Source organism: Amblyraja radiata, chromosome 21 (genome assembly GCF_010909765.2).
Source record: "Amblyraja radiata isolate CabotCenter1 chromosome 21, sAmbRad1.1.pri, whole genome shotgun sequence".
NCBI classification, from domain to species: domain Eukaryota; kingdom Metazoa; phylum Chordata; class Chondrichthyes; order Rajiformes; family Rajidae; genus Amblyraja; species Amblyraja radiata.
This window is the reverse complement of record NC_045976.1, coordinates 23,370,400-23,514,578: the sequence shown is the minus strand read 5'-3', so window position 1 is coordinate 23,514,578 and position 144,179 is coordinate 23,370,400. Positions and strand designations below refer to the sequence as shown.

The 144,179-nt window shown below is 41.4% G+C and overlaps 3 protein-coding genes and 1 long non-coding RNA gene across 9 annotated transcripts; 2 read left to right on the top strand and 2 right to left on the bottom strand.

Moving 5' to 3' along the window:
* Positions 1-24,651: 24,651 nt before the first annotated feature.
* Positions 24,652-56,615, bottom strand: creld2 (cysteine rich with EGF like domains 2). Its single transcript, XM_033039773.1, has 10 exons — positions 55,270-56,615; positions 53,553-53,635; positions 51,153-51,263; positions 49,157-49,248; positions 45,629-45,805; positions 38,954-39,064; positions 34,094-34,177; positions 33,189-33,284; positions 28,786-28,926; positions 24,652-26,954 (listed from the first exon to the last, which is right to left on the bottom strand). Exons 1-10 carry the CDS (start codon positions 55,387-55,389, stop codon positions 26,878-26,880), a joined length of 1,092 nt encoding a protein of 363 aa, XP_032895664.1. The 5' UTR covers positions 55,390-56,615; the 3' UTR covers positions 24,652-26,877.
* Positions 56,616-56,624: 9 nt separating this feature from the next.
* alg12 (ALG12 alpha-1,6-mannosyltransferase) lies at positions 56,625-73,074 on the top strand. Its single transcript, XM_033039772.1, has 9 exons — positions 56,625-57,101; positions 57,230-57,362; positions 58,634-58,807; positions 60,508-60,702; positions 60,807-60,910; positions 62,189-62,412; positions 65,286-65,455; positions 70,083-70,158; positions 71,655-73,074. Exons 1-9 carry the CDS (start codon positions 56,946-56,948, stop codon positions 71,893-71,895), a joined length of 1,473 nt encoding a protein of 490 aa, XP_032895663.1. The 5' UTR covers positions 56,625-56,945; the 3' UTR covers positions 71,896-73,074.
* A 1,745-nt stretch (positions 73,075-74,819) lies between these two features.
* LOC116985192 lies at positions 74,820-76,775 on the bottom strand. 2 transcript variants are annotated; one of them, XR_004415220.1, is made up of 2 exons: positions 76,700-76,775; positions 74,820-75,104 (listed from the first exon to the last, which is right to left on the bottom strand). It is a non-coding gene; the product is annotated as an uncharacterized LOC116985192 (long non-coding RNA). The 2 variants fall into 2 exon arrangements; XR_004415221.1 differs by having other exon boundaries at positions 76,704-76,763.
* On the top strand, positions 76,150-120,795 carry brd1 (bromodomain containing 1). Of its 5 annotated transcripts, none has more exons than XM_033039771.1 (13): positions 76,150-76,960; positions 84,956-86,337; positions 89,108-89,264; positions 92,435-92,566; positions 92,685-92,813; positions 93,653-93,965; positions 102,039-102,284; positions 105,527-106,030; positions 110,264-110,396; positions 111,574-111,704; positions 113,891-113,997; positions 117,181-117,335; positions 118,762-120,795. In XM_033039771.1, exons 1-13 carry the CDS (start codon positions 76,862-76,864, stop codon positions 118,943-118,945), a joined length of 3,672 nt encoding a protein of 1,223 aa, XP_032895662.1. In that variant the 5' UTR covers positions 76,150-76,861; the 3' UTR covers positions 118,946-120,795. The 5 variants fall into 5 exon arrangements, with proteins under 5 accessions (XP_032895662.1, XP_032895659.1, XP_032895660.1 ...); XM_033039768.1 differs by having other exon boundaries at positions 76,831-76,960; positions 113,891-114,021; XM_033039769.1 differs by having other exon boundaries at positions 76,837-76,960; positions 84,953-86,337; positions 113,894-114,021.
* Positions 120,796-144,179: the final 23,384 nt, after the last annotated feature.

Genomic DNA, 144,179 nt, shown 5'->3' with positions numbered 1-144,179 from the left:
AGAATGTAGTATAAACTAAACTGAACTAAAACTAATCTAGGGTCATCTTTGGAATGATAAAAGGAATCATCGGTTCCTATTTGGCAGACATTACATTAGATACATACCATAAGCTTCTTGTGCAATTCCCAATCTAAAGTTAACACTTCAAACAATGACTTAATTAGGAATTTGAGGACATAATCGAGTGCAAACATTCAAAACAAAATGCTATTGAAGACGTATCGTCAAAATTATTATTTGAAAATTCATGTGGAGGGGATGGAATTAACATATTTGCATTGAGAATAGTAAATAATAATTTTCTGGTTCCTGCAATGAAGATAGCTGAGAAGACACAAAAAATATTGTTTTGAGTACACAAAAAGGCTCTGCAAGGTTAGACTGAATCAGAAAATAATTTCTGATGAAGACACAAGATTATAATTTGGAGACAAAACAAGCTGTGTTATGTGGAGAGACAAGTTGCAGAACCAGGTTTATTGAGAGGACAAGCTTCTGTCTCATCCCACCCGTATTTGTGGGTGGGATGAGACAGAAGCAACGACAGTCTAATTAATCTGAAAACCACATAGGGACCTTAAGTGCGTCACCATCTCCTGTTTCAATATTTTGACTGAGCCTCCTGCATTTCCAGAACTGGAACTAAAGCAGGCTCCAACTTTGTCACCATCACTGTAAGTCATTTGCTATTTTTGTTTACTCAAGAATGTAATATTAACAAGATGTAAAATGGTAATTTCAGTTATGGGAAGTCACTTAAAAGAACATTTATTCTTAGATCGTTCCAAGAAAACCTTTCTTTTTTCTTCTTTTCCCTTTGTTTTAGTTTTGTAAACCAGCATCTGCAGTTCCCTGTAATCCTCAAAAAGCCCAAATAAACTCTAAGATCTAAGATGGAGTTTCTGAGTGTAGGGTGCGTATAATGACGAATCCTGTAATCCATATGGTGAGAAATTATAGCTTTAAGATGCAAAGGCAGAGCAATACAAAACGTGTCGGAAAGAACTGCTGGTTTAAATCAAAGGTAGACACAAAATGCAGGAGCAACAGCGGGATAGGCAGCATCTCTGGAGAGAAGGAGTGGGTGAAGTATCGGGTCGAGACCTTTCTTCATACGTTTCGGGTCGAGACCCTTTTTCACAGCAATAGAAAATCCTGTGTTCAACAGTAGAATCAGCAGGTAGTGGGAAATAGGGTAAAGATATCCTGGGTCACATTACCTAGGGTATCTTACCTGTGTACCTTACCTAGGGCAGCTTTAAATGTGGATTGTGGAAGAGAATGAACAGTGGGATGTTATAAAGAACATGGAAGAATGGCTGGGAAGAGGATAGATTGAAAATCAGAGATTAAAAAAAAAAAAAAATGGAATCCCATGAGAAGCAAATCTTACCATTATGTAAATTACTTGAATGAAAATACAAAAGGCACGGATCCTTAATTTGCTAATGACACAATAAAAGGCTGCAAAATAAATCTTGAAGAGAACATACGGAGGCTACAAGGGGATAAATATGTAAGCAAATGAGTAAAGGTTTGGAAAATGAAGCACAAGGTGGGAAAATATGGAATTGTTCATTTTGATGGGAAAAATAATGACAAATCCTGTAATCCATATGGTGAGCTTTAAGATGCAAAGGGGTCTGGGTGTCCCTGGTGCATGATTTGCAAAAGGTTAGCAGGCAGATACAGCAAACAATTAGGAAAGCTAACAGAATGCTGTAATTTAATGCTGAGGGAATTAAATCCAAAAATCGAGAGCTTATGTTTCATTGATACAGACCACACCTGTGATACTGTTTCAGCATTCGCCTCTATATTCAAGGAAACATATTAATGTGATGGATGCAATACAGAAAAGGTTTGCTCCACTGACATTTGGAATGGGGTGATTATCTTACGGGGAAGTTTTGGACAGTCTAGTCTTCATTTTGCGGGAATTTGGAATAGTGAGTGAACTTGATTGAAACATATAAAACTGAGAGATTATGGGAGGTTGGATGTGAAGAGGATGTTTGTTCGTGTAGAACAATCTAGAAGTGGGAGCCACGGTTTGCCATAATCAGGATCTAACCCAGATCTCTGGGTCTGTAAGGCAGCAACTCTACCGCTGCGCCACAATGCCACCCACATTTCTGCACACTTTGCTAATCGGGGATTCTTAGGTATGATGATACTGTACTGACTTGTATGTAAGAAAATAATCTCACTGCGCCTTTGCACTTGTGACAATAAAGCACCGTGGAAGCAGAGGGTCTCACAAATGTCAATGTGATGTGGCAATTAGTCGCCTGTTCAGGTTGTTTCTCCAGAGACTATTAATCTGTCGCTGGCTTTAATATGGGAGATCAGGAGAATCCCTGCAGAATTTGCAAGCTCTGATGTCTCAGCTCCCATTTTCATGTCATGTCATGATGAGTTCCTTCAATTTATCAGGAAAACATCAAAAGCAAACAACAAAACATCATGACCATGGTAAGCAATCTTTCACCAAGATTACTCAGTTGACATAACACTTAATAAATTTGGAAGGTTTTAAATGTAAGTCCAACTTTAAAGTGATTTGTTCAAATAATATTCATAACGTCATAAAATGAAATATACCATATTTTAATTTATAACGAAACAATTTGAATGTTTCCATAAATTGCAGAATATTAGGACTTTACACGTCATCTAAAAACATCCTACAAGCAATCAGTATGTTCGTCCAAACTATCACTGTTTTCTCATCAACAGTATCTATTTGGGAAGCACTGTGGCGCAGCGGTAGTTTTGCTGTCTCGCAGCACCAGAGACCCGGGTTCGATCCTAGCTACGGGTTTTGTCTGTACAGAGTTTGTGCTGTACGTTCTCCCTGCTGCCACGTTCGTTTTAATTTAGTTTGGTTTAGGGATACAGTGCTGAAACAGGCCCTTTGGCCCACCGAGTCTGCACTGACCAGCGATCTCCGCATGCATTTTAGGGACTCTAGGGACAATTTTTTCATTTACATCAAGCTAATTAACCTACAAATCTGTAAGTCTTGGGAGTGTGGGAAGAAACCAAAGTTCTCAGAGAAAACCCCCACAGGTCACGGGGAGAACGTACAAAATCTGTAAAGACAAGCACCCGTAGCCAGGATTGTACCTGGGTCTCTGGCACAGTCACTATAAGCCATGTATGTCAGCAACACCACCTCTGCATCATCCTGTCACACTAAGTTTGAGCTTTCTCTGGGTGCTATGGTTCCCCCCCACATTACAAAGACGTGCAGGTTTGGAGGTTAATTGGCTTCTGTAAATTCTCCCTAATGTCTAGGATAGAACTAGTGTTTGGGTGATCGCTGGTTAGCACGGACTCAGTGGGCCAAAGGGCCAGGTTCCACGTCTTATCTCTAAACTAATCTACACATTATTGGCTTTTTCACCTGGAGCTATCTATTTAAGAGGCTCCATTCACGAAACAGAATGCTGCTGTCTGCAGTATCTCCCTATATTGTGCTCTCCCATTCTTTCCACCTCGACTCATTACTACTGAGTTCACGTACAACATCAGGAGATAATGTAGCAATAGAATATGAGAAATCAAAGTAGGTTTTGGCCCCTTTGTCTCCATCCACATTTTCTAAGCACCATTTCCCTGCCCTATCCCTATATGCCTTGATGCTTTACTATTCAGAAGTCTATTTCACTATTACATGAAGTACATAAAAAAATCTGCCATTTGTTGGCCATTCATTTCACTAGCCTAAATCATCCTGAAGCTTCTTTGTGTCTTTTTCACTATTTTCCACTCAGTTACTTATCTTTAAACTTGGAAATATTACAATTGGTGCCCAAACCCAAATCATAATTTACATAGGTTCAACATTATTTCTGGGAGTTCTTGTGCTCTTTTCTAAAGACAGGCATTAGTTATTTGTTTATTTCCTCTACCATTTCCACATTCTTCATTGCTAATTGTCACATCGTTGCCTGTAAAGGACCCACATTTGCTCTTTCTCCTGGTGTTTTCTTTTATGTTTCTTACTTTGGATACTTTTACAATCCCTTATTGTATGTTTTAATTAAATCTTGGGCAAATGCAGCTATCCACCAATATGCAGTCGCCGAAAAAGTCACGTGTGGGACAGGCCCATTAGCATATGAGATGTCCATTCAGGCATTTATTCAACAGTGGGAAGAAACTGCTCTTGAATCTGTAGTGTGGTCAAGTTTTCCTTTGTGACCGCACATAGAACATGCCTTCCCTTTTCTCTTCCTCCACCTCTTCCCCTTCTTTCTTCACCTATTCTTCACCCTATTTCCCATCTTGCTCAGCAGCCAGAGACAAGACTTTAGACTTTAGAGGTACAACGAGGAAACAGGCCCTTCAGCTCAGTCCACACTAACACAATCAGACACACTAACTCATCCCTTCCCACCCGCCCCTCCCCAGGTACTTTCTCCTGCAACTGCAGGAGATGTAACCCAGCAGCCCTTCCGGGTGTGACAAAGGTTCACATGCACCTCCTCTAACCTCACCTAGTACATTTGATGCACCTGATGTGGCCTCCTTTACTTGCGAGTCCGTGGAGGCTATGCGATCATTTGCCAAAGACTTGGCTGTGCCCCACCCTGCTGCGTACCTATTTTTCCCACTTTCCAGTCTCCCTTTCCCCTTCCTGCTTCTCCTTATATCTCTCCAACAGGTTGTACATTTTCCTCCTTTCCTTATCTATGCTCCCTTTTTTAATAAACCAGAGTACCACTGTCGCAGGGGAAATGTACAAGCTCCTTGCAGACAGCATCAAAAGTCAGGATTGAACTTGGGCTCCTGGAGTTGTGAAGCGGCAATTCGAGTAGCTACTTCATTGCACTCCCCATAAAATTTGCAACGGGTTACTTTAGATCATACATCCAGGAACTGTGCAGGAGAACCATGACTAGAGAAGCAATGATAAGGAGTGTTTCTATAAAGTTTTCCCATCCATTTTTAATGTTCCTTGCATTGTCAAATATTCTTTATGTTGTGCTCAATAGGAAGCAGGAAATATCACTAACCCCCCTCCCCTCTCTCCCTCTCTTTCCCCTAACTCTCCCCACCTCTCTCCCTCCCTCTCTCTCCCTCCCCCTCTCTTTCTTCTCTCTCTCCCCCTCTCTTCCCATCTCCCCCTCCCTCTCCTCTCTCTCTTTCCTCTCTCCCCCCCCCTTTCTCCCTCCCACCTCACTCTCCCCCTTGCTCTCTCCCTCTCTTTCTCCTCTATCTCCTCTTTCTCTTTGCCCCCTCTCTCTCTCTCTTTCCCCTTCTCTCTTTCCCCACTGTCTCCCTCTTCCCCCTCTCTCACTCTTACCCCTCTCTCTTTTACCACCCCTCTCTCTCCCCCTCCCTCTCCCATTCTCTCCTACCCTCTCTTGTCCCTCTCCCCCCTTCCCACCTCCTCTCTCCCCCTCTCTTCCCTCTCTCTCCTCACTCTCTTCCTCTCTACCCCCCCTCTCTCTCCCTCCCCATCCCTCTCACCCCCTCTCTCTATTCCCCTTTCCCACCTCACTCTCCCCCCTCTCCCTATCTCTCTCCCCTGCCTCTCCCCCCCCCTCTCTCTCCCCTCACTCTCTCCCCCCTCTCTCCCTCTCCCTTCTCCGCCTCCCTCCTCTCTCCCCATTCTCTTCCCCTCTGTCTCTGCTCTCTCTCTCCTCTCACCCCCTCTCTCTCTTGCTATTGAGAGATTTCCCAATGTTGGGCGAGTCCAGAACCAGGGGCCACAGTCTTAGAATAAAGGGGAGGTCATTTAGGCTGAGGTGAGAAAAAACCTTTTCACCCAGAGAGTTGTGACTTTATGGAATTCTCTGCCACAGAGGGCAGTGGAGGCCAAGTCACTGGATGGATTTAAGAGAGAATTAGATAGAGCTCTAGGGGCTTGTGGAGTCAAGGGATATGGGGAGAAGGCAGGCACGGGTTATTGATAGGGGAAGATCAGCCATGATCACAATGAATGGCGGTGCTGGCTCGAAGGGCAGAATGGCCTCCTCCTGCACCCATTTTCTATGTTTCTATGTAAGAAAGGTGAAGTCTGTGGAAATAAATATTGTGAATGCCTCCCTGGTTATATGAGTGAGTGTAGACAAGCCATTCTTGCAATTTGTTCATGGAAGTTCCCTACACAGAAGGGTGTTGAGATATGAAGCTGAATGACTTCCATACTAAATGAAATGTTAAGTGATCCTACTAACATTGTAACTGCAGATTAATAAAGCAAGGACTGAAAATTAATTTAATTTATTATTTTGTAAAAATAATAACTGAAATTAATTTTCAGTCCTTGTTTTATTAATCTGCAGGGTAGTGTTAGTGTTTGCACCAGGTAGTACCATTAATTGCAAGTTCAAATTGACAGTTTTGCTACAAATAAAAGACCAATAATATCGGAATAAGCCCAGTTGAGAGCCTAAAAAAAGCTCATTTGTATTTACAGTAAAAAACGTATGTACCTTAAATGGTCACATTTCCACGGAAAGATGATTTTAAAAACAAGCTAATAAAATGCTCAGATTAAAATTTTCTAAAAGAACAATCAATCGTTGTTTAGCCCTGCATCTCGCACTCATACCAAGTCTAGTCCAGGTAGAATATGGCACCAAATTCTTCATAAAACTGGCTCCATTTGCTGTTAAGACTTAATCATCCTCAAAGCACCAGATGTGAATTGGAGACGAACAAACTCAGCACAGATGTTTATAGTTACCTCACACTGTCTGGATTCAGTTTATTCAAACAAATAAAGCCAATGACTAAAACCAGCCTGACCGCAAAGCCAGGTAGATTCCAGTAATTACTCAGTGGGTGAAGTTTGCACAGAGTTGTGAAGGAGATGCCAAAGTGAAACCCTCACTGCTTGAATCCTACCAAGCGATTAGATTTCACCCTCTTTTGATGCATACATTGTGTGCGGTGCTAATATCCATTCAGATATCCTCAGGAATATGTTAAAAGTAACACTATGCTGCCCTATACACTGGATCCATCCATTTTCCACAAAGTGCTGGAGTAATTCATCGGATCAGGCAGCACCTCTGAAGTACATGAATAAGCAACGTTTTGGGTGGGGAACTTTCCTCAGACTTGGCTCCCAGTGTCAAGAAGGGTCCCGAACCAAAATGTCACCCATCCGTGTTCTTCAGTGGCGCTGCCTAACCCATTGAGTTACTCCAGCTCTTTGTGTGTTTCTTTTTTTGGCAAGCCAGCTGGAGTAACTCAGCAGGTCAGGCAGCATCTCTGCATTGAAGGAATGGGTGACGTTTCGGGTCGAGACACTTCGTCAGACTGAATCAGGGGAGAGGGAGATACAGAGATAAGGAAATGTAAGGTGTGAAAACGAGCTGAGTTACTCCAGCACTTTGTGTCTATCTTCAGTTTATACCAGCATCAGCAGTCCTTTCCTATAGCATTTTGTTCTTTTAGCTTATTCCTCTTTGTGAATCTTCTGTAGAGTTTTTGTTGATGACTGATTAATGCAGATTGTGGTTGTACTTTTCATCGCCGATTTATGCAGGTAATCTAGGAAATGGTCACTGCACATATAATGAAGCCATAAAAGATGCCAGACAAATCTCAGCCATACCAAAGCAGCAGAGCCAATTTCCCATCGGGTACTATTTGACCTAGAAATGATTGTCAATGCAATTAACCCAAATAAAAATTCCTGAAGAACGCTACTGTATACCTTCCTCCAATCTGGAAATAAATAAAGTCACAGCTCTCTCACTTTTGGTCAGCTTAGGATCTGTACCGTCCCTTTAATAATTTGAGCGTCCATGAACTCACATCAGCTGCATTACATCCACCAAACCTCCAGATAATTTAATCATAGAACTCAAACAAATTATTGAAACAATAAATAAATCAATGTTGTCTTTCAAATGTTGACTAATTTTGTTCTAAATTACTGTCTCCAAAGGGTTTCAAACAATTTTGGACAGATTGGCCTACTGCACAATATGGCGCAGGAAATATGGCAACTCTTGTGTACTGCCTCATTGTAATCTACTTTTCTTGCACTCTAGATAGACACAAATTGATGGAGCAACTCAGCGGGGCAGGCAGCATCTCTGGATAGAAGGAATGGGTGATGTTTCGGGTCCAGACCCTTCCTCAGCCACTAATGTTATACTGAAACTAAAGTATGATTGTGTTTATGTATAGTTAGATTTTTACTGAACTGAATGCAAAAAAGGAATGTCATTGCACCCAGGTACATGTGCCAATAATCTACCATTGAACTATTGAACAATCCCTGGGTTTCTTTCTCTCCCCCATTTTAAGCAAGTTGTTAAGGATCACCCATGTCAAGATGAATTGGAAGTCATAAATTCCCTACAAATTCCACCTTAATTTCCTTTGGTACTCAAGTTTGCATTCTTTCGGGATCCGATGGCTTTTTTAGTTTGAGTTCTGCTATCCGATTCTCTTCAGAGAAGGCAACATTGATAGGCAGTTACGATCACGTCAGGTGCAATTTATGTTGCAACTTGCAAGAAATGCATGTTCGTTAAAAATCATTTGACAACAATTATCAGGCATAACTTCTCATGACCTTCCAAATAGTTTAATATGAGACAAATTTATTTTGTATCCTATGTATCCTCTTATAGTCAAGAGAGAGTTGGATGTGGCTCTTAGGGCTAACGAAATCAAGGGATATGGGAAGAAAGCAAGAACGGGGTACTGATTCTGGATGATCAGCCATAATCATATTGAATGGCTAATCATGGCTGGCTTGAAGGGCCGAATGGCCTACTCCTGCACCTATTTTCTATGTTTCTATGTTTGGATGGAGGAAATAAGATATTGGATAAATCGACCAAATGGCCTTTTTTGTTCTTATCTTCTTCTACGTAAGTAGTCCTTCAGGAGTACAGATAAAAGGATGTAAAATGAAGGTTAAGCAATGACTTGTAGGGCACATCAAATACACCCCACGACTTAAACAGCCATAGGTGCACATAACTTGTGCTGACAATTAAGTGGGAAAACGTAATGTTTTTATGAAGAATAAGTATTCTTTATATAATAGAAATCAATATCTGAAAAAAACTAATTTAATTCAATTTTGGGCTCTCCATTTTAAGTAAACCACTGGATAGATTTTGTAAATTAGTCTTTTTAGGATCTATATTTAACAGCATAAACTTGGATTACTGAACTGTTAGTTATCATCAATTGAGTTCTTGCAGCACATTTTTAAATACTATGCCATGCATGGACGTTGCAAACGGTATTATCCAATATCAGGTAACACTGGATCCTTCTAGTTTAATTTTCTCCTTTCTCTTGTTTGTAATGTGTAGGAGACAGGAGTCCAAACCCAGGGGGTCCATTATCACATGGTGTCACAATGCATAATTTGCCAGATTTGTCAAGCTTCCCTACAGCCGGCAATGTGTTTGTTATTTTTTTGGCCTTATCAACCAGCATATGCTTTTAATTTTTCATTACAAATTCAAAGCACCATACATCCATTTACTGCCGAGGATTTTGTTAGTCATATGTTTTCCCCCCGTACCAGGAAATAAAGGAAAGAAAGCTTGCTTTGTCATTTCACGGGCACATTTACACTCTGTGATCTATTGTTTCACTGGAAACTAATAAACAAACTCCGAGTAGAGTTTGCTGCAAATCGAAAAAAACAACCTCTTTAACTTCTCCAAAACTTTTAAGGAAGAGAAACAAACACCATGTTTTCCATTTTATCACAAGAGCTTCCGAAACTGAATTTTCTCTTACCGTCTATCAATGTTTGCTGAAGGTGTTTTATAATCTTGTTGGAGAAAAAAGTACTACAGGCAAAACTAAAGCAAAACTGCCCACACCTTATTTCCATTCTAATTATCAATTATTTTTAATCTTATTTTCCCATCATGAGAGGAATAGATCAGGTAGATTTACAGTCTCTTGCCCAGAGTTGGTGAATCGAGCATGAGAGGACATAAGTTTAAGGTAAAGGGGAAAAGATTTAATAGGAATCTGAAGGGTAACTTTTTCACACAAAGGGCAGTGGGTGTATAGAACGAGCTGCCAGAGGAGGTAGTTGAGGCAGGGACTATCCTAATGTTTAAGAAACAGTTAGACAGGTACATTGTTGGGACAGCTTAGGAGGGATATGGACCAAAAGCGGGTAGGTGGGACTAGTGTAACTGGGACATGTTGGCCGGTGTGGGCAAGTTGGGCCGATAGGCCTGTTTCCACACTGTATCACTACCACTCTATGATTCTATCTGTCTCTTTGCCTCTTTTTTTCTCCTCACTTCATTTCTTTTGGTTTTTTGCCTTGTCTGTAATACTATTTAGAGAATCGTTCACAGTTCTTGTTGTCATTTACTTCAGCAATGGATTTCCTGTTCATTGTAGGATTCAGCCATACAATTATATTTTATTAAATTTCAAAATTGAATGATTTGTATATCAAATTTGTAGACTTCCTTTGAAGGCCATTTACATTTGCCTTGTCAGTTTTGATGGATGTAAATCTATAAAGAGCTCCTCAGCCACTTGAGTCCACAGTCATGTTCTAGTGGATATATATAATTTTCATGACATTTCTTTCAGTAGCCAGTATTTTTTTTTTTAATTTTATGCACCCAATCATCCATCTCCACAAGCTCATTAGAGATTAACAGTGTTCAAGGATCAGAAAGCCAAGAGTTGGGGTAAAGAAAACCGTATTCAGTTAAATTGAGCTTCAGGAAACACTAAGACAGGTGAAACTGGAAACAAGTATATCCTCTATGCCTCGTATTTGTGCTATTAAGTAACCTTATCGGAAAATGGTATCACTAAAAAATATATATAATTTTAATGAAAGTCAATAACTCTCTAGACTTGATGATCTGCAACCCAGGGTACTAATGGAGCCAAGGCAATAGTAGTTGCATCAGACTTTCAGAAGGCATTTGATAAACTCACAAATGGACTTTGTGTGCAAAATTAAAGTACATGAAATAGGGGGTAGTGAAGGGATGGTGCTTGTGCATCAGCTGTTCACAATATACATCAAGGGTCTGGCCAAGAGAAATGAATTACATTTTGCTAAGTTTGTCAAATCAAAGATAACTGGGTGGGATTGCAAGTTGTGAACAGGATGCAAAAAAAAACTTCAAGCCAATTTGGATAAGTTGAATGAGTGAGCAAATACTTGGCAGGTGCATAATAATGTGGAAAAATGTGATGTTATCCACTTCGACAAGAGAAGCAGAAAGGCAAAATGTATTTAAATATTGATCGATAGGGAAGTGTTGACGTACACAAGTCATAGAGTGATACTGCAGGGAAACAGGCCCTTTGGCCCAACTTGCCCACACCAGCCAACATGTCTCAGCTACACTAGTCCCACCTGCCTGCATTTGGCCCATATCCTTCCAAACCTGTCCCATCCATGCACCTGTCTAACTGTTTCTTAAATGTTAGGATAGTCCTTGCCTCACTACCGCCTCTGGCAGCTTGTTCCATAAAACCCATCACCCTTTGTGTGAAAACGTTACCCCTCAGATTCCTATTAAATCTTTTCCCCTTCACCTTAAACCTATGTCCTCTGGTCCTCGATTAACCTGCTCTGGGCAAGAAACTCTGTGCATCTGCCCAATCTATTCCTCATGATTTTATACATATCTACAAGATCACCCATGATCCTCCTGCGCTCCAAGGAATAGAGTCCCAGCCTACTCAAACCCTGCCTATAGCTCACACCCTCTAGTCCTGGCAACGTCCTCGTACACTTTCTCTGTACCCTTTCCAGCTCCCACAACTCCCAAGGCACAAACGAGGATGAAGCTTCCACTTGATGGTTCCCCCATCCATCACTGTACACTTTCCACCACTAGTGCAAGTGGCTACTGAGTATGCCATCTACAAAATGCTTTGCTGTTACAGTACCTATTCGGACCACTGTCACATCAGTTTTAAAACCTACAACTTCCAGCACCAAGGACAAGTTTCGGGTGAATAGGAGCACGACCAGCAGCAGATTTCCCTCAAAGATAATTTTACTGTCTTCATTTATACAAGTGTGATCCACCATGGCACCCCTGACAACAGAGAGTAAAGACTCCACACACTCCAGTCCCCTACAATATTCACAATTGTGTGCAGACTCCAATCTATAAAAGGTTCTTTAAAATATGGGAGGGCTCAATACATTGCTTTAAAAAATATTGTTATTTGCATTCATTTATTTTCTCATTTGATGGCTTCTCATCCTGAAGACTGATACCTGGCTGGGATATGTTCCCTTGCAACTTGTTATTCATATCAAACAGTGGGTGTTATCAAATCCCTCGTTCTGTGGTCCACCAAGCACTCTGACATTAGACAAGTGTCCCTATTTTACCATTCTGAAGGGTACCAACCCGAAGCGTCACCTAATCATTCCCTCCGCAGATACTGCCTGACTTGCTGAGTTATCCAGCAATTTGCATTTTACTCAAGATTGTATCATCTGCAGTTATTTCTGACCCCATATTTTTATCAACTCTCTTTCCCTATTCCAGCGGGAATCAAGCAGATTATGGTTCAATACCAATTCCCTAGATGAGAACGGCATGTTCAGCATAAACTAAGGGTCAAATTGGGAGTATTCTTGCTGTGCATCACTTAACAATTTAAGAGCTGGAGGAAAAAAATTGAGGATGAAGAATCCATGAACAACAATAATCACATTGTATAAAATCATATTCAAAAATTATAAGATCATCAGACATAGGAGCAGAATTAGGCCATTTGGCCCATCAAGCCTGTTCTGCCATTCGATCGTGGCGGATGGATTTTTTCCCCTCAACCTCATTTACCTCAAAATAACAAACGCACTCGTGGTCAAATATGGACATTTACCCTTCTGTTAAAACCTCCTGTAAAAAATGGGCAGTTGCTTTTTTATTTTAGGGGACTATTTGAAATTGGAATATTTGGTATTAACTAAATTTACAGCTCCAGCTTATACCTATTGCTTTTCTCCAGAGATGCTGCACCCACTGAGTTACTCCAGCTTTTTGTGTCTCATGGGAAATTGACTCTGTGGGGCGTAATTGCCATTTGCTGTGTTCACGTGATTAGATATCTCATTTGATAACTTGTAAACAACTTTTTCACCAAATGTAATTTGTGGTAGGGACTATGAAAAGCCAAACTCTGTAATGTTGCAGCTAGAATGTACTGATTTAGCCAGCATTATGCTGACTGCTCATTGACTGGCCACCAGAGGCAAGGTGGAATCAAGGGAGATACATGGATATTGATTGCCAGTTTCTTGAACATTAGCTTAACTGAGCTGGATTTAACAGAAGGAAATTGAAGATTGATTATGTAGTTGGAAAGGACCCTTTTCTATATAATCAATGTTAACAATACATGTTATTAAACCATTCACTATCTTTACAAATTGCACTCCTCCTTTCATTGAGGAGATTTTGTATGAGAAATACTGTAAGCGTCAAAAACCTTTTCATTTACTTTATGGCGTTTACAAAGCCAGTAACTTAGTATTCAATCATCATTGACGGTAAATCCCTACCTTGTTATCCCATTTTCCAGCCAACAATATTAGGGAAGGGCATCATTCTACGCCTGGTTAATACTTCATCACTGCTCACTGAATATTTCACTGGGATAATGGATGGCAGAAAGATCATAAAGACTGTGGCTGGTGTTATAATAATTAAATTATGTTTTTTTGGTTTAATTAGGAACACCTACTGCACTCATCAAAGCGTCTTAATTGAAATTATCTGGTACGAGCTCTGTGAAAACTGTGAAACTGCACCAGGAATGGATTAAAAAATAAATGTTTAATGGGCTGAATCATGAGGAATAGAATAAAGAAGAAATTTCTGTTGGGATATGACTCAATATAAAAAATGCCCTGACTTCCCTTGCACTCAGAGAATCATAGACTCATAGAGTCATGGAGTGATACAGTGTGGAAACAGCCCCTTCGGCCCAACTTTCCCACAGCGGCCAACATGTCCCAGCTACACTCGTCCTACCTGCCCGCATTTGGTCTATATGCTTCCAAACCTGGGCTATCCATCCTCCCATTCCTATCTACTCATGACCTGCACATTTGATGATGTGATTCCACCAGCCTGACCAGGAATTTTAAAGCTCTGTTGCTCCTCACAGCTCAGTGCTGGGCTTGATGCGTGGGTGAGTGGAATGGACATGAAAGATTCCATGCAACATAGTCACTGTTTTATTGAAGGAAAAGTAACTTTTCAGAAATGATCATGAGGATGAACCTGGTTTATATTTTGAAGGAAGGACGGGGGGGGGGGGGGGGGGGGGGGGGGGATGTCTTTCACAATTCAGATAATTGCAATATCTTCCTCCAGAGAGTACAAATGTCTATCACATTTGTTTCCAGTTGACTCTGCCTGCAAAGTTTCTGTAATGCAAAGGGAGAAATCGATGAGTTATGACGCATGTGGCCACACCATTGCCCTTCCAGTCCACCTGCAAAGATGGAATAGCATTGCCAACGGTTATGAAAGCCACATAGACCTCAACTATTCTGTTGTGTGATCATTCTGAGTTACCATGATAGGTATCTCTAAAATTAGCCCTGGGCTACTTGTGAATTAATGTTTGTTAGAATAAATCAGTTTATTCTCTTTCTTACTGCAGCCCATGAACAGGTGGCAAACCATTGTGATTGAACAGGACAGAAACTCTCCACCGATCCAATGTTTAAGAAAGAACTGCAGATGCTGGAAAAATCGAAGGTAGACCAAAATGCTGGAGAAACTCTTTTCACCCGCTGAGTTTCACCAGCATTTTTGTCTATCTCAGGTCCAATGTGTCATTTCATGGACCTGGATATGATTCATTACTGTTTTCCATTACCTGCATCAAAAAGAAAATATTATATTTTTAAGGGTCTACCTCATTTACGATCTGTAGAGGCAAATGATACGTGAGCACTTGGTTGCTTAGAAGTTGAAACCTTCAGTTGCTGCCTTCAATTTAAAACAGTCTATCATATTGATAATCTATGACCAAGGAATTAAGATGTGTGGTTGTGCCTTGCAACATCGAATGGGAATGGGGGGGCTGCCTGACCCACTGAGTTACGCCAGCACTTTGTGCCCTTTTGTGTATTAACCAGCATCTGTAGGTAGGGTGTGTATAGGTTTGTGGGGATTTCTGGTTAGTGTGGACTCCGTGGGCTGTAGGTTTGTGGGGATTGCTGGTTAGTGTGGACTCCGTGGGCTGTAGGTTTGTGGGGATTGCTGGTTAGTGTGGACTCCGTGGGCTGTAGGTTTGTGGGGATTGCTGGTTAGTGTGGACTCCGTGGGCTGAAGGTTTGTGGGGATTGCTGGTTAGTGTGGACTCCGTGGGCTGAAGGGCTTGTTTCCAAGCTGCATCTCTAAACTAAACTAAACTAAAATAAGAAGGCTGCTCATATCATCAAAGACACACACCATCTTGGTCATGCTCTCATCTTGTTGCTAATTTCTGGAAGAATGCACAGGAGCCTGATTACAGTGAGGTCCAGGTTTAAGGACACTTCTTCCATCAGCCTTCTGTCCCTTCCTTCTTTGTTGTTTTAATAGTATGTGTTAAATGTATGTTTTAAAGTTCTTTAGCTTGTTTTATGTGGGGAGTGGGGGGAAACGTTTTTAATCTCTTACCTTGACAGAGATGCAACTTTTTTTCCGTATCGTATCTCCGTTCGCACTGCGGCCTACTACCGAGGAGTTGGTGGCCTCTTGCTGGAGATCGATTTGGGAGCCTGCGGACTTTAACATCGTGGAGCTGGCTGTCTCTGGTTAGAGACCAATTTCGGGAGCTCCAAGCTCTGACTCTCTAACGTAAATAAACATGATAGTTTCTGATGTAACATTGACCCCATTGATGAGCTTCATTAACATAATTCCTACTCACCTTCTGAAGCACGACGGGTGTTAATAATCTCCAATATTCACATTAAATTAATATAAACCTCACTGGAAAAAAAACTGTGATAAACCAACTCAATTTGCCGAGTTTCATAAGTTTGAAGCAGATTGGAGACTCAGATTGATTCATTTGGCAGCACTTTTACCTGAGTCAGAACATTGTACATTCATAATCTATGCCATTATTTCAGTACTGTACTGAAACAGCTTTAGATAGCCAGAGGTGCTGATTTTTAAATGAAATGTTACAGTAAATCAAGACCTTGTGTGCTTGTTCACAAGACCCTTTGAGACATTGTGAAGAGAACAGGCAGTTCTGAATCCTGGCTGAGACATGTTTGCTAACCAGGCCAACACAAACGTATTAACTGTTACTCATCTAATTTACTATGAATAGGATCTTGCTGCATGCTGACACTGCCACATTACATAACAATGGTGAGATGGGCAGTGTGCTCTTCAGAGAGTGCTGGGCCCACTGTTTGCACATGAGGCTTTCACATTACCTTGCATCTTAATACCAATGAAAATAGCTTGACTGCATTCCCAATGTCTGCATCAGATGATACAGGTCAGAGATAAGGTCATAGGGCAGACTAACTGTTAAGCTGTTTACTGCCGTTAAAGATGTTCCCTTTCCTTGTCAACTGGGCCTCGTCCAGTTTAAAGAGCAGCTTACACACGAAGGGGAAGTTTTGAATTTCACTTGTTGATTCTGGAAGTGAAGTAGTTGCCTTACGAGGAGCGACTGAATAGTTCAGTACTACATTCATTGGAATGTAGAAGGATGAGAGGCAATCTTATCAGGACGTATGAATCTGAGGGAGTTTTGCAGTGTAGCTGCTGAGAGGATATTTTTGTTTTGTTAAGGAATCGAGATTGCATAGTTTCAGGATAATGATTTGCTCCTTTAAAGCAGAGATGAGGAGGATTTTTTTCTCTCAGAGAGTCATGAATCTTTGGAAGTCTCTGCGCTAGAGACCTATGGACATTGTCTATCCCATTCTGAGAAAGAGTTTTGGTCAATAAGGGAGTTAACCTTCTCCACTGCATCCCTATAGATGCAGACTGGGGCGTGCACTCCACTTCAGTTCCTGGAGTTGGTGACCTGCATTTTTGTTTTGCTGACAACTAGGGAGAGGTTGTTGTCTTGACGCCATGCCAGTAAGTTCTCCGTCCGCTTCCTGTAATCATTGATTGAGATCCGGCCCACTACGGTGGTATCATCTGCAAACTTGTAAATGGAGTCGGGTCAGAAGATTTGGAGCTTTGCCCCAGCATAATATATAATGAGAAGTATACGTATCTTACGTGCAAGGTACACAAGTTCAGTGGTTCTGGCCCACAATGATATGAGCCGTGCCTATCAGATACTGAGTGAGCTTTCTGTTAACTTGTCAAGTCCAGAAGTTTTAGCTTAGTTTTAGTTTAAGAGATGCAATGCGGAAACAGGCCCTCCAGCCTACCAAGCCCCCACCGATCAATGATCCCCGCACACTAACACTATCCGACACACACGAGAGACAATTTCTAATTTACAAAGCCAATTAGTCTACAGACCTGTACGTCTTTGGAGCTTGAGAGGAAACTGGACAAAACACACGCAGCTCACATGAAAACTGTACAAATTCCATACTGACCGGGATCAAACCTGGTTCTCTGGCTCTGTAAGGCAGCAACTCCACCACTGTGCCACCTTGCTGCTCATATCTCACTAAAATTTGTTAAAATCAGGTGAAGTGCTTTGGTTTGGGATGTCTTAAGATTTGTGAAGACAAGTGTTTTCCCTCATGTGTACTTCCTGCCTAAGCTACCTCACATAGTTGAGCTGTCAGGATCAGAGACAGCACATCAAGGGTGCACATCATTGCCTCAGGAGCCACTCTGACCAATATCATCATTCCCCCAATAAACTGGCACATTGGTGCCTGTCAGTGGAAAGTGGCTGGACATAAGCAAAAGAAGGATTGAAAAGTAAATAAATTACAGATGCTTGAAAATTTAAAAAAAAACATAAGCTCAGTTGTGAGCCAAACTGAGTCAATGTTTCAGGCCAGATGAAGGGTAAATTGATTTATGTGCCGCTCCCAAATCTAGTTGTATCAATAGTTGCATAAAACATAGTGTTTAAGAAGGAACTGCAGATGCTGGAAAATTGAAGGTAGACAAAAGTGCTGGAGAAACTCAGCGGGTGCAGCAGCATCAATGGCGCGAAGGAAATAGGCAACTTTTCGGGCCGAAACCCTTCAGAAGAAGAAGGGTTTCGGCCCGAAACATTGCCTATTTCCTTTGCTCCATAGATGCTGCTGCTGCACCCACTGAGTTTCTCCAGCACTTTTGTCTACCATAGAACAGTCCAGCACTGGAACAGACCCTTCGGCCAACAATTGTTGTCAAACATGATGTCATATTAAACTAATCTCCTCTGCTTGCACGTGACCCATATCCCTCCATTCCTCGCATATCCACATGCCCATCTAAAAAGCTTCTTAAATGCCAACCAATGTCTGCGTAAAAATCTTTCCCCACACATCTCCTTCAAACTCACCACTTCCGAACAAAGTTATGCCCTCTGGTCTTTGACATTTACACCTTGGGGGAAAAAGATTCTAAGCATTTCTATGCCTCATAATTTTAAATACTTCTATCAGGTCTCCAGGGAAAACAATTCATGTTTGGCCTTAGAGCTAATGCCCTTCAATCCGGGTAGCTTTGTGATAAACAACTTCTGCACCCTCTCTAAAGCTTTCACGTGCTTCCTGTAATCGATTGACCTTAACTTGCATACAAGAGGCAAATCCACCTGCTACCCATGTCCTTCATGGTGGGGTTGAGAATTCAAGGTAACCACACTGCATCTTTGCAAAGGTTCTTTATTGACCCTAGGGGCTCAGTTTATATAACCTTTTGTTTCTGTAAAACTCTAATCTTATGCATCCTTCTTGCTGCTTTTTCCTGACTCCTTACCGCTGACTCCTATTTTCTTTCTGCACTGAAGAAGGATTTTGACACAAAACTTCACCCATCCTTTTTCTAGAGGCAGCCTGACCTGCAGAGTTAATCCAGCACCTTTTCTCTATCTTCCTGTTTTCTTTTGTTGTTTGGTGGCTCCATTTCGCTGGAAATGGAGCATATCCTGTAGCTAGGCTCATGGTGCTCTCTGTGGTTATTGTTTTATCTGCGTTTCAACTCTCTGAACCTGCATCTTGTCTGAATTAATTGGAGAATTTATCTTTCAGAAAAGGCAATGGGCAGGCAGCTCTGCTCCCAAAGTCAGGACAACTCTGCCACCATGTGTTAATTTGGTGGTAATGCAGTTGAATTAAGTTTTAACTGTTCTCCAATGCATACTGGACTTTTAATGATCCTACTCTATTTCAATATCTTCATAGCGGTTTTATTTCACCTGCAATCATCTTTCTTTTGCACTAATAACGTCTCAGATTTTTTTTCTTTGCAGCAAAAGTTGTTCCAAACATTATTAATGGCTATGGTTAAATGTTTAAAATCAAAAGCCCGTGAGTGTAATTTGGGAATGGGGATAGTCATGTTTGTAAATTGCTCAAATAATAACAGTTAAGAGAACATATATGTGTATATCGGAAGTGGCATAGCTGGTGAAAATATTTGCCTGTCAGAAGATTGAGAAGTTAAGGTACACTGCAGAGTTTTTACCATGGATGTGTAGAGTGGCATCTTGACTGTTGCTGCTGATGGAACTCGTTAACATTAGGTCCTATCCACCCATCTAGATGGCCATTAGAATTTCACAATACCTTGCAGACCAGAGGCGCAAATGACGGCCAAGCGGGACAGGCCTTTAACATTCCTGTGAATTTTTTTTCAGCTCTAACCATGTCTGTAAGGCAGCTGAATTAAGTTTTAACTGCTGCACCACCTTGAGATGCAAAGTTCTAGGAGACTATCTCAGTGCAGTTTTGCAACATTTTTGAGTGAACATGTGTAACCTGTTACATTGATGACTACACTGAAAAACATTTTATTCATTGTAACACACCTTTACTATCCCAAGGTCATGAGACTACATACGACTAATGAATGCAAGTCTTTTAACGGAACTGAGGGAGCTTGTTACATCTTGACGGAGTGCGTTACATTTTGAGATACGGTAGCAAAGTATTTGTTAGCGGATTGATAACCAGAGTGCTGACCTGGAGTCACAAGCTCATGTCCCACTGCACCAGAAGGGAATTCAAACTAAATGAATGTGGAGCTTAAAAGCTACTGGAGCCAATTCCATTATGTGCGTGTTTCGACAAACCTCAAAGATTTTGTGTTGGTTTTGTACACGACCCCATTATGTAAAAAGAAACTGCGAATTGTATTGGATTGAACCAAGGAATGAAAGATTTGCATTTATAAGGACATTTTGTACTATCAGGATATCCAGGTGAGCCAAGTACAATTTACCACATATGTCCTTTAACTGCACTGCCTGATGTAATCCCAGACCCAGAGCAATATGGCAGATTCACAATTGTCCATCTAGGGTGGGTAAAAGTTGTGAACGTTGTCCAGTCCATGACGGCTTCTGACCACCTCACCATCAAAGGTCGCCACCACAAAAAGGCAGCCAGCATCATCAGAGACCTACACCATCCTGGCCACACACTCATTTCATCCATGCCATCGACAAGAAGGCAAGAGTTGGAAAACTGTGATGTCCAGATTCAGGAACAGTTTCTTCCATACAGCCATTAGGCTATTAAACACTACAACCTCCAATAAGCTCTAAACTATTATTGTTTTTAACATAGAAAACAGGTGCAGGAGGAGTCCATTCGGCCCTTCGAGCCAGCACCGCCATTCATTGTGATCATGGCTGATTGTCCCCTATCAATAAACCCGTGCCTGCCTTCTCCCCATATCCCTTGACTCCACTAGCCCCAAGAGGTCTATCTAACTCTCTTAAATCCATCCAGTGACTTGGCCTCCACTGCCCTCACTTTTTATTGCACTATTTGTATTTATTTTTTATGTGTACATACTGTATGTGTGTATATATGTACACACATAACTTTTTTCTTGTTTATTATATTGTTTACAGTGTACTATGTTTACATATTCGGTTGTGCTGTTGCTAGTAAGAATTGTAATGTTCTATCTGGAACATTTGACAATAAAACACTCTGGACTCTAACACATAGTGGCATAACTAATGCCACTAGTATCCTTGGAAAATAATAATTGGGCACTTTCAATTAAGTCAGGTGTTCAGATAATTAAATATTTTAGGACAATATAGGTACATTTAACATTCTGTAATACAATATAGGCACATACATACATTCTGGGAGTTTGTATGGAGATTCTGTTCAGGAAATGGTGGTTGGTGAAATAGCAACCCTTGTGAATTCTGCATGGCTGAATTCAAGATTTGAACTGACACTCAAGTACACTACTGTGAGGATATCATTGTACTGAAGTTTGGAAGAAGACTCTCTGCCTTATCTAATGACTGCAAAGATTCCATGATACTATGCACAGAAGATCAGACTTGATCTTGGCGGTCTGGCCTAATAGATGCCGTCAGATGTCTGTGGAATTGGTGTACATATAGCCACTGTGCTTCCAACTTAGAAAAGAGACTTCACTTTAAGCAAGTCACTTGGGACATCCTGAGGTCAAGGAAGATTATTTATAAATGGCAGTCTCACCATAATGATTTATAACTCTTCCTTTTCTGCTCAGTGCGGTCACGTGTGAAAACCTCCTATGTTTTTAGTTAAACAACTGACTGTATAAATATTGGGGAACCCCAGTTTGGCAGGTATTCTTGCAATGTCCCACCAGTAAGAACATAGTGGAAATTCTAAACTATTTTTTCAGGGGGCCTCCCATGAGTTCATGCCAGAGTTAATAAGTGAAAGGGAATCACCTATTACACAGGTAAAACTTACAAACGCCATATAGACAGCACCCATAGTCAGGATCCAACATGGGCCTTGCGTACTGTAAGGCAGAAACTCTACCTCTGCGCCACCATGCCTCCCAAAGTTTGTTTGCGTTAAACTCTATGGCCAGTCCTCCACCCATCCAACTTATTCAGCTGTTTAGCTTTCCATTTTACAATGAGTTTCCAAGAGCAAGTTTAGACATATCTGGGTTCTGTCAATTATCCTTTATTGCACCATCAACAATTCCATTGCTTTCTTCAGTTTCCTTTTGTTGTTTCCCCCCCCCCAAATTCCCAGTTTAAACCTAAAGTACCCACTTCAGATGTTTTTCCCCAAAATGCTTTATGGAAAGTCCCTGAGTGCAGCATCAAGGGATATTTGCAGTCCGAAACAGGTGAGTTGATCATGGGGAACAAGGATATGGCGGACCAATTGAATAACTACTTTGGTTCCGTCTTCACTAAGGAAGACATAAATAATCTGCCTGAAATAGCAGGGGACCGCGGGTCAAAGGAGTTGGAGGAATTGAGTGAAATCCAGGTTAGCCGGGAAGTGGTGTTGGGTAAATTGAATGGATTAAAGGCCGATAAATCCCCAGGGCCAGATAGGCTGCATCCCAGAGTACTTAAGGAAGTAGCTCCAGAAATAGTGGATGCATTAGTAATAATCTTTCAAAACTCTTTAGATTCTGGAGTAGTTCCTGAGGATTGGCGGGTAGCAAACGTAACCCCACTTTTTAAGAAAGGAGGGAGAGAGAAAACGGGGAATTACAGGCCAGTTAGTCTAACATCGGTAGTGGGGAAACTGCTAGAGTCAGTTATTAAAGATGGGATAGCAGCACATTTGGAAAGTGGTGAAATCATTGGACAAAGTCAGCATGGATTTACAAAAGGTAAATCATGTCTGACGAATCTTATAGAATTTTTCGAGGATGTAACTAGTAGCGTGGATTGGGGAGAACCAGTGGATGTGGTGTATCTGGACTTCCAGAAGGCTTTCGACAAGGTCTCACATAAGAGATTAGTATACAAACTTAAAGCACACGGCATTGGGGGTTCAGTATTGATGTGGATAGATAACTGGCTGGCAAACAGGAAGCAAAGAGTAGGAGTAAATGGGTCCTTTTCACAATGGCAGGCAGTGACTAGTGGGGTACCGCAAGGCTCAGTGCTGGGACCCCAGCTATTTACAATATATATTAATGATCTGGATGAGGGAATTGAAGGCAATATCTCCAAGTTTGCGGATGACACTAAGCTGGGGGGCAGTGTTAGCTGTGAGGAGGATGCTAGGAGACTGCAAGGTGACTTGGATAGGCTGGGTGAGTGGGCAAATGTTTGGCAGATGCAGTATAATGTGGATAAATGTGAGGTTATCCATTTTGGTGGCAAAAACAGGAAAGCAGACTATTATCTAAATGGTGGCCGACTAGGAAAAGGGGAGATGCAGCGAGACCTGGGTGTCATGGTACACCAGTCATTGAAAGTAGGCATGCAGGTGCAGCAGGCAGTGAAGAAAGCGAATGGTATGTTAGCTTTCATAGCAAAAGGATTTGAGTATAGGAGCAGGGAGGTTCTACTGCAGTTGTAGTTGTCTTGGTGAGACCACACCTGGAGTATTGCGTACAGTTTTGGTCTCCAAATCTGAGGAAGAACATTATTGCCATAGAGGGAGTGCAGAGAAGGTTCACCAGACTGATTCCTGGGATGTCAGGACTGTCTTATGAAGAAAGACTGGATAGACTTGGTTTGTACTCGCTAGAATTTAGGAGATTGAGAGGGGATCTTATAGAAACTTATAAAATTCTTAAGGGGTTGGACAGGCTAGATGCAGGAAGATTGCTCCCGATGTTGGGGAAGTACAGGACAAGGGGTCACAGCTTAAGGATAAGGGGGAAATCCTTTAAAACCGAGATGAGAACTTTTTTCACACATAGTGGTGAATCTCTGGAACTCTCTGCCACAGAGGGTAGTCGAGGCCAGTTCATTGGCTATATTTAAGAGGGAGTTAGATGTGGCCCTTGTCGCTAAGGGGATCAGAGGGTATGGAGAGAAGGCAGGTACGGGATACTGAGTTGGATGATCAGCCATGATCATATTGAATGGCGGTGCAGGCTCGAAGGGCCGAATGGCCTACTCCTGCACCTAATTTCTATGTTTCTATTTACATGGCCAATTTGGATATCTTATCTTCAGAAAAGTTTTGGTGGTTGGTCAGCCGTCATTTTCTATGAACTTACAAAAATGGTTTTTGCAGATAGATGTTTAATGTTTTTGTGATAAACAATTAACTAACTTTATCAAAAGTTGATGTGACACTGATTGTTTCAAAAAAGGTGATAAAGCCATTCCATAGAACCAATATAGTGATTCTGTTTTAGTCCCTTGGGTTGCTTTGCAGGAAACATGAAATCCAATTAAAAAACAGTGGGACATTGTAAATCCTGCTAAAATAATTTGTTGTATCCGATATAATTGGAAGCAGAGATGTGTCCATGTGTCATAGCAACCCCTCTTTTCCTACCTACAGATGGATCCTGCAAGATCTTTGCCATGGCAACGGGGCCCCATTACGAGGTTCACCATAAATATAACTGGATTTTTGACTGTACTCGAGACTGTGAAGGTTGAATTGATTTTACATGTAATTTGAGATATCAGCTGCACATTTACAGTAACCCAAGAACCTACACGGATATAGATCTAAAAGTCAGAGGACAGAAGTTAAATAAGGAACTGGATCTAACTATTACTTCTTCTGCAAAATTCAATAGGATGCAAAGGTTTTATGTTCCTATTGGGAGTCGCATTGTCTGGGTTTTAAAAAAAAATATTCCCACCAAAAATCAATATCAACAGAACATACAACCATAACCAACAACTGGGTGGAGAAGTTACTTCTGCCTGACCTCTCGTCACCAGACCACTTAGCTGGTTATAGTGCCATCTGTCGAAGAGCCTCAAGAGAGTAGGACTTGCATTGTTATTGCCAGATTACATTTCAGCATTCTGCTTTTATTATTAATATTCAGTTTTTTTAAACCAGCCTCAAATAGAATATTTGCATCAAAATAGTCTACAGAGTACCTCCACTTCTGAATGAATTGAAGGATATTCTACCCGGTCATGACCAGCGTTAACGAGTTTTGCTTCAGATGCCTCATCATTAAATCGGGTAAATAAATTAGTGAAAAATACTTGTCGAAGGCGATGACTGCCCTAACTCAAGAAACTAGGAGTGAGCAGAATGCAATGTGCCTGCAAGCCAGTTGATGCACAAGGATAAATATGCCTTTGTCGGCTGCCACTGAACACAGGTATTTCAGTCCCAAGTCATGTTCAACTTTCACTTAAGTGGAACTGAATGCTGATAGGTGAGTAGCAAGTGTAATACTAGTCTTCACTGCCATTGATTTGAGATGGATTCGGACCTGCATATCATCGTAAAGCAACCACAAGATGGAGGTGAATATTTATGAACCACTGAAATTGAGGAGAGCGTTCCACAGTCCCTCTTCTTTGATGGTGACAAAGACTTTATAAGGTTGGAAAGGGTCACATATAGTGATTGGGACTATTCCTGCACCTTGTTGTCACACAACAACCATGCTCACTCAGCCTCCTCATGGGCAGAACCTGTGATTTGTGAAGCAGCACTTTGGCAGGAGGTGGTTAAAGCGGACTCTAGCAATGATTTGCCCTGCGGCAGATCTACCAGAGTCGGATTTGGCTCATTTATTTTAGGTCATCACAATTATATCTTGGTGGCTCTCAGAGATTTGTGGATGATCAAGTAATGGATTCACGACTGAAGCTTCTATTAATTTTTTTGTAAAGATTTGTTTCTGGAATACCATATGGCCCTTTGGCGAGCCAAAAGTGACAGCACTCACCTCCATCCAGGGACCCCAGCAGCCTTTACATGACAATTATTTGAGTGATCGTACTTCATACAGATTTCTAGTTGCTGGCATTCTGGCATCTTGGCATTCAAAAAAGAACCAAAAAGGCTCCCGTCTACACACTTGTGCTGCAGATTCATATATGTTGTATTCAGTGTTTCCACCAGGGAGCAAGATCACAAAACTGACAATTAATACAAACAATTCCAAATGGTCCATTTTCCTCATCAAAAGCAAGTGTTAGACCATAAGCCTTTAAAAATAGACTTTAGTTTACAAACTATGGCTGAAATGCAGGCAGCAAGGCAGAAAGTCCTCCCCTGTTGCATATAGTAGGCATACGATGGCCTTTCAACCCTGCTTCTGAAGCTGAGATTCATGGAAAGAATGTGAGAATGTCAACTTGAGCAGGCATACATTAATACTTTGGCCAATTATTGTGTACAGAGCTTGAAATTCTACTCGTCGTTCATGATTAAATTACACAGACTGTCTTATATGTGATGGAATTCTTTCTTTAACATCAATAAACTCTAATTGCAGGAAACTAGCTTGGTAACAATTATTGAGGGCAAGAAATACAGGAATGATGGTTAAATTAAATCAGGTATGTAATGTAGTACCAAAACCATTGTTTCTTATGTCATCAATAAAATTACTCTCCAAGAAATGAAATTTATAACAAAAATGGCAATTTAAATATTTCAGATACAGGGCTGTGTCGCTACATAAAGATTGTGCAATGTAAAAACAGACATCATTTCAGAGCATAGACACGAAGTGCTGGAGTAACTCAGCGAGCCAGACAGCATCTCTGGAGAATATGGAATAGGTGACATTACAGGTCAAGACCTTTGATCAGCCTGAGAGTCAGGGGAAAGAGGGGGAAATTACTAGCATCCGAGGCATTACAAATTGTTCCCATAAAAGAGAGAAAGAGTGAAGGTAAATATCCATGACATGTAGAAGTGAGTAGTTCGCATTTTTACCCAAGTTTAAAATAGAAAGGGGCCAGGAACTGATGGAGTTTCATGTAAACAAACCACAATGGCAACGTGTAACTGTGGAAACATCACTCCTGCATCTGAAAGGCGGTCCTTTTTCCAAAATATACGCAGATTTCTTGTACAAGAAAAATACATTAAATTGTGGGTCAAAGGTCTTCATGAAATGCATCATCTGCTAACATTTTAGGTTCAACATGCGTCTCTTCTGGCGTCTCCTCTTCAACTGCAGAAAACAGAAATTTAAAAGTTATCGAAAGCAATGCTCTTTATCAATCTATCTTATGACCTTAGCTGGAAACTGATACTTCTACAAAATCATTGAAGGACATTTTGACTTTTTTTTCTATGTTGCAGAACAGCAAATGCCAACTCAGCAGACTACTTTACCTTCGTCTCGATTTGATTTTAAAGTCAATAGAAATATGAAGTATTTTTCCTCAAAGGGAGGTTGCCTTTTAAGGCTAGTTGTAACTACAAAAAAGGTCATCATATCAGGTAGTTATAAAGATGGCACGGATGTGACGACTATCAGGTTACAGTCTTCTACACTTTCAGGACAATTGTGTGCAATCTGCTTGTTTTGTTCTGGCAGCATGCTGGGCCTTGGAATATTAACCAGCATACATTTTGTGTCAACAAGAGTTTTCACTCTACCAGTTGAATTAACTTTGTTAGTGCATATTCCCAATTCAATACCACTCTTGCCCAAATTCACCAATTTATTAATTTTTTTGGTTCTGGTTTAATTCCCGGGTCTGCCATTGTATTGACCTTCCAGCAGCAACCTCCTGGACAAACCCCATTCAGCTCCACAGCAGTAAGGCTCTGTGAGGCAGCTGAACCCACACAAAATTCACTACAGTCCACGCACACCATGGAGGAAAGGTGACATCCAGTTAAGCTGCACCTCAGCAGTCAAACAGAACTGTAGTTCACTCTAAACTACATAGACATGGGGGGCACGGTTTTATTATTTTGGTCTTTGCACTATTACTGTGTTTGTGTTTTATATACTGAACTTTTTGGTTGTGTATTATGGCCTTTACTGAGTACTAGGTTTAAATATCTGTTGTGCTGCTGCAAGTATGAATTTCATTGTTCCATTTTGGGACATATGACAATAAAACACTCTTGACTCTTGGCCTTCAACAGAAACATTCAAACGGCCATCGAAAGACAAATCAAGCTATGACAAAAAGGTATGTGGAAATACATGCGGGAAAAATTATATCCACGGGGGAACGATCTTATTTTTAAACTACAAAATGCCTGAGATACTTGAACAAGTTTGGCTGCAATGGAATAAATGAAGATGCACCAGTTTTTACACCAGTTGTCCGAGCTGACACTGGCTGTTCGTACAAGTGCTGAGGAAATCTTCCACCGAGGGAACTCATGGGGAGCTCAGCAGCAGAGCAACGTTACACAATCCCTGCCTCCGAGCATTCCTGGATATCCATGTTTGTGCACGTGGGTAGAGAAATCCCAAACATGCTGACAAATAGGCATAACAGTTCTTTGTAACATTGAGCACAGTTTTGTTTTATTCCCTTTCGATTTGTAATAAGAATTTTAGATTACTTTCCTATTAAAAATTGTATAAAATTCCCTCAGCAAAAAAAACTTGATTACAATCTCTCTCCCCATGGACAGTTTGATGCGAGTGTTAATCTCACTCAGCTGCCTGTGCATTATTGAAACATACAGACCAAGTGTACTATAAATAAATGGAGTACACATCAACAGGATCTGACACTGATGGGGTTCTGAATGCTAAATATAACGGTGGTCAACACCAGAATAGCTAAAAAATAAATTAAATCAGCCAATTATGTCCAATCATCTTAAAGTATATTTCAGGCTTGAAATCAGTAATATTGTAGCACATTAAGATTGCCAATATTTTTAAGTGTGATAAGGATCGTGTTGGCATTGTATAGTCTATGAAGTCCATTAGCTCTGTTTATTCTATTGAACAGCAAGCTCACATTACTTTCCAAGGTACGAACAAGACACCAGCTGATGCAAGCGGAATATAAAACTTATCAACATACCTGGTGTTTTTATTTCTACACAGATTCCATTGTGGTTTTCATGGCCCGCTGTGCAGACGCATGTAAAGCTGCCGTCAGTATTAACACAGTCTTCATTTTCACTTGTACACACTTTTTCAGACTGGCTGCATTCATTTATATCTAAACAGAAAGAATGGGGGGGGGGGGGGTGTGAAAACGACGACATAACATTTTATTTTTCTTCAAACTTCATTGGTTTATTTCCCTTTACTTAAAGCCCTGCACTAACTGGGGCCCCAAAGCCAAGCATGGTATCCTCTTTCCTGCTCAGTCCAGGGCTCTCACTTAACTTTTTTCCCCTGTTGCCAACCGGGCAACCTTGGCAGCTTTTTAGGTTGCTAAATGACAATTTAGGTAGTCATTTAAGATGGCTTGCATGACACGTGCGATAATGTGCTCGGACGAAGTGCGTAGTTACCAGTCGGAATTATGCTCAATGAAGCATTCACATATAATTTCTGCTTCAAATAAAGTCACAAACTAAACATATTCACCAATCAAGACATGATATAAACCACAATGACATGCAGCAAAATAATAATACAGTATCTCAACTCTTTTTACACATTGCAATTAATGCAATTTCTATTATCTCTTTCCACTTCCAAACAAAAATGTGGTTGGATTATTCAGCGTATGATCAATTTGTGTCAATAAATCCTGGACCATGATAACATATATGCTTAACCATGCACACTACAGATTGATGCAAGCATGTTTTCTGTGAAGGACCGAAAATTATCATGACATGGCCATAGCATGGGTCATTATTGCTTTTGGTACAGAAACACTCTCGCTTCCCACATAATTTATCCACAACAAAATATACAGGTTGCAAAGAATTTTCTAAAGGCATTTTATGAGAATAGCTGTTAAAACTGACTATAGAAGAGACTGGGAACAAGAACTAGCTATAAAAATTTCAAAAGAGAGCTGGGATAAACACTTACTATATGTGCATAAATGCTCGATCAATGTACGACATTCAATTTAAAACATTACATAGACTATATTATTCAAAAACTAAAATAAATAAACTTTTCCCCAATGTCTCACCCATTTGTGATAAATGTCAGTCACAAGAAGCTACCATAGCGCACTCTTTTGTTTTTTGTATAAAAATCCAAAAATTCTGGAACGAAATATTTGAAATCTTCACAAAATTAATTAAAATAAAACTTGTACCAAAAGCAGAATGGATCATTTTTGGAATATCAGAAGGTAACCCGAATTAAACGCGTTTCAAAAGAACTTACTTAATTACGGGCTAATAATGGGAAAAAAGCTTATACTCAAATTTTGGAAAAATGCTCCAATATCAACAATAAAAATGTGGATTTCAAACATGTTCCAAACACTACACTTGGAAGAGATGAGACTCCTCCTAGCAGGCAAAGCAGACCACTTCCAAAAGACGTGGTCTGCATTTATGGAACTATTACAAGCATAAGGTGCAATAGTAATTTAAAATATAAACGGTACCAGGATCTGGTAACGGGGGGTATAAAAAAATAAAATTAAAAAAAACAGTTGGTATATCCTTTTTTGCAGAGTTTTGTGTTATAATAGAGCGATTGTTTTTCCTTTTTGTTCTTTTCTTTCTAGGGTCTATTTTCTTTCTTTACTTCCTTCTCTAACTTCTTCCCTGAGGGGCTTTCTTCTCTCAACACTTTCCTGCACCTTCACGATTCTTGCTCATTTTCCTTACTTCTTTTATTTCTATCTTTTTTTAAAGCTCGAAAAACGAAGTGGTACAACAAATGTAATAAGATATATGTGATGTGTATTACTGTAATTTACTGTACTAATAAAAATAAAATAAATTTTTTTTTTTTTTAAACTGACTATACCCATCAGACAGGTTAAACATTACACTAACTAACAAGAGATAGCCAAAGGACATAAATGCAGCAAATGTTCTTTTGGTAATATGTTTAAAGGTGTCAAAACGCCACATTACCGGACATTCAGAATAGATGTATGTGTTGTGAACAGCAATGAAGATACCCAGTTTGTAAGCACCAAATTTAAAAATAATTGTTGATAAATGCTTTTTCCATCATTCCCACTTCAGAATTAACATTAAAATTTCAACTGAAATATCTCCTGACCAGATTTGTGATGTATATGACCAACCGTAGAAATAAAACCTGGATAAATCCAACGTGTAGTTGTGAATGTAGCTCAACAAAATAACAGTACTGATACTCCATATTAAGAGCATTGATTTGCCATTAAAATGAATTCTGTAATAACGTGTCAACGGCAGCAGTGACAATCGAACGCTGCGGTTTTAATGTTTCACGTGTTCACAATTTAATTAATCCATCCTTTTGGATTAAAACAAATAATAACATTGGGAATTAAAACATATTTGATTGCATTCCATTATTAAACATAGTCAATGTTCGCTCTGAAGACATTTCCAGCACAATAGGGTCAGGAGGGGGGGGGGGGGGGGATGTGAATCAGTGCAGGATGGATAGATGCCATTGGTGGGGGGGGGTGAGAAGGCAATCGGTGCGAAATGGATGAATTGAGGCAGGGGAATAAGTGCATGTTGGTTGGAGTAGGTAAAATTGTGAGAGGAGAGGGGATGACAGTGGGGTTGAATGGGGGAATCTGTGCAGGATGGATGGGGGGGGGGGGGTGCAGTGCAGGATGAAGGGGTGGTGCAGTGCAGGATGGATGGGAAGGGGGGGGTCAGGAAAGGATGAATTGGAGGACCAGTGTAGGATTGATGGGGAGTGGCAGGAGAATCAATGCGAGGTGGATAGGGAGATCAGTGCACGATGAATAGATTGGTGGGGGGGGGGGGGGGGAGCACACGGGATGTCAGTGAGGACTGAATAGAGGCAGGAATGGGGATCAGTGCAGGATGGAGAGGAGGGGTCTCAGGATAAGGGGGTGGAGGGGAAGAGAGAGAGAGCGAGAGAGCGAGAGAGAGCGAGAGAGAGCGAGAGAGAGCGAGAGATAGAGAGATAGAGAGATAGAGAGAGGAAGGGGCAGAGGAGGTGGGAAGGAAGGTCAGCGCTCCTCGGACAACACTGGCATCATCGCTGCCGTGGCTGTCCCAGTCCATCGCCAAGTGCCGCCGCCAAAGGGGGAGGCAGTTGGGATCTCCTCACCACTGCCTCCCCATCTCCGCCAGCCAACAGGAAGGTGCGGGGCTGAGCGGTGCAGATGCTTCAGACAGCAGAAAGGGGCCTCCCCCTGCCTCCCTCCCTCCTCCAGGCCTCGGCGTGCGAGAGGGTTTGTTTTGAAAGCGCCGTTGGCGGAGTGACAGGCAGCAGCCGCTATCAGGATGGGCAGGAGGAGGAGATGGAGCCGCCGCCGCTGCTGTGCGTGGCCAGTCATTCGCTCCAACCCTTCGTCACGCCACACTTTGCATCTTTCCCACGCATTACAGCCATCGCCGACACAAAACCTCACGTTCCTCTTCTCCAGAGATGCTGCCTGACCCGCTGAGTTACTCCAGTTTTTTTGCGTCTATCTTCGGTATAAACCAGTATCTACGTGCCAAGCCGGGCAAGATGACTCGCCGTTTAGGTTGCCCGGTGGCACTTTGGGTGGTCAGTGGCACCCGGGCAAACACTCATTTCGAGCCCTGCTCAGGTTTAATTTAGTTTAGTGATACAGTGCGGAAACAAGCCCGCACCGACCAGCGATCTCCACACACTAACACTATCCTACACACACAAGGGACAATTTACACATACAAAGTAGAACAATTAACCTACAAACCTGCACGTCTTTGCAGTGTGGGAGGAAACCAAGTATCTCGGGAAAAACCCACGCGGTCACGGGGAGAATGTACAAACTCCGTACAGACAGCACTCTTAGTCGGGATCGAACCTGGGTCTCTAGCGCTGCAAGGCAGCAACGCTACCGCTGCCCCACTGTGCCCACCATCAATGTCCACACCACCTGCTATTTTCTGTAGCCCGTACCACAACGCAGCATTGCTGTGAATCATCCAGCTCCAAACAGGTGCACTCAGTTATATCAAAGATTATATCTTGACAAAACTCGTTCGTTCAAAATGTTACTCATTCCCACGAGAAAGATAAAAATGTCAGATATTATAGGTCAGTGTAGTGCTGCACAATAGTGCAACCACCAACCATATATCAGGACTGCTAGTTAACTAACTACAACCTGATTACTGAGCTGAACAAACCATTTCAACATTCATGCTTTGTACTTTAATCTCTTTTTAAAATAATCATTGGAATATGGGTATAATAAAATGTAGTGATTATCAGTGTCCCGTGGTCATTGAAAATTAGACGTACAAAGTCCAGTTTCCTGTAACTTGGGAGTGCACAGTATGTTGTTTTAGTAAAATCACAAATTTCATTGGCCTTTAGTACATCACATACCTACACATTTCTGCTCTTCCATTGTGTATCCAGTGGTGCAGTTAATACATTTTTCTGGGCCTTCTCCACTACATGCATCACAAGCATCATGGCAAGCTGAAGAGTACAATTCAAAATTCAGATTCAAAATTAAACCAGCTAAAAATTATACCATAATATCAACATTATGTATACAATCCCTACTAGTGGATCTACTTGTTGTGGAGCCATTTTAAAATGCCTTTGCAAAACACAAATGATCATTATTTGCAAGTTTTAATTTTCCGCATTTGGCTTTAATGACTGTTTCTTTCCACATTACAATGAAACCCAGCTGACCAATTTATCTATGCGTGCGCCAAGAGAGTAATGATAATTCAGAAGACTACAGATCATCAAGAGTCTATTCCTGTGCTTTGGAACCAGATTTATTTGACCTGCTATTCTTGGGTCATATGAGGTCCCAAGTCTTAGCCATTCGACTCCCCCGACTGCGGGAGAAAAAAAAAAGAGACTTTATTGCCTTCTATCACAGTGAGGAATGTGGAATCCACTGTTTTGAATGCTTATGTTAACTTTTATGTAGTTGTGTGTCTTGTTGCTTTTTTTTTTAATATGGCTGAATGGTAATACGAATATCACTGTACCTTAATTGGTACACGTGACAATAAAAGACCTTTGAAACCTTTGATCCTTAAATTCAGACATTTGTTCATCATTGCATTCTGCGGTTAACCATATCCTTTTAATTTGTGGGACTGAATGATTGGAGTCAGTTTCAATACTGGGGGGGAGTGCAGGATGAAGCAGATAAAGTACCAGCAGCTTTCAGCACTGGAGCCAAAATGTAGTGCAAGTTATTACAGCAGAAGTAAACACAAACTCTACATATTCCATGCTTGTTGTATCAAAATAAATAGATTTACCTTCACAGGAAAAGGATCCTTCTGTGTTTGAACAATACTCATGTTGTTTACATGGCAAGATATCTGCTGCACATTCATCAACATCTGCACACAAAAGGAAACATTAAGATGTACGATAGATGTCATAATAATTGAACATCAACAAAAAACTGCAGAGGCTAGAAATCAGAAATAAAAACCTGATGTCGGTGGATCAAGCAACATCTGCTGTGAGAGAAGCAAGTAATATCTCAGGGTAATGACATTTCTTCAGAATTAAGAATATTTTAAAAAGGGCCAAATTTAAGCGTGTGGAGGACGGTGAGGTGGATTGAATAGAGGGAATGTCTGTGATAGCATGTGCCTCACAAATTGGTTTTGACTAGGGGAAGACACTGAAAACTTTTCAAAATGGAGGAGAAGTAAACAGAAGGGCAGATAGAGAAGAAAATCCAGGTACTGGAAAATGAAAAGAGGTTTATCAAACTGTCACATCACAGCTGGCCTGAGTTCAAAAACTGCAAAGGCTGGATAACTAAAATAAAAACAGATTATGCTGGAAGCCTTCAGTAGACCATGCACAGAAAGAGAAACAGGGCCAATGACTCAGATCTATGACCAGCCAACCTGAAATTACAGCCCTGAAGCAGACTGGGTGGCTGCTTTGTAAAACACTCCATAATACAGCCCATAATTCAGGACTTTGTTTAAATCTCTTCTGTTTTCCTCTTTATTCAAACCTTTTCCATTTAGATCAGCTGGTATTCATGAGAACGTATGAAGATTATACCAGAATATCAAACTTATGCATACAATTCCTCATAGTGGATCTACTTGTAGTGAAGCCATTTAAAAATGCCTTTGCAAAACACCAGTTGTCATTATCTGCAAGTTTTTACTTTCTTCATTTGGCTTTAACGACTATGTGGGGTGGGAGATTGCAGCCTTCCCTGTTTCGACGAATGCAATCAACCCGGCGTGCACAATCAAATAAGATCAAATAGAACAAGCTGTCCTACAACTTTAGGCTGTGCACGCCATTCGCAAGAAGAGAAGAACGACTATGTTTTTTCCATATTACAATGAAATCCAACCCAACCCTTCAGAACGTCTCCTACAAACATCACCAAATCTGAGTCATTGTCACACTTAGGTGATTTTTCAGGCGACTGCCGGTGACTGTTAAATTGCCGGCAGTTTCCCGAAAAACCAGCAACTGGAACAGCGACTGTCAGAGTGGAACACACACACATTGCTTCCTTCACCAGGCCGTTATGTAGGCCGGTTATATAGCACAGTGTATTGCAAGTCCTTTAAAAGATGGGGGGGAGAGAGGGTAGAAAGGGGAGAGATGGAGGAGAAGGAGTGGAGACAACTTTTAAGACGCCAGAGATACATGGCTGTGAAGCTCAGCAGACATTAACATTACTGGCCGATTATCCTTGGTTCTGAAAACTACGGTCAGCACCGGCTACAACCTACGAGAACCCAAGAGAACCTTCGACCACCTGGCAATCCACTCGGACCTCCAGGCGACCCACCTACGGCACCAGAATTCTCGCTACTCTCCATGGCGGCTCCATTCTAGACGCCGCTAATTTTTCAAAGTTGAAAAATTTGTGGCGATCATAATGAGGCCGCGACTAGTTCCCAGAATGCGGAACTCCTCACGACCACGAAGGCGACTCTCCAGCAACCACCTGCGAACATGTGGCGATTGTATAGTCTCCTGCAGTCGCCTAAGTGGGACAGGCCCTTTAGTCGTCTTTATACTTCATCCAATGAGACATTGCTCTCCCCATTCTTTCCCCTTCTCTCCAAGTTTAAATGCAAACATTTCTAAACCTTTTCCATTCTGAAGAAAGCACTTAATCATTAACTTTGTTTTTCTCTCCACTATGATCTTTTAAAGATCATAGACCAGAGTAATGTTGAAAACATTGAAAATGTAGAACTTGACGGAATAATCCACAGTGGGTAAAAGCTCACCTTTCAATTTTACACCCACTACTCCCTACTTAAATGCATTAGACTCAAATTGTGTGTGCTCAAGGATGAACGCATCTCACTTTAAATAACATGGGTGGAATTAAAATATTTAATTATTAAACCAAGTAGAATTTTGGTTTTCTCTATGGCTGTGTGGAGCAGTGAAGAGTAAGCAGTATTTCACCATTGACCTAAATTTCAAACTTCATATGATTTCAATGCTGGTTATTACCATTGTTTCAGTATTGTTATTCTCCAATATTGCACACAAAAAAATTGTAATTAAAAAAAAGGCTGTTGCATGTAAAGGTAGGACTGGCAAACCAGGCAAAAACCATGAACACATTGCTGAATATAATCATCATATGGAGCATGTGGAGAGAGTGTATATGTTGAGTGGTTGGTGCTCAGCAAAGGATCAGCTGTTGAATTAATGTTTGTAACCCAAATACAGAATATACAGAACAGCTGCAAGCATACTGCTCAATAAAAGCAGCACTAAACAAACGGAATGTGGCAAGATATTTACACTAACTACACATTTAAACAGATACAAGGGGCGAGTATGATTAATGGGGATATTTATTTCTTTGTAGTTTTAATAGTCAACTGACAATAGTCAGAAGCCACCTCCTGGTCCAGAAAACAAAATGGAAGGTAGGAGACTGCTTCCAGAAAGTGATAAACATGGCTGTTCAGAGCCCGTTAATTAACTGCTTGAAGCTGAATGGATTGTCTTATCATAAGCAATCCTCATCAAATAAGGTCTCAACGGCTTTGATTTCTCACTAATTAGATTCTTGATTATTACAGGTATCAAAAGGTTATGGAGAGAATGGGGTTAGGAAGGAGAGATAGATCAGCCAGGATAGAATGGCAGAGTAGTCTTGATGGGTCGAATGGCCTAATTCTACTCCTATTCCTTATGACCTAAAGGTCCTGAAGAATAAACATTCAGACAGCCTCCCATCAAAGACCAATTAGAAGATGAGAGCTAGATAAGTTTCAGATATTTATACACAGGGAAGGTTAAGTGATGCACAAGGTACTAAATTAAAATCTTTAAATGTTGGTTACAATGACTGAAGGTTCAGCTGATAGCTTTGAAGGTCTTGGAAACAATGCTTGCCTCAATCAAATAAATGGAAAATCTGGACAAAAAGCAATTTGGAAGCAACCATAGAAAGAGCACAGTGTAATAATACTTCCATTCAAAGACCTTTTTTTATCAAAAATGGAAAAGTGAAAGAAAAAAGTTGGTTGCACTGGGAAGGATTGAAAGGACAAAGGAAATATTTCCAATAAGTTAAAACCACAATCATAGGATGTTTACAAAGCAGTCCAGTTAATAGATCCATGAGGATGTTAGAGAAAGGTTAAAATATATATATAAATATATTTTATAAAATATAATATATAAAATATATATAAAAGTTGTGAACCTTTGGTTTTATTTTTCTGAAATAGATTTGACCCATCTTTCAGAGCTTTACAGGTCCCTTTGCTTGTTCCCTCCCCTCCCTTCTTTAACTAGCTTCATTAATTAACCAGATTGTCCAGTAAATAGTCAGGCACTATGCAAATCTTAGCTTTACTCTTTCAGAGATATTCCCTTTGTTCTACCATAAATAAAAATGCTGGATAAACCCAGCGGGTGAGGCAGCATCTATGAAAAAGGGTCTCAACCCGAAACGTCACCTAATTCCTTAGCTCCATAAATGCTGCCTCACCCGCTGAGTTTCTCCAACATTTTTATCTACCTTCGATTTTTCCAGCATCTGCAGTTCCTTCTTTAACCCATTTTTCTACCCATCACTCCTCCATCTTTAAAAAAAATTAAAACCAATATTGTTTTATTTCCACTTTTCCAATTCAGATGAAGCGATTTACCGATGGAAAATTGGGCAGAGTGTTCAAACTCATCACACCAGTCCTGGGCTTTGATGACGAAGAGGGTTCCACGGACGAGAGGTTGTGTGAATCGTTCGCGGGCTGGTCTGAGTTTTCCCTCCGGGCTACCAACTCACCTCCTCTCCCTTTCATGTGAAGGGTCTTCAAACTATTGCATTGACTCTCCACAGATGCTGCCTTGCCTACTCCTTGTCTCCATCATTCTCCAATTTTATTTTAAAATTTTCAGCATCTGCAGATTTTATTTGATTTTTCAATAGCCACAATGTAAATACTTCAATAACTTTTGAATTATTGTGCAATTGGCAATTGCTACATTAAGTGATACAAAAGTTCAAGGTAACTGCATTGCAAGTACTTTATCTTATCACAACAATGATCATTACCTGTATTCATGTTTTTGAGCTAATGGGACAGGATTTAGTATTTAATGCAGTTCTACAGCCATCTGCTGGCAAGGAAATGGTAATGCAACTATTTCCAACAAGTTTACACATACAACTATAGGAAAAGACACAGTGCTGGAATAACTCAACAAGGCAGGCAGCATCTCTGGAGGACATGGATAGGTGACCCTTCAGACACTCCTTCAGGCAGTTACGTATATTTCCAGCACTTCAAAGTAAATGGGGGCCATCGATTCAGATACAAATCAATCATAATACTCCAGGCCCTTGTTAATGGTTAAACTATTGGGAGCAGGAGTTGAAGGGTGAAAAGAAGAGACACTTTATGGACAATTTCACGGAAAGTCGAAGTGTGAACCATTTTTTAGACTGCAGAAACCTATGGAACCAATCAGTAGCAAGAAAGTAGTGTGTTTGAATATTCCTGCTACTCTTTGAATTTACAAATACACTCGAGAGCAAAACAAGCTGCAGCAAAAGCATTGAAGGATCTCAACTGCCTGTAATCCGCAAATACTGTACTTAAACATATGAATAGATAGAGAAGTGCACCACAAAGTAACACAGTGCTTACCTACACAGATGAACTTGTCCTCACTGGTGATAGTTTGTACCCAGCCACTTGCACATTCACTGCAGTTGTGATTCGATGGTCCAGTGCACAGCTTACAGGCAGGGTGACAGGCTGTGCAGGGCAAAATAAATATGATACATAATTGACTGCAAGTCCATTCACTCTTTGGGGAAGAACAACTTGCTACTGTGACACCTCTCTCAATTATCTTGTTAGTATGGAACTGCAAAATTGTAGCGCATTAAAAGACTTTTTGTACCATATCTTCATCCAAAGCTTTCTATTCTAATCTCTGTCCTTGGCTTTCCCTTGCATGCAATCTCAACATCTAATTTATGGCAATGCTTTTTGAGATTGCATATTTCTGCATCACAACAAGCCTCCACTTCTAGCTACACTCCTTAGTTTACGACTGATTTCCTGACAATACTTTGTATTTATCTTCTTACCAATTTTCAGAACTTTGAAAGCTTCCATATCTACTCAACTATCACAGTGACACAGCTCTCATTGTTCAAGCCTTGTTTATAAATGTAATGTTTCATTCCTGGCATCATACGAGCAAAAGAAAAGGCCCTTGTGGCAGCTCCCTCATTCAATAGGACCAGAGTCAATCTAGTGCCTCAAGGCTACTTTGCTTTCCAATAAGCTAGTTCGGTATTCCGAAAAATGCAAGAAATCATGGGATTTGTCAAAGGTCGAACGCTATAAATAAAAACCGAATGAAGTGCTGTAGTTTCAGTGAGTGTAGTTTGGGTCAATTTTTTTGTCTTTCTTCAGTGGGGGGGGGGGGGGGGAAGGGGAGGAGAGAGACCGAGACGAGATCCGCAAGCGCTGCCGATCCGCCACTGGACCCCCCCCCCCACTCGAATGTATCATCCCCGCCTGGGGGGTGGCAGGAGATGTCCAGACCGACGGGACACCGGCCCCCAGCCAGCGCCAACTCCAGCCCTACCCCACTCCAACTCCAGAGGAACCAGATGGGCCGCTACAGTGACAAGTGCCAATTCGCCCACGTCTCAGCCGCTACCCCAAGTACTAGCCGCACCTTGCACACCACCAACTTCTGCCCCTACGGTACCCGCTGCCAGTTCATCCACAACCCCGAGGAGTGAGGGCCACGGCCTCGCCTGCGCCAGCCTGGGCTCGGCCTCTTCCGGCCCGGCGCTCGACTGTGCCACGCCACGGGCTACCGACAGCCCCGACCTGGAGTTAGAGCTGACCCGGACTCTGGGCTTGGGGCTGGGCAAAGTAGGGGGAGGAGTTTGCTGCTGCCGCCAGCACCACCATCACCAACAGCACGAGCAGCTCCAGCGGGCGCCCGGCCTTCCCATGACCGGCAGGAGCCCATCTGCAGACTCTCTTCAACCAGGATCACTCCAGTTGCAGCGGATCCGAGTCGCCCATCTTCGAGAAGGGCCGGCGGCTGCCCATCTTCAGCAGGATCTCGATGTCGGACTGAGGGGAGGGGGGGGGGGGGGGGGTGGAGGAGGAGGGCTGCCGGCCAACCAGGCAGGATAGGCAGAGCCGAGCTGGAGCCAGCGGCTGCAAGTCCGGGGCCGCCCCGTTAAACCAGGGCCACCACGGACAGGGATGGGACACCAGGGAGGGGACGGGGACGGCCCAACAGCAATTCAACAGCATTCCCAGCGACGGAGAGCCAACCCCAACCTGACTACGGACGAAATGCAAGCCTGCACACAATGCAGCAGCACCACCGCAGTCAAGACTGTTTTATAGCTTTTGACCTATGACCTGGGCATGCGCATCTGAATACCGAACTCGCTTATTCACATATTATCTGGTTTCCTTTGTGTCCCAAATTCTATTCATCTCAGGCTTGATGATATTGTATGATTGCGAAGACAATTTTTAGGAGTGGAAATCCTCAAGAGTTACAACACTGCATAAAGAAATGTCAATAAATTAATTTAAAAAAAAGACATTTGGGCAGATCCCAAATGAAAAAGTTTTTGGGAGATGGACCTAATGCAAGCAAATGGGATTAGTGCAGATGGGCATCATCATCAGCTTGGATGAGGTTGGATGTATTTCCAAGCAGTAAGATTTTAATATTCACAAGTTCACAAGTTATAGGAGTAGAATTAGGCCATTCTGCCCATCGAGTATTATCTATTGAGTCTACTCCGCCATTCAATCATGGCTGTTCTCTGCCACCTAATCCCATTTTCCTGTCTTCTCCCTATAACCCTTGACATACGTTCTAATCAAGAACTTGTCTATCTCTGCCTTAAAAATATACACTGACTTGGCCTCCGCAGCCCTCTATGGCAATGAGTTCCACAGAATAACTACAACTAAAGAAGTTCCTCCTCACCTTTTCAAAAGAGCGCCCAATAATTCTGAGGCTATGGCCTCTGGTCCTAGACTCTCTCACCAGTGAAAACATCCTTTCCACATCCACTCTATCTATGCCTTTCATTTATCTTTAAGTTTCAAATGAGGTCCCCCCTCAAAGTTCTAAACTCCAGCGAGTATGATGATGCCCATCTACACTATATGGTATAAGGGTAAATTGTCCATAGTGTGTGTAGGATAGTGTTAATATGCAGGGATTGCTGGTCGGTGCGGAATCGGAAGGCCGAACGGTCTGTTTCCGCGCTGTATCTGTAAACTAAAATCACCCCAAGTGTGTCGAGAACATTAGGTACATGTAGTTTTGTTTTTTTTAGTATCGAGATACAGCGCGGAAACAGGCCCTTCGGTCCACCGGGTCCGCGCCGACCAGCGATCCCCGCACATTAACACTATCCGACACCCACTACGGATAATTTTTATATTTACCAAGCCAATTAACCTACAAACCTGTCCACCTTTGGAATGTGGGAGGAAACCAAAGATCTTGGAGAAAACCCATGCAGATCACGGGGAGAACATACAAACTCCGTACAGACAGCACCCGTAGACAATAGATGCAGGAGTCGGCCATTCGAGCCAGCACAGCCATTCAATGTGATCATGGCTGATCATCAACAATCAGTACCCTGTTCCTGCCTTCTCCCCATATCCCCCGACTCCACTATCTTTAAGAGCCCTATCTGGCTCTGTCTTGAAAGTATCCAGAGAATCGGGCTCCACCGCCCTCTGAAGCAGAGAATTCCACAGACTCAGTGTGAAAAAGTGTTTCCTCATCTCTGTTCTAAATGACTTACCCATTATTCCTAATCTGTGGTCCCTGGTTCTGGACTCCCCCAACATCGGGCACATGTTTCCTGCCTTTAGCGTGCCCAAACCTTTAATAATCTTATGTGATTCAATAAGATCCCCCCTCATCCTTCTAAATTCCAGAGCATACAAGCCCAGCTGCACCATTCTCTCAGCATACGACAGCCCCGCCACCTGGGAATTAACCTTGTGAAACTACGCTGCACTCCCTCAATAGCAAAAATGTCCTTCCTCAAATTTGGAGACCAAAACTGCACACAATACTCCAGGTGTGGTCTCACTAGGGCCCTGAACAACTGCAGAAGGACCTCTTTGCTCCCAAACTCAACCCTTGTTATGAAGGCCAACATGTCATTCGCTTTCTTCATTGCCTGCTGTACCTGCATGCGTACTCTCGTAGAAACATCGAAACATAGAAAATAGATGCAGGAGTAGGCCATTCTGCCCTTCGAGCTTGCACCGCCATTCAATATGATCATGGCTGATCATCCAACTCAGTATACTGTACCTGCTTTCTCTCCATACCCCCTGATCCCTTTAGCCACAAGGGCCACATCTAACTCCCTCTTAAATATAGCCAATGAACTGGCCTCAACTACATTCTGTGGCAGAGAATTCCAGAGATTCACGACTCTGTGTAAAAAATGTTTTTCTCATCTCAGTCCTAAAAGATTTCCCCTTTATCCTTAAACTGTGACCCCTTGTTCTGGACTTCCCCTACATCGGGAACAATCTTCCTGCATCTAGCCTGTCCAACCCCTTACGAATTTTGTAAGTTTCTATAAGATCCCCCCTCAATCTTCTAAATTCTAGCGAGTACAAGCCGAGTCTATCCAGTCTTTCTTCATATGAAAGTCCTGACATCCTAGGAATCAGTCTGGTGAACCTTCTCTGTACTCCCTCAATGGCAAGAATGTCCTTCCTCAGATTAGACCAAAAATGTACGCAATACTCCAGGTGTGGTCTCACCAAGACCCTGTACAACTGCAGTAGAACCTCCCTGCTCCTATACTCAAATCCTTTTGCTATGAATGCTAACATACCATTCACTTTCTTCACTGCCTGCTGCACCTGCATGCCTACTTTCAATGTCTGCTCCTGCATGCCTACTTTCGTTGACTGATGAACAAGGACTCCCAGATCCTGTTGTACTTCCCCTTTTCCTAACTTGACACCATTTAGATAATAATCTGCCTTCCTGTTTTTGCTACCAAAGTGGATAACCTCACATGTATCCACACTAAACTGCATCTGCCATGCATCTGCCCACTAACCCAATCTGTCCAAGTTACCCTGCATGCTCATAGCATCCTCCTCACAGTTCCCACTGCCACCCAGCTTTGTGTCATCTGCAAATTTGCTAAAGTTATTTTGAATCCCTTCATCCAAATCATTGCTGAGCCTTGCGGTACCCCACTAGTCACTGCCTGCCATTCTGAAAGGTACCCGTTAATCCCTACTCTTTGTTCCCTGTCTTCCAACCAATTTTCTATCCATGTCAGCACTCTACCCCCAATACCATGTACCCTAATTTTGCCCACTAATCTCCAATGTGGGACCTTATCAAATGCTTTCTGAAAGTCCAGGTACATTACATCCACTGGCTCTCCCTTGTCCATTTTCCTAGTTACATCCTCAAAAAATTCAAGAAGATTAATCTAGCATGATTTCCCCTTTGTAAATCCATGCTGACTCGGACCGATCCTGTTACTGCTATCCAAATGTGCCGCTATTTCATCTTTTATCATTGACTCCAGCATCTTTCCCACCACCGATGTCAGGCTAACTGGTCCATCTCCTGCCTTTATTAAAAAGTGGGAAAACATTAGCTACCCTCCAATCCACAGGAACTGATCCTGAATCTATAAGAACATTTGAGAAATGATTACCAATGCGTCCACAATTTCTAGAGCCATTTCCTTAAGTACCCTGGGATACAGACTATCAGGCCCTGGGGATTTATCAGGCTTTAGTCTCATCAGTCTACCCAACACCATTTCCTGCCTATTATGGATTTCCTTCAGTTCCTCCGTCACCCCCGATCCTCTGGCCACTAGTACATCAGGAAGATTGTTTGTGTCCTCCTTAGTGAAGATGGATCCAAAGTACCTGTTCAACTCATCTGCCATTTCCTTGTTCCCCATAATAAATTTACCCTTTTCAGTCTTCAAGGGTCCAACTTTGGTCTTAACTATTTTTCTTCTTCTTCACATACCTAAAGAAGCTTTTACTATCCTCCTTTATATTCTTGGCAGGCTTACCTTCGTACCTCATCTTTTCTCCCTGTATTGCCTTTTTAGTTATCTTCTGTTGCTCTTGAAACGTTCCCCAATCCTCTGGCTTCCCGCTCATCTTTGCTACGTTGTACTTCTCTTTTATTTTTATACTGTCCCTGACTTCCCTTGTCAGCCACGGTCACCCCTTAATCCCCTTGGAATCTTTCTTCCTCTTTGGAATGAACTGATCCTGTACCTGTATTATTCCCAGAAATACCTGCCATTGTTGTTCCACTGTCATCCCTGCTATGGTATCTTTCCAGTCAACTTTGGCCAGCTCCTCCCTCACGGCTCCATAGTCCCCTTTGCTCAACTGTAATACTGACATCTCCGATTTACCCTTCTCCCTCTCAAATTGTAGATTAAAACTTATCATATTATGGTTACTCCTCCTAATGGCTCCTTAACCTCAAGTTCCCTTATCAAATCCAGTTCATTACACAACACTAAATCCAAAATTGCCTTCTCCCTGGTAGGCTCCAGTACAAGCTGCTCTAAGAATCACCTGTAGTCAGGATCGAACCCAGGTCTCCGGCGCTGCACTCTACCGCTGCGCCACTGTGTACCGCCGCCTGGAATTATTTTTTGCATTTCACTACACCATTTTTTTAAATGCAGCTTTAAATTGAGCTTCAATAGAAGTATTTCCTTCTTAAATAATATTAATGGTTTTCCCCTCTGAGAGTAGCATGGATTCTCAATACGTTTTGTTTGCTTTAAATGCATAATTATTGGTTAATATTCCCACAAGGTATTCAGTTTAAATCATTTTGAGCTATTTTGAATCAACCAGACCATCTCAATAAATTAATTGATCTTGATTCCATTTCTACATTAACCTTACTTCATCGTGATGCAGTGTGGAAACAGCCCCTTTGTCCCATACCAGCCAACAATGTCCCAGCTACACTAGTCCCACCTGCCTGCGCATGGTCCGTATCCCCCCAAACCTGTCCTATCCATGTACCTGTCTAACTGTTTCTTAAAACGTTGGGATAGTCCCAGCCTCAACTACCTCATCTGGCAGCATGTTCCACACATCCACCACCCGTTGTGTGAAAAAGTTACCCCTCAGATTCCTATTAAACATTCCTATTTACTATGCATTTTCTGTGTTTATCTACATATCAACAGATAACTATTTTTTGCTGTCATTGGTGTAATCATTTGCAGTGCAGGAAAGAGAATTATATTTTTAAGCGAAGAACTTTACCTGTGCAGAGTGAATGAGTTTCATTCTGGAATGTACTGTAGTAGCCATCAGCACAGTCCAGACATTCTTCTCCCTTGTATTCCTTCGTGCAGCTGCACGAACCATCACCTGTCCGTGTCCCATCACCGTTGCAAGTCCCATGCCCACTGCAGGGCCTGTCCACTCCACCAGGACAGCCTGAAATTACACACCATCATTTGGAACAAACTCTCACTTGGACAATATAATCACTGGACATATCTGTCCAACATTTTAACCTTCGCCAAAGAGTCATAATGGGGTATCCACCAAAAGTGTACGATTGATTAATTCACCATGGTGCCAATTATTTACATGAGCTCACACAGGATAAGTGGTCAAGGATACGATTGTGGAAGATGTGATAATCAACACACTTTAATCACCACCAAATGCACATATGTGATGCAGCATATATTAAGTAACCTGAAGGAATTACTCAGTTACCGGCATTCACACTAAAGCCAACTAACAGGACTCTGTTTCAACGCACAAGAGAATGCTTGTGATTTATTATTTGTACTAATGACCTTGAAGACTGGCCAGTTTGCCAGTGTCATGAAAATAGCTGGAAGGACATGTTACAATGGGGATATTAGGACACTACAATAGATATCGTCCAGCGAGTGGGTAAAAACTTGGCAGGTAATATTTAAGTTGGAGAGTGCAAGGTTGTGCTCTTGGGCGAAGGGGGATACAGAAATGTACTACAATCAAAAGGGAGCAAAATGCAAGGTGTTCTTGTGCATGAATCACAAAGTAAAAAGCATTCAGGTGTACAACTGGCTGGGAAGCCAAATGGCATGTTGACCTTAATTGCAAGAGGATTGGTGTTTAGAAATAGAGAAGGATTGCTGCAATTGTGCAGTTATTGGTGGAGCCACATCTGCAGTATAGTGCACAGTTCTGGAGTTTTATTAGAGGAAGGATATATCAACCTCTGGTCAATGGTCGATGAGTGCATGGAGGACCATCGTGAGGGGGGGAGGGGAAGAACAATGAAGGACCTGGCATGAGGAAGGTGGGCGGAGATCATTGGACAATGTGGTGGGGGGGGGGGGGGGGCAGTTTGTATACATAGAATCAGGAGATGTACAGTCATTATGGATAGAACTGAGAAATTGTAAGGGTAAAAAGATGCTATTGGGAGTTATCTACAGGGCCCCATACATTAGCCTGGATATAGGGTGCAAGTTGAATCCAGAGTTAAAATTGGCAGGTACACAAAAATGCTGGAGAAACTCAGCGGGTGCAGCAGCATCTATGGAGCGAAGGAAATAGGCAACGTTTCGGGCCGAAACCCTTCTTCAGACTGATAAACTTCAGCAAAGGTAATGCTCCGGTTGTTATGGGAGATTTCATCATGCAGGTAGACTTGGAAAACCCAAGAAAGGGAGTTTGTGGAGTGCCTCCGAGATGGATTCTTAGAACAACGTACTGGAGCCTACCAGGGAGAAGGCAATTCTGGATTTAGTGTTATGTAATGAACCAGATTCTGTAAGGGAACCTTAAGGTAAAGGAGCCATTAGGAGGTAGTGACCACAATATGATGTTTTAATCTACAATTTGAGAGGGAGAAGGGAAAATCAGAAGTGTCAGTATTACATTTGAACAAAGGGGACTATTAAGCCATGAGGAAGGAGCTGGCCAAAGTTGACTGGAAAGATACCCTAGCAGGAATGACAGTGGAACAACAATGGCAGGTATTTCTGGGAATAATACAGAAGGTGCAGGGCCTTCTGCAGTTGTACAGGGCCCTAGTGAGACCACACCTGGAGTATTTTGTGCAGTTTTGGTCTCTAAATTTGAGGAAGAACATTCTTGCTATTGAGGGAGTGCAGCGTAGGTTCACAAGGTTAATTCCCGGGATGGCGGGACTGTCATATGTTGATAGAATGGAGCGGCTGGGCTTGTATACTCTGGAATTTAGAAGGATGAGAGGGCATCTTATTGAAACATATAAGATTAGTAAGAAATTGGACACACTAGAGGCAGGAAAAATGTTCCCGATGTTAGGAGAGTCCAGAACCAGGGCCCATAGTTTAAGAATAATGAGTAGGCCATTTAGAACGGAGATAAGGAAAAACCTTTTCAACCAGAGAGTTGTAAATCTGTGGATGCTTTCAAGAGTTAGATAGAGCTCTTAAAGATAGCAGAGTCAGAGGCAGGAACAGGGTATTGATTGTGGATGATCAGCCATGATCACATTAAATGGCAGTGCTGCTTGAGGGGCCGAATGGCCTACTCCTGCACCTATTGTGTATTACAGTGTGTATGCAAGCAAAGTATTTCACTGTGCCTAGTCACATGTGACAATAAAGTATTCCTTCCTAGTGTCAATGGGGGCAAATCAAAAAGCAAATCACCGGGCCAATTCCTGAGGCAAGAGGAATATCCTATCACACGTGGCTAAAAAATTACATTTATGCTTGTTGGGAGTTCAGGTGAATGACAGAGCAGGGAAACACAGCAAACCCACCATCCTAGTGACCAATCTGGTGAATCTTTTACATTCTCTCTGCAATGAGCATGACATTTTTTGTTGGACGAGACATATATATTTGTAGTCATACATCATGACTCATCTCCTCAAATCCTCTCTCAGAACATAGGTCAACCTACCTTTTACCTTCCTAACTCCTGCTGCATCTCCCCGTTAGCTTTCAGTGACCAGTGTACAAGGATATCTAGGTTCTTTTGAATATCAACGTTTACTCAGTCTGCCATCATTAAAAGAAAAACTCAGCATTTCTATTTTGTGCACCCTATTAGATTATCTCACAATGGTCCACATTTTGCTCCATAAGCAAAGTTCTTGTTCACTCACACACAAAAAACAGGTGTAGGAGTAGGCCAATCAGCCCCCCAAGCCTGTTCCGTTATTCAGTAAGATTATGATTGATCCCAACTTAGCCTCAATATCACTTTCCCATGCTCTCTCTCCATACTCTAGATTCCCCTGTTATCTGACAAAATCTGCTTTAAATATATTCAGGTACCTCATTTCCACTGATCCCAGAGGAAAGTGACTTCACAACTTTGAGAAAAGATAGCCCTCATCATTCATGGATTGTCAAATTATGTTTGCAAGTTCACTAGGAACTATTTTTACTAGGGAAAACATCCTCTCAGCACCACCTGGTCTATTCTCCTAGAATCTTTTAGGTTTCAATAAGATCACTCGTCTACATCCTTTTGAAACCTCTTTATATCGTTTCCATCCCCATTTACAGTGTCACCCAGTTTTGTATCATCAACGTGGAAATGATCACCTCAGTCAAACTACTGACACAAATTGTGAATAGCTGGACCAAAACATTGATCACTACTAACACTGATAAACACGGTTATTAAACCAGGTGACCTCTTAACTACATACAAGCAAGAGATTGGAACATGCAAATCAAAAACCACAAAATAAATCTTGTGCCAATATGCAAAACATGCACTTAAAAAAAAAAAAAAATGTTTAGACTGTAGCCAATGATAGATACCACCTTCATTACATACCAACACAGTCTACACCAAAGCTCCCAGCGGGGCAGCAAACTGTAATTGTGTCCACACAGAACCAGTGGAAGAAATCAGAATGATCTTTCTGCCTACGATGAAAAAGAGTGCTTTAAATGTATGAGTGGATCTAAATTTGTCTGAAATATAAACCAATCATATTGACAAACATCAGACCGCAGGAATCCTTTGGCATAAAGTGACAATTAAATTTGTTCCAAAAAGTGTTCCATCTATTCTGCTCTTTCCCAAAAGGGCTGCAAATGTTTCCATTTCAACAGCAAGCACAATTCCCTTGTGAAAATTGCTTCATGTCCCCTCCTCTCTTCGTCCTCTGTTGCCCACAACAGCAAGTGCAAAAAGATACTTACAATAATCACTGGCCTTTCACGGATAAAAATGAGCAAGAATGAGCTGAAGGCTAGCCAGCAATTGCAAGTGGGCAGGTTAGCATATCCGTGATTTCTGTGCCTGCGTATGGCAATGCAGAAATTAGGAATGACCTCAGGCTTGATGCCAGCACTCTCAATGTCTCGCTCCACTTCTAGAATGGGGCAGCTGACCTGGACTGGAAAGCGCAGATCATGGTTTCATGAATTTTGATCCTTGGAAACATTTGGAAAAAAAGTAAAAGGCATTTTTGATTGCAGCGTGACCATGGGGAGTTGGAGGGAAGTTTAGGGCGAGGCCTCAAAATCTGACACAGATCACGTCACTGCCCATGAGTGCTGTGCTTCATGAAACAGCTGCAACCATGAGGTTCTGAACTAGACTCATGGTGTTGTAAAGGGGAAGTGCAGTCAAAGGATAGCACAGGATGGGTGACCAGATCGAGCATTCACACACAAGTTTGTAACTCTCATGAATCCCATCAATAGAACAAAACACTATTCTGAACTAGATCTGGACAAATAAATGACTAAATAAATAACTGTGCTATATTTAATACAACTTTTAAAATTCTATTTATTTAGTGACATTGGTCTGGCAGAATGAATTTGCTTTTGAACTGGGTATGCAACATCTAATATGGTGATACATATATGATCTGGCCGAGTTTGAACATGGATAAAATGCTACAAATCTAAACATTGCTCATAGGAATTTGAAGATTTAATAATGTCTTGAACTCTCAGAAGTGGGAGAGTTCAGAACCACAAAGGATGGCATAGGCAAATTGGATTAAAATGTAACCAATAATAAAAGGACAAATATTAGCTGGAAATAAAGATTGGCACCACATGCATGTTGCAATGCTCTGACAATCAGCTCAGGAGATGACATTGTTCATTTCTCTTAAACTGCACGATTTCAATCATTCCTTCACTCAAGGGTTAAAACAGAAGAATCACGACAGAATCCAAACTAGAAGTGTTGCTCCTGTATAATAGTAAACAATTCTGGCTGAGACATGGCTATGAAAGAAGACAGGCGGAGACCAGGTCAAATCAATTGCAGCTTGAAGGAATATATTGGAGAGCAAGCTTATTTTGTACATGATTCACAGATGCTAGAATGCATTTTTCGATATTTTATAATTAGGACGAATTGGATATCGAGATGAAGAGTGGACAAAACATAGAGGCACAATTGTATAGAGGGCAAGGCAGAAAGGAGAGAAAATAAGGGGAACAAATGAGAGTAGAATCTGGTATAATACACATAGCAATCCCATTAATTCCCATATTTTGTCCCATGTTTACCAAGAAAAAACAAAATGGAACAAATAAGAAAGTCACTTAGGTACACAAAAATCTAAGGTACACAAAAATGCTGGAGAAATTCAGCGGGTGCAGCAGCATCTATGGAGCGAAGGAAATAGGCAACGTTTCGGGCCGAAACCCTTCCTCAGTTTGAGGAAGGGTTTCGGCCCGAAACGTTGCCTATTTCCTTCGCTCCATAGATGCTGCTGCACCCGCTGAATTTCTCCAGCATTTTTGTGTACCTTAGATTTTCCAGCATCTGCAGTTCCTTCTTGAGCAAGAAAGTCACTTACTTTATGAACCACCAACGTTCAATATGCTCCTCATTGGTTTCCACCATGAGATGACATTCAAAGTCAGAATTCTCACACAGCGATTCCATAATTTCAACGAGACGAGTCTCACTAAATTGAAAAAAAAATCCCATTTTATTCAAACACTCAATTTAAAAAAAAGCTACTTTCACCGAGCATCATTTCAAAATTATTGATCGATACTTACAGTAACTCCATAATAATCTACCCTTTACGTAATCATCCTTTTAAAGGGCAAGCAGCAAGTTTCTTTATTTGCATATCTTTTAATCTACAATAACTCAATTTGCCTCATCTACATACCACAGTGAAATAGGTTCAACTGCCTGACAGACATTGGCCTACGCAAGGACAAATCAGCGTGTAGACAATAACACGCTTTGGAGGGGAAATGTTTTCAGAGTGGACATTTCTGAAGCAATTCAGAGAGCATGTTACCAATGCTTTGCAGTCCAGACAGCCATGGGCTGATAAATTTAACCCTGCATCTATTACACTAATTGTTGTCACTTAGGCCATTAAACATTTTCCTGAACCCATGACTTGTTCTAAAGAAAAGCAATCTTAGCACAATGTGCTGCAGCCCATCTGCTGCCCTTTTACTTCCCCAAGACTTGACACACATCGCTAATTTAATAATGAAGATACACAACGACACACATCGCTAATTTAATAACGAAGAAAAACACAAAATGCTGGCGCAACTCAGTGGGACAGGCAGCATCTCTGGAGAGAAGGAATGAGCAAGGTTTCGGGTCAAGACCCTTCTTCACACTGATTTAATAATGCCTACTCGGATCTGAAGGCTGTTACTGCAAACGGCCTATAATTTGGATTAATTGGTATCTTGTTTGCCGAACATTGGCAAACCAGGCATCATTGGCAAACAAGGCAACATTGGCACCATCCATTCAGCACCTCCATGTTCCAGACTGAATTATATCTGCCTCCCAGGTATATGAAGAGGAACTAGCATCTTCCCTAACCCTAAGTTCAGCTTTTGTCCTACTCATGCAGTTGATCACTGAGGCATCATCTTCTTCTTTCACAACGATAAACCTTGAAAGTGTCTAATCAAATCTGAACTTCTGTAACACGATGCTAGACGGACTGTCATGTTGCTGGAGACATCTTCAGCTTTCACACTCTATAAACTCCATGTGGAACAGCACATTAGTTCTCAAAATGTCTTGCCTTTTTAACTCAGCATTCTGGAAGTCAATCTAATGAACAATCAATGTGCTCTTTCTAGTACAAGTGTATTCTTCATGGTGGGACGGCAGATGGCACAATGGGCTAAGTGTTCGGCTGGCGACCGGAAGGTGACCGGTTCGAATCCCGCTTGGAGTGCATACTGTCGTTGTGTCCTTGGGCAAGACACTTCACCCACCTTTGCCTGTGTGTGAATGTGTGTGAGTGATTGGTGGTGGTCGGAGGGGCCGTAGGCGCAGAATGGCAGCCACGCTTCCGTCAGTCTGCCCCAGGGCAGCTGTGGCTACAGAAGTAGCTTACCACCACCGAGTGTGACTGAGGAGTGAATGAATAATGCGATGTAAAGCGCCTTGAGTATTAGAAAGGCGCTATATAAATCCCATCCATTATTATTATTATTATGGTGTAGGTTAATGAGAAATAGGTTAAGATGTCCACATTTAATTAAGCATTTTTTAATAAAGTCACAAATCAATTCTAGAAGTTACGGTACACAGAGGCTTTCAGGAGCCTTTGATAAGTGAAAAGAAGAGGCACTAACAAGTTAGATTCTTCCATTATTTGTAGAACCTAAATATGCTGTTGAAACAAGAAACTGCAGATACTAGTTTACACAAAAGGACACAAAATGCTGGAGTTACTCAGCAGGTCAGGCAGCATCCCTGGGGAACATGAAAAGGTGACGTTTCAGGTCGGGACCCCTCTTCAGACTGCTAAATATGTTGTTGTAGTGCTTGCTCACATACCATAAATATCTCAGGCAAAACATTATCTTCGATGTATACATGTGGTCTTAAAGAAGGACCTCAGTAACTTTTTGACAAGACACATGACAACATATAGCAAGAAGATGACTTTGTGCATTCTATACATATGATTTCCTAGGCTGTTTTTGATCACATGATTGTGTGAGGGTAACCGCAAGAATAATTTTCCTCCTCTTGGGTTTTCGTTTAGGGTCATTGTGGCATGAAGAAAGGAAGACAGTGGGAGATTTGAAAGGACAGGTGCATGCCGTGTGTAGAAACTGCCTCCTGCTCCAGCATCAGGGACTTGTTGCAGGCTTGTTACAGTAACTGTTCTTTTCCTGTCCATCAACTTTCTGCTCTATAAGCAGTGCACAAGGACATTGACTTGCAAAGGAGTTATTACAAACTACATACATACCTGATTTCATATTTTGACAAATATCTTTCTTCCCAGTCTGTATTTCCACCACCAAAATTCTTTCTTGATGTATTTTCAATACCCTAGTTTTGAAAAGTCATTAAAAAATGGTTAACATTTTTGCCATTGGTATTTAAACCTGCAGCATTGGACAGAACATAGTGGAAGAACTATTGATAAATACTGTATTCCAGTTTACCAAGATTATTTGGATCAAATTTCACATTCAGACAATTTTGAAAGCTAAACGAGTCTCAGGAAATCCAATAACCAGAGTCATACAACACCGAAACAGGCGCATCTGCCTACGCTGCCCCATCTACACCAGTACAGCTTGCTCGTGTTTGGTCCACATCTCTCCGAATTAAATGCATACAAGTCAGTGAAATTCTTTGCTTCCAAGGTATGCAAATAGTCGCCCGTAAAGGGCGCTTAGAAAGTCCCCCCCCCACCCCCCACCCATGCCGGGTCCTCCATCGTCCATTGTTTTTCCCCCTCCCTCACGGCGGTTTCTAAACCTTTCTTATCCTACTCCCCTTCCTCGTGGTCACCCTCTTAGGCACAATCACCTCACTATGTCTTATCCAAGAAGCTCTAATTTTCACAGATGAGAACCTCTGTTCTCCAACTGCAGCTCCAGTTCCCCATTACAGCCTGTTAAGAGCTGCACCTGGACACAATTCCCACAGGTAGCAGTCAGGAACACCAGCAGTTTCCTTGACTTCACACATCCTGAATTAGGAACATTGCACCATTCTACCCAAAGATACTAGACTTGCCATCACTACTGCACTTAATCGAGAAAAAGTCACATGATGAACAACAGACTGTACCTTCCAAACCTACAATTAAAAACATCGATAGATTTTGCATTGGGAAAAGATCCTTAAAAAAATGTAATGCTAAATGCAGGTAGCTGAAATCATGTACATGTGTCAATTTAAAGTGATACTGATTCTTTGACACTTTGCCTCTTCAATAGTTATTATACTGAATTCTACCACTAGACTGAAAAGATGTTTTAAGGCAAATATTAGTTCCAACAAATGTAAATCTGATTCCAGACATACTCAGCATTGAGTATATCCAGCACAAACTATTCTATTTAAGTAAATTAGTTCCAAAGATGAATTTACACATTAACCATACACAAAATGCAACACTAATTAACTTTGTAAAGCAGACACGTATAACGAGTTTTGATGCTCATATAAAATGCAGCAGCACAGTAGGTCAGCTACATAGAGCATACTTTGCTTCGAAAGTACATCACTGATAATCTCAGACCTTTTCTGACATTCATTCAATCTGCTCAGACCTTTTCTGACATTCATCCAATCTTCATTTCAACCTGATATACCCACCTTACTCCTCCACGAAAACAAAATAGCCATCAAACTTCACTGAAGGCTTTAAAAGATCTTGTCTCAACAACATTCTGAAGAGTTCCAGATTCCTATTACTATTTAAGTGATTCTTACATTGCTCCTGCTCATCCTACCACTAATTTCTTTGTCTCCAGCAAAAGTGCCTTCTGCACTGTTCATATGCATAAGCATGTAGTGTGTACATTTTGACACCAGTATGATTTTCCCTTTACTCTGCTTATTTCAACAATAATTTAGAATTGTCACTAATGGAGACATTCTCTTTGCAAGCCCCGATCGCCTACCGACGAACGGTTGGGAAATTTAAAAGAAAATTGACTAGTTCTTACCTTTAAACAGTTGCCAGCTATTTTTCTACAAATGGAACACGACAATTTGTCTTGGCCCGATGAAAAACGACACAACAGCAGCAATCCAACAAATACGACAGGGAAACTTTTGCAATCCATTTTATGTATACAGTAAAAATTTAAATAAAGATTTAGTTGAAAAGACGAAACCGTTAACTATTAAAAAAGGCTTCCCGTTTCAGTGATGCTGTTTAATTATAGTGCAAACTCGGAGAGTACTTTAACATAAAACGCTAGTGCAGTGGCAGAGAGTTTCAAGTACTCTAGTACAATGCAAAGGGGTGGTGCGCTGAGCATGAGCCGGGTAATAGGGCACGCTTTTTGCACTGGCAGTGAGTGCAAGCGACGGCTGCAGATCCCCGGGCATGGGACGAGCGGTGGCTGCAGACCCTGGGCAGAGCTGCAGATCCCCGGGCACAGCACGAGCGGCAGCTGCAGACCCGGGGACGGGACGAGCGGTGGCTGCAACCCCTGGGCAGAGCTGTAGACCCCGGGAACGGGACGAACAGTAGATGTAGATCCCCGGGCACGGCTCCACTGACAGGCGACCGGGACGTGGCTCCAGGTGAGGGCAATCCCAGCTACGTCGCCGGTTGCAGGACAGGTACCACCGGCCCGCCGCAAACTCAATCCCGGATATTCCCCACGCCCCGCCTGCTACTTTCCACACGCATTGGTCCACGTCACTGTCAATCCATGCAGACGCCAACCGGGGCTCGACACGCCGAGAGCGGTCGCTTCTCCACGTGTTGCCGGCAGCCCGGCGAACTCCACTCGATGGATAGATGGATATCACAAATGTGTGAGTGTGTGTTGCATGCGGCCAGAAAATAAATCATAGACACAGCTCGGTGCATTCATGCCAAAACCTAAAAACTACGCATAAATGCAGGCAAATGACAGCTATACAAACATGAATACATCTCTGCATACAATCTAATCACCGTAACGCGTAAATGCATTGACAAACAAAGCTAGATTAATGAAGGGAGATTGATAGGTAAACACAAATCCATGCGTTAATTCACACAATTTGAGCATTAATACAGAAACGAAATCTTCCATTAATGTACACTAAAAATTGTTCATTAATATAAGCAAAAAATCATGCATCCATTCATATGTCTAAACGGGTCAACACAGGCAAATATGAATGCTGGGGACGTAACTATATATTACCAATAAGCAAACAAATCTATACATTGATGTGGATAGAAGTCATTGCATAAATATACAATCTTTTACTGAACAATGGCATGCAATTTATAAGATTAAAATCTCGAGCTCAGTCTGTGTTGCATTTCCTCGGCAGTGACATCCTGTGTAGTGTCCTTTGAACTGGATGTTGTTGGCCGTCATGGAGGCAGCCTGAATTGGCTGCTGGCATGTGGTGTATGTTCCAATACTCACACTTTGTATTGTGTTGTACTCTGATTGAACTCATCTCTGCCACTAGAATTGTGGGATTGCAGGACCGCGAGTGGCTTTGCAATAAGCACGTTGAGTAAACGTTGTGAAAATGTGTTGAATATTGGAGGGATGCAGTCAGCGATTTCAAGGCTGCAACTCCTTGGTTTCAAGTGTGGCTGTGCTGCATGAAGTCTGCAGCGGGCTTATTCGTCTCTTGAGTCTTGCCTCGCAACTGGAAACCAACCATGGCTGAGATGAGTCGATCAATGCAAAGAGAACTGCTGTTGCTGACACTCGTGGCTTGTGTCCACTTGTTGGTCTGTCCTTTTACTAAAGTGGAAGAAAGCTTCAACCTGCAAGCGACGCACGACATACTATACCACCGCTTGCACCTGGATAAGGTATTAGATTTCGTAAACTACAATTGTAGGCAACCTTTCTCGTTGCAGTACAATACTTCATGTAGTTCATTTTGATTTGGCTTTGGTGGTTGATATGTGACTCTTGCATTTTCCTCCTTGCATTGCAGTATGATCACCACGAGTTCCCCGGGGTTGTGCCAAGGACCTTCGTGGGACCGCTTATTATTTCATTGCTCTCTGCACCAGCAGCTTTTTTCCTCTCAGCTCTTGACGTGTCCAAGTTTTACTCGCAGCTTCTAGGTATGATTGGTTTATTTAATTTAAATTGTACCGCAGTTTCGAAACTGAGAAGAAGCCAAGGAGTAGAGGATTCGTGGCCTTTATTTGCATAAAGCATGATAAATATATATATATTGTTTTAAAAGGTGCCACAGGAAAAGTAATAGTCCTACATTACTGCAGCTGAGAAAATGCTTTGTTTTGCAACTGGTGTAAATTGCAATATCTCTGCTATTATTGGAGGATGTCTCACTCCTGTATGATTGACACACCTGGGAATGGCGTTACGCTGATTTTATTGCCTCCATCCCAAATAAAAACCACTTACAATACATAACCCAGTTTATTATTAAACTTTCTGAATCATTGAAGTAATTACACTTCTTGTCCATAAATTCGTTCATCATATTTTTAAATGAAATTGTCCTCTTATTGTGTATATTGACATAAACGATAATAGATCCTTGAAGGTAAATAGGTCCCTAGATCCTTGAAGTTAGATGGAATTGCGTTGAAAGAATATGGCATGCATATTCATGCAGAATTCATGGGGACTACGGGTAGGGGACAGGTGCGTTGGGGGAGCAGACCCTAACGGGTCTGCACTTGGTCTAGTAAAATATAAAAGACGGGGCATTATTTTCGAATTTTGTAAAAAAAAGTTTGTTAGACTGCACTTGGAGCATTGTGTATGGTTCTGGTCATCAGTTTTGAAAGGATGTGATTTTGCTGGAGACGGTGCAGAGGAGATTCACAGAATGTTGCCTGATTGAAGAACTTTAATTATGGGGAGAGATTGGGTGGGGTGGGCGTGTGCTTTCCCTGGAGGGAAGGAAGCTGTGAGGTGACCTAATGGAGGCATATAAAATTATGAGAGGGATAGATAGAATTGATAGTCTGACTCTTTTCTCCAGGGTACAGGTATGAAAAAACAAGAGTGGTTTAGGGTGAGAAGTAGGGGTTTTAAAGAGGATTTGAGTGGAACATTCATAACAGAGTGACTGATATGTGGAACTCACTGGCAGAAGAGGTGTAGAATCAAACAAAACACAATGTTTAAGAAAAATTGAGACTGACACTCAAATAGGTAAAGCTTAGAAGGACAGGAACAATGCTGTAAAATGAATCATATAGCGGGGCAGAATGGTCAGCAGGGCCTGTTTATGTGCAATATGACTTATTTTCTATGACTTAAGTACTTTTATTTTAATTTTGTAATGTTTTAAAATCGGCAACAGAATAACATTGTTTAAAGTATATTTAATTATGATCACTTTCTTTTGTGTTTTAAGTCCGAGGATGCCTAGGTCTCTGTGTGATTTATGCATTCTGGAAGTTTCAGAAAGAAGTTCGGAAACAATTTGGCACAACGGTAGCTGTTTTTTACTGTTGGATTTCAGCAACTCAGTTTCATCTTCTCTTTTACTGCACGAGAACACTCCCAAATATATTTGCGTTGCCCATTGGTGAGTAGTACAATTTTGTAATTTATTCTTTGTTTATTTTGAGGGAGGTGGACCTTATTGTGAATGCTGCCATCACTCCCTAACTCCCAGAGCAGAGGGAGAAGAGGAGGGAAGAGACTGCAGCCCTAAGATTTTTGCCTCCACCACAGTGAGGTGCTTGGAGGACTCACTGTGGTGGTGTTAATTTGTGTTTATTATTGTTATTATTGTATGATTGTATGTATGACTGCAGGCACGAAATTTCGTTCAGACCGTAAGGTCTGAATGACAATAAAGGCATTCAATTCAATTCAATTCATTATTGCACCACTCTCATTTACAATTATATTTTGTATTCAGAGGTTAGTAAAATCCAGAAAATTTAATGATTTTCTGAAAGTCAGTGACTACAATTCCATTTATCGGTTAGCCATAAGTGTTTTTATAATTTTGTTTATACGCAATAACCATTGTGACAGAAATACCATTATTAATAGTAATTTCATTACTAAGGAAAGACAGGAAAATGGAATGTATGAAAAATTAGTGTATTTTAATCTTGTGGCTTGTCTTATTGGAACTTTAGCAGAAACAGTATTTCATGTGGCTCTGAAGGTTCAGAATAAATAAAGTACACTCTGTCATTAGTCTATTTGTAAAATTAGCCATGTTATAGCCAGAAGTGAGTCGATTCGCATACTAATTTCACATAGCTTTCAGCCAAAAGGCAAACATTACTTTATAAAATCAGTCAGCTGTGTATTTCAACCCACATGCTATCTTGTTCACATAATATGTACTGAGTACCCTTCACCACTTCCCAAAGCACACTGACTATTCAACTACATTTTGGAGGTGCAGTACCTATTTGGAGGGTTTATTGTCATGTGTCCCAGATAGGACAATGAAATTCTTGCTTGCTGCAGCACAACAGAATATTGTAAGCAAAAATACAGAACAGTTCAGTTCAATATACACGTAAATAAGCAGATAAAAAGCAATAGGCCGTTACAGTTCAGTCTGCTTGTTGGTGAGTTTAATAGCCTGATGGCTGTGGGGAAGAATTAAAAGAATTAGAGCCTATTTTTAGTGAAATGTGTAAGAAGGAACAGCAGCTACTTTAAACTGAGGTTAGACACAAAATCTGCAGTACCTCAGTGGGACAGGCAGCATCTCTGGAGAGAAGGAATGGGTGACGCTTCTGGTCTGAAGAAGGGTCTCGACCCGAAACTTGACCCATTCCTCCTCTCCAAAGATGCTGCCTGTTCCGCTGAGTTACTCCAGCTTTTTGTGTCTACAATTTTTAGTGAGATTGGTTTGCGAATTAATAGTCACACAAAAAAAACCAGGAGACCTAATTTAACTAGGATATTGTGTTTTCTATGTCTCGAAGATAGTGGTTATTAGTCCTGGACTAATATTTCAACTGAATGTTGGAAGCTCTGATGATGCAATACTCAATACTACTCGGGTGTCACCTTGATTTATGCACACAGGTGCAATCACAGTGCATGAACTCACAACCTTTTGAGTTAGAGACAAGTTGAGCCAATTTGAGAATATATAGTGCATGAAATATTGAAACTGTGATGAACTAATTAAAATTTGAACTAATGATACACAAGGCATTTATTTCCAGTGGCAAAAATCTTGAAAGTTTTAAATTAGCACTGTGAGGAGGTGGTTCATTTGTAAACTGCACATTTCATCTTTCCCTACAGTTCTCTTGGCATTTACAGCCTGGATGCAGCAGAAATTTGGCACATTTATCTGGCTGTCTGCTCTATCTATCATCATATTCCGATCTGAACTTTCCATATTTCTCGGTCTCATGCTGCTGTCATCAGTAGTCAGCCGTCGAATTTCAATTTCCAGAAGTCTTTGCCATGCAGTGTCAGCTGGATTGGTATGGTTGGGTAAGTAACATGTAGTTTCTTTGGAGAAAGGAACTTAAATTTAAACACACGTTCATTCAGCAAAATCAACACATTCAATAACATTCCTGTGAATTTCGTTTCAGCTCTAACCATGTCTGTGGATTCTATATTTTGGGGACGACTCATTTGGCCTGAGGGAGAAGTACTTTGGTACAATATAGCTTTAAATAAGAGTTCGGAATGGGGACTATCCTTTGCACAGCCTTGGGTTACTTTAGGAAAACATAAAGCAGATTCAGAGAAAATGTGATTGATTCTGCAAGAATATATTATTTGAAAAATATATTCCAATTACATATTGGACAAAATCTAATATATACTTTATTGTTGTGCAGTCATTGGTTATTGTTAATAATCAGCAATGGCTTAACTGTTCATCCATCAATGATTCATTATAAATTGACAGGAAGATTATCAGCAAAAAGCAACAACAGTTGGCGGGAAAAAGAATCCATGTGAATTAGAATTATTTTTAAGAGTAAAATATCGGAAATTCTACTGAAAGGTAAACCACAAGAGCTAGGATGACACTAGATCAACCATTCAATTAGATTTAAGATGAATTAGATGTTGGATTGATTAGTTAGTTTTTTTATAATTACTCTTTGACAATCATTATATCTAAATTGCATTCAATTCATTAAGTTCTTCCCAAATTATTTTGAGGATGATCAGTAAATGTTGAACTATGTGGGAAAATTCATTGAGAGTAAATGTTCTAACGTACACATATGCCATGGGTTTCATGTTGGGAGCTTATTTTAGGATGTTTGGTGTAAGTAATCCATGATTTAACATACAGTAAAATTAGCAGGCAGAAAATCACAATCTGTAAATGCAGGATTCCTGAAGTATTTTTCTAGTAAGTGAGACTGTGTAATGGTAGCTATTCTTTTGAAAACTTTGTTATTTCACCTGATTTGTGGAGGATAGATTCATTCAGTGGCCAATGGATTGTAGGTAAATTCAGATTCCTCTCCCCAGAAAACATTTACATTAGTGGCACAAGTAAAACCAGTTGATGCTATGAGTTTAAGACAGGCATTTTACTGAGTGTGGATTGAAATCCAGCCCTGTCACAAATGAAATTGATAAAATCTGGCTATGAGAATTGATAATTGGCATGAATGCACATGGCACCAAATAATTTGTCACTCACTTCATTCCAACTTTAAGGAGCCATAGCTACATCTAGTTTGAGTAAAGTTTCAAGCTGTCAATTGTGGAGTAACGGGGCTGAATCTAAGATTGTTAGAAATTGTGTTTTGAAGGATGTTTTAAAAGTGACCCTTATTAATTTTAAAGATAGGACAGTTGTTTGTATCCTTAGCTAATTTGAGTAAATTTTCAAGAAATTACAGGGCAAAATTGCACAGTTGCAGCTACTTGCAAATTCCTTATATGTATATTTTTGTGAGTTTGATGATTTGAATTTGCATGTTTCCTTAACTGAGAATCTATTCAGACATCACCCTTTTTATGGTACTTTTACTCGGCACTACCTCGGGCTCTTGGTTGTACCGTTGTTTTTCTGCCTCTTGGAGCACAGGACAGGAGGAGCTGGAGGATGCTCTTCCCCTCAATTGGTTTCATCTTTTTATATTCATTTCTACCTCACAAAGAATTGCGCTTTATAATCTACACATTTCCCATCTTGAACGTTGTTGCAGCAATGGGATGTTCATACCTGTAAGTATTCAAGGACAATGTCCTGCTAAAAATTCAAGTTTTAATTGAATGTACTTACAAAGAAAATGTTATACAGGTGATTTTGGATCTTAATTGTATAAATAAATTAGTCTTGTGTCACACAATATATGCTTAATAAGATTGTTAAACTATAGTATAATTATCCCACTGCACAAACTAAAAAGGAATCTTAATTTGTTATTATTGAATCTTCAATAGTAATTACCCTCCAAATGTATTTTTAGAACCAGTGGAGCACAAATGTGAGCATTTAATACAATCTGGAGAGAAATATGAGTAACAAAGAATTAAATGACACAAGGACTCAATTTGGAATGATGAAATGGTGTATTTACACTCTTGACTGCATAGTCATTTGTATTTCATTGCACTATTTGTTTCAAGTTATCAGAGTGCTCTTACATTTCAGTTTGCAAAAAAGGATAAAGTCTTTACAACTGCCATTTAAAAAAGATGTTTTCAAGGGTAACATCTATAGTGCCCTCCATAACGATTGGGACAAAGACCCATCATTTATTTATTTGCCTCTGTACTCCACAATTTGAGATTTGTAATAGAAAAAAATCATGTAGTTAAAGTGCACATTGTCAGATTTTATTAAAGGCCATTTTTATACATTTTGGTTTTGCCATGTAGAAATCACAGCCATGTTTATACATAGTCCCCACATTCCAGGGCACTATAATGTTGGGACACATGGCTTCACAGGTCTTTGTAATTGTTCAGGTGTGTTTAATTGTCTCCTTAATGCAGGTATAAGAGAGCTCTCAGCATCTAGTCTTTCCTCCAGTTTTTCCATCACCTTTGGAAACTTTTATTGCTGTTTATCAACATGAGAACCAAAGTTGTGCCACTGTAAGTCAAATTAGCCATTGTGATACCGAGAAACAAGAATAAAACTGTTAAGAGACATCATCCAAACCTTAGGCTTACCAAAACCAGCTGTTTGGAACATCATTAAGAAGAAAGAGAGCACTGGTGAGCTTACTAATCGCAAAGGAACTGGCAGGCCAAGGAAGACCTACACAGCTGATGACAGAAGAATTCTCTCTATAATAAAGAAAAATCCCCAAACACCTGTCTGACATCAGAAACACTCTTCATGAGTCAGGTGAGGATTTGTCAATAATAATAATAAACTTTATTACGGACTCAAGGTCCAGACAAGGGGCAACATTACATTAAAAAAATGCATTGCATATCAAATATAAATATAAAATCATGGTATATCACATAAAAACATCATAATTTATATTTAACAAAAACCCACAATACTTAAGTTAAAAATCCAGATTAAAAGATGATCAATGTCCTACAATGAGACAACGATACCAGTGTCTCCACAACTGGGATTCGTAGCGTGTAGTGCTAACCCTTATGTTTGTCAAGGCCACAATAAGCACATTTTTAGAGTAATTTATCCTGCACATGAATTTATACATGTGGTGTCTTAGGATAGCTTCTAAAGTACTGATTCCTGCAGCCACAAACATATTACTGGCACTACACCATCTAGGTTGCCTTAGCAGTGTTCTCATGGCATCGTTATATGCCACCTTTAGTCTCTGCATACTTGTCTTTAAATAGTTCGACCACAGGTGCGCAGTGTAGAGGGGTGTGCAGTATGCTCTAAATAGCGACATCTTCACCACATCTGCACATGCACCAAATTTACACGAGGATATTTGCCTGTACATACAGCATGCGTCGTTGCCTATAAATATCCTCATCATCTTTCATTTGTTCTGTAATAATATGCCCTAGATATTTTATCTTATTACAGACACTAAGATTGTTGTCAGACAATTTAAAAACAGGATATTTTAGGCATTTATCCTCTTTGGTTCTACAGACCATAACAGCACTCTTACTAGCATTATATTTAATGTCATGTTCCACACCATACACGGAACATATAGTAAGGAGCTGCTGGAGACCAGCGCTAGATGGACTAAAGACCACAAGATCATCTGCATACATAATATGGTTCAATGACCACTGTCCGCAGAAGACTTCATGAACAGAAATACAGAGGCTACACTGCAAGATGCAAACTACTGGTTGGCTGCAAAAATAGGCTAATGAATTCTGAAGTCTATAGACACATCCTCTGTGCTCAAGTTCAAACAAATGCCTCAAAACTCATTGGCCGGCAGTTCATTCTACAGCAAGACAATGATCCCAAACATGCTGCTAAAGCAACAAAGGAGTTTTTCAAAGTTAAAAAGGTAAATTCTTGAGTCGCCAAGTCAATCACCCAATCTGAACCCAATTGAGCATGGCTTTTATATGCTGAACAGAAAACTGAAGGGGACTAGCCCCCAAAACAAACATAAGCTAAAGATGGCTGCAATACAGGCCTGGCAGAGCATCACCAAAGAAGACACCCAACAACTGGTGATGTCCATGAATCGCAGATTTCAAGCAGTCATTGCATGCAAAGGATATGCAACAAAATATTAAACATGACTACTTTCATTGCTGTGTCCCAAACATTTTGGTGCCCTGAAATGGGGGGGACTATGTATAAACACTGCTGTAATTTCTACACTGTGAAACCAAAATCTATACAAATTGACTTTATTAAAATCTGACAATGTGCACTTTAAATACATGCGATTTTTTCTATTACAAATCTTAAATTTTTCAAGGTTTGGGTCAGTGTCTCTATGAATGTAGAACAAGGCAGGTAGAGGAGTTTAAGGTCCAAATGACCCAACCAAAGTGTGGGACTGGCTGCAGGACTGAATAGCCTCCTGTACCCTGTTCCTAAATGTGAGTCTCAGTGTAAACCAGCATCTGCAGTTCCTTCCTACACATTACTAATTACTATTGTTTATTTTGTTGCACAGAACGATCAAGTACCACAAATCCTTCTTTTATAAATTAGGATTCTTTGCAGTGATTGCACATCTGGTAATAAATACCTGCTACACAGGATTGTTACTATATGTATCTCACCACAACTATCCAGGTGGAGTCGCTATGCAAAAACTACATGAGGTTGTGCCTCCAACAGCAGGTCTGTGACACTTGATAGTTCCATTTCATTTTAAAATCCAAGGGCGATGACTTCAAATTTGAATCAGTTGTCCTTATGCAATTAGTGGTGCCTTTTCAAGGATGCCTGATGTTGATGGCCTTTGTATAAGGTATTGGACTGATTACAGTTTAATTGGAATTATAAATTGAACAAAAGGGAATGCTGAATTCATTAGTAGTAACTGAATCATATAATTTATAGTTCAGGCTGCACTCAGGATATTACGGGCTGATACTGGTATTGGTATAATAAGTCTTCTTGCGTATGGCGTGCACAGCCTAAAGTTGTAAGACAACTTGTTCTGTTTGATCTTCTGTTTGTGTACGCCAGGTTAATTGCATTTGTCGAAAAGGGTAGACCACGTGTGAAGGCTGCAATCTCCCACCCCAGTATGATGAGTAAATTGCCAAGTAGCTGTCTTTAGGACCAAACTAGACCAAGTGCAGACCCGTTGAGTCTGTTCCCCCAACGTGCGGTTGTGGGGGGGGAGGCGGCATGCAGTGTCACACACACTAACTATCCCCCCCACCCCTCGCACTCACGCTAATTACCCCCCTTGATATTATATTAATATATTAATTTGCTCCTTTTACCTCATAACCACCCTATCTACTGACGCATAGCCCCCAACTTGCAATCACATCTAGAGAGGGGGGGGGGGGGGGTAGAGAGTTAGGGCAGAGAGAAAAGGGGCAGAGACAGAGACACAGAGAGAGGGGCGAGAGGGAGAGGGGGGAGGTGGAGAGGAGAAGAGGGAGGGTGGGTGAGGGGGGAAAGCGAAGGGCGGGGGGGGATGGAGCACGGAGAGAGGAGGAGAGGGCCGGGGAGAGGAGGATGAGGGCGAGGGAAGGGGAGGGGGTGAGAGGGGGGGGGAGAGGTGGGAGAGGGGGGGGGATGGGGGAGAGGTGGGGGGGGAGAGGGGAGCGGGTGACGGGAGAGGGGAGGTGGGGGGAGAGGGGGAGAGTGGGGGGGACAGAGGTGATGAGGGGGGGGGAAGAGGTGAGAGGGGGGGGGGAAGAGGTGAGAGGGGGGGGGAAGAGGTGAGAGGGGGGGGGAACAGAGGTGAGAGGGGGGGGAAGAGGTGAGAGGGGGGGGAAAGAGGTGAGAGTGGGGGGGGAGAGGGGCAGGGGGGTGGGAGAGGGGGAAGGGTGGGGGGGGAGAGGAGGAGGGGGGGGGTAGAGGTGAGGGGGGGGAAAGGTGAAGGGGGGAGGAAAGGTGAGGGGGGAGAGAGGTGGAGGGGGGGAAGAGGAGGTGGATGGGGGGAGGAGAGGGGCGCGGGGGAGGGGGGGGGGGGAGAGAGGGGAGAGGGGGAGAGGAGGAGAGGGGGAAGAGAGGAGAGGGGGGAGAGAGGAGAGGGGAGAGAGGAGAGGGGGGAGAGAGGAGAGGGGGGAGAGAGGAGAGGGGGGGGAGAGGAGAGGGGGGGGAGAGGAGAGGGGGGGAGAGGAGAGGGGGGGAAGAGGAGAGGGGGGGAAGAGGACGAGGGGGGGAAGAGGAGAGGGGGGGAAGAGGAGAGGGGGGGAAGAGGAGAGGGGGGAAGAGGATGAGGGGGGGATAGAGGAGAGGAGGGGGGGGATAGAGGAGAGGAGGGGGGGGAGAGGAGAGGAGGGGGGGGAGAGGAGAGGAGGGGGGGGAGAGGAGAGGAGGGGGGGGAGAGGAGAGGAGGGGGGGGGAGAGGAGAGGGGGGAAGAGGAGAGGGGGGGGAAGAGGAGAGAGGAGAGGGGGGGTGGAAGAGGAGAGAGGAGAGGGGGAAGAGGAGAGAGGAGGGGGGGGGAAGAGGAGAGAGGAGAGGGGGGGAAGAGGAGAGAGGAGAGGGGGGGGAAGAGGAGAGAGGAGAGGGGGGTGGAAGAGGAGAGAGGAGAGGGGGAAGAGGAGAGAGGAGGGGGGGGGAAGAGGAGAGGAGAGGGGGGGAAGAGGAGAGAGGAGAGGGGGGGAAGAGGAGAGGGGGGGAAGAGGAGAGAGGAGAGGGGGGGAAGAGGAGAGAGGAGAGGGGGGGGAGAGGAGAGAGGAGAGGGGGGGGAGAGGAGAGGGGGGGAAGAGGAGAGAGGAGAGGGGGGAAGAGGAGAGAGGAGAGGGGGGTGGAAGAGGAGAGGGGGGAGTGAGGGGTGTGCTGAGAGAGGGGTGAGGTGAGGGGGAGGGGGTGGAGGGAAGGGGGTAGGGGTGTGTGGAGGGAAGGGGGGTTTAGGGGAGGGATGGTGGGGGAGGGGAGAGGAGAGGGGGGAGAGGAGAGGGGGGAGAGGAGCGGAGGGGAGAGGGGAGGGGAGGAGAGGAGAGGGGAGGAGATGTGAGGAGAGGGGATGAGAGACGAGGGGGAGGAGAGGAGAGGGGGGAGAGGAGAGGGAGGGAGAGGAGAGGGGGGAGGGAGAGGAGAGGGGGGAGGGAGAGGAGATGGGAGAGAGAGGAGGGGGGGGGGGGACAGGAGGGGGGGGAGAGGAGAGGGGGGGAGAGAGGAGAGGGGGGGGGGGAGAGGAGAGGGGGGGGGGGGGAGAGGAGAGGGGGGGGGGGGGGGAGAGGAAGGAGGGGAGAGAGAGAGTGCCTTTTTATTTCAACCCAAACCCCCCAAACAACCATTTGCAGGCAGTGCTTTTTTACTTTAACCATATTTTCATTTTCAAACCACATTAAGGGCACTTACTCACAGTAGTGTGGACATGTGTTCAGTGTTATTCACAGCTCAGAGAAACGTGACACTCTGCCTTCCTCCATCTTGAAGAGACTGAATGAGGCACACCACTTCCTGGTTTTATAGTCCCTCCCCCCTGGCGCCAGCGGGGGCAGCGGAGAGAATGGGGAATTTTGTAAAATCATTAATATCTCTGTCATTTTTCATCGACTGCAAAAATCCTCGGCACACATGCGGCGGAGGGGGGCTCTGAGCGAGGTGGCTAAAAATGACGGCCGTAGGTGGCGGCGTTCTCTCGGAAATCGCAGCACAGATCGCCAAAACCGGTCAAGAACAGACTTTTAGTAATATAGATATCTAGCAATGGTCCAGTTTATCAATTAAAATATATATTTTAAAAAGCAATGTCCCTCTTTCATGACACCATCAACACTGGTTTACATTATTTTTCTGTAGGATGTTGTGATTTATAATACTGTTGTGTTCACTTAATCAAGAATCGTAAACCCGCAAGGATGTGGAATCTCTTTTAAAATTAATCTTATTTCACAGCACTTATCAATTCACACATTTATATTGGTTATATTAAAACAGGGCTTGAACAACATTGAGGGCATGATCATGTCTCTACTTCCTGAGCATTGTTTTGTAGCAAATAAAATGCTAGAATTGTATCGTTCATGTTTGTCCTTCAAAATAGGGATGGCTGGAACTCGGTTAGTAGAATATTTTAGCATTAATGTACAAAAGAATTGATAGCTATAGCACATGCATTAGAAATACTGTTTTAAATTAATACTGGGAGAAAAAATACAGGAAGGGGAAAGACAAGTTTTTACTAAGCATTTTAGTAGTTGTGGGTTAATACTATGTTATTGAAATGTTCTGGTTTGTTTCACATTGGAGTGTAGTGAAAAACAAACATTAGCTTACACAGGGAATTATAAAAACTGCGCAGCGCATTACAAACGCTAACCTGCCCTCCTTGGATGACATATACAAGGCCCGATGCTTGCGCAGGGCCATAAATATCAAGAAGGACACATCCCACCCTGCCAACCACCTTTTTACTCTGCTACCCTCTGGGAGGCGATTCAGGCCTCTGCAGGCTCGTAGACTAAAAAATAGTTTCTACCCATGTGCGATAAAAGAGCTTAACTCCAATAGTGAACACTGGGAAGCAAGAAGTAACTTCGAGGAATACCGCTAAATTCTTTTAAACTCTTTTAAAAATGTATTATTATTTTACTATTAACTGTACATATGTGTATTGGTTGTCGTGTTGTATTTCTTTTAACGGAGGAGAAGCAAATGGAATTTCGTTGCTCAGTTTTGTGCAATGACAATAAACATATTCAATTCAATTCAATTCAAAAAAGCTTTCATGTCCTTAAACTGATGCCAGTGTTAAAGGTTATCATGTATTGTGAGAGAATTATCACAAAACAAACATTCAGCATTACCTTTTCATAAATAAATTATGTGTTTGCTTGTCACCAAGAATTAGATCATAGTAGTCAGTAAAATAAGTGTTGAATTACATTTCAGTTCTCTTTTAAGTTTTAAATAACAGAACAAACAAGTGACTTATCACTTCAATTATATCAAGCAGGAGACAGAATATATAATCAATTAAGATATAATCAAAATGCAATAAATTACTGTTATTGTAAAGCTCATCAGCTATGATAGATGAAAAACACATCTGTGTGAAAAAGTTGCCCATCAGGTTCCTATTAAATATTTCCCCTCAGCTTAAACCTCATTGACCATCTCATTAACTTTTCCTTTTTAAAAAAAATTTTTTTGTTGATTATTGTTTGATTTCTTAAACTTTTTTCTTCCTCCTAAACATTCTGATTCCATCAAATGGCTATTTATCAAAAGCAGAATGTTATGTAATGATTGCTGAAATTATTTTCAAGTAGCCATTTTATAAAAGACAAATTTTCCAAGCATTGTTCTAACTAATGTCTGTCCCTCTAGCTGTTTCAGTGCACATTGATGTGGCTTCTGCTCAGACTGGTGTTTCCCGATTTCTTGAACTCAATCAAAATTGGAGGTGCGTTATTTCCACGTGAATGCTTGGAACACTTTTAATATATGTATGCTTTCATTTAAAGATCTAATTCGACTTATTATCCAACAAATGCCCAGTTTCTGCCCACATTAGAATGGGTTAAAAAAAAGCTCTCTGGGAGAGCTCTCTCTCCCACTTTTTAAGTAAGGCGGGAGAGAGAAAACAGGGAATTATAGACCAGTTAGCCTGACATGCTAGAGGCAGGAAATATGTTCCCGATGTTGGAGTCCAGATCCAGGGGCCACAGTTTAAGAATAAGAGTAAGCCATTTAGAACAGAGACTAGGAAACACTTTTTCTCACAGAGAGTTGTGAGTCTGGGGAATTCTCTGCCTCAGAGAAGTGGAGGCAGGTTCTCTGGATGCTTTCAAGAGAGAGCTAGATAGGGCTCTTAAAAATAGCGGTCAGGGGATATGGGGAGAAGGCAGGAATGGGGTACTGATTGGGGATGATCAGCCATGATCACATTGAATGGCAGTGCTGGCTCGAAGGGCCAAATGGCCTACTCCTGCACCTATTGTTTATTGCTATTGGGGTTGTAGACTACTCGGGTGCTATATAGTGTTCTTCTAGTGTGCCTAGAATTGCTAAATCTTATTTTGTGATGCTACACATCAAATTTTACATTGTTCTTTTCAGTAGGAAATGATGTACAAATCCTACATGACAGTGAATAAATCTCCTTAATTGAGTGTGAAGTCAAAGGAGAATACTTAAGAACATGGAAACAGAGGATGGCTGGAGGCCATTGGTACAGTACAGGAGTGTAGGGAAGAGAGAATGGATGATGTATTAAATCATTCACGTTGCTGGTAGATGTTCTCATTTGACACTGGTCTTTTTTAAGACCACATAATCAAAGATGAGAATCGCTGGGACAAAATGGTCCAGGTTCCCTTACAATGCTCTAACATTACACAGGGAATGTGCACTGCTAGGGTTACTCACACCCGGAAATGTCTGGCCAAATTTCTGGAAATGGGCAAAATCACTCAAAGTTGATCATTATCTCAATTCATTCTGGGGAAGTAAAAGCTGATTTTTCAGGAATGATCCTGTGAATTAAAACCCATACATATGCACTGGCACGTTTACAGTAGCTAAATGGCTTCTGCTTGTGATTTAAGATTCCTTGAGTCTATTTTCAGTTAAACAGCCTGTAATCAGGTGGTTGGAGACTAGGTGCCTGGTGGGTATTATTTTATATTTTTAAGTCTGGCTGCCCAGTGCATATTGAAAAGTAGGATAGTTTAAAATCACAATCATGCACTGATTACTTTGGTGCAAGTAATTTTTACTTCGTGCAAAATTTTTACTTCAAGGATTCTATAGTCTATAAACGGGACATAAATGGCTTTGCTGGCATTAACTGAAAAAGTTCATGATGAGAAATGCTTGTGTTGTAGGGAATTTCAAGAACTGATCAAATAAATCTATTAATATTCTTCCGTTATAATTCTCATTTTAATTTTTCAATAGATATGACAAGAGAGAAGATTTTAAACCAGGAGAAGATGGCATCTTTGAATATACACACAAACTGATGGAAATGGATCCAAATTATGTATCACAGCACCAAAAAACTCATAGAATAATGTTTAATATTTCTGGGTTTAGTGGAATTGGATTTAATTTCTCTAAAATACCTCCACTTTACATTAAAATCGAAACAAAATTAGTGGCATTAGAAAAAATAGACACATTGACGAGAAAAAGATAGAAAATATAAGCAACTCTTCAGTTTTAACTCTACTTGTTCCACTTGGTGTTTCTACACTTCTACATTTCTGGAACAAAACACAAAATGCTGGAGGAACTCAGCAGATTGGGCAGCATCTGGGATGGAAATGCACAGATGATCCTTCAAACTGATAAGTTAAAAGGAAAATAGGTGACTGGGATGGGAGGCGAGTGTTGGAGGAGGGGAAGGGAGCATGGTCCATGGGGGCAGGAGTTAGCAACCTGATGATCCAGCAGTATTTGGCAAAGTGGTCGCTTAGTCTATGCTTGGTCTCGCCAATGAAAAGGAAGCCACATCAGGAGCCCCAAACGTAGGTTTGAAGAGGTGCATGTGAAACTTTGTCTCACCTGGAAGGGTGCTGGGGACACATGCAAACTTGAACAGCAGCTCCTGTTCCCTTTGGATAGATTATACCCAATGGCATGAGCATTGCATTCACCAATTGCAAGTAATATCCTCCCCATTCTCTTTCCCACACCCACCTTCACACATTTCCAATCCCATATTTCCACTTTTATCTCCCCATCCACTTCCACCTCTTATCCCTTCCTTTAGCTTTAGATTTAACACCTCTCATCTGACACCAATGTTTCCTTGTCACTTCTAACCTTTGTAATTTACTCAATTTGTCTGCCAACTCCCCCACCTATCACCTGCCAGTCTTTGCCCCCCCCCCACTCCATTAATCTAAAGAAAAATCCCAACCCGAAACATAGCATCTGTGGAGGGAATGGAAATGCTATCTCGTCCGCTGAGATGCTCCAGCACCTCATGTTTTGCTCAAATTTCCAGCATCTTCAGTTCCCTATGCTTCCAAATTCTTCCCGATTTCAAACTTGGATCATGTGAAATTGTGATAAGAAGTTTATATGGGTGAGTGCCATAAATTTCCAACCATCTAAGCGAATGAAAGAAAACTGCATGATTTAAGGAAATGGAATCGCAATTACTGTACATCTTTAAAAAGTGCAGAATTACTGCACAGCAGTACTTACTAACAATTATGCATTCCTGTTGATTTGATTGTAATGCCAATAAGATGGTTTTTGTAGCTATTTAATCATGTTTTATGATTTCATGGACTGAAAACAAGCTGTGAATCAAACTTAGTACCAGTGAATGAAATTGAAACCATTAAATCATGTCCGTTGTCCTTTGTTATAAGAACTCTTAATGGAACACAAATTATATTGATTCTGGTATACTAATTACGCTAGTCCTATTTTAGGCTTAAACTAGACTGAATGTAGCATGGCCATGAGGTGCAAAGCATGCATTTTTATTTGAGGTATATTACAACCCTTTGTCATTTTAACAGATGATGGTTTAGAAAGAGATCATAAGTTATAGGAGCAGAATTAGGCCATCTGGCCCATCATTCATGGCTGATCTCTTTTCCTCTTAATCATATTCTCCTGCCTTCTCCCCATAATCCTTGAACCTTAACAGCCTGATTATTTTCATGTAACCTGCTTCTGGTTACATGTAAAACATCTGTTATTGTGCATACATTAATAAGTAACTGTTGCAACAATATTTAATGTTTCACAAGAGTGTTATCAAACAAAATTTGGCAGATGAACAAAAGCTTTTCCAAAAGGAAGAAAGCAGAGGCCAAGGGAATATATTTCAGAGTTAAGGATTTTGGCAGCTGAAAGCATGACTGCAACTGGAGTGATTAAATTTGGCGATCCGTCCAATAGTATGTGAATAGAATATGTTCATTGTTCTAAGTGCAACCTTTTGTGCAATCACCTGGGTATAAATGTTATGAGCATTTGGGTATAAAAAGAGAATTCTAATTTTATCACATTTTTAGTTGCAAGGGATACGTCTTTCCAAAAAAACAAATCTCTTAGATCTTAAATTGACCTCAAATGGAATATATTTTAAACTAATTTTTTTCAGAAGGACTTTCTCCATAACAATACATTATGCTACAATGTCTGTGGATTTTTCCAGTATAACTGCATATTAACATTGATACATTTATTGGACAGTTGTAGATTGTATCTTTCCTCCTAGACATTTAAAAATCCATAACTTATTAAAGTTTGGAAATGAGACAATATTCTAAAAAGCTTGACATTATCTAGGTTAAAGGAGACCAGTTAATTGGCATCTGAATATTCATGCCACCACTGGTGGAAAGGTTTACCATGTAAAAGAGACACTGCTTCAAAAAACAGCTTCAGTACCTCCCAAACCTGCAAACTCTACCAACCAGAAGGACAGGTCCAGCAGTCACGTGATAACAACACTCCCTCCAGCATGCATATGCCTGACTTGCAAATATATATGTGTGTATGTTACTTCCCTGTCACTGCTGCCAAGGAATTGTAATATTGTCGTACATTCACGACAGTGAGCCACATCAATATCATCTATGAAGAACACCACCTTTAAGAGGTAGCAAACAATCCTGTGAATGAATAAAAATCTTCCCATTAAAAGGCTCCTAATGTTAGATCCTTTGTACGGTGTGTTAAACTTGCTCTTAGAACACAAATGTAGCAATTTCAAAGCATAAGCAATTAGAACTAGGGCTGCTTTCTGGTTAACTTTGAAGAAGTGATTAATCATTAATTAATCACTTTGCCCTGACTAAAATTATTAATTTTCTAAACTTTAAATTGTGATTTTCAAATTAAAACAAATTATTTCTTAGCAAATTTACCTTTATTTCACAAATGTAAACATACTTTGTCATTAGGTAAGATCTCAAAATCATAAGATTGCACATCATTAGTCTAATCACTCAATGATGTGCACAATTTTGTGACAAAGAGGCCAGCAACTCTAAAATATCTTCAACTAAGCTAGGAGGAATTGCCATGAGTGCTCTGTACGCTTTTTCAAGTGTGCTTTGGCATTTCAACATGCTTCCCAGGACAGCATTTCTCGCTTCAATATCTTCGAAATGTCTTGTGGGTTTGAATATGACTTCCATTGGCTTCGGCTTCTTGACATTCTTTCTGGAGAAAATGTAATTGAGCACTTCTGATTTACTTTGCTTCGCGAGCTTGATCATTATCTTCTTCACCATTGTCATTAAATAATGAATCACCTTTTTTAAAAACAGCTGTTTCTCACAATGTTAGATCAGTTGTTGGGAATGCAAGTCAGGAGTTCCAGGCAGTCATAATCCATTGGATCATCCAAGTACCTGAGGACTCCTGAGGAGATATCTTGGGATAAATGAAATCATTGTAACCTTCTGATCAATCTAACATAGAACCAGCACACAACAGTCATCTATATACACACTCTAACTCAAATATATGGTTAAGCCCAAGAAGACTTCAACTCCAACCTTAAAGAAAAATCCATGGCTAGTTCCAAAGGGAGCCAAACTGATCCATGAGTCAACTTCAAAATTAGGTTTTGAAACGGCAGTTACCTCTCAACGTAGCATGATGATGATGAAATTCACCACTACCCAACCCCCCTCCCCTCCCCCCTGTGCAGTACAGCATCTGGCTGTCTGAAGAAGTGTTTTAAGATCTAAATTTCAAACTCTGCAAAAAGGCCACTGCCTACCAGGCAGCAGTGATCCCTCCTCCTGACTGCTCGCGAGGGTCCACCAACATTGTCGAGCCAAACTCCTCCAAATTCCCTGGCAGGGTATGGGAACCCTGGCCAACCTTTTAACCCGCCAATATACTGTATGTATCCCCTATTGGTCCCTCGCCAGCACTCAGGAGGAGGGATCCTACGCGGTGCCCGGAACTGCTGCTTGGTAGGCAGTGACCTTCATGCAGTTTGAAGTTTAGATCTTCAAACACTTCCTCAGACAGCCAGAGGCTGTGCTGCACAGGGGGTAATGGTGAATTTCATCATCATGCTATGTTGAGAGGTAACTCCCCAGATATAGGACGTGCATCAAAATCTGGCCATGAAACTTCACTTTTCCTTTTTGCTCCAAGATAGTAAAAGTGGTGCAAGGACATCCATTAAAAGGGTCTGAATGGATACTGACGAGGAATTAACAGGTAATGATGTCCAATCTTGGCATGGGACTCCGAACACAAACACTCCATCATGTCTAGAAGAACAGGCTCTGGGCACAAAGAAATCCATGCCCCAACACCGAACCCGCGTCGTTCTTGGTGTCGGCTGAGAAGCCAGAGTCCATTTGTTGGAAGCAGAGAAGGGCCGGATAAGCCCCACTTTCTTTTAAACCCTCCTGCGGCGGATAGTTAGGAAGGGAACAGAAACAAGTCAAGACGAGGAATGTGGATGCGGGGCGGCGGGCGCCAGGATCCCCCCGCAGTTCACACAAACTGAATGCGTCCGCTGAATCGCCCTTCGCAAACCATCCCCAGTATACAATTCCGGGCAACGCGTAGGATCTCTTCTACAAAGCAAAGAGCCCATATCACAAAAAGCACAGCGAACGCCGCAGGGACCTTTTCTCCACGGACGTATATGTGCGCGCACCAACACCTCCTCCTCCGCCGGGGCTCCAGCCCGGACTGAGCAGGAGCGGCTGCGGCGGCGGAGCTCCACGACGACCCCTGCCTCGCTGATTGGCGGCGCCGGCTGCCGTCTCGCGGAGGACGCTCGGCTCGGCTCGGCTCTGCCGACGGAGTGACGTCGACGGAGCGGAGAAGTCGCCACGGCCGACGGCGTCTTGTGCAACCGAAACGGTGCCATTGTTGAAGAAGCGCAAAAAAAACCCCCCACACACATACAAATTCACAAGAGGGAGAGAGAGCTTTCGAGAAAGCAGTAGCGGCTAGCTGGCTGGCGGGCGGGCCGGCGGGCGAGCGAGCGCTTCTACTCACCCACCCGCGGCAGCGCGAGCGGCGGTCGCGAGCTCGGTGACAGTTGGTCGCGCGGCGGCGGCGAGAGAGAACAAGCGGGCGGGCCTCGAGCCCCGGGCTGGAGCAGCGACTGAGCCGCCGCGGGGAAGACGAGGGAGGCAGCTCCAGAGAGAGTGTGTATGAGTGAGCGCCGTCCGTTTCATGAGGCTCCCTCCAAGGCTCCCGCGGAGTGGGCTCTTCAGCTTCGAACCCCATCCCTCACTTCTTGCGGACAGGCGGTAAGTTGGGCCTTTGGGGAGGGAGGGGGGGGGGGGGGGAGGTGCGGTTCACCTGCTGCCTGACTCGGCGGTGGTGGTGGAAGGAAGGAGGGGGAGGAGGAGGCGGTTGGTTCCTGGTGTTGGCGGACGCCATGTTTGCGGTCGCGGTGACTGCAAGGACGGGCAGCCCCGAGTAAGGGGAAGTAGCCGTGGGGTGGGTGGGGGAGGGAGAGAGAATGGCTGGCCGGGCCCGTGCCTATCGGCCGGTCAGAGTGGGTGGGTGATGGCGGGGCGTGTTGCCGCCGCTCATTCAAATAGGCCCGGGCCCCACTGACGTCACGGCGCCGCTGCCGGCCCCGCTACCCACTTCCGGGTTGGCCGACGGATCCCTCTGGTCCGCTCAGTGGCTGGTTTACCGGCCCCCTCCTCACTCCCGCCACCGAACTGATTCCACCAGTGGGCAAAGATCTTATCCGCTATAGGATCTTTGCCAGTGGGAGTGAAATTAAAAGCAATCTCTCTGCGTGGCCGATTGGTAGGTTAGACCTTCCTTCCCCAACTGCCCCACCACATGCCTTCCTGTTTTCCAGTCATCAAACTCCAGTGTACATTGATCTAAACTGATTTAGTGAGTGTTTTGATAAGTGGAGCTTGAATGCAGATTGAACTACCATTATTTTTTCTGAGCACTTGCCGCGTTGGTAAGAAAGATACGTTTCTGAAATGTTTGCTATCTACCACCGTGGCCTATTATTTCTTTAAAAGTAATTTTGGAAGAGATATCATTCACTGGTGTGAGTTACTTTCTAATGTGAACTGATCGAGTTGCACATCAATCATGTACTATTTGCACCAAATACTTTTTCAATTGAAACGTTTCCTTGTTCAGATTCGTCAATGTGTTGGTTTATTCGGGTTTGAAGTTAGCCAGAGTGTCTTCAAAAGATGGTTCTGCCATGCAAAATGTTGATTTCTGAAGGACAATGTTGTCACATTCCTTTATTTGGCTTTATGTTCTAGAAGGCAATATGATTGTTCTCCCTCTTGTTACAGTTTGTCTTGGAACTCCAATATAACTGCAGCCTGTCTCATAATTGTTGACAGCATAGAAGTATATTGTTTGGCACATCAAAGACATAAAAATGGTGCAGTCCTCTAATGGGGTCATACGACAGCCCTCCCAATAGCTAGCTGGAGATAAAGGAACAACAACATAGCCAGATTATGGAAATTATTGTTGTTGTAGGCATATTTAAATTCCCCAATATCGATTTGGATTTTCTGAGGGCAAATGATTTGGTTAGGGCAGAATTTGTTAGGTGTATCAAGGACCAAGGAGCTAATTGTCAACTTAAGGGTGCAGAGTGGGGTTGTTCATGCCCCAACCAGCATTTGTGATGCAGAAAGGGAAATGGGTTGAGAGCTTCAAGGCCCTCGGTGTTAATATCACCTATAATCTGCCGTGGATCAGTACACTGATGTGAAAGCCAAGCATGTACACCAATGCAGCTAAGAAGACTGAGAAAATTTGGCATGTATCTAGTGACCGTTACAAACTTCTACAGATGCACCATACAAAACACACACTCAAATTGTATCACAGCTTGGTTTGGGAATAGCTCTGACCAAGATTGCAAGAAATTGCAAAGTTGTAGATGTAACCCAGTTGATTTCACAGACAGACTTCAAGCTGCCTCCCGAAAGCAGCTAACATAATTACGTGTTCAAGAAGGAACTGCAGATGCTGGAAAATCGAAGGTACACAAAAATGCTGGAGAAACTCAGCGGGTGCAGCAGCATCTATGGAGCGAAGGAAATAGAAGGGTTTCGGCCCGAAACGTTACCTATTTCCTTCGCTCCATAGATGCTGCTGCACCCGCTGAGTTTCTCCAGCATTTTTGTGTACCTAACATAATTACTTGTCCAATCCCAATTATTCCTCCTTTGTCCTGCTCCTGTCCAGCAGAAAGTACAAAGGCTGAGTACAATGATAATACCTTATTCAATTTTAACGGCAATAATGGACACAGTTTCTCCTCTATCCATGTCTTCAAATGAGGGTTTGCTGTACTTTATTTTCAGCTCCATGTCCAGCTCCCCTTTGGATGCTGCAGTTGAATCAATCCATTACTAGCTCCAATGGCAGACACAAGACACTGACCCACGGCAGACCTTTTCGACTCTTATCATTTTTGTCTTTGCCAATCACTTCCATTCTACGTCCTTTAATTCTTTATCCTTCCACTAGTGGAAGTAGGTTCATTCTACTTTTATAAGTCTCTCCATTAGATCCCTTTATTATGTCCTCTACTCTGTGCAGAATTACTTCAGCCTCTGCCATATCTATACAGTCAGGAAATCATTTTAGCAGTATCCATTACCCCAATTCTAAAACCTCTGTTTTCCTTAAAGTGTGATGTCCAGTTCTTCTGTGGTTTCTGTCCCGAACCCTAACCCTAAATTTTATAATGTAGGCAGAAGGAACTCCCGATACGGGAATCTTGAGCAAAACACAGAGTGCTGGAAGAACTCAGTGGTTCAGGCAGCATCTGTGGGGACACATTTTGGGTGGGGCCACTTCTTCAGACTGATGGAATTTAAAAATTGCAATTAAAAAATTGAGATAAGGAATAAAAATATATTATGGAATTTATGTAAGGAAAAACTTGAATAAACAAATGCTGTAAAAAAAAATGATTTTTTTTTTGTATTCTCGTGGAATTTAAAAACTTTTATTTTGTGATAGAAAGAAAGGCAGCTGCTTCTTATCATTCTTTTATTGGGTTCAATCTACTGCACATATTTCAAACCTGGTTTTGATGGATTACAGTAATGTAGCAGACTGCACCAATCATTTGGCTTTTGCACATACATCCTCAGGTTCTTTTTGGTCTTGTTTTGATTTTTGCTGTTATTCCATTGCTTTTATTTGCTGGCCTCCCACTCTCCAAACTTCAAATTATCCTTTTTTTGCTTGCATTTATATTCTATGATGTGTGTTGATCTATTGTTTTACACTACAAATAAGCCAAACTGCAAGATGCAAGAAAAAAATAATGTTGGAATTATTTTTTGAATTTGGACAAATGGGTGGAAGCTGGTATTGAAAACCAAGGTTACCTGTTCTAATTTACCCTGCAAAAATTTAAGTTGGTAAATTTAGAATATTTATAGTGGTAACCAAATAGTTTAGCTTCGTTGTTTTTCCATACAATGTTGAGATTCCTCCAATTTTCGTGTTTTAAAGTGTAACAGCAGAGATACTGAGAAATAGTAGAATGGGAACTATATGCTATCAGTTTACCCACGGAACTGAATGCTTTCAACTGATTTGTGCCTATTCTCTTTGAATGCTTGGAATTTGTATTGGTACAAAATGAATGGTTTTTAGCCAAAGGGGAAAAGTATGCTAAAGATATTGATGAAGGTAAACGGATGATATTCGGCTTAGTCTATAACTGCAATGTTTTTTTATGAATTTAAATGTAGTAATTGAGTAGGCTTCTGCTTTTAAGTAATAATGTGGACCTAACTGGTTCTGCGATTAATTTATTAAGTGTCAGTGAAGAATTTTACCTACTTATTCTATTTCTTACGTTTTGTTATATGGCCGAATATGCCCAGGTTTTCCGTACCATTGCTAATTGCTTATGGTTGAAATTGGGTGACCTGTCGATGTTACTCCAGCATTTTGTGTCTATCTTCACTGTCCAACTCAGAGTGGACATCAACTATAATGGACAGGATGAACTGTGATGTGTTCATCTAATCTAGGAAATGGAATATTGATGTTTGGTGAAGATAGAATTATGCACAAGTGTGATAACTTTCTCAGTTGATCCTCCTGTCAAACCGGAAAATTGCTGCAGCTAAATTCTAGCACGTTTTTAAGCAGTTTGATAAGAAGCAGTGTAATTTGAAAAATATTAGTTATCACTTTCTGTTATTAACGTAGAAATTGAGCAATAAAATATATTAGTTACATAATCATGTATTAGAATCAGGAAGAGGCCATATATTGCTGTATTAAGAATACAGCCAATCTCTAGCCATAGCACAATTGTTCAGTATCACTATACCCCTTGATTTCCTTAATATCCTGAAATCTGAGTGTCTGTCTTGAGTGAACTCTCTGACTGAGACCTTTGGCATTTCGGGATCGAAAAGTACAAAAGGACACCACCGTTAATGGAAGAAAATATTCTTCATTTCAATCCTAAATGGCTTTATTCATAAGCTGTGCCCCAGGACTAGATTCCTCAATCAGGAGAAATATGTTCCATGCATCTAGTTCGTCAAGCTCTTTAACAATTTTATGTTGTTAAAATCTCTTCATTGTGCTAAACTAGAGAAAATAATCCAGCCTATTCAATCTTTCCTCTTCCAGCAAACTAATGATTACGCTGTAAACTGCAGATGCTGGTTACAGAAAAAGCCACAAAGTGCTACAGTAACTCAGCAGGTCAGGCAGTATATCTGGAGAACAGGTAACGTTTTAGGTCGAGACATTTCTTCAGACTGATTGTGCTGTGGGGAAAGAAAGCTGGAAGAGAAGTAGTGGACAGGATAAAACCTGGAAACTGGTGTCTTTCAATCCCCATGCCTTTCTGCCTTCTAATAATAATATATTTTATTGTCATTGCACATAAGTGCAACGAGATTAGGTATGCCGCTTCCATCCGATGTCATAACTTAAATAACTAATAATATTTAGATTTAGATACCCCAAGAACATGGTTTGTAAAAAGAACATTAAAACAGTAAAACAGTAAAAACAGACTAAAGTGCAGATGTGTCTGTGCGACGTGACCATCCGAGGGAGAGTCCATGGGGGTGGTGGGGTGGGGGGGGGGGGGGCACTCAGCAGGGTCGGTTCAGAGCCGCTATAGCTCTGGGAATGAAGCTGTTCCTGAGTCTGGAGGTGCGGGCGTAGAAGGCCTTGTAACGTCTGCCGGAGGGAAGTAGTTCGAACAGTCCATTACAAGGGTGTGAGGAGTCTTTATGGATGCTGACGGCCTTCCTGAGGCACCGGGTGTGGTAGATGCCCTTCAAGGCTAGTAGCGGTGTCCCAATAATCTTCTGCACTCTGTGGACGATGCGTTGAAGAGCTCTCCTCTCCACCTCTGTGCAGCTGAGATACCACACAGAGATGCCATACGTTAGTATGCTCTCTGTCGTGCAGCGCTAGAAGGTTGTCAGCAGCTGTTGGGGCAGACCAGTCTTTTTTAATGTTCTCAGGAAGAACAGTCGTTGCTGTGCCTTCTTGACCACGCAGCGGTGTTGGTGGACCATGTGAGGTCCTCTGAGATGTGAGTGCCCAGAAACTTAAAGCTAGACACTCTCTCCACACTGTCCCCGTAGATGCAGATTGGGGCGTATTCTCCATTATGTGACCCCCTGAAGTCGATAATCAGCTCCTTGGTCTTGGAGGTGTTTAGTGACAAGTTGTTACGTGAGTACCAGTCCGCCAGGTTCTGCACCTCCGCTCTGTATTTTGTTTCATCACCGTTGGTGATCAGCCCGATCACCGTTGTGTCGTCTGCAAACTTGACGATGGTGTTGGTGTCGAATGCAGAAACACAGTCGTGTGTGAAGAGGGAGTAGAGCATGGGGCTCAGTACACAGCCCTGTGGTGTGCCGGTGCTCAGGTTGATAGTGGAGGACAGGTGCGGGCCCAGTCTCACTGCCTGCGGTCGCTCCGTCAGAAAATTCAGGATCCAATCGCATATCGGCGAGCTGAGGTGGAGTTTGGTGGTGAGCTTGGTGGGGGTGACCGTATTGAAGGCAGAGCTATAGTCTATGAAGAGCATCCTTACGTACGTGCCCTGTCTTTCCAGGTGAGTCAGGACAGTGTGAAGAGCCAGAGAGATGGCATCCTCTGTGGATCTATTTGCCCTGTATGCAAATTAATGAGAGTCCAGTGAGGCAGGGATGCTGGATTTGATGTGGGAGAGGACCAGCCTTTCAACGCAATTCATTGGTATTAGAGTTAGGGCAACCGGGCGGTAGTCATTCAGGTTGGTGACTTTAGACTTTTTAGGCACCGGCAGTATGGTAGCTGTTTTCAGGCACTTGGGGACCGTTGCCAGAGATAGAGACAGGTTAAAGATCCTCGTGAATACCTCCGCCAGCTGTACAGCACAGTCCTTTAGTACCCTTCCTTGGACTCCATCCGGGCCTGCAGCCTTGCGTGGATTGATCCTACGCAGAGCGCACTGTACCTCCTGTGTGCTCAGTGATAAGGCCTGTCCCTCCACCATGGCTGGGGTTATTCCACTTCTGGTGGTGTTGCCAGTTTCGAAGCGGGTAAAGAAGGTGTTTAACTCATTGGCCAGTGTGATATCACTGTGGGGGCATGCGGGGCTGCTCTTGTAGTCAGTGATGTCCCTGACACCCTGCCACATGCTTCTGGTGTCCGCGGTATTGAAGTGGTCTTCCACCCTTTGCCTGTGGATGTCTTTGGCCATTTTTATATCTTTGTTCAGGTTTGACCTGGCAGCACTGTAGGCAGAAGTGTCCCTGGATTTAAAGGCATTGTTGCGTGCCCTTAGCAGATTCTGAACCTCCTTGTTCATCCACGGTTTCCGGTTTGGGAACATCTTTATTTGCTTGTCCACTGTAACAGTCTCCACACAGCAGTTGATGTAGGAGAGCACAGTGGATGTGTACCCCTCCAAGTCTACCTCTGTACCACTGGTTGCCTGTTGTGCAAACAGGTCCTAGTCGGTGCGATCAAAGCAGTCCTGGAGTTGTAGGGTGGCGTCCTCGGGCCATATTTTGACCGTCTTTATTGCAGGGTTGGTCTTGCGGATGAGGGGTTTGTATGCAGGCAGTAGAAACAGTGAGAAGTGATCGGATAGTCCCAGGGATGGGCAGGGGAGAGCTCTGTATGCGTCCTTGATGTTGGTGTACACTTTATTCTGCAGACACATCTTCCCATCCTCGCCTCTTTCTGTCTTTGCCGAGATCCCTCAATGATTATAATGCAAACAATAATTGATTTATAATTTTACTTTAAAATTTACTTTCGGGAACTACTTGTTGCTAAACATTAACAAAATACAACTTCCTGCTGCCTTAATTGAGATATTAGTACAATTAAGTAGTTAACCGTTATGGAAACTTGATTAGATTGGTTCAAGCATATTAAATGTCAGCATGTAATTTACCCATCATAATAAGAATAAATTATAATAAGGATTCATATTTATGGTATGGGGAGAGAAAAAAGAAAAGATTCAGATATTTGTAAACTTATGGGCATTTTAGACCTCAAGCCAATGACGAATTGATTCAAAATCCTCACCAAAAGGTTCGGGGAAAAGAACTTAATAGCTGCTGGAACATAAAATGCCTAACCTTGGGCAAAGATGTCTTCCTTACTGAATTGCAATGAGATCTGGTTGGAAAAGCTTTAGTAAAGAATGCACCAAGATTAGTTTGATCAGCCTTATTCTGTGTTAGAACATGTTAGGTTTCTGCTCAGCCTAGCAAAATTTGATTTTATGGATCATAGCACTTCATTTAATCTTTGTTTTGATGTCAAATTAGTTTGGGTTGACCATGACCATGATCCAATAACATTGCTTGCATTTGTAAAACCTGGTTGGAAAGGTGAGGTTGGGTTGCAGCTGAGCTGCAAAACTATTCAGTCGAAAAGATTTTCAAAGAAGGGTCTCTACCCAAAACGTCACCTATTCCTTACTCGAGCCTTTTGGGTCTATCTTCGGTTTAAACCAGCATCTCCAGTTCCTTCTTACACAGGAACTCTGAAGTTAAAATGGACCAAATTCTTGAAAACCTTTTTGACTGAATTATTTTGCAGCTCAGCTGCAACCTTCTGAAGAAGGGTCTTGACCTGAAAATATCACCCATTCCTTCTCTTCAGCGATGCTGCCTGTCCCGCTGAGTTGCTCCAGCCTTTTGTGTCTATCTTCAGAGTTCATGTCATGTTTTGTAACACTTGTTAACACCGAAATAGAGGTTTTGACTTGATGATAAATTATTTTTCAGCAGACTTCTTCATTAACAATGAGAAGGAAAGGAAGGTGTCAACGAGGGACTGCAAGGCGCTCGGCATCACCTTGCAAGCTGAAACATTCACCAAGCCGTGAAATGCTGACATATGCTCAAGCTCAGCGAATGGTTGAAATGGAAATTGATGGGCGGTTGCACAGAATCAGTATTTATGATCCACTGGAAATCATTTCAGAAGATGACTTAACTGCTCAAGAAATTGTTGAATGTAACAGCAATAAGGAAAACAGTGAACGTCCACCTGTTTTTGTAAAGAGTAAAAGGTGCAAATCCAATAAAGTTAAAAAGAAGGATGTCGTTATTCAGAGTACACATGGTGCTCAAACTCAAGTAAACACCTTGCCGGAACCAAGATTTAGATTAGTGGATTATGAGCCACCTTCTGCTCCACGTCGACCTTCATCATATTACAGGCTCATTGAGAAGTCCGCGGAGGAGCTCAATAACGAAGTTGAGTATGATATGGATGAAGAAGATTATGCATGGTTGGAAATGATCAATGAAAGGCGCAAAAGTGAAGGTTTGAGTGTAGTTTCACAGAATGTGTTTGAGTTTCTCATGGATAAACTAGAAAAGGAATCTTACTTTGAAAATTCTAATCAAGGTGATCCTCAGTCTTTAATTGATGAAGATGCTGTTTGTTGTATTTGCATGGATGGGGAATGTCAAAACAGTAATGTAATATTGTTTTGCGACATGTGTAATTTAGCAGTGCACCAGGAATGCTATGGAGTTCCATATATACCCGAAGGACAATGGTTGTGCCGTCGTTGCTTGCAATCATCACCTCGATCTGTTGATTGTATCTTGTGCCCAAATAAGGGTGGTGCTTTCAAGAAAACTGATGATGGTCAATGGGGACATGTTGTATGTGCTTTGTGGGTTCCTGAAGTTGGATTTGCTAATACGGTATTCATAGAGCCTATTGATGGTGTCAAGAACATTCCAGTGGCCAGGTGGAAACTGACATGCTACCTCTGCAAACAGAAAGGGCTTGGTGCTTGCATCCAATGTCATAAGGCAAATTGTTATACTGCATTCCATGTAACTTGTGCTCAACAAGCAGGTCTGCACATGAAAATGGAGCCTGTTAAAGAAACTGAATCCAATGGGACAACAACATTTAATGTGAAAAAGACTGCTTTCTGTGCTGTGCATACACCTTCAGGATGTGTGAGAAGGCCACTAAACATTTATGAGCCAGCTGATCTAAAAAATGGCATATGTAGAATAGATTTGCCTAACAAAGCAACCAAAAGTAAGTGTAAGACGAGGCAAAAGACAAAGAAGGCACAGAAGCTGTTAATTGAAAAAAGTACTACAGTGCCTGTCGTATCTGTTCCATGCATTCAGCCAGATAGGTGAGTGACTTGTTACATATTCACCTGAATTTTATTTGAAATATTTATTTTGAGGTCTGTAGATGTTGAAATAAATGTAATGAAAATGTAATATCTGCCAAAAAAAAGGTTCTACGTTTTGCTGTTTTTGTTGCTGGATCCCTTCAGCCAAACAGTTGAAAAGCTGAGGGATCACTTTAAAGTTTTTATTTGCCTTGCTATTTGAAGCTATACCACCATGGGTCAATCTGATTCTGCAACCAACTCTTTCATGCCTAGACTGAATCAGTTATCTTACACAACAAAAACTCTGAGACAGCAACCGTTTCAATTTTTAACAATTAAATGACAATCTAGAATTATATTGCCTTGTGCTATTGTCCGTTGTTTTTACTTTTCCACTCAGAATTAATATCCTTGAATGTGCATATCTTCCTCTGGTAACTATTTGTCATAAATGCAACATGGAAATAGGCCTTTTGGCCGAATGAGTCCGTGGTAATCATCAACCACCCATTTTTATAAATGTTGTATTTATCCTACATTTTCATCATCTCCCAGATTCTACCTTTCACCTACACATCAGGGGTATTGAACTAACCCATTTTCTACCAACCCTGCACATCTTTGGGATGTGGGAGGAAACCAGAATGGCTGAAGGAACCCACTCTGTCACAGGTAGAATGTGCACACTCCGTCACAACAGCTTCTGAGGTCTGGATTGAACCTGGGTCTCTAACATCATGAGGCAGTAGCTCTACCAGCTCTGTCACTGTGTTGCTAATCACGTCCCCTCGCACTCATGTGTAACAAAACTCTGACCAACTAAAAGGAAGTACGCAAACAAAAGGCATGAGCACCATTATAGTTTGAATTGCCTTAGGGTGCTTATTGGACTACTCTCCATTTCTATTCTGCAGCTTGAAGAGAAATATTAAAATAAGTACCTGAAACAAAGCGAAACAATGAAAAGTGATTGAAAAGGGAACAGGTTATATAGACAGAAATTACACTAGGGGTGACTAAGAGAAAAATGATGGTATAATATCTTTGAATTATCACAATGAAAGGCAAATAACACACCCTTGCATAACGAATCCCAGGGAGCTTTCAAATTTCTCAATTAATCTTTTTAGACCAAACATCACCAACATATGCAGTATTGTTATTTGATTCCCTAGCATACAAATGTTTATATTAGTCTAATTCTGCCTGAGAAATTATTAAAATGCCTCTTGGAAAAGTGGCAACTTCAATTTGAAGATAACTTTTCATTCAGGTCTTTTGGCTGTTTCATGTAACAGAGAAAAATACAGATGATCCCTGCATTATGGGCGGGGGGGTTTGCACTCCTAGAATACTGACTTTTTCACGATTCTCCATAACATGAAATTGCAAGATCTACGAATGGGTCAAGAAACATGAGTTGGAAAAACATAAGTGGCTCTGGAACCAAGTGTACTGGTAAATGGGTGGTGGACATGTACTGGTTTTATAAAGCTGGCCCATTAGCTTAATGAAATGTGAATAATTATCAGTAGAATACTGCCATTTGCTTATTTTTGGCACACACTTAACAGTTTTGTGGATGTATGTTGCTATAATAATTCATAATTGTATACTATGTTTAAAGTAAAAAAGTACTTCCCAGAGGCTTAATGGAAAGAAATGTCTGCACATTGACCTCGGTTTAATCAATGAAATTTGTTAAAGAGTCTTAATGATGAATTAGATTGAGCCAGCATGATGTAGTAATATGGACTGCAGAGCTTTGGATAAACCGCTCTTTTTAAGAGGGTGGAGGGTGTGAGAGTAAGCAGCAGAGTAAATGTGAATGAAATAGGACATGGATGAGTGTTTTAGCAGCAGATAACATGAAAATAGGCGAAGGCTGTATATTTCAAATTGAAAGCGGACTTGGAGTTGGAAACTCGGCGCAGAGCACATTGTAGTTGCAGTCAAAGCTGGTTTGTCCATTGTGAATTGACGTGGCTTTGCTTTTGAGGGTGCTGTATTCTATGAATGTGTAACGATCTTTATGTCAATTGACTGTCTAGCTGGCAAAAATTTGGATTTCTTTAATGTAGTCCTACTTAAAGTGCATGTGAGAACATTCAATTTGCTCGTTGCATTAAATTTAAATGTAAATGTTTGATTTACGCGTTTTAAAAATGTCTAATAACTACCAAAGTTTAATTTATCTACAATTTTTGGAATATCACACTCAAATTTATGCCTGGCAAACTTACGCATCAGCTTTCAAAGTTATGTCATAAGTTCAGCTTTGCTTAACACAAAGAAAGTTACATGGGTATTTTTTTCAGTTTTATACTCCCACAGTTGGCATCATGCATTTCAGGTAAGGTATTGTACAGAATGAAGGGATAAATTTAAAATGTATGATTTTACCTCATTTATTTCAATTGGCAGCATAGTCATGTGCAGTGAGTGGCATATTTGACTAGTGTGCTTTTTGATTAATGGGTTGTTTTTCAAGCCCATAACCACTGTGTAAAACGCGTACAACGTCTCATGAAGCATCTCAACCATTCATGGTTCTGTGGGATTTTAAATTATCAAAATGATTATTTGTGGCATTGCTTTCCTTGTAATGAATGTATAAACATCTACAATGTGCTTTGCTCACACAAAATATTATGCACTGTGCCCTTTCGAAAAATGTAATATAACAGTGAAAATTAGGTCATAATTAATGATGCAATGTTACTTCTTGTACTTAACTTTCCAATTCTTGTCCGAAAGTGCTTTTAAAAATGACTTGTCTCTACAGGCTAAATAAAATAATGAGTCAGGTATCAATACCACGGAAAAAACAGTTTATACAGAGGTTATATGTTTACTGGACACTTAAACGACAATCAAGAAATGGTGTACCTCTCCTTCGTCGTTTACAGTCACACTTGCAGTCTCAGAGAAATTCACAGCAGGTACTTTTACTGATTTCTTTGAAACTTGTATAGCTTAGATTTTGTATAAGATAGTAACATCTGAATTCTGACAAAGGAAATTTAATTTATTTTTGTCTGGTTTTCAAGACATGTAGATCATCAATGATCATGGCATTCATGATTTTAATGAGTCAATAAACATCTACAATCTACCTTGCCCAAAAAGATACCGAGGTCGTTGCTTGTCTACATTTTTCAGTATAAAAATCCAATATAATATACAGCAAAAATTAGTTCTCTATAGGTAGTTCTGGTGTAATGTGTTTCCACAAAGCTAATAGAGATTAGATTAGATTAGATATAATTTATTGCCACACAGCCAGGCTGGTGGAAATTTGGGTTGTCTGCAGCGATACAATAATAAAGAACACACAACCACAATAAAACTGTAACACAAACATCCACCACAGCATTCATCACTGTGGTGGAAGGCACAAAATTTGGCCAGTCCTCCTCCATTTCCCCCCCGTGGTCAGGACCAGAGTCCAGAGTCAGTCCAGGATCGGCTATTCGTCACCGGAGACCGCGGCTTTAAGTTGTTGTAGGCCGCAGGCCAGCGGTCAAGATTTAAAGTCCCCGCCGCTGCCAGAAGCACCGTAGACTGCAGGGCCGGCGGTCGAAGCTCCCCTCCAGGGGTCTTGGTAAGTCCATGCCGGACCCGCGGTAGAAGTCGGCCGCGGGCCGGCAGTGATGGCTTCTTCGTCCCCCGGGTCCCCAACGTGAGATCCCGGGCTGTAGACGCTGCACCAGCTGGAGCTCTGCAGACCGCGACTTCAGGCTGCGACTTCAGGCTGCCGGCTGCCCCGGGCCAGCGAAATGGAGCGCTCCCCTCCAGCGAGCCCCAGCGAGGGTCGCCCGCTCCACGCCGAGAGTCCACGCTGCGCCCACCGCTGAAGCCCCGGGCGCGTCTCCGGGAAAGGCCGCGTCGATCCTTGATGTTAGGCCACGGGGGAGGCGACCTGGAAAAACTCGCCTCTCCGTGGAGGAGGCGACCGAAGCGGTTTCCCCCTCACCCCCCCACACCACCCCCCACATAAAACACACGAAGAAACATTAAATACAGACTTTAAAACATACTAAAAAAATTAAAAAAGGTTGAAAAACTGACGAGCTGCATGACATGGCTGCTGCACAGAGCAGCGCCCCCTACAGAATGGATGGGACCTGCACTATTATCCAAAATGACTGCCAACTAGTTATTCCTCAAAATATTTACAACTAAAGCTTTAAAATGGGTTTGAAACTCAACTGCTAGATTGTTTGCTCCCATAATTACTTATTAATATTAGTGATTTATTTTGTCTTTTGAAACTGTAGAGTACTCTGCGGTAAGATCTAAGGCCAATAACAATATAAGATGTTTACATTCCAAACGGAAAAAAAAAATGTTTTCGAGTGGTTTATAGATTTTATTGAGAAGGCTATCTATCCATGATATACTTCATTTTATTAAAGACATTTTATTTTTGTTGAAACAAAAAGGGAAATTTGTAAGAAACAGTTTACTTTTATATCAAAGATACTATTGCATTTATTATCATTAGAAAATTAATTTAAAGAATAAAATGCTTTACAGTTCTTTGTACGTTAATAGAACATAAAATGACAATGATCAATAAATAATATTAAACATAAATCAATTAGGGAGCACCATTTGTCTTATGCAGGCCGAATTGGTTATAGCGGGATTTCGATTGCCTTTCTGCACTAGAGTCCCGGTTTTTATCCGGACTTTGGATCTATGTGACGTTTGCATGTACTTCCTGTGACCGTGTGGATTTCCTCTGGGTGTTATGGTTTCCTCCCACAGCCAGTTTGTACGTTAATTGGTCTCTGTAAACAGTCTAGGAAAAAAATACTTTTTCCATGTAACCTCTCGCAGAAATTGAACATCATCGATACGGGTGGCCATTGGAATTGACAACCAATCGCTTCTATTGACACTTGTGCAATGATACCGGATGAAACATTGCAACATACAGCCATTAATATTTTTAGCATGCAGTAACAAAAATGAACGTTGCTTATTTTTGAAAATCCTCCAGGAATAAATAACTTTGTTATCCTGATTCTGAAAATCTTTGGGCCCCTAAACCCCAATTGTTTTTATAATGCCATTTTCTATATGGCAACGTTTTTCAGTATCACAAACATTCCATTAGGCAGAGATACCTATATTGCCTTCATATACCAATATTGATTTTTTTAATAGATATTGTGCTTTAGAATGAACTCCATTAACAAGTATAGTCTTAAACCTGCAATCTCACTACCTTCCACTAGGAGGGATTAAAATAAATCCTTCCTGGAATGGAAACAAATAAGGTTAATTGGGAAGAAAATATGATTGAAGAACAGGGTGGAGAGTGAGTAGTATAGTCTGCCCTTGTTGTTATGGGCCTTTTTTTAATGGTTATAGTATATGGAGCGCTCCGCACAGTATTCGGACACCAGTGCCTCTTTAAGAACACAGCCTGCTATTTACATTGTGGGACGACATTAAAATTGACAAGCAATTGTTTCAATTGAAACTTGTGCAATGATACTCTTATTAAAAAATGTTACAGCCTTTAGCTTGCAATAACAAAAATACATGTTTAACTTTAAAAATAACTTTATATTTGAAAATAATTTGTACCAAGAAGGTATAAAAGAAAGCATGTTGTTGATGGACAGAATGGATGGGACCTGCACTATTATCCAAAATGACTGCCAACTAGTTATTCCTCAAAATATTTACAACTAAAGCTTTAAAATGGGTTTGAAACTCAACTGCAAGATTGTTTGCTCCCATAATTACTTATTAATATTAGTGATTTATTTTGTCTTTTGAAACTGTAGAGTACTCTGCGGTAAGATCTAAGGCCAATAACAATATAAGATGTTTACATTCCAAACGGAAAAAAAAAATGTTTTCGAGTGGTTTATAGATTTTATTGAGAAGGCTATCTATCCATGATATACTTCATTTTATTAAAGACATTTTATTTTTGTTGAAACAAAAAGGGAAATTTGTAAGAAACAGTTTACTTTTATATCAAAGATACTATTGCATTTATTATCATTAGAAAATTAATTTAAAGAATAAAATGCTTTGCAGTTCTTAAAACTTATTTGCTTTCTTTTTCATTCCTTCTGTATTGTAAAAGAGAACAAATGACGAACAGAAAAATGGTTTGAAAGAACAGTTGAAATATTGGCAGAGGCTCCGTCATGATCTTGAGAGAGCACGTTTACTAGTTGAACTTATTCGTAAACGTGAAAAACTAAAACGTGAACAGGTATCTACCCTTATTTAATTCCAAGAATAATTTCAATATAGAGGATGCATTTTAATTTTAGTTTCTTTTATGCTGCAGCAGTAAATGATTTTAAAACTTTTCAATTAAATATTGGCAGGTCAAAGTTCAGCAGGTTGCAATGGAACTCCAGCTAACACCTTTGACTGTAATGTTACGTTCAATTTTGGACCAGCTTCAGGAAAAGGATACAGCGCATATATTTGCTCAGCCAGTGAGCTTAAAAGAGGTACAAAACTTTGTGTTGGTTACAAAAACCCATGGTTTGCTCTGCCCAGAATCTCAATATTTCCACCTTGCCACCCAAGATTGCTTTCATTGTGGTTGCTATATTCATACTAGGCAGCTGTAAATATATATTTTTTTAAGGTTTCCAAAATATAAAATGTGACAAATGAATTTCTGTATAGAAGCTTAACACTCACAACAAACCAAAGAAATTTCCTCAACTACAGTATAATAACCGGGAAAAAATTAATATTAACATTTTGGAAAGGCCCTACAACCCCCACAATTAAAATGTGGATTACGGAAATGTCGGAGACCCTATACTTAGAAAGAATTAGACTTGTCTTAATGGACAAACAAGATCTTTTCCATAAAATTTGGGCTCCATTCATTAACTATCTGAAGGGATAGATTGGCACAGCACGAGGACCCAACTGAAACTTGAACTCAGGAACAGATGAAAAGCTATACTTTATAACCTACGAACCTATCTCCATTGACGTATTACAGGTAACCCATTCCACCTCCCTTGTTTTTCTGTTGTGTTTTTTTTTTTTCTTCTTTCTTTTTTATTTGTAACTTTCTACCCTCTCTTTTTCCCTCTTTCTATAAAAAATAAAAACACTAGAAGCAGAAGTAATTGATAATGGAAAATTTTAATAATGTATGACTGATGTATATGAAAAGTTTTTTTACTATAATATGTAACTATATTTTATAATACGTCTACTTCTAATAAATAAATTTTTAAAAAATAAATAAATTAAAAAAAATTCTGTATACGTTTGTAATTGAGGCACTGAAAAAAAACTTCTCATTTATTAAAACATTATCTTTCAGGTTCCAGATTACTTGGATCATATAACACATCCTATGGACTTCTCAACAATGAGGAAAAAGATTGAAGATCATGGTTATAATAATCTGGATGAATTTGAAGATGATGTTAACCTTATTATAGATAACTGTATGAAATACAATGCAAAGGACACAATATTTTACCGAGCAGCAGTGCGGTTAAGAGATCAGGGAGGTGTCGTATTAAGACAAGCTCGACGTGAAGCTGACAGAATTGGTTATGACAATGAAACCACCATGCATTTGCCTGAACCACCAAAGAGCAAAGCAGCTAAGCCTCTGACATGGGAAGACGGTATTTATTTAATTTTCTTCCTAAGCAGACCTTCGGGATAAATGATCTCTAAATGAAGAAAACATAACTTACCTGTGTGTTGGATATTTTGTATAGAATTGTGATTGTTATTTTGTATCGTCTCTGGTAAAATCATACTTGGCATTTGATACATACTTGGAGCAAAATGCAGATCCTGGAAATCTGAAACAAAAACAGAAAAGTTTGGAGTCTGGCATGACAACTGGTGCGGTGGTTACAGAAACACAATTTTTGGGTCAAGGATGATGTGGCAGAGTGCTGCCACAGAGCTCCAGGGACCCAGTTTGATATCTCAGATGATGTCTATCTGTAGTTGGCACAATTTCCCTAAGTCCACATTGTTTTTTGCTGGATAATACGGTTTCTTAGTACATCCCAAAAAATTCTGTTTGGTTAATTAGCCTGTGTGCCAAACATTATCACAGTGGTGTTGATGAACATGTAAGTTGCAGGTTAATAGAGAGAGGAGCAATGTGATAAGTTGAATTGCTCCGATGGGTGCAAGAATACACCCAATATGCATAGTACTCCTTTCAATTTGTAATAAAAAAACAAAATATTTAGTTTCATGAGAAAACAGTAAGGATGCAGCATTCATTAAATAACTCTAACCAAGGGGCATAAACTGGTCTTGAGGAGGTTGAATCTGAATTGCTGTGCAATTTTCATACCGTGATTAGAGTTTTTTAGAATAAACATGCAATCAAGTTCTGTCCAAGTAGCTTCAAGTTAGTTTGCAATATTTTCTATATCCTGTATTTCATTTTAAGTTGTACTTTCTCAGTGGTTTTTTTCAACTGGTAGATTCACCAGAATGCAGGAGGTACATTTTGTGAATTGTTTTACTTGCAAAATTGAGATGCAAATACAGATGTTTATGAACAAAATAAAATTCTATTTTTTTTTTTATTTTGTTGATCCAAATTAATATAAATGAGACCTAAAACCTGGCCTTCAGTCAGAAAATACAAAATATTCTTCACTTTCCTTGTAAAATGGTGTTTTGTTAAGTGAAAGTAAAGCTTAAAACAACCCGGTTTAGTATTGCTTTAAGCCTTAGATTTCATCGGGTGTTGTTTCCACCTTTGTTGCAGTTGGGAAATCTATTCTCAGAGTTCACTTGAAATTGTCAATTGATTAATCAAATTTTAGTTCAAGTTTCTGCAAATAATCTGCATAAATATTAAGTTTCCCATGTGTCAGTGGAATAGAATCTTTCTTTAAATACAAAATATTATTTAATGAGATATAATGTTTAATCAGTACTGTTATAGCATTAAACTTAAAAATAGATTTAATCACCAAAAATAATCCGTTCATAACGATGACAAAAAAAAAATATAGCACATAAACAGGTCATTTGCGCCATTCACTCAAGCCTCTTCCTGTCTTTTGTCACCGAAATCTATCAGCATAACCCTCTATTCCCTTTTCCCTCATGCTTATCCAGGCTCATCTTAAATGCATCTGTACTAACTTCAACCACTCGCCTGTGGTAACAGGTTCCACATTCTTACCACCCTCTGGGTAAGGAAGCGTCTTCTGAATTCCTTTTTGGATCACATGGTAACTGAGTTATATTAATGGTCTCTTGTAAACCTTTTTCCCCATAAGCAGACACAGTCTGAGTATACAGTGCCCTCCATAATGTTTGGGACAAAGACCCATCAATTATTTATTTGTCTCTGCACTCCACAATTTGAGATTTGTAGTAGAAAAAGTCACATGTGGTTAAAGTGCACATTGTCAGATTTTAATAAAGGCCATTTTTACACATTTTGTTTTAACCATTAGAAATTATAACAATTTTTACACAGTTCCCCCCCCCCCCCCCCACCCATTCCAGGACACAGCAATGTCATGTAAATGAAAGTAATCATATTTAGTATTTTGTTGCATATCCTTTGCATGCAATGACTGCTTGAGGTCTGCGATTCATGAACATCACCAGTTGCTGGGTGTCTTCTCTGGTGATGCTCTGCCAGGCCTGTATTGCAGTCATCTTTAGCTTATGCTTGTCTTGGGGGCTCGTCCCCTTCAGTTTTCTCTTCAGCATATAAAATGCATGTCAATTGGGATCAGATCAGGTGATTGACTTGGCCACTCAAGAATTTACCATTTTTTAGCTTTAGCAGTATGTTTGGGATCATTGTCTTGCTGTAGAATGAACTGCCGGCCAATGAACTTTGAGGCATTTGTTTGAACTTGAGCAGATAGGATGCATCTATACACTTCAGAATTTATTATGCTACTGCCATCAGCAGTTGTATCATCAATGAAGATAAGTGAGCCAGTATCCATACATGCCCAGGCCTTAACACCCTCACCACCGTGTTTCACAGATGTGGTGGTATGATTTGGATCTTGGGCAGTTCATTCTCTCCTCCATACTTTGCTCTTGCCATCACTCTGATGCAAATTAATCTTCATCTCATCTGTCCACAAGACCTTTTTCCAGAACCGTGGCTGCTCTTTTAAGTACTTCTTGGCAAACTGTGACCTGCCCATCCTATCTTTGCAGCTAACCAGTGGTTTGCATCTTGCAGTATCTATATTACTAAAAGTCTGACCTTGACCACTTCCTGTTCTGTATATTGATTTTAGAAAAAATGCTGCCATTTACGGCTGTGATTTTTTTTTTGCCATCTTACTCAGAGTCCCCCTCCGCTGCGCAGGACAAGAGGATTTTTCCAATCGATTAAAAATAAACGAGTTATTAGTGTTTAAAAATTGTTGAGATTCTCTCTCCTGTCAATCATGCCATGAAGGCCATGCCCCTTCTGGTGGGCTGGGGGGACTATAAAACCCAGAAGTGTGGGCGTGGCTCAGCCTCTGCAAAATGGAGGAGGGAGAGGTCACGACTTGCTGTTTTTAGTGGCCTTGCACCATGTTTGAAATGGTATGAAACTGCACTTGAATTTGGTGGCCTTGCACCCTGCTTGAAGTGGTAAGAAACTGCACTTGAATTTGGTGGACTTGCACCCTGCTTGAAATGGAATTTCAAGGGATAGCCGTGAGTCAACTGCCAGCCCACCAGCCATGAGTGAGTGAGCTGCCAGTACAGCAGGCTTGAGTGACTGAGCCGCCAGCCCAAGAATCCATTTGGCGCACAATGTCCATACTAGCCCTCTGAAAACCAGCCCCTTCAGCCCACAACACCCATACTAGCGCTCCAGAAAGCGCCCCTCCCTACTGGCCACCAATATTGGAATTGGTGGAGAGGTGGAATATTGCGTTGGGGGACCAGCCCTCTTGAGTAATGCTGGGACCCAACGGGTCCCACTTAGTCTAGTAGCTTCTGTATTTCTGTTCATGAAATCTTCTGTGGTCATGAGTATAGAGTGAGTATAGCAGGGATCTGAGCACGCAGCCTTGAGGTGCTCCCGTGCTGATTGTTATCGAGGCTGACACATTTCCACCAATACGAACAGACTGTGGTCTGTGAATGAGGAAGCCGATGATCCAATTGCAGAGGGATGCACAGAGATCCAGTTCTGCTAGTTTGGTAACCAGCTTGGAGGGGATGATTGTGTTAAATGCCGAGCTGTAATCAATGAATAACAGCCTGACATATGAGTTTTTGTTGTCCAAGTGGTCCAGAGCAGATTGGAGGGCCAGCGAGATCGCATCCACCGTTGATCTGTTGTGGCGGTAAGCGAACTGCAGTGGGTTTAGGTTTTTGTCGAGGTAGGAGTTGATTTGCGCCATGATCAACCTCTTAAAGCACTTCATCACCACAGGCGTTAGTGCCACTGGTCGATAGTCATTGAGGCACGTCACCTTACTCTTCTTCGGCACTGGTATAATTGATGCCCTTTTAAAGCAGGTGGGGACCTCAGACCTCAGAAGTGAGAGGTTGAAAATGTCCTTAAAAACTCCAGCCAGTTGGTCCGCACAGGTTTTTAGAACACGACCGGGTATACCATCAGGTCCAGGCGCTTTTCGGGGGTTCACCGCTCTGAAGGATTTACTGACGTCGGACTCTGTGACTGAGACTGAAATACCATCACAGCGAAAGGGGGCTCGGGAAGGCACATCAGTATTCTCCCAATCAAAGCGTGCGTAAAACGCATTGAGCTCGTCAGGGAGTGATGTTTAGCCAACATTCGAGCTGCCTCCTGGTTTCGCCTTGGAGGAGGTGATTGCATTCAGGCCCCGCCACAGCTGCCAAATAATTTTCTCATCCTCCAGTTTGGAGCAGAAGTCCCTTTTGGCCTTTTTGATGGTCTTACCAAGGTCGTATCTGGACTTTTTATAGACCACTGTATCATCAGACATGAATGCCCGGTGTCTGGTCTTCAGAAGAGTGCGGATCTCAAAGCTCATCCAGGTTTCGGATTGGGAAACACTCGGAAGGTTGTTGTAAGGATGCAATCCTCCACACATTTCTTTTTGAAGTCTGTAACGACTGTGGCGTATTCGTTCAAGTCCATTGCCGAGTCCTTGAACATTGCCCAGTCTACAGACTCCAAACAGTCCTGGAGTTGTTCCTCTGCCCCCCCCCCCCCCCGACCAGCACTGTACTGTCCTCACCTTTGGGGGTGCGCTCTTCAATTGCTGCCTGTAGGCAGGAAGAAGCAGCACCGCGGTATGGTCGGATTTACCGAAGTGAGGGCGAGGGATAGAGCGATAGGCATTCTTGATGGTGGTGTAGCAGTGGTCGAGGGTGTTTGGTCCTCTGGTGCAGCAGGAGACATGTTGGCGGAAGTTAGGGAGTGATTTCTTGTGGTTTGCCTTATTGAAGTCCCCAGCAATGGTGATAAATGCCTCGGGGTAAGACGTCTGGTGTTTGTTGACCACAGAGTGCAGCTCCTCCAGTGCCAGACGGACGTCTGCCTGGGGTGCGATGTAGATCGTGGTCAGGATGATGGAGGGGAATTCCCTTGGGAGGTAGAAGGGACGGCACTTCACCGCCAGATGTTCCAGGTGTGGAGAGCAGGAGTTGGATAGGAGTTTGATGTCACTGATCGATCCAAAGGAACAGCAGAGCCATTAAAGTTTGGCACCATCGCCGTCGCAGGAGCTGCCAGAGCGAGGTTGTAGACAACGACAAACTGCCTTAGGGGCTCCAACTCCGTATTTTCTTGATGTTTACTCCTGGAGCCTTTTCCATGACTGGATATGGCCACAAGGCAGTGGAGGTTTTAAATGTTGCCCTCTCCTGGATGGACTGCCTTCCCAGGCTGACGAGCCCCATCTGCACGAGACTTGTGCGGACAGTGGTCATTGACAAATCCACACCTGACTCCTGATGAGTGTTTCTGATCTGTCGGACAGGTGTTTGGGGATTTTTCTTTATTATAGAGAGAATTCTGTCATCAGCTGTGGAGGTCATCCTTGGCCTGCCAGTCCCTTTGCGGTTAGTAAGTTCACCAGTGCTCTCTTTCTTAAAGATGTTCCAAACAGTTGATTTTGGTAAGCCTAAGGAAACAGTTTTATTGTTTCTCAGTCTCATAATGGCTCATTTGACTTTCATTGGCACAACTTTTGCCCTCATGTTGATAAACAGCAATAAAAGTCTCCAAAGGTGATGGAAAGACTGGAGGAAATACTAGATGCTGAGAGCTCTTTTATACCTGCATTAAGAAAGCATTGAAACACACCTGAGCAATTACAAACAACTGTGAAGCCATGTGTCCCAAACATTATGGTTCCCTGAAATGGGGGAACTATGTATAAACACAGCTGTAATTTCTACATGGTGAAACCAAAATGTATAAAAATACCCTTTACTAAAATCTGACAATGTGCACTTTAACCACATGTTTTTTTTCTATTAAAAATCTCAAATTGTGGAGTACAGAGGCAAATAAATAAATGATGGGTCTTTGTCCCAAACATTATGGAGGGCGCTGTACATTCTATTTAAAAACGTTCATAATTTTAGAGTTCTGTTAGGCCAGCTGCCTTTTACCAGGCACAGTGGCAAGCTGGTAGAGCTGCTGCCACACAGTTACTATGGCATGGCTTCGATACTCAACTCCTTTGATGTTGTGGAGTTTGCAAGTTCACCCTGCGACCTTGTGGGAAGTAGGAGGAAACGTGTACATTTCTGTTTTCTCCCATACCTCAGACATATGGGTTTGGTAAATGAAATGGCCATTGTAAATTTTCCCTTGTGTTTATTTGGCAGTAACGGGGATAGAATTGATGGGAATGAGTTGCAGGGAAAACTAATTTGTTTGGGGATTGGTGTTCTGAGAATCAAAATGACCACTTCCTCTGTCATATAGAAGATAAACCTGCTCTGCTTATTACAATTTGAATCCCCTCACATTATTTGTATGCCCTCACATTTCTGGTAACATCCTTATAAATCTTCTTTGCACCCTATCTCAATGGTTCCTTTATTATCACCAAGCTTGTCTTGTATACTATGGCAACTAGAATTGAAAATATTCTTCAATTGTGTTCCATCCAATTTTTTTCACACGTTTGGCATAACATTCACTATTTTTAAGTTCTTTCCCTCATAATAACTACCATTGATTGCTTTAATTCATGCCCTGATAACCTTTAGCAAACCTATTCGTAATTGGTATATCTGTGCTCTGAATTATTTGCTTCACCACACCATACCATCTAGATTCAAACTATCCAAGTAATAAATTACCTTTTCATTCTTCTCATCAAAATCATGCCAATTATATGTCAATTTAAAAAATATATATATTAATGTTCTTTGCTGCAGTCTTCGTTAGTATTGACTATCCCACCCAAATTATCTATATCTGCAAATGTACAAATTGTGCTAAATTATTTATCTAATTTATGGCCATCTGTTGATTCAGCATTACCCACGTTCTGTTGTGAATAGCTATTTACTCCCACACTCTGTTTTCTGTCCATTTATTTATTAATCCATTATGAAATGCAACTCTATTGAAAAATCTGGATACATTGAATCTTCTCCATATCTAAAATCTACTCTCTAACTTTAAAAATATGTGATAATATTGATCAAGCAGTTACTGCTATTTTGAAATGCACACACGTTACCTATTCAGTGCTATACTTTGTTTAAAATTGTTCTTCTATTCTCACTTTAGAAAACGTTCCTGTTATTTTTCCTACTATAGATTGAAACTGACCAGTCCATTTGGCCTGGACATTAAATGTTCCTCTTAAATATAAATGTCTGGCAATCCTTGCGCATTACTCATATTTCCAATGCGCAGCCATGCCTCTTGTATTTTTTTCCCTAGATTATTTTAAAATTTAATGCAATCCATTGACACCAAATGTTTTATCTTCCAAGTTTCATAGACCCCTATTCATGCATGGAGCCTGTTTGTAGTTTGTTCCTTTTAGCATTACATATTTTTCCTACTTTTTGGTAAATATAATTTTGCCTTTCCCATTCTTGTCAATTTATAACTCTAATTTCTATTGTCAGCCTCTTGATGGTATGTAGTACTCAACCTAAAAATGTCAAAGCCCTTTCAATGCCTTAGATCTAAAGTCTAATTGGCGTACTGTTAAATAGTTAATCGTGGGTTTTTATTTTAAAATATTTAAACATTGCTACTGTCATGGACCCAAAAGAAAATCAGCACACTAGAATAATTACTCAGAACCTGCAGGACCTCTGCTTTGTTGAGGCTTTTTTGGGTTGGGAATGCAGAGGCTCACTTTGAGCCACTAGGAAAAGGTGGACTGTTTTATGGGTTAGAATCAATAGAATTGTAAGTACATGTGAAAGATTGTGGAAAACCTAAAGATTACAATCTCAACCTTTTGTGCAGTTAGTTATGTTTGGGATGTGGATTCTAAATAAGCAGATACTCGTTCACCATATTTGTAAAGGAACAATGTTTAAAAACCAGAAAATCATGGAAATGGGTCGAGTAGTTTCTGTAGAAAGAAAGTTAACATGAACAACTTTCTCTTTGCCTAGTATGCAGTGATTCCAGCATTTTGTTTTTTTTATTTCAGATTTTCAGCATCTGCAGTTAGTTTTTGATTTTTATTTGGTGATTATTTTTATGGTAATGTTGGAACTATTGAGAGCTGTTGATTTCCATTAAAACATCTATTTTGCTTTCTTTGTAGTGGATAGATTATTGGTGCCTGCAAATAGAGAGAACATGTCTTTGGAAGTGCAGCTCAAAGAACTGCTGGAGAAACTGGACATGACATGTGCAATGAAAGCCTGCAGTGCTAAATCTAGACGCGTCAAGTTACTGCGAAAAGAAATTAATAACATCCGGCTCAAATTAAGTGAACAGAAGGCTCAAAGTGAACATGCACATGGTGAAAACAGTATAACCGATGATGGAGCAAAGTTGGAGCAAGATGGTGAGAAACACAGTGAATATAATTATAAAATGTAAATGTTATTACCCCATTTATACTGAAGGTGAAATATTCATGCAGGGGAAAAGAAAATAACTCGAAATGTGACAAATAGTTGGAATCAGTAAACGGTGCAATGCGTCAGAAAGGTTTTTCTCTTATCTTTTGCAAAAGCTTCACTGAATGCAGTAAGTCCCAAATGTCAGAACCTAAGAATATTGAAAGATACTTATATTCAGCCCATTTTGTTCTGTAACCCAAGCTTCAGTTATATTAAAGTATTATGGAGGGTCAATTAAATAAAGATATACACAGAATAATATCTCAGTTTTAGTGAGGGTTATCTTGAACTATTCTTATACATTGCCCTCCATAATATTTGGGAGAAAGACCCATAATTTATTTATTAGCCTCAGTACTCCACAATTTGAGATTTGTAAAAGAAAAAAACACGTGGTTAAAGTGCACATTGCCAAATTTTATTAAATGGTATTGTTATACATTTTGGTTTCGCCATGTAGAAATTACAGCTGTGTTTATACATAGTGTCCCCCCCCCCATTCCAGGGCACCATAATGTTTGGGGGACATGGCTTCACAGGTGTTTGTAATTGTTCAGCACCTTCTTTCCTCCAGTCTTTCCATCATCTTTGGAAACGTTTATTGCTATTTATCAACATGAGGACCAAAGTTGTGCAAATTAAAGTCAAATATGCCATCATGAGACTGAGAAACCAGAATAAACCAGGGAATGGCAGGCCAAGGAAGACCTCCACAGCTGATGACAGAAGAATTCTCTCTTTAATAAAGATAAATGGAGGCCAAGGAAGACCTCCACAGCTGATGACAGAAGAATTCTCTCTATAATAAAGATAAATCCCCAAACACCTGTCCGACAGATCAGAAACACTCTTCAGGAGTCGTGTGTGGATTAGTCAATGACTACTGTCCTCAGAAGACTTCATGAACAGAAACACAGAGGCTACACTGCAAGATGCAAAGCACTGGTTAGCCGCAAAGATAGGATGGCCAGGTTACAGTTTGCCAAGAAGTTCCGTATTTCCCGGCAATGTAGATGCTATTTTTTACCCAAAAATAAGGCACACAAATTAACCTGCTTCTTGGAGGCAGAAGGTTAGGTTGTTAGCCAAGAAAGATAGACTTGGCTCTCCCTCATTGCAGGCAGCTGATGGGAAGCAGCTATAAAGTGGGAAGAGGCTCTAAAAGGGCAGCGCTGCTGGGGGGAGAGAGTTCCTTTCACAGCATGTGGGGAGTCTGGCCCGGGTCAACACGGGCAGGAGCGTTGGGAAGTAGAGAGTCGGGGATCATGTCAGCAACTCACTCACCGTTGCCGCAGCGCTCTGGGCGTGGAGCCACTGCATTGTGGCCGGGGAGGGAAGTAGCTCGGGTGGCTGTGAACAGCCACTGGGTCCGGACAGCGGAACCGGCCGCCATCTCAGCGCCTTCTGCCAGCCCGCTCAGCTCTGGCAGTGCTCTCCGTCTGAACACCTTTCCCCTGCCGCTCACCGGCCTCGCTCATGTCAGCCGCTTCCCGCAAATCCATAAAATCTGACTGCTGCCGGGAGCAAGACATGACCTCACTTGCTGTGCTGGGTGACACTGCAAGGCATTCACTGCCCGGTCCGTGTCTTTCAATGTAAATTTGCATGGGGACATGCTTTGGAGGTGTGTGGAGGTTGTCGTTCAAGTGAGAATAACAGAGAGAATAAGAATGCTGCTGTCTTGTCAACAGATGCGCACAAAAGCAGTTGGTATTAGTTTTGAAATTCTCGTTATCCGTATTTTTGACCTGCCTCGGAGACCTGACAGTGAGGGGACCAGCTCAAGAGCAAAGATCATAGAGCGGAACGGGTCACTGGGCGATGGATAACAGGACAGCGGGTGGTGGAGCTTACTCCTGTGTCAGCGCGAGTAACCTCAATTGGTCCCTTGAACTAGTATTGTCATTCAATAAGATCACAACTGATTCAACTTGTCCTGGTGTGCTCTGATTTTTTCCCACCATCTCTCCACCTGCTAGCATCCTCCACCCCCCACCCATTCAGTCATTCAGAATGTAGGAGATCTGGAAGCCTTGGGCCAATTGAATTGTCACTTTCTTCATTTTTATTTATTTATTTTTGAGCGTGAGAAATTCTATGTCCCGCCAGCCTTTTTCCAAAATTTAGCTACTGAAAATGGGGGTGCGTCTTTGATGCAGGTGCGTCTTCATTGCCGGGAAATACGGTACTTAAAAGAGTAAGCACAGTTCTGAAAAAAGGTCTTGTGGACAGATGAGAAGAATAACTTGCATCAGAGTGATGGCAAGAGCAAAGTATGGAGGAGAGAAGGAACTGACCAAGATCCAAAGCATTCCACCACATCTGTGAAACACGGTGGTGGGGGTGTTGTGGCCTGGGCATGTATGGCTGCTAAAGGTACTGGCTCACATATCTTCATTGATGATACAACTGCTGATTGTAGTAGCATAATGAATTCTGAAGTGTATAGACATATCCTACATGCTCAAGTTCAAACAAAAGCCTCATTGGCCGGCAGTTCACTCTACAGCAAGACAATGATCCCAAACATGCTGCTAAAGCACCAAATGAGTTTTTCAAAGCTAAAAAACTGTAAATTCTTGAGTGGCCAAGTCAATCACCCGATCTGAACCCAATTGAACATGCCTTATAAAAGAGAAGTGCTGAAGAGAAAACTGAAGGGGACTAGCCCCCAAAACAAGCAAAAGCTAAAGATGGCTGCTATATAGGCCTGGCAGAGCATCACCAGAGAAATCACCCAACAACTTGGTTTCCATGTCCATGAATCGCAGACTTCAAGCTGTCATTGCATGCAAAGGATATGCAACAAAATAATAAACATGACTACTTTCATTTACATGACATTGCTGTGTATCCTCTGAAATGTGGGGACTATGTATAAACATTACTGTAATTTCTAGATGGTGAAACGAAAATGTATAAAATTGGTTAAAATCTGACAATGTGCACTTTAACCACATATGATTTTTTTTCTATTACAAATCTCAAATTGTGGGGTACAGAGGCAAATAAATAAATAATGGATCTATCTTTCTCCCAAACATTATGGAGGGCACTGTTTTTAAATATTTACTAGTTAGCCAAATAATAGATCTGGGTGTTATGTGGTAAAATGGTAGCAGACATAAACAACTATTTTTGAATTAATTGTACTGTTATTAAGATTTGTAAATTACTGTTTCAGGAGATTCCAAGTCTTCTGTGCCGCCTACTCTTGAACCATCTGATACTTTGCCTCTTCTGCCAACTTCAGATACTCCATCAGAACCACCAATCCTTAAACCAATAGAACCTAGCACTGACCAGAGTAGATTAAATAAAAGAGTTAAGTTTGATGGTGATGAAGCGAGTAATACTTCCTTGCAGAATGTGACAATGAATGGACACACTCCAGAAGACCTGATTAATGGTGACGTCAGTAGCTCAAAATCCATTACAGTTGATCTGCCACCTGATGGTGAAATACATTCTTCTGCCCTCTTCCGAAAACCCAAAAGCATGAACTCACAAAACCAAGCAAAAATTTCAGAAACTCAACCACATCAAGGGCAGCTGGGATCGAAAACTTTCTTATCTGTGGTAATTCCCAGACTGGAGACATTATTACAACCAAGAAAGAGATCGCGGAGCTTATGTGGGGACGCAGAAGGAGATGGTGAAAAGTTACCTCTCAAAAAAAGTGGTCTGGGTAAGGATCAATGGTTAATGATATTTATGCATATACAAGGAAAGATCCTTGGGACTTGATATCTATTTCTATGTGGTTTTCCTTTAATTAATAATAATAATAAACTTTATTTCAGACTCAAGGTCCAGACAAGGGACAACATTACATAAAAATACATTGCATATAAAATCATAAAACACATACAAAATCTTAGTATATCACTAGTAAAAGCATCATTCATAAATTATATATATTTAAAAAAACACAATACATGAATTAAAATCCAGAATAAAAAAGAATGATCAATGTCCTACAACGAGACAGCGATACCAGTGTCTCCACAACTGGGATTCGTAGTGTGTAATGCTAAACCTTATGTTTGACAAGGCCACAATAATTACATTTTTAGTCATTTATCCTGCAAATGAATTTATACATATGATTTCTTAGGATAGCTTCTAAAGTACTGACTCCTGCAGCCACAAACATGTTACTAGCACTACACCATTTAGATTTCCTTAGCAGTGTTCTCATGGCATAATTATAGGCCACCTTTAGTCTCTGCAAACTTGTTTTTCCGTACTTTATGTACTTTGATTTATTTTTCCAAAACTTTGATTTGGTTATCTTGAAATCTCATTTATACTGTTCACATCTGCACCCACGCTTGAAAGCCTTTTTGGTTAATAAGTTAGAAGTAAAATAGGATATAGTTGTGCATTGGTGATCCCAGTGATGCAGATAAATGTAATGGTTCTGAAAATGTGACTGAAACTCAGCTAGTGTAGAACTTTATGATTTCCTGATGTTTATTAGCTGGACTTTAAATGTTAAACTATTGGCATGTGTTTGGTAGAGATGTAGGCCCTTGTTTTCATTATGGCCTTAGAACTGGTATCAGATCTGCTGCATAGAGTGGTGCTGCACTGGAGTGTCCTAAATTTGAACTTGGGCCTGAACATAAAGATGGGCAAATAAGCCACATCTCCCCAGGTTAACATTTTTCCTGCATTTTAATCCACAAATAAATCTATGAAAGTAGATGGGAGGAGCTGGTTGAAGGAATACTTAATAGGCCAATAAGCTGTAAAGTGTATGCCAGTTTGGCCAGTGCTTTGTAAACTAATTCCTAAAACTTTAATTGTGAAAGCAGTTTTAACGTTTATTCTTCATTTAGTGAGCTAGCCATTATATTGCACATTGCGGTTGCAGGGCTGCCAACTCTCACGCTTTGAGTGTGACACTCACGCATTTCAGCCAATTCTCACGCCCTCACGCTGAAGACAGAATTCTCACGCTGACAGGCTGTCTTCAGTCCCTGCACAGTTTGTCTCAGGTTTGCGCCGCATGACAGCGATCTGCACGGATTGGGGAAGCGCGTCGGTCCCGGGCAGCGGGTGCCAGCGCTTTTGTGAGCCGTCTGCGAGCGCTGCTCTTCTGGCTACCGCGGGAACCTTGCTCCCTCCCTCCTGCCCTTCAACTCACACGGCAGCGCCAGCACCGCCAATCCACGCTACACTGTGCCCGCCAGACTCCCCATTGGGCGGCCGGGGAAAGAGAGGGAGGGGAGAAAGAGAGAGAGAGAAAAAAAGGGAGGGATGGAGGCAAAGAGACAGGGGGAGGGAATGTAGAAAGGGGATGAAGGAACGGAAAGAGAAAGGGGAGAAAGAGGAAGCGCGAGGAAAAAGAGGGAGGGGGAGGATGGAGGGGGGGAAGGAAAGGTGTGTGTGTGGATCCCTGTGTGTGTGTGTGTCTCCCTGTGTGTGTGTCTCCGTGTGTGTGTCTCCCTGTGTGTGTGTGTGTCTCCCTGTGTGTGTGTGTGTCCCTGTGTGTGTGTGTATCTCCCTGTGTGTGTGTGTGTGCATGTCTGTGTGTCTCCCTGTGTGTGTGTGTGTCTCCCTGTGTGTGTGTGTGTCTCCCTGTGTGTGTGTGTGTGTCTCCATGTGTGTGTGTGTCTCCCTGTGTGTGTGCAAGTCTGTGTGTCTCCCTGTGTGTGTGTGCATGTCTGTGTGTCTCCCTGTGTGTGTGCGTGTGTGTCTCCCTGTGTGTGTGTCTCCCTGTTTGTGTGTGTCTCCCTGTGTGTGCGTGTCTCCCTGTCTGCGTGTCTCCCTGTCTGTGTGTCTCCGTGTGTGTGTGTGCGTGTCTCCTTGTCTGTGTCTCCCTGTGTGTGTGTCTCCCTGTGTGTGTATCTTCCTTTGTGTATGTGTCTCCCTGTCTGTGTGTCTCCCTGTGTGTGTCTTCCTTTGTGTGTGTGTCTCCCTGTGTGTGTGTGTGTGTGTGTGTGTCTCCCTGTGTGTGTGTGTGTGTCTCCCTGTGTGTGTGTGTGTGTGTGTGTCTCCCTGTGTGTGTGTGTGTGTCTCCCTGTGTGTGTGTGTGTGTGTGTGTCTCCCTATGTGTGTGTCTCCCTGTGTGTGTGTGTGTGTGTGTGTGTCTCCCTGTGTGTGTGTGTCTCCCTGTGTGTGTGTGTGTGTCTCCCTGTGTGTGTGTCTCCCTGTGTGTGTGTGTGTGTGTGTCTTCCTGTGTGTGTGTGTGTGTGTGTCTTCCTTTGTGTATGTGTCTCCCTGTGCGTCTGTTGTCACATCCTGGCCTTAGACAGGGCTGACAACTCTCACGCTTTGAGCGTGAGAGTCACGCATTTCAGCCAATTCTCACGCTGATGACAGAATTCTCGCACTGTCTTCAGTGCCTGCACATTTTGTCTTTTTGCGCCATATCACAATGATCTGTGTGGTCTTTGGAAGCGCGTCAGTTGGCGGCTGTGAGTGACGTCGCATCTCTTCACTTCTTTCTTGGTTGGATGTGCAGCCGCCGACAACATGAAGCAGCCGGAGATAAAACTAACCAGGTGAATCGGTTGTAAAACATGGGGAGGACCACAATGAGGCCAAACATCTAGGACAGGGTTCGGCAACCTACGGCACATGGGCCATAACCCAAAAACCTGAACACCCTCCTCCCATCCACACCCCCCCCCCCCCTCCGGTCGCAACGCTGCCTCGCAATTTCTCACTCTCAACTCTCACCCAATCTTGGCAGCCCTGCGGTTGCTTTATTTGGGTAAGGATTATGCTGTATCAATATATATTATGCACACATATACAGTTTAATTTGTATACCAATAATTAATCCTATCTCAACCTGGATATTTTGGAAGTAACGTGTTATTCATCATTTTTCGAATATGAAATTCAACAGCAACAACCGGATTTCCATGCATGCATTGTTTAATGTTTTAAATCCCAAAGTTGCCATTAGTGATTCAACTTTCTGGCTTGTAGTCGTCTTCAATGAAATCAAGGCAAATCTTTTCATTGAGATGTTTACTATTGAGAAAAACTAACATCATTATAGACCTTGTGTAACAAAATATAAGATCTTAAACTAAAATGAGCACTGCATTGCAACAAGTTATGTAGTATCTGAGGAGAAATAAATGCTTACATTTCAGGTTCAAAACTTAGAAAGATTTTGACATGCCATATAATATTTTTGAAGTCATGCCAAACCTTAATCATTGCTATCTTGGAACAAAATCACGTTTTTTTTAATACATGTGTATTAAATTCCCTCAAAATTTAATGTTTAAGAGATTTAACATTTAAAAATTTGTAATATTTATGATATTTTTGCTTCTACCTTTTGTTACATATTTCCCAATTGTTATTTAGCGGTCAAGCGCATAAAATGTTAGTTTAAAAATATCCTTTTTGCTTCTGAGTTGCTGTTTCAAAATTATTTGATGTGATTGATTGCTGAGTCAACTCGCAATGTAAGGTTTTTAATATCAGGCGTCCTTTTAGTTATAAGAGCAGCTTTTTAGCAAAAGGGGAATCTTTACGGATATCTAAAGTGGAGCTTTCTTGGGGTCATTGGTAGGTGCTGTCACTTTACTAGCAATTACCTGATTCTGGTAATGTTCACAAGCTTTCCAGTTGTAAGATCTATCTTCAATTTGATTAATGCATTCAATATTTTTTGGAAACTAGGGGTAATGTAGGAAACTAGTGTTCCAAGCAGGGTTGAGATCTGTCCTACCTAATGGAGGAATAAAGAATCCCAAATGAGACTGTCCATTTTGTAATGCTCTAATTGGATAACAACTCTTTGGTCATTGTTCAAGACCTGCCATATTTTAACAAATTCATTTAATAGGATCCCTTTTTGTTGGATGAAATGATGACTAAATTCATAAAGTGTTATGAAAGATTAAAGTCTTAACTGTTTGTAATAATAATTAACAATATAATTTTCCAGTATTATCTAATGGATTTGGTAATGAAGAAAAACCAGAAACCACACAGACCAATGCAACTGATCATCAGCGACGTCGTTGTGCTTCAGAATCAAGTATATGTACTAGTATCAGTGCAGTTTCCAACCATGCAAGGTAACGATTATTCGCTGAACCCAGACATTTAATGTATTTGTTCGGAGCGATAGCTAACTTATTCAATGCTAGATCTAAAGAACACTAATTATTGTATCTTCACTTCAGGATAAAAAGGTAGGTCTCTGAGGCCAATACCGCACCTTATTTATTTGCAGTAAAAAATGAAACCCATCACTTAATGGTGGGTACTTCTGAATTGAACCTTGAAGATTTAAATAAAGAGTTAATGTACACATGGTGGTGGTGTGGAAAATTGGTTTTAGTTCATGGGACATTGGGGAAGGACATGACCTTTGGAATATTTTTTATTTTAATTATCATCTCTACTGATTAAGCAAAACCAGTAGATGCCAGTAAGTCTTTAAAATTTTAGGACCATAAAATTGAGAAACTTTAGTGTAGGAATGCTCTCATAAATGTATTAAGGCAAATTAGATGATGTGAAATGGGCTTTGAGAAAGAGTTGTAAACAGTTGTTTATTTGGGCTGAAGAAAGGCACATGGTAGTAATTTCCAAAGGTCCATTAGGACATAGTATTTAGGTTAAATATTAATGATTTGAACTTGGATGTACCTGGTTGTGACAAGTAGGAATAATATTATTTTTTTTAATCCAGATTTAGTGGAGGGCTGCAAGGACTTGGGTTTTTAGTTATTTATAATAAATGTTAATGACTTGGATGGAAAGAGAGCATGTCACATATTGTGTGCTATACAAATATCTTAAATGTATAATTTCACTTGCTAGAACCAACATTCTGGATTTCATTTATTTATTATATTAAACATTATAGTGGATTACAGTGCATTAGAATTGGACTGCAGTTTTCATCTTAATCATGTCTGTAACAACCAAAACGTTGACATGTATTAGATACTGTGTTGGATAAAATGTCTTTCATTTTCAATGCCGGTAAGAGACTAGCAATGTGTATAGTTGATGTCAAGTGTTTACACCCTTGTGTAATATCTCCTCTAAAATTATTGCAGTAGTACAATGCTGCAGTGATTTGTTTGACTAATAGTTGAGAGGGTTCCCTGCATGTGGCTGTATATATTTAAATGTGTATTAAATTTGAGGATGTTAGTATTTTACATATTTGTTATTTACAGTTTTACATTATGCTATACCATTTTGGTCAAGGAAAATCCCATTTATTTTTTTCTTTGCCAGCACAATAAGTCTTCCTAAGTGTGGCAAAGGAAAACCAGCACTAGCTCGAAGAAACCCTCTAGAGAACAGAAATGAATTGATTGCTTGTATTGAAAATGGCAACTTTGCCAAAGCAGCTAGAATCGTAGCAGGTATGTGATTGTTTAGTATTGCAGCAGATCAAAACTATTTGGTTATTATTTTGCGGCATGGTGGCGCAACAGTAGAGTTGTTGCCTTACAGAGCCAGAGACCGGGGTTTGATCCAAACTACGGGTGCTGTCTGAACAGAGTTTGTACGTTCTCCCCGTGACCTGCGTGGGTTTTCTCCCGGTGCTTCAGTTTCCTCCCACATTCCAAAGACTTACAGGTTTGTAGGTTAATTGGCTTCAGTAAAATTGTAAATTGTCCCTAGTGTGTGTAGAATAGTGTTAGTGTGCGGGGGTCGTTGATCGGTGCAGACTCGGTGGGCCGAAGGGCCTGTTTCTGCGCTGTATCTCTAAATTAAACAAATCAATTTTAAAACGATTTGGTCTTCAATTTGTTGGTTAATTTCATCTTTTATTTTCCGTTTATCTGGAAATATAAAAGGGCTAATATTTATGGGTGCATACACATTGAATAATTATAGTGTTCTATTTTGAAGACTGAAATTTTGTCGTACGAGTAGCTATTTTTGATCATTTTGTTTTTAAATCTAGTCATTTTCCAAATATCATTTTAGCTTAAATGATTACAGTAATAACAAATGTTTACTTGCTCTCCATTGAGTTTTTAACAATTTAAAATCAATTTGGCAATATCCTCAACCTCTTAAAAGTAAACTATTATTTAATTGAATAGTTAATTTAGGGTGCATGTAAATAGTACACATTGTTTTTATTGTTGTATCTATAATTGCCATGTTGAAAACAAAACAGCAGATTGGTGCAAAGATTATAGTGTAATCTGAAGTAGTGCAAAAAAAATGAAAGTGCAATAACGCAACAACTGAATAGGATAGAATAAAAATTATGCAGCACCTCCCTGAAGTGGTGTGAAAAAGGTGATTGGGTCACTTCTATGGGACTGGAATGATGGAGGTTTCCTTGAAGCAGATGGGGACATGATAGATTGTTGAAATGAGAGGTTGAAAATATTGATGAAGACTGTGGCCAATTGACGTGCACAAGTTCAGAGCCCTGTCCAGGGACTCCATCCAGGCCGACAACTTTCTGAGCATTTACCCTCATTAAAGCAGATCTGCCACAAAGACACCTGGGTTGGGACGGATGCACCTTGGTAAACTTTGCCTGTTCAAAGCGGGCATAAATAGCATTGAGCTGACCCAGTAGGGATGCACCATTGCCAGAGATTGTCCCCAATTTCATCTTGTAACCTGTAATTGTATTCAGGCTCTACCAGTCACCTGACAACTGGTTGATTGAATTGAACCTCTTGCTTCTTCTGGAATTCTCTCTTGACATCCCTGATAGCCTAATGGAGATCATACATAATCTTTTTGAAAGGGGTCATCTTTATTGGAAAGGTTTGGATCTAAACTAAAGGTGAGAGGAAATCTCCCAATTCGTCCAAAGCTTCTGGTTAGAATAGACCCTAATTGTCATTGACAGAACCCAACATCAACGCATTTCTGGATGGAGTCTTAAACATGTTCAAGACCACTGACTCGTTAGTCTTGAAGTAAACTCTGACTTCTGAGACCCCTGCAGTATTATTCTTCGTTGGTGCCTCGTGCTTCAAGATTGTGTCTGTAAGCCACCAACAGATGATCAGTTGAGGGCGAGGGTGGACTAATAGGCATACTTGGTTGCATAGCATGTTTGGTCTAACATGTTAACACTTCCATGTGGGGCAGGAGACATGCTGATGGTAGTTGGTAGAATACATTCTTGAAGTTTGCTTAATTGAAGTTACCAACCATGATGGTATTCCATGATAACCATGACCATAAGCCTATTTCCTTCGCTCCATAGATGCTGCCGTACCCACTGAGTTTCTCCAGCACTTATGTCTACCTTTGATTTTCCAGCATGTGCAGTTTCTTCTTAAACGTGGTGAATAGGCTACCAGGTCTTGCTGTCTCAAGTGCATTGACAACCTAATATAAACAGCAAAGAGCAAAGGGTCATTGAACTTTTTAAAGATATAAAAAAAATATTCTGAAGTTTTTACTCTGCCATACCCAGAAGATTTTTTGCATAAATGCACACACAGTGACTAACATTTGATTTGAATTTCTTGAATTGTTGAATTTTGTGTGACAGATATGCAGAACATGTTTGTTTCTATTAATGGATTTTTTTTAAACAGTTATTACAAATATATCTTTCTTCTAGAAGTTGGACAAAATAGTATGTGGACCTCTACAGATTCCAGTTCTGCTTTGGAGCCTTTAAAGTTAATTTGGGCAAAGTGCAGTGGTTATCCATCATATCCAGCCTTGGTGGGTTTAACAACATTGATTATGGTGAAAAAATAGAATTATCCACTAAATTGCTTTGGCTTGTTTCGCTGACGGTATCATAATCTGCATTGTAATTATTCTAAATCGGCATGCCCAGATAGTAGGAAATACGCTTGCCATATTTTTTCTTGAACATAAAATGCCTTGATCGTCCAAACACAAGATCATTAAGTGAATGTTTGATATTCCTTGTGTATAAACAGGGCTCTCACTGAACTTTTTTTCTCTGATGCCAGCCGAGCAACCTAGGCAGCTTTTTAGGTTGCCAAATGACAGTTTAGGTGGTCATTTAAGACGGCTTGCATGATGCGTGCGATAATGTGCTCGGACGATGTGCATAGTTACCAGTCCGAATTATGCTCAATGAAGCATTCACATATTATTTCTGCTTCAAATAAAGTCACAAACTAAACATATTCACCAATCAAGACATGATATATACCACAATGACATGCAGCAAAATTACAATACAGTATCTCAACTCTTTTTATACGTTGCAACAAATGCAATTTATATTATTTCTTTCCACTTCCAAACAAAAATGTGGTTGGATTATTCAGCGTATGATCAATCTCGGTGAGACCAAGCGCAGGCTTGGCGATCGCTTCGCACAACACCTCCACTCAGTTTGCAATAACCAACCTGATATCCCAGTGGCTCAGCACTTCAACTCCCCCTCCCATTCCGAATGCGACCTTTCTGTCCTGGGCCTCCTCCATGGCCAAATTGGAGGAACAGCACCTCATATTTCGCTTGGGTAGTTCACACCCCAGCGGTATGAATATTGGCTTCTCCAATTTCATGTAGTTCTTGCTTTCTCCCTCCTTCCCCTCCCATTCCCAGCTCTCCCACAGCCTCCTGTCTCCGCCTCTTCCTTTCTTTTTCCCGCCCCCCCCTCCCTGACATCAGTCTGAAGAAGGGTCTCGACCCGAAAAAAGCCTATTCCTTCACTCCATAGATGCTGCCTCACCCGCTGATTTTCTCCAGCTTTTTTGTATACCACCCATTCACACAAGTTCTGTTATCTCACTTTCTTCACCCACTCCCTATACATTAGGGGCAATTTTACAGAGACAAGTTAACCTACAAAGCCAATGCGTTTTGGGATGTGGGAGGAAACCCATACGCTTGCAGGGAGAATGTGCAAATTCAACACAGACTGTGCCCGAGGACAGGATCGAACACAGATCTCTGGCATGTGAAGCAGCAAGCCTACCAGCTGTGCCACTATATTTTGTTTTCCAACACACAAAAAATTATACGTTGATAACTGGCTACTAAAAAAAATAATCAATCCATTTTCAGTCTTAAGTCACGCTATGTCCCTCTTTACAGCTACTGTATGTTTTAATTCAGTTCAAGACTATGGGGCAGTACATTGGACATAAAATTGCTGCCTAAAAGTGCCAGAGACCCAGAATTGATCCTGAATATGGATGCTGTCTGCATGGAGTTTGCTCCTTTTCCCTTTGATCGCATGGGTTTTCTCCGGGTGCTCTTGTTTCCTTCCACATTACAAAGGTGTGCAGGAACCTTTTTCAGACCCAACCCAAAACGTAATATTTCCCTTTTGTCCAGAGATTCTGTCTGACCTGTTGAGTTACTCCAGCTTTTTGTTTCTATCTTCGGTTTAAACCAGCATCTGCAGTTCCTTCCTACACACACACAATACTATACGATAGAACGTTATTAATGCCACGAGGGAAATTGTGTGTGTGTGGGTATATATATTACATACACACACACACACACATATTTATATAGTTATATCTTCATATATAAATATGCACTGTTTTGTTTTCTTGTTTATAACATTGTTTACAGAGCACTATGTTTACATATTCTGTTGTGCTGCTGCAAGTAAGGATTTCATTGTTCTAACTAGGACGTGAGAAAATAAAACACTCTTGACTTACTTCACTAATGTGTGGGATAGAACTAGAGTACGGATGATCGGTGGGCCGAAGGGCCTGTTTCTGCACTGTATCTTTAAATTAAACTAAAAACAGAGGGTCTAAGGAAGGGTCTCTACCCGAAACGTCGCCCAATTTCTTCTATCCAGAGATGCTGGCTGTTCCACGGAGTTCCCCCGCACAATTAAAGCATGGAATAGTCTTCACCCTACCATAGTTACACAACCAGACGCAACTAAATTTAAGGTAGCTGTTTTTTCCCCCAAGAACCCTTTTTTGCTTAAGTCCACCCTCTCCCACCTCCAGTTTAAATTCCATTTGGAATATTTTTGGAGGACCAGGAAATCAAGAAGCAAGAGTTACTCCAGCTCCAGGGAGTGATTCTGCGTTGGGTTTCAGCGGTCAAGGTGAGGCGGCGACCGGACAGCAATGGTGGCCAGATCTCCCACAATGCAAAGGGAGGGACAACATGCCCGGCGCCGACCAGTGGCCGTGCCAGTTCATGTGCAGGGCGGCTGATGATGTGCTGGCTGTGGCAGTGCGCATGTGCAGGAGGAGGATGTGCAGGGCAGCCGAGGATGTGCTGGCCGTGGCAGTGCGCATGTGCAAGGTGGCTGGCCGTGCTGGCGGATGAGGAGCGGCTGGAGAGCGGAGACCCGGCATGGAGAGATAGAATGGGGGGGCCAAGCCGGGCAAAATGACACAGCTTTTAGGCTGCCCGGCGGGACTTTAGGTAGCCATTGGCAACCGGGCAACCGTTAATTTACATATGTATGTATATGTGTGTGTGTATAATTAGGAGAGGTATTTACTAATTTTGGATTTAGAGGTTTGGCATTAGTCTAGCCTCCGCATTCCTTAATTTTTCACCTTTTCAAATTGTGCAGGAGGGCAAATGAAAGATTTTTTTAACATAAAATAAAACACTGATGTGACAGTATGAATTTAAAGATTCAACCATGGGTATTAGTGATGTACTAAAATATAACAATAATTATTAATTTTGATAAATTTAATTAATCTCTTCTGGATAATTGGTTATTGGGGAACAAATTAAAATTATGCAAAGACTTCTTCAAATGAATGAGCTTTATTAATGTGTAATAGTTCAAAGGACTATTTCTTAAAAGTTTCATTTCTGTTTTTATAAAGTTTTGATTTAATAATATTAATTCATGAAATTATTGAAACGTAATTTTTTTAAGTATATAAAACCTTTTGGGGGGAAACTGCCTTCCTTTTTAAATAGGTAATTGATCCAAAGATGCCTCGAAATGGTTTTCGCCACAATGGAGTGCCTATTCCTGTGCCCCCTCCAGGTGTACTGAAAGTGGGTGAGCAAATGAATAGGAGAGCTGGAGAGAAACTTTATCTTGTTCTGTTCTTTGATAACAAACGAAGTTGGTAAGTAGTTTGCCAAATGAGAATCTTCTTTTGTAACAATTTGAACTACAGCTTCATTTGTCACATACTTTCATAATTTTGGGAAATTCCAGATAAGTCCTTTTACTGTGAGAAAACACCTGCACTAATTCCTGCAAATCAATGCTTCTGATGGAGAGCTAAAAAAATAGTCAAGATATCTAAGGTTGATTGCAATTGGGAACAAAATGGGTCTTGATTTATTGCTATAGTTCAAAGATACATATGGAGCTCCCTCAGTCTGCAGAGTTAGCTGTCCCTTAATGTTATGCTCCAATTTATGGAGTGTGACTTTAGCCCACGTTCAGTCATACAGCATGGAAACTGGCCCTTCAGCCCAACTTACCGATGCTGACCAACATGCTCCATCTACACTAGTCGCACCTGCCTGCATTTGGCCCATATCCCTCTAAACCTGTCCTATCCATGACCTCCAGTATTTGATTTTCTGGGTAGAAGACCCTCTGCATTCACCCTATTTATTTCCCTCATGATCTTGCATGCCTCTAATATCATGCCTCAGTTTCCTGCGCTCCAATAAATAATGTTCTAGCCTGCCCACATAGCTTAGGCCCTCAAGTGCTGGCAACATCCTCTTAGACCTTCTCAGCACGCTTTCCAGCTTAACAACATCCTTCCTGTCGCAGAGTGACCAAATGTGAACGCAATCTCTAAATGCGGCCTCACCAAAGTGTTGTACAACTGTAACATAACATCCCAACTTCTATACTCAATACCCTGACTGATTAAGGCCAATGTACCAAAAACGTTATTGACCATCCTGGTGGACAGTGTGGATAATAAAACCGCATTGTTAGCAATAATGGGACAAGTAATAAAATAATGCTCGAGATATTCAGCATATCATGGAGATTTGTGTAGAGAATAACAAAGTCAAAATTCGTTGATTACTTTTTTATCATCTGTTCTGAAGAAAGTACTGTATTATGCATTTAAATAATTGACTCCTCAATTGCTGCCTGATCTATTGAGCATTTCCAGCATTTGTAATATTCTGCTTTGGTGAGGTTTTTTGAAATTTTAATATTATAACACATTCACCAATTGCTTGGAAAGAGAAAATTAAGATAAGTACCTCAATTAAAATGTTGGCATATGATTTAACCATAACATTTGTATGAGTAATTTTGAGATATTGTCTAATATCTAGATTTACCTTAGATGTTTTTCTCTCAACGATCTAAAATCCTTTTCTTATTTTTTGATGGAAAGGAAATTTGATGCATTTAAATATATTGGCTACTATTTTTATTTTATTTATTGTTATTAGCCCAAAATGTTTGTTTGATCATAATAATAGCATTTTATCTGAGTGGAAAAAGAGTTAATTTATATGGCAGATCTTTTGCAATATATTCTTAACCATATTCTTTCACATTCTCCACAGGCAATGGCTTTCAAAGTCTAAAATAGTCCCCCTTGGTATTGATGAAACCATAGATAAAATAAAAATGATGGAAGGTCGAACTTCTTCCATTCGGAAATCTGTCCGCGTTGCTTTTGATCGAGCAGTGCTCCATCAAAGTAGAGTCCAAGGTGAACAAACGAGTGACTTTAGTGACGTTGATTGAAAATGTGACGGGCTTGGGAGATGAACCCCTCTGGTTGAAGTTAAAACCAAGAAACTTTGCAAAACAATTTCTCAGAGAGAATGTACTTTCCACTGTTGTCTCAATCATTGGTTCAGTAGGTGTGCTTAACAAATAATGGCACCTACTTATTCACTGCCAGCTGTAATAATGTTTTTCATACATAATTTCCTTTTGTGTAAACATTCAAACTTTTCCGCTATAATTTTTTCAACAGGATTAACTTGTTCATAGTGTTTATAACTCATGGAAAAAAAACTGTATATACTTGTATATTGCTACACACCGTAAATTATTCGGTTAGTCAAAATTGGTCGCCATCTGTTCTGGTACTTTGTTGTTTTTATATATAATCTAAATGTTCTGTAACTTATTAAATGAACATAAAGAAAGCTGTTCATGTAACTAAGTACCATGCTACAGATAATTTTGGTGCAGTGTATACTGAAAAAGTTCATGAACAAAATCAAGATAACTTAAAATGGTGTGCAATAGAGCAGTAAAATGAGCTTTTATATTTCTCTTACCAAAAGACTCTTTGTTTCTCAACTATATCTTGGGTTGGTTTGTGTTTCATAATATAAAAAATCAAACACATGTATGCTTGTTCATTGGAATACAGTTTCCCCAGTATATCTGTCACTCTAGATTTCAATCAAAAAATCCATTAGCTAAATATTTGTAAATATAATAACTGCTACATTCAAATTTGCAGTCCTTCCACGTATATGGAAAAGATCTGGGTCTCTGGATTTTAACCACAAACATTAGAGAATCAACAACCCTATCCAATTTGATCAATTTAGGCAATCTAACCAGGGACTAATATTGCACTGTGCATGGATTACTTTAAAGATTGCATTCTATTGCTGTACTGATTATCTTTTTTTTAATACATTTTCATTTTTCTGTCTTCAATTTGGAGGAAATCTCGCCTTTGAACAATATTAAATGAACACCTTGCTTCTGTCTTGCTGCTTTAGGTTGATTCAACTCATGGTGCTGAAAAAGAGGATTAACCAAAATGTAACATAGTCCTAATTATCTTTTGAAATAATATTTGGTGAAGGTATGTTTTATGGGAAACTGGGATGTTAGTTTGATTTTGCATATTTATGAAATGCAGCATTAAAAAAATCCCATAAGATCATCTTTACTGCCTGAATCCCTGAAATGCAGGAGTGCTTGTTGTACTAAGTGGTTTTGTAGCCTGTGTATAATTGTATATGAATTCACTTCAAACTTGTAACTTTTTTACTTTGTTGGGAGGGGTGATTTAATATTACATTTCTTTTCTGCTGTGATTTACTATGGGACCTGTACACAAATTTTTAAAAACAATTTGTGCCTGCATTGTTTCTTAATTTATTGTAGAAAGTGTACAGATTTGCTTTGTAGTAACTTTTATAAGCAACTGAACTGGTTTGAAACTGAAATTTGTAAAGTGTTAAAACAATAGAACAAATGTTTGGTTGACCACAGGCACATCAGTTTAAAACTGTACTTTGGGAAGGAATAAATGTGATGCAATCTGTTGCATATTCCTTAAAGTGCTTATTTTTGTGTGTTTGGGGACTGTTGGGTGTTTATAACAGAAGTTACATCTGCAGATACCTTCCATGGCAGTCAGAATCTTGGTGTGTTTTATACAGTGTGTTTGTAAATTGAACTAGTTTATACATTTTCTGTTGATTGGAGATGTACATGGAGTTTCTTTTGGATATGGAATAGGTCATGGGTGCTGTTTTAATCATATTAATTTTGATTCTGTGAACCGTTACATTATTCCCAGTGTTTCGAAGTAAAATGACGTATAATTATTTGGAAATTTACTGAATTATGTTAAGTAACTGAAATTATTTTAACTAACAGTCTTAAGAATTCTCTGACCTAAAATGTGTTATTTACTGTAAAACCCATTTGTAGTATGATTTCTAAAACTTTTTTTAGGCCTATCTTAGGTTATGAAGACCTCTTGACTATTTACCAGATACAGAAACAAATTGGAAAGATATTTGATGCCATTCCTTTCCACCCAACCTCCTGCTCCCCCACCCCCTTCTCCTAGTACTTTCCGTGCACTCCCTCACAGTGGGCATCTAGGGACCTCAACAGCTCTTTCAGGCGAGTCGATGGTTCGCATGCACCTCGTCAAACCTTGTCTACTGGATTCAGTACTCCTGATGTGACGTCCTTTATATCAGCGAGACCAAAAGTATAATAGATGACTGTTTGACCATTCACATGCACTCTAACTGATGAGATCTACTGGACCCCCTGGTTGCTAACCATTTTAATTCCCATTCCAACCTTTCTGTCCATGGTCTCCATTGCCAGCATGAGGCCACACACAAACTGGAGAAACTGCAACTTGTATTTGGCTTGGAATTGAATTGAATTGAAACTATGTGTCAGGTCCCGCTTTGTTCTTCCCCCTCTCCCCCTCCGTCACGGCTCTCCCCTCAGGCCGGGCCCTCCATTCTTCCTCCTCCCTCGCAGTGGTCCCCCCACGCCAGATCCCCATTGCTTTTCCCCTCCCTCACGGCCGGGTCCTCCTTTGTTCCTTCCCTTGGCAGCGGCGTCCTCACTTCTGCGTGTCCGTCCTCGTCCGTCAGTCAGTGCCATCATTGATCGCCGCACTGGCCTCCACTAACGGCAGGTTCTCCGGCTTGGGTAGTTTACAATCCATTGCATGCATTGTCATTTTTTTTGGTAAACCCAGCATATGCAGTTCCTTGTTCCTCAGTGCTGCAGCAACACAAAGGGTCAGGCAGCATCTGAGTAGAACATGTATAGAATATTCTTGTTGAGACCCTTCTGACTGATTGGGGTGAGGGTGAAGAAAGCTGGAAGGGCTTAGAAAGCTCAAACATTGAATTCTCTAATTTTAAATAAAACACCACCCATTCAGGGCCAGATTTAGATGAAGAGAGGCCCTAAGATATTTCACTTATGAGCCCCCCCCCCACGACAAGAGGACCATGACTACCCAACAGTGACAGTGTGACACTTTTAGATCCTACTGTATGTTGTCATTAAACAATTGATTTTAAAATACATATTGGATTCACCGCGGAGCGGACGATGCCTAACCTGGATCGCAGTTTGAAGCTCTGGTGTGTTGGGCCTGCTGCTTCAACATCATGGAGCTGTGGTTTGCGGAGCTCCCAGCCTCGGGCCGTGCTGATTTTAATATCGCGGAGCCCTGGGAACCCTTTGCCGAGGGCCGCCAGCGTGAATCTCCACCCAGCTCAGCCTGTGGACTTCAGGAGCCGCGGTCTCCGGTAGGAAGTGGCCGATTCGGAAGTCCAAGCTGCTGAGAATGTTCTCCCGTTCCAACGTCAGATGGTGACTCCCCAAATTTCATTGTACCAATGGCCATGAGGGGGGGGGGGGGTCCATTGGAGACAGGGAAAGGGGTCATAAATGGGGGCGAGGACTCCTTCCCATGAAAGAACGGTGTGAGGCGGAGGCGACGGAAGAAGAGCTCCAAATAGCGGCAGGTGCGGAACTCATTGAGGTGGGGACGGACGGGGACAAAGGTGAGACCTCTGCTGAGGACAGACCATTTGGTATCAGAGAGGTCAGGGGGGATGGTGAACACGGCAGGGATGGGGGTTGGGACCAGAGGAAGGCAGGTGAGTGGACTGAGGCCAAGGCGATGTTTGGTGGAGGGGTGGTCAGGGGGTAGGGGGGGTATGAGGACTGTAGTGTGGGGGGGGGGGGGGAGAGCTAGGGTCACATAGTTTGAGGGGAATGGGGAAGACCCAGTGGAACAGCCACTGAGATTGCCTGGGTTTCGGGACTAGCACTAGGACCCAGCGCAGTCAAACCCGGGGGAGTTGGAGTCTGCAGCGTGGAAGCTTCAGGCCCGGTGCTGAGTCCAGGCTGCAGGTAAGACGATGGCTGCGGGCTCTGGAGGGCGGTGGAGTGGCAAGGGTCAGCAGGCAAAGAGTAGGAGGTCCCGGTGGGTGGATGGTCGGTGAGGCGGCGAGGTTCGACAGTCCAGTGAGGCAGAGAGGTGAGTAGGCCCCCCTACATCTCGAGGCCCTAAGCTTAAGCTTGTCTAGCTTATACGTATATCCAGCCCTGCTCCCATTCGTCTGTCATTACAACCCCCCCTCCCCCCTTCTCCCTTCCATCTCTATCCCTCTCTCTGGCTTTACACTTCTCTCCTCTCGTTTTCATCCTCTAGCCTCTGTCACTTATTCCACCCATCTGCCAATCAAAACTCCTCTCATCTAGATCCAACTATCACTTGCCAGACTCTATTCCACCAAAACCTTTTTTTTTCACTTTTCCTTCCCCCTTGCTACAATCCCTCTGAAAAGGTATTGTAAATGCGATTTTGTTTTCACCACATTTTGTTTACAGGAAGAGTTACACGTCTCAAACAATATCCTGGGGGGTGGATTCCTGAATTATACTTACAGTTATAGTTGTTCAAAGATTAACCATATTGCTCCCCAAAACATGTCCCTGACCTAATTGTTCTTGAAATTGGTTTGAAAATGGTAATTGTACTTCCTTACCACTAATGTCTTCAGTCACCTAGCTCTAATCACAAACATTTCTCAAAAATAATACCATCAAAAACAAAAGACACCCCCATTTTTTCTCATAGCATTTCAAAGGCATCTGTTCCAGAAAATCTGAGGCTCCAGAATGCAAGGCTTATTAATTAATGTACATGAAAGCATTTGTTTCTATCCATTTTAAAATTTGCTTCCAGTCTCTCCTTGAAGCACAGCACTGTCCTCCATTACATCCACCCCAATCCCACAACCGGCACCTCTCAAGCCTTTCTTTTGTAGGACGTGAAAAAATCCATTCTTCCCATCTGCAAAATCCCATTTTACCAGCCACAGTTGCCCACCTCCTGGATGCCTTCCCATTGAATGTGCAGCCCACTCATTTACACTCTTTGCAATGTTGACCACAGACCTATGGGAACCTTCTTTCATGAGAAAGTGCTGTATTCTGTTTAATTTTGAGATGGAGGTAAGTCCCCTTTCGGTCATTTACATCTTGGCGCGGCCGGGAGTGTTCCCGACGAGCAGTGGGGCCAAGCTCAACAGTAGGCCCGACTCACCCACTGGAGTCGTCCATGAGAGGACCTTGCAGTCGGTGCCAGAGGTCGTATGGGCCTGCATTGGGTGCCGAGAAAATGGCGTGGAAAAGAAAGAGGGACCATTGAACACTTTGTAACTGTCGGCACCCTACTTTGTGCATGGTATGCAAAACAAAGAATTTCACTGTGACATGTCACATGTGTTAAATAATCAATCTCCATTCACCACTCTCAAGAATATTGATCCCCACCATCCTTATATGTCTGATCTGATCACCTGTTATCAGCCATCGCATTATAGGACAAAGCTCTTGCACCTACCTGCCAATCACTCAATCAGAACCATCACCCACACTCCCAGTACCCCAGTGCTGACCTTCCCACCCACCCACGCAACCTATAGCAAATGATCCATTTGTTCAATTTCCCTACACCAAACCCAGATTTTTGAGATTCATTTTGTATGTCCTCCACTGGCACTGCAAAATAGTCAAGCATAGGGGTAAGTGTGGGGCAATAGTCTCATTGTGCAAATGGATAGTAAATGACTTAAAGAGCCAATTGAGTGTATTTCCCAGCGCCAGTCTGGAATTTGTTCAAGGAGATCCCTCTAAGTTACATTGCATTTCTTGGAATCCACAGTACTTGTCAATGTCTCTATGTTACAACACAGATGCAAGGAGGAACACAAATGACTATCAGGTGATTCACAATGTAAGATTATGATCTGACAGCATTTTATTTTTCACTTAAACAGGGTCATCTAACACAAAGTATTGTGCTTCACAATCTAATTTCTAGTTAGCAGTTTTCACTTCAAAGATAAATTAATGGGAAATAAATTGATGAATAAGAGAAATTGAGTAGAAAGATGCAAAAAGGGGGGCTTACACTTAGCAATTATGAAATTGAAGATTTAATGACTAACTTCTTTAAAAAAAAATTACAACCTCCAGCCCTTGGCATGAATAACTGGCTATCATTACATATATTTAGACTGCCTTCAACAGTTTGATTACAACATCAGCCAGTAATTATTTTTCAGCAACACACTGAATTTTACTTCAGGTTTGCTTCTGAGCCTCGTTCTCCTGATCTCCTGGTGCAAATGTCGATAGGGAAATTGGGGGAAATTTATTTCTAGGCTATCCGTCCACACGGCTAGGTTTAGCAACGAAAAATGCCTTTGTTAATCTTTGTATATTTCATCAAAATGAATGTGGCTTCTCACAAGTCATCTTATTGACATACAATTTGTTTTGAAATCAGTGATACTGCCAAGGACCTCAGGATTTTCCCCAGTCTCATTCATATGTTAATTTTGGGTGAGCAGCTAAAACGGAATTTTAAGCAAAGGGGTAGAATCTGAGGAACGGTCTCGACCTGGAACATCACTTATTCATGTTCGCCACTGTGTTAATGTAATCTCAGATTTGAAACACTTATCAATTAGTGCACTACTGATTTTGTAAACAAGAGAGAGGTTACTAATAAGGCTGTTTCTGGAATCCTTTGACTCAATTCACATTGTTAAAATAGATGTCATGTTGAATTTCTTATTAACTGTTAATCTTTAATTTGCGGAGATCAATCAAATTGATAAGCATTTTAGAATCCAATTATGTTTGACATGCCATGGTAATGACACTGCTTGGCACTAAATAATAAGTAGCATTTCATTTAACTGGGAGATTTTAACTTGATGGGCTTTTATTCATTTTATATATTCAAAATATTGATATTCTGAAATCGTTAAAGACATGTTTATCTTGGCATTGTTCAAATGAAACAAATCTTCCAATGTTACAGGACAATTCTATAGTCCCTTGGTGTTCTGCGGCCAGTGTATTGAATGCAGTTTAGTTATCCTTTCCTCAGAAACCTTTCTCTTCCCTTGAAGGGAGGGCAACAAAGAGTATTTCCAGTGATAGCAAAACTGTTACGTAGAACAGAACAGTACAGGGACAGGTCATTTGGCCCACCATGTCAGTGCCAAACATGATGCTTATCAATCTAACCCTACCTGCCTGCACATGGTACATACTCTTTCATTCCATGCCCATTCTTGTGTCTGTCTAAATGCCATTTCCATCCCCCATCTCCTCTCCATCCACCTCCCCTCTCCCCCCTCCCTCCACCTCCCCCCGCCCTCTCCCTCCACTCCAGAGTCGGCTACAGCGGGTTTGACGTCAATGAGCGTAGCTTGACTTTTCCTGATATAGGTGCTGGCATTGTCGCCAGGTTAACGTAGGTTGTCACCAGGTTAACGTACGTTGTCACCGGTGCTGACAGCGGGGTTTTTTTGTTGTTGTTAAAAGCAAATTATTTTATTTCAAATTTTATGTCGAAGGGGGTCCAGTCGCAGGTTTTTCGGTGACCAGCTACGACTATGACAGTCGCCAGCAGTCGTCTAAAAATAACCTAAGTGGGACAGGCCCATAACCAGCTGACCATTAAAAGACTTGCATGTCAGTTGTGGATTTACCCCTGCACAGCCACTCCCAATTTACCTTTCTAAGAACTTGCCTAATATTGTTGTAATTAGCCTTCTCCAAATTTTGCATTTTCACCTGAGAACCACTCTTACCCTTATCCAAAACTATCTTAAAACTTATGAAATTGTAACCACTGTCTCAAAATGCTTTCATGCTGAAATTTGAAACCTCATGCAGGGCTCGTCCACCAATATAAAGTCTAGTATGGACTCTTCCCCAGTCGAAATATTGACACATTGTTTTAATAAATACTCCTGGATGCATGTAACAAACTTAGTCCCATTTAAGGCTATGGAATTAAGGAAGTCCCACTCAACATTGAGGAATTTTAAATCGCGCACGACAACACCCTGTTTTGTAGGGTTTCCCATGATCTGCCTACATATCTGTTCCGCTATCTTCTGATGGCTGTTCGGAAGCCTGCAATGCAATCCCACCACAGTGATTGCACTTTTCTTATTGTTGAGCTCTTTATGGCCTCACTGGTTCAGACCTCCAAGATGTCCTCTCTTCGTGCAGCTGTGGCATTCAGTATTGCAACAGTTTTACTTTTTTACATTCCTCAGTTTCATCACATCTGAAACATCTAAACCCTGGAGCATTGTGTTGCCAGTCCTGCTGTTATTTCAGCCGTTGTATGAGAAGAGCAAGGATCGCTGAGGCATGTATTTACTAAAGTTTAAGGTGTGTGTAATGGAGTATGCAGATTACGGACATGGTGAGATAGATTGGATCTGGGAAGATTGTTTTCCCTGGCAGTGGATCCTGTATTGTGTTTCAGGACACAGAGTATGAGATTTACCACTGATTAGGAAAAAAAATCTTCACTTGGAGGATGGTGAACTTGTCAAAATCACTGGCACTCAAAACCGTGGATGCCAAGTTAGTGCATATATTTAGGAAGGAGATTAAGATTTCTCAACACAAAAGTCATGGTGAATGGGATGAAAGTAGGAATATAGTTTTAGATGGAGGATCCGTTAGAAGATAATAACCTGCCGTTCTATATCTCTATGAACACTATCAAGTAATGGAAATTCTTTAATTGAAAAATATTGAATTATTAAATTCAACAATTACAATAAAAATGTGCAGACCAAGCTTTGTTATAGTTGTTTTAAATGAAAGGTATAATTTATGATTCTCAACAAATAAAACACGTTTAAATAATGGGTTAAAGCTGTGGTATATTGCACATAATTACGGTTTATCATATGTACAAATAGATAGAATTCAGCAAATAATAAGTGAAAATCAATTGGCTGGCAATCATGAGTCTCCATTCTGATCTTCATTTTCTGAATGGTACGGAAAGTTGTGGATGGACTCATGGCAACAATTGGTCTCTCTTAGGTGGTAAATTATTCAGACATTTGTCTAATTAGGTAGGATTATGCACAGCTTCATGCATGTTGTATAGGCAGCAAGGCTTGCCATTAAACACATTTTCACTAAATTAAGATTCCACTTTAGTTGCTGTAAAAACCTAATACAAAATAACACAACATTTTGAAGGGAGTGATTTCAATCAAATTAACCATCTATTCTATTGTACTGGAGGAATTTAAATAATTTACATGAATCCGTTATTCTTAATGTTAAAATTAGAGAGGAATGTCTGAGAAGAAGCTCTGAAGGTCTCTGTGAGTGAGCTTGCATGCGTTTAGAAGACACCCCCTTCAACCATTCTCATCCAAATAGTGGCCAGGGTGCTAATTACCTGAAAGAAATGAAAATCTGCCACTACACTATGTTTAAGAAGAACATATTTATGCTCAAGCACCAATGGGGACCATAATAATGGGGAGAGAGAGAGAAAGAGGAAAAAATGTAAGAGATTGAGATTAATTTAGTAATTCTGAGTTTCCCAAATTAATATTGGGAACACAATCCTGTTTTCTAAAGAGTAGAGGACTCATTAATGAGGTCACAATATTCAAGTGAGCCACCAGGGATATTGCCACACAGGCCAGCAAGTGAGAATTGAGTGTCATCCACTCCAAGTACTGATCCAATTGGATTCCACGGGCTTTATTGCTTTTTAAACAGCTAAAAGATACGTTTACAGATGAAGCCAAATTGAATAGTAAAAGTATTTTACAAATGTTACAGGTTCCTTATGATAAAATAATCACTAATTATTTTGACTAGTTAGAAACTGAGCATGTTGCTGCAAAGGAACATTGGTGATCTTTTACTGTTGGTGTGGCATATTCTTTTCATTAATCACTTTTTTGCAACTCAATCTTTTACCTGCAAGGTTATAGAAACTGACAATGACACATTGAGTCTGCATGAGACCCATGTGTAGTTAATTAACTACATGAGTCCACTACTTTATTACCTGTCATCCTAAAATTAGCATGGGGGAAAACAATTAATTTATGTTATATTTCATTGTATGCTTTGTTTTAATGTTCATTCTAATGGTTCACTGCCGTCCTATTACATAGTCAATTCAATTTAAGTTGTAAAAAAAAGATTCACTGAACACTTAGCTCATCTTTATTACAGCGATATAAAGAAGTTTTATTCATAGGCTGACAATGTATATTTCTAGCAGTTTCCATTTATCGAGTACAACAAACTGACTTTGTAAAATTTAGTAGGAAAGAAATATAACTTTTAAGAATTTCTATCACAGCTTTGTGACCACATTATGAATTTTTACCTTAAAAAATATTCTTCAAACATTACTTATTTGGCATAGGATGAGAGTAAAGATGGCAGGTGTTAGCCATCCAAATTTATCATAAATACAATGCTATTGTGTTAGCACAGTGAGTATCAAGGTGAAACAGTTTTACATCAACAGTAAGATTTAATCATCTATGATGCGCTGTGGGAAAGTATCTAATGCTACTTGATAGGGAAAAAAAGATAACATTCCTGATAACTGTTCAGTTTGTTCTGAACAGTTATCAGGTAACAGTCTGTGTGTGTGTCGGTGTGTGTGTATATATCAGTGTGTGTATATATCTGTGTGTGGGTGTCGGTCTATGTGTCAGTGTGCGCGTTGGTGTGTGTGTGTGTCAGTGTGTGAATGAGTTGGTATGTGTGCGCCTGTGTGTGTGTGTGTGTGAGAGTGTTGGTGCTTGTGTTGCTGTGTGTGTGTGTGTGTGTGAGAGAGAATGTGTGTTTTGGTGTGTGTGTGCCTATGTGTGTGTTGGTGTACCCACCACTCTCTGTGTGGAAAAAGTTGCTTCTTGACTTCCTCTTAAATCTTTCACCTTATACCTATGCCTTCCAGTTCTTGATTTCCCAACCCCAGGTAAAATACTGTATTCACTTTATCTATAAAACCTATACCCTCTAGTTCTTGATTTCCCAATGCTAGGAAAAAGACTATGCATACACCCTATATATGCCCCTCATGGATTTTATACACATGATTTTATATGTGGGGGGAGGGGTTGTGCGGGGGGGCTCTCATGCTGGCAGCTCTCGGGCTGGGCGGCTCTCTTGGCTGGGCAGCCCTCGGGTTGTCAGCTCTTGGGCTGAGCGGCTGGAATCTCACTCACGGACTCTGGACTCAGCCCCGCCTCCGAGGGTTTATTCTCCTCACCCCGGTGATTGACAGCGGGTGCCGGAAGGGGCGTTACCTTCATAGTGACTGACAGGCAAGAAGACCAATCTGCTGATCTCACGATTTTTAAGCCTTCATAACTTTTATAATATTCCACCAATTGGAACAAAAATTGGTGCGCTTGGAGCAGAGGAGAACGGCGAGTAAGGTGGCGAAAAAATCCTAGCAATATAGGGTACCATTTTTGCACAAATTTAAAAAAAAAGACAAGATGAGTATTTTAGTAATAGTATAGATAGATGCCAATGGCAAAAAACTGCTGGTGTTGAGAACTGTGAAATAAAAACAGAAAGTGCTGGTGATATTTTTCAAGCCAAGCAGCATATCTGGTGAGAGAATCAGAGTTAATGTTTCAGATTCTGTGGAAAGTTAATTGGCTTGAAATGCTAACTCTTTTTAGGTTTTACTTCAGAGATACAGCAATGAAACAGGCCTACCGAATCCACGTCAACCATCGATTATTCTTTCACACATGTTCTATGTTATGCTACTTTCTCCCCACTCCCTACACACCAAGGCAATTTCCCAGAGGCCAAACCCACATGTCTTTGAGGTGTGGGAGGAAACCGGAGCACCTGGAGGAAACCCAAACAGTCACAGGAAGCACCGACAAACTCCACACAAATAGCACCCAAAGTCAGGACCTGGAGCTCGGGCATTGTGAGGCTGCAGCTCTATCAGCTGCACTGCTTCGCAAGTTCACAAAATATAGGAGTAGAATTAAACCATTTGGCCCATTGAGTCTACTCCGCCATTCAATCATGGCTGATCTCTACCTCCTAATCCCATTTTCCTGCCTTCTCCCCATAACCCTTGACACCCGTTCTAATCAAGAAACTGCTGCCATTGATGTCACCTGAGCTACTGAGTATCTCCAGCATATTCTGTTCTCATTTTTTAAAATGCTGCAATTGCATTGGTGAATATATACAATGACAATTCTCAAAGGGTTGGTGCAACAACATGGGGAATATTGATTCCTCCTTTCAAGTACGATCATTTTCAAAGATGGAGAATATGCATTAATCAAGTGTTAGTACTAAATTAGCACAATAGTCTGCTCGGTCGGTGCATGAATAATTCATGCTGATGGATGATGTGCTCATCTAACGCAAACATAAAAATCCGCCAGAGAGTTACAATCGTGTTAGCAACTTTTCAAGCAGAAAAGTTTGCCTGTTCATTTTAATTGCAGCATGAATATTTTCTGTTGATCTATTCTAACAAGGTGACAGTGTTCACGATGTAAGCTTCCAGACATTTTTCAAAGAATCTCTCTAAGCTTTTTTGTGGTTATTGCAGAGCAGAACAGTGATGGACTATCTCTGGTATATCCAGAACAGCTCTGCCTCTAGAGGCACTGAGAGGGTACCTAGATGATGTGCAAAAAAATGTAGATTACTATTTTTCATAGTTTCGTGTTGACGGATAAAGGTAATGGGACGTTGTGTATAAAGCATTAAAATAATGGACCTTCCCACAACTCCTGAGTTTCCCTCCCTGACTCTTAGTCTGATGAAGGGTCTCGACCCATACACTAACACTATCCTACACACGAGAGACAATTTATGGAAGCTAAATTAACCGTCAAACTTGTACGTCTTTGAAGTGTGGGAGGAAACCAAAGCACCCGGGGAAAACCCACGTGGTCATGGGGAGAACTGACAACCTCTGTACAGACAGCACCCATAGTCAGTATTGAACCTGGGGCTCTGGTGCTATAAGGCAGAAACTCTACCGCTGTGCCGCCGTGCCTCCCTTGATGGTTTGATGGTCATGTGATAGTTCAAGTTAGTTCAAGTTCAAGTTAGTTTATTGTCATGTGTCCCTGCATAGGACAATGAAATTCTTGCTTTGCTTAAGCACACAGAAAATAGTAGGCATTTACTACAAAACAGATAAATGTGTCCATATACCATGATATAAATATATACACACATGAATAAATAAACTGATAGTGCAAATAACAGAAAGTGGTTGGTAATAATCAGAGTTTTGTCCGAGCCAGGTTTAATAGCCTGATGGCTGAGGGGAAGTAACTATTCCTGAACCTGGTTGTTGCAGTCTTCAGGCTCCTGTACCTTCTACCGGAAGGTAGCAGGGAGATGAGTGTGTGGCCAGGATGGTGTGGGTCTTTCATGATACTGCCAGCCTTTTTGAGGCAGCGACTGCGATAAATCCCCTCGATGGAAGGAAGGTCAGAGCCGATGATGGACTGGGCAGTGTTTACTACTTTTTGTAGTCTTTTCCTTTCCAGGGCGCTCAAATTGCCGAACCAAGCCACGATGCAACCGGTCAGCATGCTCTCGACTGTGCACCTGTAGAAGTTAGAGAGAGTCTTCCTTGACAATCCGACTCTCCGTAATCTTCTCAGGAAGTAGAGGCGCTGATGTGCTTTTTTGATGATTGCATTAGTGTTCTCGGACCAGGAAAGATCTTCAGAGATGTGCACGCCCAGGAATTTGAAGCTCTTGACCCTTTCAACCATCGACCCGTTGATATAAATGGGGCTGTGGGTCCCCCTCCTACTCCTTCCAAAGTCCACAATCAGTTCCTTGGTTTTGCTGGTGTTGAGGGCCAGGTTATTGCGCTGGCACCATATGGACAGTTGCTCGATCTCTCGATAGGAGTAGAACTAGGTCATTCAACCCATCAAGTCTATTCTGCCATTCAATCATGGCAGACCTATCTTCCCCCTCCTAACCCCGTTCTCCTGCTTTCTCCCCATAACCTCTTACACCCATACTTATCAAGAATCTATCTATCACTGCCTTAAATATGTCCACTAACTTTGCCTTCACACCCTTTTGTGGCAAAGAATTCCATAGGTTCACCACCCTCTGACTAAAGAAATTCCTCGGTAGACAAAAGTGCTGGAGAAACTCAGCGGGTGCAGCAGCATCTATGGAGCGAAGGAAATAGGCAACGTTTTGGGCCAAAACCCTTTTTCAGACTGAAAAGAACTTCCTCCTCATTTCCTTCCTAAAAGAATGTCCTTTAAATCTGAGGCTATGATATCTGTCCTAGACTCTCCCACGAGTGGAAGCATCCTCTCCACATCCACTCTATCTAATGTTTGATGGTTTGTGCAGATTCAGTGAGCTGATGGGACTGTTTCTGGGATATGTGACTTCTGGTACTGTAGGCCTTAACTGTATATGTTAATAAGTGTACATGACTGAGTCAGTGTGAAAGGATGATAAAATAGTGTGATGATGATAAGCTTGGTCAAGTGCATGTTATTTCAATGATGCTTTATCAATCCATTGCTGTTAGCTGCAGATTCAGCTGCTCGGTGCAATTGATGAGCCGATTGATGGAAAACCCTGTAACAATAGAAATTGAACATAGAACACAAAACAGTACAGCACAGGAACAGGCCCTTCTAACCACCACGTCTGTGTCAAACATGGTGTCAAGATCATAACAAGGAGTGAGAGGAGACTGAAGGAGATCATGAACACTGGCATTGTTTTAATGGGTCAAAATGAACGACATTTTGTGCCAAAAATACCCTAACATTGAAGGACTATTCAGAAGCCTGGCAACAGAGGGGAAGAAGCTATTCCTGAGTCTGGTGGTTCACGCTTTTAAGCTTCCATGCTTTCTGCCAGATGGGAGCAGAGAAGAATGAACAAGTCTTTGTGAGTGTTCACTGCTATTCCGAAGGATTGTGAAGTGTAGATGGAGTCAATGGTGGGGAGACGGGTCTGTGTGATGGACTACACCGCGTCCACAACTCTGCAGTTTATTGCGGCCTTGGGCAGAGCAGTTCCCAAGCTAAGCTGTGGTGCAGCATTGGGCATCTGTAGAAGTTTCCAAGATTCTTTGGAGACATGCTGAATTTCCTCAGATTCCTAATGAATTAATAACTTCAGATCCATGTTGTCATTTCAGCTTCACTTCCCCTAAATTGCCTAACCTATGTCAAGTAAGAGCTGAGCACTTGAAGTCCTGAATGATTTCTTCATGCTTATAATTTCTATGGTTATAGAAAGCCATATGAGAGGAAGCTCATTTTCCACTTCAAATTGTTCATATTATCTTGGAGAAAAGAATTAAAACAAGAAGTGGGTGAGGGAGGGGAAGCTTGAATGACAACAGACAGTTTACCATGGGCTGCAACTATTCTGAGCCAGATCCACTCCAGGACGTGTTCCTGAATAATGATTGGAAGTGGAATCGTGGCTAATTGTTCCTTTCTCTTGACTTTGAGTGCTGAAGCTTCTATGAAGTAATTGTCATTTAAGCTGCGATCATCTAACAGATCACATATTGGGCAATGAATGCGCTATACTTTGTTTATAATTCTTTTTTTTTTAATGAAGTGATGTGACTAAAGACATTGGGGTTGAATTCCTGTGGCGCTGTGGTGAAACTTCAATTATATTGCTTCACCAGCCTGTCTGGGATTTTCCTTGGAGGTTATGGCAGACTATCTGGAGAACTGTCTATTTAGCTCCCATTGTACAAGAAGATAATGTCCAAATTACTTGAGGGTGTATGAGTAGCAAAGAAACCTCGCCCGTCCACATCACACATCTCTTCATCGTCTTTGCAATTGGGAAACTGAAGTTAATCAGTTACCTGGAATGATATCTGTGCAAGGTCATTAAAAGCCAAAACCAAAGAACATCTGTTTGCTTACATTATTTATAGGTAAGTTAAAACAAAATGAGGCTGCATAAATTTTAGATTAGTCTATGGACACCATCAACTATTTTGTTTCATATTTTGTTTTTAGTGACAGTAATTCAACAACTCAGAAATTATGTTAATCTTAACTCAATTTGCATTATTTTATTCCAATTAAGCAATTTGGAGTTACAGCATTGCCTCGAGAACTTAAACCTAATAAAACCTGGTGTAAATCTTTCACTCAGGTGTTTTGAATTGAGATGTTTTAATGGAGAGTATGTGCAGACTCCAGGTGGTGAAAGTTGAATCTTTAGACCTGATGTTAATCTCTTGTAATTGAAAAAATAGGATGTGCAGAGGTTAAATAGACACAATATGTTTCCCTCCCTAATAACATGTGTCTCATACACCAAAGCTGGTGTACCGTAGCGGGTGTGTTTGGGACAGGTATTGCAATCAATGGGAAAAGCAGCAAAGTGAACACAGTGAAAGCTCAAACAATGTTGCACTTCTGATTCCCAGCATTTTCCCTGCAGCCATTCTTGAAAAGAGGAACAACATTTGTCATCCTCCAGTCTTCCGGCACCACTCAAGTATTTAAGGACGACTCGTAAATTTCACCCATGGCTCCCGCAATTTCCCCTCTATTTTCCCACAGTCCTCGGATATATCAGATCAGGCCCTGGAGATTTGTCTACCTTCAAACATGACAGTACCTTCAGTACTTCTTCGACAGTAACCCTGACTGCTCTCAAGACACTTTGCTCCAATTCCCTCCGTCCTACTATCTTTCTCTTCGATAAATATAGAGGAGAAATACTCATTTAGGACCTTGCCCATCTCCTGTGGCTTCACACAGAGGTGACCCTTTTGATTCCTGAGAGGTCCCCACTAGCGACCATACAGGCGACCATAATTCGATTTTGTCCATATTGGAAAATATACAAAAAAACACTAGACACAGTAACTAAGCATGAATGGCGTCAAAAGTGCATTAAACAGGTTACAAATAAAATACTAATAATGGAGAGAAAGAAGAAAATATTAAGTTTGTGAAAATTCTTCAGGGATAGGATAGGCTTGATGTAAGAAAAATGTTCCCGATTTTGGGTGAGTCCAGAACCAGTGGTCACAGTGTAAGAATAAGGGGTAGGCCATTTAGGACCAAGATGAGGAAAAACTTCTTCAGCCAGTTGTGAATCTGTGGAATTCTCTGCCTTCAAGTTCAAGTTTGCATTTATTGTCACTTAAGCAACGAAGGTACAGTGAAATTTGAGTTACCATACAGCCATACTAAGTGAAAAGAACACAAAACACACATAAAATAAATTTAACATAAACATCCACCACAGTGGAATTAACATTCCTCACTGTAATGGAAGGCAATAAAGTTCAGTCATCTTCCTCTTTGTTCACCCATGGTCGGGACTTTGAACCCTCCGCACTTGCCGTTACTGACGGTCCGATGTCCAAGCCCTCTCGTCAAGATGAACGAAACACCGACATCAGGATGGATTGGAACATTCCGCCGCAAGGAGCTCCCAAGTCGGCCATTTCTTACCGGAGACCGCGGGCTTCACGGTGTTAAAGTCCACAGGCTTCAAGGTCGGAGCTCTTCTTCTGGCGATCCTCGGCAAATGATCCCCGGCTCTGCGATGTTAAGTCCGTGCCGCGCCCGCAGCTTCAATCTCCGGGCCAGTCTCCAGGAAAGGCCGCACCATTCCACGTTGTTGGGCCACAGGGGGGTGGGGCAGAGATGCGACACAGAGAAAATTGCGATTCCGTCTAGGTAAGTGACTGAAAAAAAGTTTCCCCCTTCCCCCCCCCCCCCACCACACATAAACAAATCTTGATTTCTTTTTTGGGAACCATTTTTAGCAAGTTTATCAAAAAAGTAATGAGGGTCATCAATTAATTGCCTGGAAGGAAGATGGAAGCAAAAGCTTTGTCGTTTGGTGCTTACCAGGGTCACATTCTAAGAGACCTGCGTAACTTGTAGGGCTACAACTAAGATCTGTGAATTGGGATACTAAAATGGCCTGCATCTGCATGTGAATTCCTGAGATTTTCCGTATATTTCTGCAACAACTTGCAATTGTACATAAATTTAGCATTTATTAATTCATACTTGTCATTATTCCAACATTGCAGTCAACAAAAACAATGGATCTGAAGATCAGGACCTTCCTAATTTTTGGTCCAATGTGAAGATGACAAAAATGATGTGTCAAGGCATGCTTTGTTGGATCTTTGCACATCAATTAACAATCCCCGACTTTTTTCGGAGCTGGTTGCACCTCTATGTGGAGCAGGTTTATTTCAGGCACGCCAGTGAGATGGATGATAACATTCTTGACTTCCTGTCTCATTTTATCAGCATGCTCCTTCATATCTTGGGCAGCACTTCAATGATATACAGGAGTTTGGAAAGAGAGGTCATAAAGCCTAGAACAGTATAGCACAGGAACAGACCCTTTGGCCCACAATGTTTGTGCCAAACATGATGTCAAGGTAAACTAATCTCATCTGCCTGTGCATGCTCCATAACTCCCCATTCACTGCCGATCCATGTGCCTATTTTAAACTGGGTCTCATTAAAATGATCTCTATCTTTTCCAATAGGCTCTTTAGTTGTAATCTGTCCTTGCTGACTGCTGGCTTCCATCTGCAATAGGAGAGACTCCATTTCATGATCTTGATTTCTGCTACATGTTTGTAAGCCATGTAACTTTGTACACATGTTGCCAAAAGACATACTAACTATTTGAAACGCCACACAGAATCACTGACTCTGGCTCAGTTTCCCAGAGGAAATAAATTATATAAGTGTAATTGCATAAATACTATTTCCTATTTTTAAAGCATTTGTGATGCTCCCAGATATCTTGATTCATTAATCTTAATTAATCAAGATAAAGAGTATCAAATATATCACAAGATATTTGCTTTGTCCTTTCAATAGCTGAGTGTCAAATTGCAGCAGGAATTAAAAAATATATACAGTATAAACTGGTAATATAGTCATAGAGTCATACAGTAGGGAAACAGGCTCTTTGGTCGCACTTGCCCATGGCGACCAAATGCCCCATCTACACTAGTCCCATCTGCCTGCATTTGTCCCATAAACCAAGTAAACCTTTCATATCCATGATCCAGTTTGAATGCCTTTCAAATGTTGTGATAACACTTACCTCAACTACCTCCTCTGGCAGCTTGTTCCATATACTCATCATCCTTTCTGTGAAAAACCAGACCCCTCAGTTTCCTATTAAATCTTTCCCTTCACCTTAAACCTATGTCCTCTGATTCTTGATTCCCTTAGTCTGGGTAAAAGACTAGGTGCATTTACCCTCGGTATTCCCTTCATAGCCTTATACACCTCTATAAGATCATCTGATAATATCTTAACTAATTACAATTTGGTCCTGGGCTCCAATAACTCAGACGCTCAAGGATCTGAACATAAATTTTTTTTAATGGTTTCTTCAAAAAACAAAGGATGTGATGTATCGGAGGGAGTAGTGAGAGTGTTTGCATTGATTGGAAGAGGTACAGATATCCATATGTAATTCCTTGTTGAAGTGTCTGCCATTAACTTTATCTTATTTTCTCAAAATTATTCAAAACTGAGTTCCGCAGCCAAAGTTTATTCCTAGTTTTGCATGTTAACAGTAGGTACGGAGAAAGTTCCAATTTCCAACAGAGTTGCTGGTTTCTCACAAGGTAGCAATCACTCCTGTTTTAACTAGGACATCGCGGCTGAGAGAACAGACAGATTTTGTTTGGTGAGCCACACATAAATTATAATTACTGGTAACAGCAGGCTAAAGCGCCAGGCAACAGTATCAATCTCATGCTAGACATTTCAGAGGAGAAACAATGGGAGATTATGCCCAGGAAGTTTTGGAGATGTATGAGCATGCAATGCAGCAGAGGCTACATGTACAGCACAGTGTCCATGACCCCTGTGAGGAGCACCACCTGCAGATGCTGTACTGCAGCAAAGTCCCAACAACACATTGATGGGTTGTTTTTTTTTTTACTCCTTCCAAGAACTGGACAATGTCAACTGTATAATGACTAAATTCATAATTATTAAAGAAAATTTTGCATCAGGTCTTTCCTAACTCACATATATTTTCTTTGGAGCATGACTATATTTGTCACTCTACATATCTGTATTTAATTGCAACATCGGTAAATCATTTCAATTATACGATGACAAAGTATTAAAATCTTCATGAAAAATCTGATATATGATTACACAAGATCTCCAGTACAAGATGCTTGGAGACCTCACTGGCATCAATCAGAACGCTGTCTAGCTGAGAAGTCGCTGCTGCTCATTTTCACCTTGCCGTTCCTTCAGTTTAGTTTAAAGATACAGCAAGGAAACGTGCCCTTCGGCCCACCGTGCCCATGCTGACCATCGATCAGCCGTTCACGCTAGTTCTGTTACCGCAGTTTCCCATCTACTCCCTACACACTTGGGGCAATTTTACAGAAGCCCATTAACTTACAAGCCAACACTTTATGGGATGTGGGTGGAATCCAGAACACCCGGAAGAAACTCACGCAGTCACAGAGAGAACGTTTAAACTCCACACAGACAGCACCTGATGTCAGGATTGAACGCAGGTTCCTGGTGCTTTGAGGCAGCGGCTCTACAAGTTGTGTCACTGTGCCACGACTAATTTATTTACTCTTCACTGGTCAACAGCAGTGGACAGGCAAAGCTTTCCTGAACTTCATGGCTACGTTACTCACAATCATTTTCAAAGGCTCAAAGGTTCATTTATTGTCATATACACCAATTGGTGTAGTGAAATTCAAGTTGCCAATGCAGCACACTAATAAGAATACAACACAACATTAAGGAGAATTTAACATAAAACATAAAAACATCCCCCCACAATGGTTCCCACTGTGTGGGAAGGCACAAAGTCCAGTCCCCACCACCTTGTCCACCCATAGTCGGGCCTATTGAGGCCTCCTCAGTCGCCGCAGATGGCTATTTTCAAAAAGAAAATACCTTGTTGAGTGAAATGGTCCTTCATTGCTGGGCATTGATGGATATACAATATGATACAATAAGATAGAACTTTATTTATTCTAGGAAGGAAATAGATCTGCCAACAGTCATAAAAATACAAAATACATGAAACATGAAATTAACGTGGATCTGTGGAGAAATTGAAATATTGTGCAGAGATCTACTGAAAGACAAGGGTCTCTGGCTGAAAAACCAGGCTCGTACCCTGAAGTGCTTTGCAAAAGGAGCAGAAGAGGAGGAATATTTTGGAAGCATCAGCAAAGAGCAACTTAGACATATTGCAGAACTAGTCCTTTTAACTAATGTTCTAATGGTTTTGTAAGCGATGCTCCTGGTAGGGCCACCCATGGCGGTAAGGTCAAGGGGAGGACTCTGACAAAGAGCAATCCAAACAAGACCCCAACGGTGGAACAGGTGGAGGATGATGGCTGACCTTAGTGGAGCGTCAAAACGGCTGGGAAGGGGATGACGGCTGCAGCAGAAAAGGGTCTCCGGTCGTCTTGGACTCCATGACACTGGATCCTGACCCAGATCTGTCAAGGACCGTGTAGTGGCTGTCTGTGCACCAGTCTCCCCACGTTAAACAAAGTCACGCACTGGTGTCCTCCAACCCTGGAGACACCCATGGTCAGCCATGACCGAAGGGGGCCTAAGAAAACTAATATTGTATCCAGTGCAGCAAAATACAACGTTTACAGTCTCTGGCAAGATTTGAAAATTGCTGTTCACAGACGCTCTCCATCCAATCTGACTGAGCTTGAGCTATTTTGCAAAGAAGAATGGGCAAAAATTTCAGTCTCTAGATGTGCAAAGCTGGTAGAGACATACCCCAAAAGACTTGCAGCTGTAATTGCAACGAAAGGTGGTTCTACAAAGTATTGACTCAGGGGGGCTGAATACTTTTGCACGCAACACTTTTCAGTTTTTATTTGTAAAAAAATTTGAAAACCATGTATCATTTTCCTTCCACTTCACAATTATGCACCACTTTGTGTTGGTCTATCACATAAAATCCCAATAAAATACATTTACGTTTGTGGTGTAACGTGACAAAATGTGGAAAAGTTCAAGGGCTATGAAAACTTTTGCAAGCCACTGTATGTGGTTCTGTTATTGGAATGACCTTTTATTAAAGATGTAACAGCATGCACTGAGTTTGTTTTCTCTTCTCCTGATATACTAATGGATGGCAGGATTTGCTTGAATAGCATGCACAACAAAGCATTTCATTATATCTGGGTACAAATTACACTAATACACTAATATTCCTAGCCATACCCTGCAAACCTCAGCAGTGCCCTTGGTAATTCCCCAGTCTTCATACTCACCCAGTGACCCATTTTGTACATTCACCAGTGGATCCATTTACCCCGTAAACATGTTAATAGTCTGTTATCCATTTTAATTGATATTTTGATGATGTCTGCTTTGCTGCAGTCTTGAGTTATTGGACCAGCTCATACTCAATCTGACAAGTAGTTCACCCTTGCCCCTCTGCCACAATAGACTTCTGTGGTCCTGCAACTAACAATGATCTTAATGGGCCTGTCCCACTTATGGGCCTGTCCCACTTAGGCGACTTTTCAGGCGACTGCAGGAGACTATGCAGTCGCCACTTGTTCGCGGGTGGTTGCTGGGGAGTTGCCTTCATGGTCGTGAGGAGTTCCCGCATTCTGGGAACTAGTCATGGCCTCACTATGGTCGCTATGAATTTCTCAACATGTTGAAAAATTAGCGGCGACTGAAATGAAGCCGCCATGGAGAGTAGCGAGAATTCTCGAGCCGTAGGTGGGTCAGAGGTTCTCGTAGGTTGTAGCCGGAGGCGATTTTTTCGGCGACTGCCGGCGACTGTCATAATCGTAGCAGGTCGCCATAAAAACGGCGACTGGACCCCCCTACGACAATGTCTACGACAATGTCTACAACAACCTACCACCTAGTCGATGTCAAGCTACATCAAGCTGCGAACAAATGGCGACCCATTAGGACGTTCATCCACGACCACACCTACGACAACTTGCGTCCACCCGCGACAAGCTATGACAAGATACGACCCTGTCGGTGACAACTGAAGACAACTTAAGACAATTCAGTCGCTGGTACCTGTCGCCGGTTGACGTAGGTTGCCGTAGGCAGTCGCCAATGGAATTCACCGAAGTTAGCACCGGCGACAACCTACGTCATCCTGGTGACAACCTACGACAGCACCTGCATCAGGAGAAGTCAAGCTACGCTCAATGGCGTCAAGCTGACTGTCGCCAAAAAGTTTTGAACATTTCAAAATCCAGCGGTGACCAGAAAAACCCTACAATTCTTTGGGCGACTGAGGAGGCCACTCACGACCATACAGGCAACACCCTGTGTGGCAACAGCCTAGTCGCCTAAATAATCGCCTAAGTGGGACAGGGGCATTAGGTGTAGGAAGGAACTGCAGATACTGAAGTTAGACTCCAAAAATAGACACAAAATGCTGTAATAATTCAGGCAGCATCTCTGGATAGAAGGAATGGGTGATGTTTCAGGTTGAGACCCTTCTCCAGACTGAGAGTGAAGGGGAGAGGGAGAAGGTGTCAATTTTGTAGCTATCTAAACAACCCCTCGGTGGTAGAAGTTGTGGTCAAATCCCCAACACCGCCCTATGGCATTTGATAGCTTGCATTGTCAAAGACCTATATTTTTTAAAATGTATTTGATCATTTATTTAGAAATAATGTTGCTCTTAATTAATTTAAAACATAAATATAGAGAGGAATAGAGATAACTGTGGCTAACTTACCTCAATTATGATTAGTGACTTCATTCAACTAAACAAGGCACATCAGATGTTTCAGTGATGGGTAGTGTAAAGGTGAGGGGCTGGATACAAAACATTGGACGTCACAGAACTCTCCCACCCCTCCAGAGCTCAATGATGAGTCTATGAGGGGAGAGGGCAAATGCATTTGTCTGTTCTTTTTATTTTATGCAAAATTCCAATTATCCTCAGATGGTTTGGCCCATTAGCGCCAAACAAGCTGTTGGCAAATAAACCTCAGCGAGCCAGGCAGCATCTATGTATAGAAGGGAACTGACAATGTTGCAAGTCAGAATGTACCGCACGTGCTGTTTGAATGATCACCAGAGACAGTTTCAGAATTACAGTGATGAATGGAAAATAAATTAGAAAGTTTGAAAATCTGTAAATTACTGTCCTTTGTCTACAGCTATAAATCTGGGCAGACTGTGATGCAATCCATGAACAAGAAATATTTCAAGTTGTGTTTACTCTTTATTCTTGTGCTTTGCTTTTCTCTTTGGTAAATGGCACTTCAGTGTACTCAGACATTTGGCTTTTCTATTTTCTAAGCAAAATCGACATGGGTTGTAATCTCTGAATGGTGATGTGGGAAGCAAAGATATCTTTTTTATTTATGACTTCCTTGCATTATCGTCCGAACAAACACAATTCCCAACTTTAGTTATACAGAAACATCAATGCGAAGATCCGATTGTAACTGTGGAGAAAATGAAATTGGGAACCACAGATACATCTTTTCTACTGAAGCTGAAACTGAAGTATCCGTTCTGCTCCTGCCTTCTTTGCCAGAGTTTTATAGTCTTTGCAGTTGTTATGTTTAGAATTCCTCCCAATCATCACATTAACCTTTGTCTGGCATAATCTTGCAGAATACCGCTGAATAATTCTGCAGATTCAAAGTTGTTCACACTGTCTTTTCCCAAAAGGTTTGAAGAACCATCTTAAGCTGCAGGGTTTTGTCAACATGAAACAATGGGCACATTTCTTGGCTAAGAATAAACTTTTTTTGGCAGCTGTTCAGAAGAAAGTGTGATCCATAATAAGCACTTAATTTACTGATCCATTCAATGCACCCAGTTCAGGATACTTCAACAGAAAGTAGTTCCCATCAGTATCCAGATGATGGCAGTGTTGCATCAGTGTGAGAAAGAAATATTGGTTCACACATTGTTGTCCAAATGCTTACATTTTGCGATGTATTTTTCACAGGCAAATAAAACGTACATAATTATTCACGTCATAGAATAATAGATAGTGGGCAATTGTATCTTGGTAACAAATAAAATGGCTTCTTGTATTCAAACTATTTGGAGCTGGGCTGAAGAGATTGTTAGTTCTATTGAAGTAAGGAGAGTTAGGGAATCCATTATGCAAATATTTGTGAGAGGAATTGATAAAATGAAAATGTCTAAGAGCTTTATACTGGGCAGTTGGTATAGTTTAATAGGACACTGTGGCAGGATAAAGAGAGGAATTAAATGAAAAATTCACTTCTGCCAGTTAGTGAATGTTAGCAGTGAAGATTCACATAATCATATTAATATACCAACACTGCTCATATATTTTGTCTTCTTAT

Bases quoted from the DNA above. Each gene is read 5' to 3' on its own strand.
- creld2 (XM_033039773.1), bottom strand. From the start codon at position 55,389: ATGGATTGCAAAAGTTTCCCTGTCGTATTTGTTGGATTGCTGCTGTTG. The intron at 45,806-49,156 runs GTATGTAATGAA...GTGTAATTTCAG, and splicing joins CTTTGGTGTAGACTGTGTTG to GCTGTCCTGGTGGAGTGGAC. The intron at 28,927-33,188 runs GTATGTGATGTA...CTTTCTGTTTAG, and splicing joins GGAAGAGCAGAAATGTGTAG to ATATAAATGAATGCAGCCAG.
- alg12 (XM_033039772.1), top strand. From the start codon at position 56,946: ATGGCTGAGATGAGTCGATCAATGCAAAGAGAACTGCTGTTGCTGACA. The intron at 57,102-57,229 runs GTATTAGATTTC...CTTGCATTGCAG, and splicing joins ACCGCTTGCACCTGGATAAG to TATGATCACCACGAGTTCCC. The intron at 70,159-71,654 runs GTGCGTTATTTC...ATTTTTCAATAG, and splicing joins GAACTCAATCAAAATTGGAG to ATATGACAAGAGAGAAGATT.
- brd1 (XM_033039767.1), top strand. From the start codon at position 76,862: ATGAGTGAGCGCCGTCCGTTTCATGAGGCTCCCTCCAAGGCTCCCGCG. The intron at 92,814-93,652 runs GTACAAAACTTT...ATTATCTTTCAG, and splicing joins AGCCAGTGAGCTTAAAAGAG to GTTCCAGATTACTTGGATCA. The intron at 114,022-117,180 runs GTGAAAAAATAG...CTTTTTAAATAG, and splicing joins GTTTAACAACATTGATTATG to GTAATTGATCCAAAGATGCC.